The 128,766-nt window shown below is 36.3% G+C and overlaps 1 protein-coding gene across 2 annotated transcripts; it reads left to right on the forward strand.

Moving 5' to 3' along the window:
• Positions 1–49,803: 49,803 nt before the first annotated feature.
• RELL1 (RELT like 1) lies at positions 49,804–120,301 on the forward strand. 2 transcript variants are annotated; one of them, XR_012477059.1, is made up of 8 exons: positions 49,804–49,984; positions 76,385–76,585; positions 82,819–82,890; positions 95,619–95,676; positions 97,149–97,385; positions 102,007–102,145; positions 106,573–106,623; positions 118,335–120,301. XR_012477059.1 is itself a non-coding variant. In XM_074229643.1 (7 exons), the coding sequence occupies exons 1-6, from the start codon at positions 49,891–49,893 to the stop codon at positions 102,140–102,142; spliced, it is 798 nt and encodes a 265-aa protein (XP_074085744.1). In that variant the 5' UTR covers positions 49,804–49,890; the 3' UTR covers positions 102,143–102,145; positions 118,335–120,301. The 2 variants fall into 2 exon arrangements, 1 of the variants encoding a protein (XP_074085744.1); XM_074229643.1 differs by lacking the exon at positions 106,573–106,623.
• The last annotated feature ends 8,465 nt before the right edge of the window (positions 120,302–128,766 follow it).

Genomic DNA, 128,766 nt, shown 5'->3' on the forward strand with positions numbered 1-128,766 from the left:
TTTTTGATATAATCCTATGTCAGAATCTATCTCCCAATACAAAGGGTCATGGTACATTTTAGGAAATTCACTTCTCTGGCTATACCCACTGTACACAGCTAGAAGAAACCTGTGGCATTCTCCCTTACAAGCAACTAATCTTACAAGGCTTGAAAAAAATATATTTACACAGTAAGTCACTCAGAAAGCACTCACATTGCGACCATAGAAAGCCAAGACTTCTCCTTTGGATGATTCAACCTCACCCAGATATTTTTATAGTTCCTGTGCCATAGACAGCACTGTCCCAGATGGTGTCCCAGAAAGGGAGAAAGTCAGGCTCATTCCTCATTGGCAGTGCTCTTTCCTGAACTAAACTTGCTGCAAGCTCTCTTTTAGTTGTTTCTCATAGAGAAGCTCCTATAGTTCTGCCTCACTTCTGTCACTGTCCACAGCTCTATTTTTATGTTCTGGTCAACAGCTTTCTAAGTAACTCAAGTCTCTTCCTATTTCAGTCAATCCTATGTAAATAATGAGGTCAAAATAATTTTTCTTAATCATAGATCTGGATGTGGAACTCATCTGCTGGCTTCCTTTTGCCTCAAGGATAAAATATGAATTCCATGCTTTAATCTTTTAAAAACCCTATACAAACTAGCCACAACTTATCTTACCAGCAACTCTGGATATTATCTTCCTTTCACACATTGCAATCCAAACAAACTGCCCTTCTCTCAGTTCTGGAGGAATATGGCTGGAGTACACTTCCTTCCTATCTCTTGTACCCAAGTCCCTCCCTCTTTTTTCCTTTAAGATATATTTCCAGGACCAATTTTTGCAGGATGTCTTCCTTCATCCTCCAATTGCTAGTGATCTCTCTCTCACACTCCCTTGGATTTACTTTGTATATTCATTTTATATTTATTCTAAGCATATCTACAGATGGACTTGTTTCCCTCATTAGAATGTAAATAACTTTTGAGTAGAATTGTTTTATTCTTTCCGCTATGTATCTTTCCAGGGTCTAGCACAGTGCCTGGCTTAATAAATACTTGTTTGATTGATAGACTCATTTCTCTTCCAGAAGATGGTGCCAGTTATCACCTCTCTAGAGATCACAGCAACTGGTTAGCAGCAGTATGACCACTCTTTAAACACACATGTCCAGGAGTTAGAGAAGAAATAGAAAGGTAGATCAGTGTTACAAAGTAGACTCATGATTTACAGAAACTAATGAATAAAGTAGCCTGGATTTATTTGACAAGAGTAAAGACAAGTTTTGTAGGGAATTCATTAATTGGTAATTGGGTATAGACCAATATCTTACACCATTTACCAAGAGAAGATTAATGATCTAGATATAAAGAGAGCTATCACAAGAAAATTTGAAGTATATGGAATATATTACCCCTATCATTTTAAAACTTTTTATTGTTTTATACTCCACCACACAAAAAGTCTCTTTAAGTAACTGTGAAAATACCTATTTTTTTGACTCCTCAGAAAAGGTTCTGTTTTCCACTCAGGGTTGGCTCATTGATATTTATACCTTACTTCTAGTGCTGATATAAAAGCACTTCCTACTTAAATGAACAATTTTCACTGAGTTTTGGGGGAAGAGGCACTCTAGCTCTCTTTTTGCACTTTTTGCCTCCAGTCTTCCTCTGGGGCAGCTGGAGGTTATGCAAATTATCCCATACTACTTTTAATATTTCCAAAGAGGATAGGCAGGGTCAGTAACTCCCAGTGGTTTTCCCCTTGTTTCATTAAAATAGGTGTAATGTTATTCTGGATTCATTCTCACCGAATGGGACAGTCTATAACTCCTCAAAAGTTCTAAGGGGATCATTGAGAGACAGTATGGTGGCTTTCTTTAATGCACAAGCTCCCATTCCAAAATGTTCTCTCCACCATTAACTACCAGTTGTTACTGGACAAGTTAAGGGGCATGCTGGTAAATGTTTAACAATTGGACTTTCAAAAATGTAGACACACTTTTAAACTTAATCTATATTATTAAACTTAATTGACACTAACCAACAACTCATAAATCAAGCCCTGATTTGTAATGGTTGCTGATTTTCAATATGGAAATCCTTGTTATAAAAATTTAACTGTTGAACTCTTTTGAGTCTATACAGTCCCTGGTCCCTCTCTATTTTAGGACCCAGAATCTTGGTTTTAGGTTCAATGTCCTTCCTAGCTGGATCCAGTTCTCTCCTCAGGGTTGTATGAGTAGAACACAAATTCTGATCTGTACTTTGGCTCCTTGACCTCTTGTGTCTCCATTTTGTCATCTCCAATACCCCTTCACCTTTCACTAGGAAGATTAGCTTGAAACAAGAGCAGAGTTGTGTGCTCCTCTCCCTGCTCTGGGTAAGGAGATAAAGGACCAAGGTTTTTCTTCCTAATCAGATATAGACAATGCTCTTTGCTTTTGCACTGAAACTTAGCCAGGTTATTTGATGCCTTTTAAATGCATTCAACTTCTGGCAAGATTGATGATTAGCCAATCAAGAGGTTTTCTTTTTTTTAACCACTTGCTCTTGTTTCAAAAAAGGAAAGAGGCCACACAAGGAGAGTCTGCAGATATGTAAGACTCTTAGAAAGAAACACATATCACCAGGAGAGATATAGCACCAGAGATGGCAGCAGTCAAGGGTAGTAGTGGATAACCAAAAAAACATAGGAATGAAAGCTGGAAGCGAAATGCTGGGACCTGGCCTCCCACATCTTAAGATCATAAACAAAGCATGAAGGGCCAAAGATGCCATCAAATGTCATTTTGCAGTTGAGAAACCAGAGACCCAGGGATGGTAAATGGCTTACCCAGGGTGACATAGGTAGGAGACACAGAATGAAAGTTCTTAGACAATGGGAAATTCCTGGACAAAGCAAAGGAAATTCAAGAAAAGCAAGAACTAGAATGAAGGAGCAAGGACAAAGTCCCAATATTGAAGAACAAACCTGGATTTTACCCTTCATTGACACAGTGAATCCTTGTCCAAGGAGTATTACCCTTTTGTGGATGGGTCCTCCAAAGTGGGAAGTACCATAAGTTAAAGAGATGGTTTGGAAAAAGGTTGGATTCACCGGAGGGAAATGGACAACCCTCAATTGGCTACAAGTGCTTTCTTCTACCCAGAGCATTCTCAACCAGAGTAATACTGTAAGGTAGAAGAATTTTATAAGTCTTTAGGAAAAGATAGAAGCACACTAGATAAAGAATTGTTTTTACTCTTTGTGACCTTGGGTGGGAGCCCTTTGAATGTTGTATTTTCTATTGAATTAAATATATCTGGAATCATTTTTGATATTTTGTTAGCCTAGGTGTTTGCATAGGAATGGAGAAATCTTTCCCAGTCACCTGAAGGGATTTTTTGTGGGGACATGAGTGTAACATAACAGAAGGTCTCTTGTTTTGGGAATGCCTAGACAGGAACTAAATTCTGACATTCCCAGGGGAAAGCCTGAGGAGAAACAAATGCCAACACCTAGGATTATTGAAAAGATCCCAAGAATAAATTCAGTCTTCAGAAACTCAGAGCCTTCAGTTGGGTCCATTGTTTGTGTCAACATGCTCTTAATAACATCTGACTACAAATTCAATTAACATTCTCTCAAAAAAATCATAATTCTCTTATTTCTCAATGTTCATGGTTTATTAATTTCCTATAAGAGTGTAGCCTTAAAGTTAGAAAGGTGAACAGGAATTGGTTCTCTACAACTTGATCCCTCTTAATATTCCTTCTTTTTTCATGTGTCGCTAAGGAGGCAATGGAATTCCATTCTCAGATCATGTGTTGCATGATCCACGTGCTATCAGCCCATGTGGAAAAGACTGAGGAGTCTGCTTCTGGAAATGAATATTTTTGTGATCCCCCATGTGGAGCATGTATAGATATTCTATAATTGCATTCAGTGTGATAACCAAGTGGTAACCAAGCTGCTACAGCCCAGGTCAAGACTGTACTGATCAGCTCAGCAGTGGGATTGGATGAATGAAAAAAAAGGGAGGGGGGAGAGAGAGTGAGGAGAGGGGTGGGGAGAGAGAGAGCGAGAGCGAGAGAGAGCGAGAGAGAGAGAGAGAGAGAGAGAGAGGAAGGGGGTGGTGGAGATTTGCTGCAAAAGATTACAAGTTAGTTTGACCTTTGTATGGTTTATAAACTGATCTAACCAAAATAGCATTAAACTTGGGTCTTAGTTTTGTCATTAACTATGTACATAATTTTAGGCATGAGACTTAATCTTTCTAGTCATCACCTTTTTTATATGGAAGATTTAATATATATTAAATCTTCCATATAAAAATATATGGATATATATATGGATAGCTATAATTATATAGTTATCCATAATTCTATTTCTATATCTCTGTCCAGTCATAATACTCATACAATCTCAATAAATAGAGAAATAATGAATGAATAATTCCAGTTAGTAATTGGGAATTACAGCAGCATCCCATCCTCAAAAGCTTTAAGTCATGAAGTCCTAAGTACTTTCTGTCTGAATGCGTATATATGTTGATTTGATTTTTTTCTTTGCAAGGCAATGGGGTTAAGTGGCTTGCCCAAGGCCACACAGCTAGGTAATTATTAAGTGTCTGAGGCCACATTTGAACTCAGGTACTCCTGACTCCAGGGCTGGTGCTCTATCCACTGTGCCACCTAACTGCCCTTGATTTGATTTTGGTAATCATTTTCTATAAAATGTGACATTTTAAATGAAATATAACAAAGCAAATAATTAATTAGGAACTATATGGAATAGTGGAGAGAATGTTGGACTTGAAGTCAGGAAGACTTGAGCCTCAGATACTAGTTTTTTGACCCTAGGAAGTCACTTTACCTATATCTGACTCAGATTCCTCCTTTGTAAAATGGACATAATAATAGTATCTACCAACAAGGATGCTGTGAGGATTATATAGATAAAATTTGTAAAGTGTTATAAAAATAATAATTAGTATTCTGCTCCTTTCCCCTATACCCTGACCCTTCTCCACTCTGGCAGTTAATGGGTCATCCTGTACTTCAGGGGCAGCATCTCATCTCACTTGGTTTGTTTTCTAAGGGAAGAGTGAGGGTAATATTTGCTTGCTCCAAGGAAGGCTGTGGGGTCATAGGTTTTCCACCTCATTGCAGCTCTTGTTCACTTCAGTCCCAGTACTATTGGGGTTGTTGAAACAAAGAACTCCACAGTTTCTGCCTGGTGTTGTTTCTTCCTTAGGCATCCAGTGCCGACAGCTCACTTGGCAGTGAGTATATTTTGACTGGGAGATTTAACAGATTTGGAACTGGGAGAGACAAAGTGGTCTGAGTACCTTTTCTATCCTTTCCTTCCTCTGAGTCATTCATTCAATAACACATCAAACTGGTGTCTGCCAAAAGGTTACAAACTCATAAGGATTGTTGTCTTTTCCTTCTCAAAACCTTGGAGCTTCTAAAATCTACAATTCTTAGCAGTTAATTTTTTTACTATAACAAGTCCTTTTGTTCCTTTGCTATACATCAGTCTAAGAGCCCTTACACTCTTGCTAGACCTGCACCTCCAGGGTTATATTGGAGCTGAATCATTCATTCAGACTTTAAAAGTAAGACTTCCATTTTCCTTCCACTTCTAAGAAGGAGAAAGGTTTATGATCAATACAGTATAGTAATGTTTCCAGTTTTCTGACCTTTCTGAAAAGAGGGAATGAAGAAAATGGCAGTCTGATAGAAGCAAGATTAAATTGAATGTGATCTCATAATCTCCATTTGTTTGTTTTTCTTACCTTTTGTTGGAAAAGAGTTTGTAGCTAGGAAATAGAATTTACCAGGAGGTAGGAAATTTTTGTCTTGTTTTGGTCCCAACCTCTGATTTTATTTGTGTAGCCTGCTCCTGTTGTGGAAATTTTCTCTACTGATGCAGATTGACAACTCATTGGCAATTTAAAGTATTTGAATGTCTAATGGTGCTGAGAGAAGTATCATTTTCATGGTCACAGAGCTGGCATATATATCAGAGGTTGGATTTGAACACAGGAATTCCTGATTCTGAAGCTAACCTGCTCTTGTTTATTGCTTATCTGGAAATAATTTATGCACATAACTAATCAAGAAGGATGAGACTTTAGGGAGAGAGGGACTACTTCTAACTGTAGGTATGCTATGGAGTCTTCAAAGAGGGCATAGTACCTGATAGAACCTTAAAAGGAGAAAAGAACTGTAATCTATTTGTCCTACTGGACAATCTAATGATAAAAGCACTTAGTTCTAATCATGATTAAATTACTAAATATGTTTGTAACACTGAGCACAAAACTCATCTTCTCTAGATCTTGCTTTTCTTTTTCTAATAGTATTTTATTCTTTTCTAATTAATCATAAAATAGTCTTCAACATTTATTCATTCATTTATCTATCTATCTGTCTGTTTGTTTATTTACTTAATTTAGGTTTTTGCAAGGCAAATGGGTTAAGTGACTTGCCCAAGGCCACACAGCTAGGTCATTATTAAGTGTCTGAGACCAGATTTGAACTCAGGTACTCCTGACTCCAGGGTGGGTGCTTTATCCACCACGCCACCTAGCTGCCCCCATCAACATTTATTTTTGTAAGATTTTGAATTTAATTTTTTCTCCCTGCTTTTCCTCCTTAAGACAGCAAGCAATATGATATAGGCTATATTTGAACAATCATGTTAAATATATTTCTACATTAGTCATGTTATTAAAGAAGAATTGGAACAAATGGGAAGAACAAGAAAGGAAAAATAAAAAGCAACAAAAAAAAGTGAAACTAATATTCTTTGATCCAAATTCAGACTCCAAAATCCTTTTTCTGAATGTGGATAGGATTTCCATCATGAGACTTTTGGAATTGTCTTGTATCACTGTATTGTTAAGAAGAGCTAAGTCTATCGTAGTTGATCATTGTATGGTGTTTTGACCTTACTTTTCTTACAGGCACTAGGGAAGCAATAATATTTGCTCCTTATGGAACTATTGTGATGAGCAAAATAATCTATTAAGATCAAAGCTTTAAAGTTGCACCAAAACCCTATTTTGCAGATGAATGAACAGGTCTAGAGATGCTATGTCTCACCCACAAGTCATATAGGTAGCAAGTAGCAGTTAGTACTCAAAGTAAGGTCTTCCATTCTAAATTTGCTGCTCTTACTGTTAAGCTTTTTAATAGACAGAAAATGATTTTTAGAAAGGAAATTCAATGCTATCAATATTCATAGTATAATAAATTTAAAGCTTCAAGGGACCTTAAAGGGCACTAAGTTCAATTTTTTAATTTTACAGAGAAAACTGAAGCCTGGAGAGGTTGCCAAAGAGAGGCTGCTCAAAGAGGTTGCCCAAAGTTCCTCAAAAAATAAATGATTGAGATAGGATTTGAATCCAGGACTCTAACTCAAAATCTAATATTCTCTTTGCTGGACCTTACTCTCATTCATCACAAATGTCACTAACAGTAAATCCTTGCTAAGAACTTGTTAAGTGCCGGGGTCCAGCCTCCACGGGGTCCTTGGAACCTGACAGGAGGGATAGAGTTGGCAAAATGAGTTGAGTCAACATAGGGGTTAAAGGCAGGAGCAGGTTGACTGACTGTCAGCTGCTTGGATTTATTTTTATAGTCTCAGAATCACGTATGCATCAAGCAAGCAAGCTAAGATCATTTCCTTGATTACAAAAGTGTACAATTTTCATCATTAATCATATAATTCATGTGGTTACAAGTTTAATTATGTGATTACAAGTTTAATTAACAATCATATAGTTAATTGATATTTTATCCCTACTCAGACCATGATGACCTCAACCTATCAGTTACCTAGTTTATTACTACATTGTATAATTGAATTCATTTAAAGTTATTAATTAAGCAATTCTTTTAATGGAAAGTTTTTTATATTTTCTGTGTAAGTAATGTTCTTTGATACACTCCCTTAACAATCTATAGTGAGGGTCTTTATGCTTGTCCACCCATCCATTAACTCTTACAATAACCAATTTTACTTTCAGCCTTTGTTGGTAGAAACCACGGTTACTGTGACTTTTTTATTCTTTCACACGAAACTAAGGCTGTTAGAGTTCACATATCAGTCACCTATACTAACTATTCTCTCACCATCTTTTTCATATATTCCTGTGTATGGTAAGGGGGGGCACAAAACTGCTAATTTCCCTGGAATTCTATCTGATCCATCTTGTATCTGTTTTCCCTGTATATATTCTGACATCTCCTTGGAATTCCCAGTATTGGGTTTTCCAGACATTTTATAATGTTGAACAGCCTTTTGTATGCTTCAGGGAGAGGCAGTTCTGTTAAATTTGGACAGAGTTTACAATCTGTTTTATTCAAGGAATTTCTCTGAAATCCTTCCTTTATAGTCATTCCACTATTAGGGTAAATATTGCAATCAATAATAGACCTATTAATATTGGTATGCATGGAATCCCTACATATGTTGAAGAAGGAAATGTTGTTCCATGAGGTGGTGTGACCACCTTGAGTCTTCTTGCTGCGACTGTGTCAAGCAGCTTAGAGACCCTGGCTACCAACAGTTAAGCAGATGGTCCAGAGAATAGCATTCCTTAGGAAGTCATAGTCTATACTGGGGAGGTCTTGAAGTTTAGATGATGTCATCATGTATCTATAAATACCTCCATATTTATCTGAATTAGATTATGGAGCATTTTGGAAGCTGAACTTCTGTTTGTAATTACTTCCACATTTTTCCAAACTAGAAGGTAATCTAAATTAAATAACTATAGCAATGACATAGGAAAAAAACTTCTAAGATCCTACTGGGTCATGTTGCCACATTGCTATTAACAATATAAACAGAAATAGGAAGTGGGAAGAGAATTACCATCAACCAAGACAGTTATAATGATTTGTTTCCAGGACTGGCAGTGGCACAGTGTATCATCTTGGGAAACCAGTCAAATTAGTGTCAAATGAAATCTAAAAGTTCAGGAAAGGAAATAACTCTAAGTTTCATTCTAATTCTCAAAAATTGGTAAACCACTTTTCTTAAATTTCAAGTTCTAGTTAGGTCAGTTTCTAGTTATCTTGCATCACATCTAGATTATTGAAGGAGGGTTAACAGAACTTTGGATTAGAAAGAAATTGCACATTATAAATAAGAACATAAAAGATAAGAATAGGCTTAAACATTAAATTTGGTCATAATATTACTCCCTCAATTGAATCCTCTGCCAAGGCATTATTGTGGTAAGGAGATTCTATTCTTCAAAGGTTAAGGGTTAGGGGTTTTTTAAAAAGCAAAATTTTGTTCATACATTTTACTTTTATATCACATTTCCCACTCTCATCCTTTCCTCTACCCTCTCCAAGAAAGTCAATCCTTATGCTATTTTTTAAAGGACAGAAAAAAAATGTTTCACAAAACCATGTGCAAAAGTTTGCTGAATATATTCTATATTTCATCCTTAGGATTTCCTTCTCTTTTTTAAATTAAAAAAATTAAAAATCAAAAGAAATTCATTTTTCCTCCTTTCATCTGACCCCATTCCATCACAGGAGATAAAAGAGATAAAAGAAAAAGAAAAGACACATGCATAATAAAGTAAAACTAAGGAAATCATGCCAAGATGATATGGCTTTTGGTATTGGGTTGATAATGACCTATTTGCCTATTGCTCAAGGAAGTCCTGAACTAAGTCTAGGGAAAGTCATTATTAGACTAGCTATATAGATTGATTTTCTAAGCCATAGTACCTCATGAAGAAAGTCTTGTAAAGGTACAGAGAAGATACAATATATATATATATATTATATATATATATATTATATATATATATATTTGTTTTACAATCCTTTATTAGCATATGATTACCCTTTAAGGGCTTCACTTACTAACCTTTTAAACAATCATCTAAGGCAATTTTACAGTTCACTTAAAAATTTTAAGACTAATATACTCCTAGAACCTTGGCCTCTTTTCAAGAGAGACAAAAGGGGAAATTGCATAAAAACTGCCCTGTTTAGATGTTATTCTAATATAGGAGTGGTTCTACATCATCCCCCCTTCTATTACCAACCAGCATGGCTTTTGACTGCTATGTACAGCTCAATGGTAGCATGCAAAAAATGGAATTCTGCTTTCTAAATTTGTTAACTGGCATGCAAGTTTCTGCAGAAATCCATTGTCCCCCCAAATTAATGACAAATATATGTTGCAGTTAACTTAGACAACATATAGTTGGAAAACCAACACTTGAACACAATTGTGGGCATGAAAGAAGAAACACAAAAGAACATAGTTCTTAACCTCACAAATATATAAAGAATTTAACAGCATACAGATGACTTAAAAGTAATACAGAGTTCCCAGAGTAAATAATTTATATTCCCACTACCACACTTTACTAGCTTCCATGAAGAGAAAAAGTTTCTCAGTGATAAAAGCACTTCTCATAGGCACATTGATTAAGACTATCAGAACTCCATGAACACCTTACAAAGTTTTATGGTAATCCACATCAATGTCCTTCCTTCCAGAACATTTAAAAGTTAACAAGTTAAAAGTAGAATGTATGTTAAAATCAGCAATAATCATTCCCAGACATTTTTAACATACTACATAAGTAGAGGTGCCTGTGTGTGGTGTTTAATAGCATTTTAAATTTCCTTGAGAATAATTGTAAAATTAAAGGATTAGAAGCATATTAAAATATATCAATTTATCCAAAATATTTTTTATACTGATGAACGACATAATCTGATAAAGGAAAGGTAGCGGTGCTATAAACTCTACTGATGATTCCAAAAACATTTCAACATACTACATGATACACCAAGGCTGCTAATTAAATTTAATTTAAAACCATTATTAAAACTGTAGGAGAGGAAAATACTATTTTGGAAATATTTTGGGTGAGGTATGGTTGAAATTCATTCTAGTTCATGGCATTGTACCATAAGCAGTCAGGGCTGACAGTACAGTCAAAAGAAGAGATGCTTATAATACTTCCATGTAACTGAGTGTTTAGTGGGAACAACCTGAAGATTCACAGAAAAAATGATAAAGAAAAAAAGAAAAAAAGTTAAAAGAACTAAAATAGCAGGTGAAAAGCAGAGTGTAAAGAGATAGATGTTGAAAATTCTGGTGTGATTAAAAACTATGAGGTTTGGTTTTAAAAAAACACGATAGAAGAGATTTCTATTCTCTCAAAGATAGGTAAAACCAGTTATGTAATTTCTCCTTAGTAATAATAACCAAAGGTCCACTTAACTAGTATACAAAAATAGGGGAACAAATAAAAGAGACCAACAAGATACAATAAATCTGATTTTAGCTACTTCGGCAAGTTATTATACATATAATACAGCAATATCATAGAAATGGCACAGCCTCTGAGGATACTTTCCACATTTTATTTACATTTTAAGACTAACTTTAATCTCAGAATCACATATCCATACACCTATTTCCTTTGTTTTTTTTTTTTCACTTAAACTTAAATCCATGGTTTATCAGAACAAAGACTGTAAACAAGTATTTACCATGCCTGTTACACGTAACACACAGGAGCTGCTTTAAAACAGAAATCCATCTCCCTCCCTCAATCCCCCCCCTTTTTATAAATACAGGTATCAAAACAATACTGAACATACCCTTTGTTACTACTAGTAGTCGGTACCCACACCTCTTCAAAAATTAAACAAAATTAGCAACAGTATTTATTGTACCTGCAACTTTAAATTGCAGCTCTTTTACTAAGCAAGATGGATCAAGCATGCCTTTTATAATTTTCCTTCTTGAGAAATTAGATTTCTGAAACACACATTACTCCACAGCAATCTGACACTTCTTGTCATGCTTTCATCTTGTAAAACCTGAATTCCATTTGGAGTATTCCAGGTTTATGCTTAAATGATAGTGCCTTGATAAGAGGAAAAAAAATTGTGCTGCATTTTTCTTCCCATTATGCCTGAAAACATAATGGGTGTACATATATTAAATATATTCTTACAAATGTCCAGTCATGCATACCAGCTGAAATTCTTTTAATGTGTGGGTTTTGCATTGTGAGATTTAATCAAGACATTAACATGAGTAGAAGGTTGTTGGTTTAGATAAGTATGAGATTTGTTAAAATTAATTGCTGTAATGTTTGTCCTTCTGGAGGCTGTGGAAGCTTCATGTTTTCTTTGGACATCATTAGATGCCTTAGCTCTTGAAGTACAACTTTAATGCTATAAGAATTTTGCCATTTTGCTAACACTGGTATGCTCCGTGCATCCACCATTCCATTGGAATTATTTATCCCATTCATATTAATTTTTGTTACAAATCTAACTGTTGGAGGTGCTTCTGGGTATTTAGGTCCACACTCTACTTTCAGGCTGTATATTTTGTTTTCATAGTTTGTCTGTGGAGACTGCCATCTTCTCCTGCAACCCCGGACTTCTCAGATACAATGTATATTAATGGAAAGAATATCCTGTTAACAAAATCATGAATTTGAAGTAGGAAATAAAACAACTTCTCTGAAAACCCTACAAAATGGAGCCAATATCTTTGCTCTGTAACCTTATAATAATCATGGACTCTCTCCTTTACCTCACTGCCACACCTAATTTGTTGCTAAATCTTATTGATTCTATGACCACAGTATGTCTTCCATATGTCTCCTCTTCATTTACACAGCTACCACCTTATTTCAGGCCATCATCACTTCTTGTCTAGACTATTGTAAAAATCCCCTAACTTTGCTTCCAGGTTTTTCCCTATTCAAACCACCAGGGATATCAAACTCAAATAAAAATAGGGGGCATGAACCATATGTAACTATTCCTTTGGGTCTCATATTGATTTATAAAACCATATATTAACATTATCTATTGTTGTTTAGTCATTTTTCAGTATGTCCGACTCTAGGACCTCATTTGGAGTTTTTTTGGCAAAGATACTGGAGTTATCTGTCATTCCTTCTTCATCTCATTTTACAGATGAGAAAACTGAGGCAAAAAAAGGTTAAGTGACTTGCCTAGGGTCACACAGCTAGTGACTGAAGGTAGATTTGAAATAAGGAAGATGAATCTTACTGTTTCTAGGCCTGTTACTCTTCCACTACTTCACCTAGCTACTCCTACATTATCTATATTCTATTGTTTATTCTACGTATTTTGTTAAAATTTTGATCTGTTCAGACTGTGTTTTGACAGTTCCGTTCCACATAGTTTCCAAAATATTCTTCCTAAGACACAGATTTGTTGATATCACTCTGTTGATAAAAAAAACCTTCAACAACTTCCTAATGATTCTAAAATAAATCAAAAACTCTTCACTTGATGTTCAAGACTCTTCCCAATCTAGTTATAAACTGCCTTTCCAGTCTTATATCATATTACCCTGCTTCATGAATTCTAAATTTCAATCTAACTGGTCCATTAACTGACTCTTAAATTTGAAATTCCATCTTTCTCTATGCAACACATAAGTATTTCCATGTCTGGAATATACTTTTCATCTCCTCCTATCAAAATCCTTAACTTTTTTTGTGTTTAAGATTCCCCTCAACTATCACCTTCTCCAGGAAGACTTTTTTAACCTCTCATCTGTATGAAAATCTGAAAACTTTTTTTTTTGGGTGAGGAAAAACAGGATAGCAGAATGAGGACCTGAGAACAAATCCTTCTTTTGCTAATTGCTATTTGTAAAGCTATAAATAAATTATTTAACCTCTCTAACTTCCAATTTCTTATTTGTAAGCAGTGGGATATGGACTTTATAGTATTATCATCCAAAGGTAAACCTAAGATCCTATGTTTTTTGTCTTAAGTCTTGTAGATAGTAAGTACTCAATAAATGCTGAATTTTGTTGAATATGCTGCATAATATTTTAAATTCCACTCCTAATAAGTACTTAATTTTTAGAGAAGACATACAGGCCAGTAAAAGTCATTCTCAGTCTACATTATTAAAAAGCTTAAGGGTAGATGAATGTATAGATGTTAGATTGCTTATAGAAGATTGACTACATTACTTAATACCATCTGTCAGCAAAAACTATCTAATTTATCTTTGTATCTCCCCCTGGAACCTACCTAGCATAGTTGATTATGTATAGTAATTCCATTCCATTTCATTAAATTAAAACACACCCATATTTCTTAAGAGCCTAATATGCATGTTGGTGGAATTGATTTTTTTAATTGCTATTTTTTATTTAAAAAAATAAATAATTGCCTTATTTATTTAAGGTAATAGGGTTAAGTGACTTGTTCAAGGTCACACAGCTAGGAAATTATTAAGGACTGTGGCTGGATTTGAGCTCAGGTCTCCTGACTCCAGGGCTGGTGCTCTATCCTCTAGCTATCCCCAGTGTTGATGGAATTGTTAAAGATCTAATCATTCTAAGGGGCGGCTAGGTGGTGGCTAGGTGGCACAGTGTATCGATAGAGCATTGGCCCTGGAGTCAGGAGTTCAAATCTGGCCTCAGACACTTAATAATTACCTAGCTGTGTGGCTTTGGGCAAGACATTTAACCCCATTGCCTTGCAAAAATCTTAAAAAAAAAGGATCTAATCATTCTGGATAGAAATTGGGGACTATGCCCAAAGGGCTGTAAAACTATGCATACTCTTTGATCTAGCAATACAACTACTAGGATTGCATCCCAAAAAGATTAAAAAAATAAAAATAAAAAGGACTTTTTATAAAATGATATTTAGAGCAGTTCTTTTTGTGATAGCTAAGATTTGTTAACTGAGCATCAACTGGGGAATGGTTGAATAAATTGTGGTATATAATTGTAAAGAAATACTATTATGCTATAAGAAATGATGAGCAGGATGAGTTCAGAAAAACTGAGAAGATCTATGTAAACTGATGCAGAGTTAAGTGAGCAAAAATTAGGATAACATTGTATACAGTAACAACAATATTATATGATAATCAATTGTATGAGTGACTCAGCTAATCTCAGCATTTCAATAACCAAGACAATACTAAAAAACATGTAATGAAAAAATGCTATCCACTTCCAGAGGAAGAATTTATGGAAGTTGAATACAGATTGAAATATTCTATTTTTTCCCTCCATCCTTCACTCCCTCCCACCCTTTCTCCTTCCTTTCCTTCTTCCTTCCTTCCTTCCTTCCTTCCTTCCTTCCTTCCTTCCTTCCTTCCTTCCTTCCTTCCTTCCTTCCTTCCTTCCTTCATTCCTTCCTTTTCTCCTCCAATTTTTTACCCCACAGAATGACTAATTATGGTAATATGTTTTACTTGATATGCTATATCAGATTGCTTACCATCTCAGGAAGGGGAAGAGGAGGGAGGGAGAAGGGAAAAGAATGCTAAAAATTGTTTTTATATGTAACTGGGGAAAATATTATTTAAAAAAAAGCCTAATGTGCAGAAAGTACTGTACTATGATCTTATGTGAGTCTTGGGAATATAAATGAAAAATGTTGCTCTGTCCTGAAGGAACTTGAAATTAGGTATGGAAATAAGAGGAGTGGCTTTTAATACATGTTAAGAAAGTATTAAAAGAACTGAAAAAAACCAAAAGAAGAGGATAAAGGATTAGGGAAAGAAATTGTCATATGGATTAGACTTTTTTTTTCTTGTTTCATCCCTTGGCAGCAGTTATAAAGAGGGCAATTTAAGCATGAGATAAGGAATTTCCAACAATTAGAGTTGACTAAAAGCTACTTTAAGAAAGAGTAGGTTTTGGGGCGGCTAGGTGGTGCAGTGGATAAAGCACCTGGCCCTGGAGTCAGGAGTACCTGGGTTCAAATCTGGTCTCAGACGCTTAATAATTACCTAACTGTGTGGCCTTGGGCAGGCCACTTAACCCCATTTGCCTTGCAAAAACCTAAAAAAAAAAAGAATGGGTTTCCTTTCAGTGGACATCTTCAAGCAAAGACTAGGTGACCAATTATTGCTTATACTAGGTTGTTTTTTCAGTAGCATCTTTATTTTTTTATCCATATGCACATGTATATTTTAAAATTACAAAATTTCCTTCCACTCTGCCTTTCCACCCCCCTCCCCTCAGTGGTGAACAGTTAGGTTAGCATTGAACATACATATTTGTGATAAACATGTTTACAGATTAGTCATTTTCAGTATGAAGAATTAGGATTAAGGGAAAGAGATAAATAAGAGATAATTTTTATAAAGATTCTGAAGAGTTGGCTTTATTTTGTTTTGTTTTTCTTCCTCTGAATAGGGATAACATTGTCCATAGCCAGACTAATAACTAGCTCTCTGAACTACTGGATTAGACTTTTTAGAGCTACTTCCATTAAAGCTGATAGTCTCACAATACTGTTAATATTGTAATATTGCATACATTGTTCTCTTGGTTCTGCTCCCTTCACTAAGCATCAGATCCCGTAAGTCATTCTATGCTTCTCTAGAGTCCAACCATTTATGGTTTCTTATAGAATAACAATATTCCATAGTATTCATGTACTATTTATTCATGTTGTTTAGCCATTCCTCAATTGACGGACATCCCCTCAATTTTCAATTCTTTGCCACTACAAAAAAGAGCTGCTATGTATATTTTGGAACATGTGGGACTTTTCCCATTCTTTTTATGATTTCTTCTGGATATAAACCTAGAATTGGAATTCTGGGTTAAAGGGAAGGAACATTTTTATTGCTCTTTGGGCATAGTTCCATGTTGCTCTCCAGAATGATTGGATCCATTCACAATTCCACCAGCCATTATTGTTTATACTGTAAAGGAGATTTTTTAAAAAAAATTATAATAAGTTGACCTCAATGGAAGATGACTTTTCTCAACTCTGAAATTCTGTGTTTTGGAAAAGTTTTATCATGAGAGTGTCACCAGAGTTTCTTTATTTTTTTAAAATAAAGATTTTAGTTATTTTGAGTTTTACAGTTTTTTCCCTAATCTTACTTGCTTCCCCCACCCCCACAGAAGGCAATTTGTCAGTCTTTACATTGTTTCCATGTTGTATATTCATCCAAATTGAGTGTGATGAGAGAGAAATCATATCCTTAAGGAAGAAACATAAAGTATAAGAGATAGCAAGATCAGACAATAATAAATCAGGTCTTTGTTCAAACTCCACAGTTCTTTCTCTGGATACAGATGGTATTCTCCATTGCAGACAGCCCCAATTGTCCCTGATTATTGCACTGATGGAATGAGCGAGTCCACCAAGGTTGATCAACACCTCATGTTGCTGTTGGGGTGTACAGTGTTTTTCTGGTTCTGCTTATCTCACTCAGCATCAGTTCATGCAAATCCCTCCAGGCTTCCCTGAATTCCCATCCCTCCTGGTTTCTAATAGAACAATAGTGTTCCATGGCATACATATACCACAGTTTGCAAAGCCATTCCCCAATTGAAGGACATTTACTTGATTTCTAATTCTTTGCTATGACAAACAGAGCTGCTATGAATATTTTTGTACAAGTGACATTTTTACCCTTTTTTCATCATCTCTTCAGGGTATAGACCCAGTAGTGGTATTTCTGGGTCAAAGGGTATGCATATTTTTGTTGCCCTTTGAGCATAGTTCCAAATTTCTCTCCAGAAAGGTTGGATGAGTTCACAGCTCCAACAATGATGTAATAGTGTCCCAGATTTCTCACAACCCTTCCATCAATGATCCTTATCCTTTCTGGTCATATTGGCCAGTCTGAGAGGTATCACCAGAGTTTCTTGAAGAAAGAGATGTTTCCTCAAATACTCTAGAGATAGTATCTTTGTGTACATAACACAAGGAATAATGTGGAATGAGGGATGACCTAAACAAATGCATGGAGTCAGAAGATGGCAGGATAATAACCACAAGAGATACAAACTACCATTGAAACTGGCTACAAGAACTGCAGAGGACTGAGGATCTCACTTTCTGTAAATATAGAGAGAAGGATAATTTTCCCAGTGAACTGTATAAAGTATTTATATTGTTTACATTTTGAATTTACTGATATGCACATGTCATTTCCTCAAAGAAATGCAAGTACCTTGAGGGGAGGACTATTTCACAGAATTTGATAATTGGAAGGCCATGTGGTGTAACCTATTCACCAACAGAATTCCCATTACAAAATATTCCATAACTATCTTGTCTCTTCTTTCAGATCTCCAAGAAGGGGGAAACCAACCACATCACAAGAAAGTCCATTCCTCTTCTGGATCTCTCTAATTGTTAGGATGTCTTCTTGACATTCACCCTAAATTCTTCTCTTAACCACTTTTACCCTCTGGAGTCTGTAAACAGAACAATTCTAACCCACCCTCTTCTTGACAGACCTTCAAATAATTGAAAGTAGGTATCATGTGCCCTTGAGTCTTCTCTTCTTCAGGTTAAACATTACCAGTTCCTTCAAATCATCTTCATATGACATGGACTCAGATTTCTTTACCAACATGGTTGTCATCCTCTATATAGTCTCCATATTATTGATGTCTTTCTTAATCTGTATTATCCAAAAGACTACAATTATCCAGGTATTTGACCAGGGCAGACAGAGTCCAGAGGATCTCTGACTTCTTTATTTCTGTGATTCTCTAACTGTAATGTAAAAACAAGGTATCAGTAAAACTTATTTTATTTTATTTTTTTAGTTTTAGAAAGGTTTTATTTATTTTGAGTTTTACAATTTTTTACCAAATCTTGCTTCCCTCCCCCACAGCCCCCACAGAAGGCAGTTTGTTAGTCTTTACATCATTCCCATAGTATGCGTTAATCTAAGTTGAATGTGGTGAGAAAGAAATCATATCCTTAAGGAAGAAACATGTAGTATGTGATATAGCAGAATTACATAAAAAGATAACATTTTTTTAAAATTGATGGTAATAGTCTTTGGTCTTTGTTCAAACTCCACAATTCTTTCTCAGGATACAGATGGAATAAAGCTTTTTTTAGACAGTAATGGTCAAAATTCGATTTAGATAAAATTTTTCTCAACTTTAGATGAAATCTAACAAAGATAATGCTATTAAAATCACTATACTAAAATCACTTTAAGTGATTTTATACAGAATAGGATGTAGCAACTTCTCTTTTCTTTTGATCCTCATATTCATTAATATTCACCAAGAAGTGAAATCTCTTAGAAATGATCTCCTTCCCAAGTTGAGATGCCATTTAACTAAAGAGAAAACTCCAGGAAAATAGAGATCTTTTTAAATAAAACATTAAAAAATTAGTTGCTCTAAATATAAAGCAAAACAACCTGATTCTACTATGACACTTTTTAAAGAGAGGCAATAGTGTCCAGAAGGAGAGAAGTGATTATCTCACTAACTTCTTCTCTGATGGAACCATAGTAGGGTCCTGATCTCATTCAGGATACTACATTTAGGAAAGACATTGACAGGATAGAGATTGTCTAAGAGGAGGCCAGTTGGCTGCTAATTGGGTGTGAGGGCAGTTAGGTGGTGCAGTGGATAGAGTCAGACTTTGGAGTCAGGAAGAAGGAAGTTTGAATCCTGCCTCAGACACTAGGATCTTACTAGCTATGTGACCTTGGGAATGTCACTTAATCCTGATTGCTTCACATCCAGGGCCTTCTCTGGTCATCCTGATCCACATCTGGCCACTGGACTCAGTTGGCTCTGGAGAAGAAAGTGAGGCTAGTGACTTAGCACAGCTGCTCCTCACTCATATCCAATTCACATGCTTGTCATGGCATCACACCCTGATATCGTGGTCTTCCACAAAAATGAAGGATAAACATTATTATTATTATTATAATGGGGTCTGAATATTAAAGCTAATGAGGATCTAATGAAGATGATTTTCTTAGAGAAAAGAAACCTTGGTGGGATAGGGACAAACTTAAGAACCACCTTTAAGTATTTTTCACTACTATCATATGAAAAGAGAACTTGGTCCTGATCTGAATAGAGGAGAAACAATGGAGGAAGCTATGGGAGAATTCCACTATTGCTTTTTCCAGGTCATTGTGACTTGACCAGAGTTCCAGGGAAATCTATTTGGCCCTGTCTTGAATAGATAGAATGGCTACATGGAAAGGTAGCAACTCACATTTTGTTTCCTGCTGTGCAGGTTTTTTTTTTCTTTGCAGTATGCACACTTTACAAAGAATACCATTTAAACACGCATTTATTTGTTGTTTCTCCATATGACTGACTGAGGCTAGGCCCAACATGTGACTTCCTGTAATAACCAAAATGTGGAAAAGAAAAACAGATGGTTTCTGACCAGTTAGGAGGTTAGATATAAAGATATGTAACAAACATATAAGCTGCCCTGGATGTCTAAAAATGACATTGGTTCCTTTCCCTGCTGGGGATCACTTCCTGGTGACTTTACATTCATTATCTCTTTCAGGATGCTAGGCTTCTATTTAATCTTCAATTAATTTGATATACATTTGTGATATATAGGGCATGGTTAATAAATGCTTATTGATTGTGTAAGCACCCAATATATAAAATGCTTTTTTCTAAGTGTTGGGGGAACACAGTGACCAATAACTGTTTGCTTTGTGTTAATTATATATGATGACATATTGTAAAGATTTTTAAATGTTACACTATAATTGCTTGAAAGTTTGCAAAGCACTTTGCATGCATTATTTTATTTACTCTTTACAATAACTTTGCAAAGATTATTATCTTATTGTCTTTCTTTGTAGATGAGGAAGTTGACATTTAGAGAGTTGGTCCAGAGTCACCCAGCTAGTGAAGGTCTGAGACAAAACTGAAGCTCAGGTGTTCTTGACTCCAGGTTCAACCTTGCCCAGATACCTAGCTGCTTGGACAAGACAAATGAGACAAACCCTCAAGGAACCAGTTAAAAGGGGTAGCTAAGTGTAATAATGTAATGTAATGTAATAAAATTTACATTACATTTATGTAACATTTAATGTAACATTAACATTTGCAAAGTGCTTTATATATGTTATTTCATTTGATCCCCACAACAACCCTGTAAGGTGGGTGGTATTATTAGCTCCATTTTACAGATGAAGGAACTGAAGCAGAGGTTAAGTGATAGTCTAGACTCCCATAACAAGTAAGTGTTTGAGGCAGGATTTGAATTCAGGTCTTCCAGATTCCCAAACTAACACTGAATCAAATCGCCATCTTTTAAAATATCGTCTACTTTGTAATACAAATTAGACCATCAAAATTCTATGTGAGGGAGGTATCACTCTTACATGGGAAGATTCAAGAGGGTTTCATGGAAGAGGTTATATTTGTTCTGGGCTTTAAAACAAGGGCTGAATTTTAATAGAAAAACAAAGGAAAGGAACATTCCACATGGAGAACAACATGTCCAATAGTGTGGAAATAGGAAGGAATTAAATATGTTTGAGGGATGAATAGTAATTCTATTTGCCTAAGGCATAAAATACATAAAGAGCAGTAATATAAAACAAGGTACTTTGGAGTCAGCTAATGGAGGGTCTAGAATGCCTATGAAGTTTTGTCTTCCTTTTTTTTCTTATTTTTTTAAAAATTTTATTTACTTTGAGTTCCACAATCTCTCCCCAATCCTACTTCCCTCCCCCACCCCCCACAGAAGGTAATTTGTCAGTCTCTACATTGTTTCCATGGTACACATCGATCCAAATCAAGTGTGATGAGAGAGAAATCATATCCCCAAGGAAGAACACAAAGCATAAGAGATAGCAAGGTCAGACAATAAGATAGCAGTTTTTTTTTCTAAATTTAAGGTAATAGTCCTTGGTCTTTGTTCAAACTCCAGTTATTTCTCTGGATACAGATGGTATTCTCCATTGCAGAGAGCCCCAAATTGTCCCTGATTGTTGCACTGATGGAATAAGTGAGTCCATCAAGGTTGATCATCACCCCCATGTTGCTGTTAGGGTGTACAGTGATTTTCTGGTTCTGCTCATCTCACTTGGCATCAATTCATGCAAATCCCTCCAGGCTTCCCTGAATTCCCATCCTTCCTGGTTTCTAATAGAACAATAGTGTTCCATGACATACATATACCACAGTTTGCTAAGCCATTCCCCAATTGAAGAACATTTACTTAATTTCTGATTCTTTGCCACCACAAAGTTTTGCCTTTCCTGGATAAGTATATAAGAAATCATGGCCACATAGCTAGGTAATTATTAAGTTTATGAACTGCATTTGAACTCAAGTACTCCTGACTCCAGGGCCGGTACTCTATCTACTGTGCCACCTAGCCACTCCTAGCTCCCTTATTTTTACAGATGGGGAAATGGAGACCAGGAGAAATTGTGACTTGTCTAAATTTACAAAAGTAGTAAGCATCAGGATCAGAATCTTATTTCAGGTCTTCTGATATCAATCCAATAGCAATTCTGTTGTAGCACACTGCCTCACTAATAGCTGTAGGTTTTGAAAAGAATGTTCTTATAAATGCTATTTCTCTAGTGTCTTCTTTTATTCATATTAAGATTCTCTAGTTCCTTTAGTTTACACACTTCTGTTGTCTCTTTTCTGAATTCTCTTCACTTATCTCTCCTTGATTAAAGGTGTCATCAGAAATGAACACAGTACTCCAGATATAATCTGATCAGGGCAGAGAATAGCAAAACTATTGACTTCTTTTCTTCAGGATACTGTGTCTCTTCATAATTGCTGACATCCTGAATTTGTAAACTGATAAAAGTCCCCAAACTTTGCCTATCTTATTAAAAAAATTTTTATCTTTTGTTTTTACATCCCAAATATTCTTTTCCCTTTCTATACCCCTCAAACCATCCCATATAACAAAGAATCCCAAATCTTTTCACCAAGAATTATTTATTATCTAACTACAACTCTTCCACCTTTTAGTTGCAAAGTTGGAGGACTTTACATATGTCTTTCAAAAATTTTATCCAAATTAAATTGGATCTTTTTGGATTCTACCTAGATCATCCATTGGGTAACTATTCCTTTCAAATTTATACTATCTGCAAATTTGACAAGCATGCTTTCATTTAAACTACTCCCTTCAACTGGACATCAACCCATAAATGGTACTAATCTTTGAGTCTAGGCAATTGATTCAACTATACTGCCACCTAACTTACATCTCCCTATCTTCTTCACAAAGATAAGAGACATTTTGTTAAATATTTATATAAAATCCAGATAGAATGTCTTCAACATCCTTTTGATCAGTAGTTACCATACTATAAAAAGAAATAAGTTTGGTCTGGCATGAGTGGGAGTGAAGTGAAACCTGCTGCTTAAGGCTTTCCTGAAATAATGGTCCCTAAGTGTCAGTCTCCAGTTAATATCAGGGAATAGGGTAGGGAAGAGCAGGAGAATTTTCTAGGGTGACAAGAAAGTTTGCAAGACTTCTTAGGTTTCTCTTGATTCTTGTTATTTACTTTGCAAATTTCCCACTGAACTCTGAACCTTTTTATCAGACAAGCTTGAAAATTTTCCATTCCATGAAAAGTTCATATCTCCCCCTGTAGAACTATACTCCATCTTTTCAGGGTAAATTATTCTTAGTTATAAGCTTATATTATTTGCCTTTTGGAATATTATATTACATTCTCTCCTCTCATTTATTTTTTTTAATTTTTTTAAAATTTATTTTTTATTCTCATTTTGTACAAATTTTTTTTTACATTAATAAAATATTCTTGTTTACAGGTAAACAAAATACCCCTCCCCCCATGAATATAGATAGACTTGCTTGGGCGAAAAAAGTAAAGGGGAGAGAAAAAAATTAAAATAAAAAAAAATAATAGTAATAATTGTAGGTATGGCCAGGTGGCGCAATGGACGAAGCACCAGCCCTGGAACCACGAGCATCTGAGTCCATATCCAGCCTCGTAAACCCAATAATCACCCAGCCATGTGACATGCAAGCCACCCGATCCCCACCGCCCTGCAAAAACCCAAAAGAAGAAAACAAAAGACCCAAAATACAATAAAGTAGTAATAATAGTAGGGGTGGTTGGTGGCAGACAGAGCATTGGCCCTTGAGCCAGGAGCACCTGGGTCCAAATCCGGCCCCAGACACCCAAAGATCACCCTGCTATGTGGCCCCAGGCAGGCCACCCAGCCCCACTTGCCCTGCGCCCTCCCCCAAATAATAATAACAAAAAAATGTGCTTCAGTCTTTGTTCCAACACCAACAACTCTGTCACGGGTGGATCACATTCTTTATGGTAAGTCCATCGCAAAAGTTGCTTCCATATTTTTCCACTGTTGCCATTGCTGATCGCAACTCCCTCCTTTCTTATTTCTCCACTACCGTGTACTATATTTTCTCTCTCCTTTCACTCTCACTCTGCTGTAGGGTCACTGAGTGGCACAGCAGACAGATCCCTGGTCCTGGGGCCAAGAAGCCCTGAGCCCCCATACCACCCCCTTAGGCCCAGAATCCACCTGGCCCTATGGTCCTGGGCAGGCCTTCCAATCCCAGCCCCTTGCAAGGAGTAAAAAAGAAAATGTGTTATATCTGACCACTCTCCCACCATGGTCCATCCTCTCCTCCTTTATTCACATCCCCACCCCTTCCCCCTGTCCCCCCCCCTTCTTACTCCAGATGCCTATACCCCATTGAGTATATTTACTGTTTCCTCTCCTAGCCATCTCTAATGAGAGCAAAGGTTCCCTCATTCCCCCTTGCCTTCCCCCCTCCCATATCATTGCAATAGCTCATTGTAATAAAAAAAAATCTTATTATGTGAAATATCTGGGACTATTCCCCCTCTCCTTTTTCTTTCTCCCATTCCATTTCCCTTTTTTTCTATTGACTCCATTTTACACCATATTTTATCTTCAAATTCAGCTTTCTCCTGTGCTTCATGTATAAAAGCTCCTTCTACCTGCCCTATTAACTGAGAAGGTTCATATGAGTATTATCAGTATCATTTTTCTATACATGCAGTTCATCCTCATTAAGTCCCTCATATTTTCCCCTTCTCCTCCACTCTCTATGCTTCACCTGAGTCCTGTATTTGAAGATCAAATCTTCTGTTCAGCTCTGGCCATTCCAACAGGAACATTTGAAATTCCCCTGGTTTATTGAAAGTCCATCTTTTTCCCTGGAAGAGGAACATTCAGTTTTGCTGGGTAGTTGATTCTCCATTGCATTCTAAGCTCTTTTGCTTTCTGGTATATTATATTCCAAGCCCTATGAGCTTTTAATAATAGTTGCTTCTAAGTCCTGTGAGATCCTGACTGTAGCATCCTTGGTATTTGAATTGTGTCCTTCTGGCTGCTTGTAATATTTTCTCTTTGATTTGGGAGTTCTGGAACTTGGCTATAATATTCCTGGTGGTTGGTTTTTTGGGATCTCTTTCTTGGGGGGATCTGTGGATTCTCTCCATTTCTATTTTGCCCTCTGCTTCTAGGATATCAGGGTAATTTTCCTGTAGTAATTCTTTGAAAATGATGTCAAGGCTCTTTTCCTGATCATGACTTTCAGGTATTCCAATAATTTTAAAATTATCTTTTCTAGGTCTGTTTTCCATATCAGTTGTTTTTTCAGTGAGATATTTCACATTTTCTTCTAATTTTTCATTTTTTTGGTTTTGAAGTATTGATTCCTGATTTCTGGTAAATTCATCAATCTCCCTGAATTCTATTCTTTGTCTGAAGGATTTGTTCTCCTCAGAGAGTTTTCCTATCTCTTTTTCCATCTGGCCAATTTTGCTTTTTAAAGCATTCTTCTCCTCAATAACCTTTTGAACTGTTTTATCCATTTGACCTAAGCTGGTTTTTAGCATGCTATTTTCTTCAGCATTTTTTTGGATTTCCTTGACTAGGCTGCTGACTTCATTTTCATGTTTTTCCTGCATCTCTCCCCTTTCTTTTCCCAGTTTTTCTTCCAACTCTCTCATTTGATTTTCATAGTCTTTTTTGAGCTCTGTCATAACCTGAGCCCAATTTCTGTTTTTTCTTGGAGTCTTTAGATGCAGGAGCTTGTGCTTCCTCATCTTCAGACTGAGTAGTTTGATCCTTCTTGGGCTCATTTTCAAAATATTTCTCAATGGTCTTCCTCTTGTTTCTTTGCTTGCTCATTTTCCCAGCCTGTTCCTGGTTTTGGGGTGCTTCCTGAGCTTTTGGGACACTCCCACAAGGGTCTCAGTGTGTGAGGCTCTGTCCTTCCTCCTAGTCTGTGAATGACCATAAGCACCCCCCTCTGCTACAGGGTTGAGGTGGAGGGGGGTCCCTGCTGTTCTATTGGGGGGCCTAGACTGCAATCAGGATCTGAATTTAGTCAGAACTCCAGCCTCCTGTTCCAGGGGCAGAGGACAGAGCTCTGCCATCTCTCTTCACTCCCCTCCCTAGGTTCAATGTGCTCATGCCCTGGGGGCTCCTGCTTACTGGCTCTGCCTGTTTCTGTTTCCTGGTCTGGGCTGCTGAAAGACCAAGCTGCTGGCTGTGTGCCCTGAGGGCTGGGCTCCATGTGCTAGCTCTGGCATAGTTCCCCCCACTGTTCCCCCACTTTGCACCTGGTGCTCCCTGGGGTGCAGCTCAGGAGACTCCCCCGCTGCTGTGAGCCGTGGCTCACAGCACCCTGGGGCTGCCTCCGGAAGGCTGAAGTTCTTTCACTCTGGTGGGCCACCCCTCTGGCAGGCCACCCCTCTGGCGGGCCACCCCTCAGACCCTGGGGAGCAGAGCCTTTCTGCTGTTTTCCAGGTTACCTTCAGTAGGAGAACTGCCTCACTGGGTCCCTCTGTGGGTTCTGTCTCTCGGACATTTAGAGTCCTTAGCTTATGAGTTTTTGTCGGAGAGCTCCTAAGACTGGACCCCTTCATGTCGCCATCTTGTCTCCGCCCCCTGTCCTCTCATTTACAATAGAAGATGCTAGGTCTTATTTGATGTGATAATAGATTTGGTAGTTAAACTGCTTCTTTTTGAATGCATATAGAATTTTTTCTTTTATTTTGGTCTGGATTTTGATAATGACATTCTAGAACTTTTCTTTTTGGAGTTTCTTTCACTAGTTGGTTGGTAGATTTTTTTCCCCCATATTCACTTTGATCTTTAGTTCTAATAGGTCTGAATAGTTTTCATTTGTGCTTTCTCAAAATATAGTGTCAAGGTTTTATTTTATTTAATTTTAAACAAGACTTTCAGTGAGTCCAATTAAATTCCCTCTCATTAACCTCTTCTCTAGGGCAAACATTTTATATTTTACCAGACATTTTATATATTTTTCTAGTTTTTCATTACTGGTTTTGTTTTAATTTTTTTAAATTAAAGGTTTTATTTATTTTGAGTTTTATAATTTTTTCCCCAATCTTACTTCCCTCCCCCCACTCCCCACAGAAGGCAATTTGCCAGTCTTTACATTGTTTCCATGGTATACGCTGATCCAAATTGAGTGTGATGTGAGAGAAATCATATTCTTAAGCAAGAAACATAAAGTATAAGAGATAGCAAGATCAGACAATAAGATATCAGGTTTTTTGTTTTCTAAATTTAAGGTATTAGTCCTTGGTCTTTGTTCAAACTCCACAGTTGTTTCTCTGGATACAGATGGTATTCTCCTTTGCAGACAGCCCCAGATTGTTCCTGATAGTTGCACTGATGGAATGTGTGAGTCCATCAAGGTTGAACATCACTCCCATGTTGCTGTTAGAGTGTACAGAGTTTTTCTGGTTCTGCTCATCTCACTCAGCATCACTTCATGCAAATCCCTCCAGGCTTCCCTGAATTCCTGGCCCTCCTGGTTTTTAATAGAACAATAGTGTTCCATGACATACATATACCACAGTTTGCTAAGCCATTCCCCAACTGAAGAACATTTACTTGATTTCCAATTCTTTGCCACCACAAACAGGGCTGCTATGAATATTTTTTGTATAAGTGATGTTTTTTAACCCTTTTTAATCATCTCTTCAGGGTATAGACCCAGTAGTGGTACTGCTAGATCAAAGGGTATGCACATTTTTGCTGCCCTTTGGGCATAAGGAAACTCTATGTTCTAAAAATATTTATAGCACCTCTCTTTGTGGTAGCAAAGTACTGTAAATTGTGGGGATGTCCATCGCTTGAGGTATGGCTCAACAGATAGGTATATAATTGTGATGGAATACTACTGTGCTGTCAGAAATGATGAACTGGTGGATTTTAGAAAACCATGAAAAAACTTGCATGAAAAAGTGAAAAGTGAAATGATCAGAACCAAGAAAACTGATGGTGCTGCTGAAGTCCCAGACACATTATGCCCATTTCCCATTATTTATACCTCTCAAGCTGGACTGGTTCCATCAACTTCTTTTGGCTCAGCTTATCCTATGGTATATACAAAATTTCTAGTTTTGTTTTTTGAGTGTTTTTTTTTTTTGAGGCAGAGTTAGGTGATTTGCTCAGGATCACACAATTAGTAAATATCTGAGACCAGATTTGAACTCAAGTCCTACTGAATCCCAAACCAGTGCTCTATCCATTTTTTGATTAATTTTATATTTATTTATTATCATTTTGTGCAATGTTTTTTATACATTAATAAAATATTCTTGTTTAAGAGTAAAAAAAATACCTCCTCCCCCCCCAAAATATAAACTCACTTGAGTGAAAAAGTCAAGTGGAGAGAAAAAATTAAAATTAAAATTAAAAATAATAGTAATAATTGTAGGTATGGCCAGGTGGTGCAGTGGACGGAGCACCAGCCCTGGAGCCAGGAGCACCCAAGCCCATATCCGACCCTGTACACCCAACAATCACCCAGCTGTGTGACATGCAAGCCACCCCAACCCCACTGACCTGCATAAACCAAAAAAAGAAAAAAAGACCTAAAATAAAATAAATAGTAATAATAGTAGGGGCAGCTGGGTGGTAGACAGAGCACTGGCCCTTGACCCAGGAGCACCCAGGTCCTAATCTGAACTCAGACATCCAACGATCACCCTCCTGTGTGGCCTCAGGCAGGCCACCCAGCCCCATTTGCCCTGCACCCTCCCCCAAATAATAATGCTAAAAAATGTGCTTCAGTCTGTGTTCCAACGCCACCAATTCTGTCGCGGGTGGATCACATTCTTTATGATAAGTCCATCACAAAAGTTACTTCTATATTTTTCCACTGTTGCCATTGCTGATCGCAACTCTCTTGTTTTGTATTTCTCCACTACCGTGTACTATATTTTCTCTCTCCTTTCACTGACTCTGCTGTAGTGTAGCTGAGTGGTGCAGCAGACATATCCCTGGAACTGGGGCCAAGAGGCCCCAAGCCCCCATACCACCCCTTAGGCCCAGCATCCACCCGGCCCTATAGTCCTGGACAGGCCATCCAATCCCAGTCCCTTGCAAGAAGTAAAAAAGAAAATGAATTATATCTGACCACTGTACCCCCATGGTTCATCCTCTCCTCCTTCATTCACATTCCCACCCCTTCCCCCTGTCCCCCCTCCTTCTTACTACAGGTGTCTATACCCCATTGAGTATATATGCTGTTTCCTCTCCTAGCCACCTCTGATGAGAGCAAAGGTTCCCTCATTCCCCCTTGCCTTCCCCCCTTCCATATCATTGCAATAGCTCATTGTAATAAAGAAAAATCTTATTATATGAAATATCTTGGCCTATTCCCCCTCTCCTTTTTCTTTCTCCTGTTACATTTCCCTTTTTTCTATTGACTCCATTTTACACCATATTTTATCTTCAAATTCAGCTTTCTCCTGTGCTTCATGTATAAAAGCTCCTTCTACCTGCCCTATTAACTGAGAAGGTTCATATGAGTATTATCAGTATCATTTTTCTATACAGCAATATATGCAGTTCATCCTCATTAAGTCCCTCATATTTTCCCCTTCTCCTCCACTCTCTATGCTTCACCTGAGTCCTGTATTTGAAGATCAAATCTTCTGTTCAGCTCTGGCCATTCCAACAGGAACATTTGAAATTCCCCTGGTTTATTGAAAGTCCATCTTTTTCCCTGGAAGAGGAACATTCAGTTTTGCTGGGTAGTTGATTCTCCATTGCATTCTAAGCTCTTTTGCTTTCTGGTATATTATATTCCAAGCCCTATGAGCTTTTAATAATAGTTGCTTCTAAGTCCTGTGAGATCCTGACTGTAGCATCCTTGGTATTTGAATTGTGTCCTTCTGGCTGCTTGTAATATTTTCTCTTTGATTTGGGAGTTCTGGAACTTGGCTATAATATTCCTGGTGGTTGGTTTTTTGGGATCTCTTTCTTGGGGGGATCTGTGGATTCTCTCCATTTCTATTTTGCCCTCTGCTTCTAGGATATCAGGGTAATTTTCCTGTAGTAATTCTTTGAAAATGATGTCAAGGCTCTTTTCCTGATCATGACTTTCAGGTATTCCAATAATTTTAAAATTATCTTTCCTAAATCTGTTTTCCATATCAGTTGTTTTTTCAGTGAGATGTTTCACATTTTCTTCTAATTTTTCATTTTTTTGGTTTTGAAGTAATGAATCCTGGTTTCTTGTAAATTCATCAATCTCCCTGAGTTCTATTCTTTGTCTGAAGGATTTATTTTCCTCAGAGAGCTTTCTTATTTCTTTTTCCATCTGGCCCATTCTGCTTTTTAAAGCATTCTTCTCCTCAATAACCTTTTGAACTGTTTTATCCATTTGACCTAAGCTGGTTTTTAGCATACTATTTTCTTCAGCATTTTTTTGGATTTCCTTGACTAGGCTGCTGACTTCATTTTCATGTTTTTCCTGCATCTCTCCCCTTTCTTTTCCCAGTTTTTCTTCCAACTCCCTCATTTGATTTTCATAGTCTTTTTTGAGCTCTGTCATAACCTGAGCCCAATTTCTGTTTTTTCTTGGAGTCTTTAGATGCAGGAGCTTGTGCTTCCTCATCTTCAGACTGAGTAGTTTGATCCTTCTTGGGCTCATTTGCAAAATATTTCTCAATGGTCTTCCTCTTGTTTCTTTGCTTGCTCATTTTCCCAGCCTTGTCCTGGTTTTGGGGTGTTTCCTGAGCTTTTGGAGCACTCCCACAAGGGTCTCAGTGTGTGAGGCTCTGTCCTCCCTCCTGGTCTGTGAATGACCATAAGCGCCCCCCTCTGCTACAGGGTTGAGGTGGAGGGGGGTCCCTGCTGTTCTATTGGGGGGCCTAGACTGCAATCAGGATCTGAATTTAGTCAGAACTCCAGCCTCCTGTTCCAGGGGCAGAGGACAGAGCTCTGCCGTCTCTCTTCACTCCCCTCCCTAGGTTCAATGTGCTCATGCCCTGGGGCTCCTGCTTACCTGCTCTGCCTGCTTATGTTATCTGGATCTGGGCTGTTGCAGCCAGGCTGCTGGCTGTGTGCCCTGAGGGCTGGACTTTAAGTGCTCACTCTGGCAGAGGTCCCCCGCTGTTCCCCTAATTTGTGCTTGGTGCTCCCTGGGGCGTAGCTCAGGAGACTCCCCCGCTGCTGTGAGGGAGGCTCCCAGTGTCCTGGGGCTGCCTCCAGGAGGCTGAAGTTCTTTCTCTCTGGTGGGCCACCCTTATGGCAGGCCGCCCCTCCAACCCCTGGGAGCAGAGCCTTTCTGCTCTTTTCCAGGTTACCTTGAGTTGGAGAACTGCCTCACTGGGTCCTTCTGTGGGTTCTGTCTCTCAAGAATTTAATTAGAGTCCTTAGTTTCAAAAATTTATGAGAGAGCACCTAAGACATGATCCCCTCTTGTTGCCATCTTTGCCCCACCCCTCTGTTTTAATTTTTCTTGATGGTTCATGGAGTCACTGATTTCAATTTGCTTCATTTTATTTTTTAGGGAGTCTGTTTCTTGGGTGAAGATTATCACTATTCTTCTAATTCTTCCCTTTTGGGTTTGAATTTCTTTTTTTTTCTTTTTTTTAACTATCTAGAAGGTCATACCTAATCAGGATGGGGAAAGGGTGGCCAAGGAGAAACTGGGACTTCTAAATTTACACAAGTAGTAAGCATCAGGACCAGAATTTTAGTTCTAGTCTTCTGATATCAAATCAAAAGCAATTCTGTTGGAGCACACTGCCTCACTAATAACCGTAGATTTTGAAAAGGATGTTCTTGTATATGTTATTTCACTATTGTCTTCTTTTATTCAGGTCAAGGTTCTCTAATTCCTTCAAGTTAGTTTTCTGAATTCTCTCCAGCTTATCTGTCCTTGATTGAAGGTGTCACCCTTAACTTTTTTTTTTGAGATACTCATGTACCTTGTAGAACACCCATTTTTCCTTTTAGTATCTGATTGCAGTTGTTACCAAATTAATTTCTTCTTTTCGGCTGGATTTATGGAGATCATTAGCTTTACAGTTTTTAAAAAACTTCCAAGGTCTTTCATCATGGTTTTGTGATGGTATTGGCGATAACTAATTACCCTTAGGTTTTCTGACCACTCTAGGACTTTCTTCTGGAAACTTTGCTCTTTCTATCACAGAACTTTGGAGTTTACACATTTCTCAACATTTAGTTGTTTTGAGGGGGTAAGATTTTGAGTTCCACATTTTCTGCCCCCTCCCCAAGATAGAAAGCAATCTAAGTTAAACAAGTTCAATCATATTTAACCTATTAATTTTTTTGTATTTAATTTTTTCCAATTATATGTAAACATAGTTTTTAACATTCATTTTTCTTGGTAAAGATTACATATTTCTCTGTCTATGGTTAGAGAGATAACCTACTGGCTTGTTTGGCTATATTCTGTTGTCTTTACTTTATCCTTTTTTACTGCCTGTAGGTTTCTGTCTAATTTTTTGTGCAGTCTGGGGAGAAATAAATAACTCACTAACTTTCTAGTTGAATTTATTGATCTTCACTCAGTCTAATGTAAACTTCTGGGTGACTTGCTTCCATTCAGGCAGCCATCTTGCTTGGAAGGATCTGTTTTTATTTTCAAACATCTTTCAAAAATCATCCATCCTATCTCATAAATTATATTTGCCAGTTCTTTCAGTACCCTTGGTTATAATTTGTCTGGGTCTAATGAGTTGAACTCACTAAAGGAAGCATCACTTATTCACTGATCTTCTGCACTGTCTTCGTCTGATTTTGTGAATGGGGTTTGTGTGTAGTATATTCCTTAAGAGATAGGGTCTAAGCCTTCTTTACTTACCTCAAATACAATTCTGTTTGGATTTCTGAAGCTTCTGAAGAGACATGGTGTATGGGTAATACAAAGGATATAAAAATTTTCAATGGTAAGGCCTTATAGTTTAGCTACAGAGAATTACTGACCCTCAATTTACCTCTGGTATACAGAGAATCACTGATCCCCAATTCACCCCTAATGTACAGGGAGGTGAGAGGAGCAGGATTGTTCTCATGAACATATTTAAAACAGCTTGAATATTTAAAAGAACAGCTGAGCTCCTTGACTGGTCATGGCCAGACTCTCAAGGCTGTACTTGATTAACATTGCCTATCTCTTCAGGAATTAGCCATTCCTGAATATAATCACTTATTGGTTACTTTTGCTGTAAAACCTATTTATTCCTACCTGTTTTATAATCACTTTATTAAATATACTCTTTTTAGTTTTGGTGGTGGGAACGTGTAATTTTGTAGGAGCAAATCCAAAGCAAAACTCCTTAATCAAACACATGGAATCACTCCATGGGTATGTTTGTGAGATATCAGTTCTTTTATTTTTTGTTTCAGAGTTTTATTTATTTAATTTTTAAATTGTTTTTTGAATTTTACAATTTTGTCCCCAATCTCACTTTCCTCCCCATCCCCCACAGAAGGCAGTTTGAGAATCTTTACATTGTTTCCATGCTAGATATTGATCAAAATTGAATGTGTTTAGAGGAAAATGTGTTTAAGGAAAAAAATAAAATATAAGAGACAGCAAAATTACATAGTAAGATGACTTTTAGAGTTTTGGTCAAAGATGGTTCACAGACTTGGTGACTGCAGGGGAAGTGTCATAGCAAAGCAGCCTGCTGTCACTGTGACCACCCTCCCTTTGAGCCCATCCCCAACTACTACAAGAAAATATGGTATGACAGACCCAGTTCATTTCTAGACCTGCTATTCGGAAGGTGTGGTTGTAATAGACATTTTTAACACAGAGTGGAGATAAATTGAAGGAAGAACAACACAGTGAAGAAATGTTCACTACTCAGACTTTCACTTCTGCAAATTAGGAGGTGCTGATCTTAATTAGGCAGTAATCCCAACTAGAAGGAGAGACTACTTTTGGGACATTCTAGATACTTTAAAAGTTAGTACTTAGTGGTAACCAGGTACTTATATCAGAAATGTGAAGCAGATGTTGTAATACCTGGTCTAGGACAAGGGAACCGATTGTTAATGATATACATTAATACATATAGACAGCTATGAGTCATTTTGACCTGGAAAAAGGTAGTAGTTGAAATATTTTTGAAGGGATAAATGAAGGATTAGAGGATTTGTCTATGAAGTATTTGTTTCCTTAGGACTGGATAGAATAAGATCTCTGAGTTTGACTTAGAGATTGATCAGCTGGATAAACAGAGCAGGTGACAAACTCAAGATACTTTAAGGTAACACCTGTGGTATTATCTATGCTGTTTTCTAAAGAAGTTGTTTAGCAGCATGGGCATTCTGTTCAAGTTGTCTTTGATAGAGTTACATATTCAGGGTCATATTTTGGAGAGGATTTTAAAAATTTTTGATAGAGATACATGTTCAGGGTCATGTTTTGGGGAGAATTTCAAAAAAATTTCATTGTTTTTTAAAAACTATATTGTGTCATTCTTAGGCCAAGGGACCATGAAAACTAGGCCATCACATAATTCTATGTTTAGTCACTTGATTATATGCCCTTTACAACAGAACTGTTTTTGATTCCTTCAAATCAGAAAGGTTTAACAAAATTAATATATCTTTAGAAGCTCATCTTTTAGTTAGCCTACTTCTTCCCAAGTATATGATTGGCAATATGCTAGAGATTCAACAAATATCAAACTGATTGAATTGAGAACAGCACCTGTAGGAGGGAATAAAGCCATTTTACAAGCATTATGTGGGGATGGAACCAGAAAGACAAGAGGATTTATGAAGAATAAAAACTGTGGTTTGTACTTGCAAGATCACACTAATTTCCCATTGTGCAGATCCTTTTAGTTTTTAAATAATATACCAATTCCTATTTCTCAGTACCTGTGGCTTACAAATTAGAATTACCAAAAATCTGTGCAGTTTCCCTAATCTTCCATGCCTCAAATCTCAAGCCAATGTGTTGTTCCATAGCAACAATGTCATTCCTCAGTAGTTGAGATATAGAAATTAGTATAAAATATAAGAGATTTTGTACTGCGGTACAGTGACATTATTTAATTCAGAGGGATAGTACTTGGAATTTTTAATGGCAATGTCAACATCTTCTTCCTGGTTAGGAGGTCTGTACTGATCACTGATTAACTTTTCCTAGGGGAGTGGGGAGGAAGGCGTCATGGGAGAGAGTGATAGTGTTAGCACACTGCTAGGGAAACAATGGAGTCAGCAACAGATGAATTGCATTTTAGCTACCATTATTTTTCTAAAAGGAAGCTTAGGAAAGATGAACAATAGTAATTGCTTATAGTAGATGATTAGTCTGGCATAACCCTTTATGTGGGCTGGATCAGGCTGTTAGTAAAAAGAATCAGAACTAGTTGGGCTTCTGGGAAAAGGCTCAGTGATATTGTCTAGGTTGACCAAGGAATTTTTCAGATGTGGGTTCTGTACATCTCTTCTGGTGCACATTGCCCTGCTGGAAGCTAGCCAATGGAGTAGCATGTTTTCTCTATTTTACTGCTTTGAACATCCTGTGCTTTATGCTGGGCTTGATGTCTGTCCCTGCAGTAAGGGGGGTATGTATCTAATTTTTAGTTAAAGCAAATCTGTGATCAGTCAGGGACAGATCTAGTTGTACTTCTGGTAGGACAGTTGTTTTGACATTGTACTTTACTACCCCACAAGCAGGGTTGAAAGTCCCCAAATTCACAGGCCAGTCCATCTGCAAATGAATCACTTTTTATTTTTTTTTATTTTTTTAGGTTTTTGCAAGGCAAATGGGGTTAAGTGGCTTGCCCAAGGCCACACAGCTAGGTAAATATTAAGTGTCTGAGGTGGGATTTAAATGAATCAATTTCTATTTATAAATCATGCTAACAGATGAACCACACATTATGTCTTGCTTATAGCAACACATTTGCTATTGTTGTTCAGTTGTGTCCAGCTCTTCATGACCTTATTTGGGTTTTTTCCAGGCAGAAATACTGGAGTGATTTTGCCATTTCCTTCTTTAGCTCATTCTGTAGATGAGGAAATCGAGGCTAATAGGATTAAATGACTTGCCAAGGGTCACAGAGCTAATAACTAAGGTCAGATTTGAACTCAGGAAGATATATCTCCTTGACTCTAAATCCAGTACTCTGTCCACTGCATTGCCTAGCTGCCCTATAAACACATGGCTTTAGAATTAATGTGAATGTTAATATGTATTGCCTTCCATCCCCCTATTCTCCCAAAAGGGATTAAATACTTGTTCTTGATTACTCAGGGTTTCGAGGTTGGGAACCAAATCTTTTCCTATAGACTTATAGACCATAAGGTTTTCACAATAAGGAAAACAAGTCTGGATCAGCTTAAAAGCCAAAAGAATCATTTAAAAGCTATAATAACATATTAAAAAAGAACTGTTAATGCGGGAAATCTGGGACATTAATACATTGTTGGTGGAGCTGGAACTCATCCAACCTTTTTGGAGAGCATTTTGGGATTATGCCCAAAGGGCAACAAAAATATGCATACCATTTGACCCAGCAATATCACTACTGGGTCTATGCCCTGAAGACATGATGAAAAAGGGTAAAAACATCACGTGTACAAAAACATTTATAGCAGCCCTGTTTGTGGTGGCAAAAAATTAGAAATTAGGTAAATGTCCTTCAATTGGGGAATGACTTGACAAGCTGTGGTATATGTATGTCATGGAACATTATTGTTCTATTAGAAACTAGGAGGGATAGGAATTCAGGGAAGCCTGGAAAGATTTCCATGGACTGATGTTGAGCGAGTTGAGCAGAACCAGAAAAACACTGTACACCCTAAGAGTAACATGGGGGTGTTGATCAACCCTGATGGACTTGTTCATCCCTTCAGTGCAACAACCAGGGACAATTTTGGGCTATCAGCAATGGAGAATACCATCCGTATCCAGAGAAAGAATTATGGATTTTGAACAAAGACCAAAGACAATTACCATCAAATTAGTAAAAAAAGAAAAAAAGCATTATATTATTACGTAATTTTACTATCTCATACTTAATTTTTCTTCCTTAAGGATATGATTTCTCTGTCATCACATACAACTGAGATCAATGTATAACTTGGAACCAATGTAAAGACTAACAGAATGCATTCTGTGGGGGTGGGGGGAGGGAAGTAAGAATGGGGGGAAAATTGTAAAACTCAAAATAAATAAAATCTTAAAAAAAAAGAACTAGGGGCAGCCAGGTGGCGCAGTGGATAGAGCACTCACCCTGGAGTCAGGAGTACCTGAGTTCAAATCTGACCTCATACACTTAATAATTACCTAGCTGTGTGGCCTTTGGGCAAGCCACTTAACCCCATTGCCTTGCCAAAAAAAAACCCCTAAAAAAAAAGAACTATTAGAACTATTAGGTACTGAGTGATACAAGAAAGAGGGGTTCAGTAATACAATGAATATTGGTACATAAGCATTCAAATAAGTGAAGTAGCTGCAAAGAAACAACTGTAATTTAAAAAGATATGTTAATTTAAAAAATAAAATGTTAATTTTTCTCTGGTGGATTTCTGAAATATTCAAAAATGAAAGTTGAGAATCTTTCCTATAGATCCTTGCAGATGTGAAGAGTCTCCAAATTATCTGAGATAGAAGGAGAAAATTTCATCATCTTTCAGTATAGAGGCTAAAAGACTACTTGTCAGGGATGTTTTGAGGGAATTCTTTCAGAATCTGGTTGACTCAATGACATCTGGTGTTCCTTTAATTATGGAATACTATGATTCTGAATAGCTCAGAGACAATTTCAAGAAGGAGAAAGTGGTCATTAGTCAAAGAGAATGAGAATTAACCAGTGTACACTGGATCTGTTGATTAGATCATTTGTGACTTTGAAGAGAGAAAATTCAATTGACAGTTGAAAGACATGCATACTGAAAGAGGTTGAAGTTTTATAATTAATATTGTTTAAGTATTTGAAATATTTATGTTAATCTTTTCATTATTTTTTCAATTCAAGGATTATATTAGTGTTCAATAAGTCTGTAGTCCTCATCAGTTCTATATAAGGAACATGGCATTCTGATTTTATTCAGATCATTATTTAAAATTCATAAAGTTAACAAGGTTATTGCAGAACAGAATATACTTCTGAATGTCTTCAAATCTGAAATGCTTTTTAACTTTCAAGATACTTCTTTTTTCTTTATTGAAATTTTATTTAATTTTTCCAATTACATGCAAAGATATTTTTAACATTTGTCCATTTGCAAGTTTATGAGTTCCACATTTTTCTGCCACCCTCTCTTCCCTCCCCCTTTCCCATGGCAGTGAATAAACTGTAAAAATTGTACATCTATAATCATGCTTAACATAATTCCATATTAGTCATGTTGTGAAAGGGGAATTAGAATTAAGGGTGGGGACCATAAGAAGGAAAAAAATTTAATAGTTTTTAAAAAAAATGATCAAAATATGCTTTGCTCTGCATTCAGAATTCATAGTTTGTTCTCTAGATATAGATGATATTTTCCATAACAGGTCTCTCAGGATTGTCCTTGATCACTGAACTGTTAAGAGGAGCTGCATCAATCATAGCTGATCATCTCACTATGCTATAGTTAATGAGCACAACATGCTCTTAGTCAAGATATTTCTTTATATCATCATCATCACCAAGCACAGTCCCTGGAATATAAAAAGAATTTATTAAATGCTTATTGAATAAATGGATATATTTGGCCTTGAAGAAAGGGTAGCTTTTTGTCTTAAATCTTCTAACCTGAGGATCAGCTTGGAAAAAGGAGGTTACAATGCAGAAGATGTGTTTATGGAACAAGTAAAATGTGTCAAGAAGTGATGGGTTCCCACCCCATACTGGCCTATTTCATTTTTTCCATTTCCCACCTGTACTTTGCTCATGCCTGGAATGATAGTTCCACTGACCTACCCTTCCTAGCTCTCTTCCAATTCAAGTGTGACATCTTTCAGGAGTAATTTCCTGATTTTTCTAGTTGTTAGAATTTCTCCCTTCTCTTGGAAATAACTTGGTATTTATTTTGTATCTGTGATGATGCTGTTTTCTTCTGGTCCAATAGAAGTTTCTTGAGGGCAGAGACTATCTCACTTTTTGTATTTTGTAACCCCATTGCCTGGTATAGAATATGTACTTACTTAATAAGTGCCTATTGATTGATTGAGAACAAAATATCAGTGAGATTGTGTCTGTGTGTGTGTGTGTGTGTGTGTGTGTGTGTGTGTGTGTGTGTGTGTGTGTGTGTTAGTAATGCAAAGTGATGCTTCAAGAAAATTAATCCCAATGGACTGGAGCAGGACAGACTATCATCTAAGACATCAGTTTGGAGACTGTTGTGGAATAAGAACTGCCAAGAATGCAGAAGAAACATAAGAAAAAACTTCTAACCTGAAAAAGCTCAACATCTTGCTGTCCATAACAATTGCAGGGATAGACATTTGCACCTAAAGGCAAAATAAGAAATAGCGTTTTTTAAAAACCTCTTCTTTACAACAAACATTTTTTTCTATTAGTCCTTTCAAGCAAATGCAGGAAGTCAGTCAATTTCCCTGCTTTTTGGTGTTATTTTTAATCTTGTAGTTACAGAGGAAGGCTTCTTACTAAATCACATGTATTTCACATGATACTAAAGAAGAGAAATGAAATCCATGTTCAATTTGTGTGTGGTTTCTTCCGTGAGAGGTAACTATTTTTAATCATAACTCTAACAGAAGTTTCCAGAATTAATTCTGCCTATCTGATGAATGGAGGGTAGCACAAGCCTCTTCCAATAATAGATGGTTTCAAGTTTCAAGTACATTGCTGCTGAGAAGTAAGATTTGGAATATTGATGTGAGAGGAGAAGCCCATATGTCTGGAAGCAGGAAGAATCATGGCAGGAAATGAGGTCTACCAGGAAAGAAATAGAAGAGCAGGTCTGCTTTAAGTGAGCAAAGTCCAGGAGAGATGGCATAATAAGGGGACACAGAAGTATAAACATAGAAATAAAGAAACAAAGGAAGAAAAAGAAGAAAGGTGGAAAAGCTCTAAGGACAGATGTCAAGGAGGCTGACATACAAAGGAGGCAATTCCACATCATTGACAATTGCCAGCTTATAATAGATTGTGATTTAAAGGTTCATTTGGGAAGTTTTTATTTTAAAAGTAGAACACATTTTCCTTTAGAAAAAGTGTTTAAAATAATTAGCAATAATTAGCAAGCTTCTAGACTAACCAAAAAAATTCTGTTTTACCTCTAGGATAATATGATCTCAGATTTAGGGCTAGAAGGGACTTTAGAAGCAATGTTACCTTTTTTTTTAATAGGTGTGGAAATTGAGCCCAAGGGAGGAGACTTGTTCAAGGTTACACTGTAGGAACTGGTCAAGACAAATTTGAATCCAGGTCTTATGATTTCCAATTGATATTTCACACTGTTTTCTGCAATAGAGCTAAAATATGTATTTACCATGAAAACTAGAGAAAGGCAATGCAGTACAAAAGATTTTAAATGAAGTTTTAAGTTGAAAATAATTTAAGCGTGGGGCAGCTGTGGTGCAGTGGATAGAGCACTGACCCTGGAATCAAGAGGACCTGGGTTTAAATCTGACCTCAGATACTTAATAATTAAGTTAGTTGTGTGATCTTGGGCAAGTTACTTAACCCCATTGCCTTGCAAAAAACAAAACAAACAAACAAATAATAACATAAGTGAGACAATGTGGAAACCTGAGCATTCATTTCTGTGGGATAATATTTTCTTTGGTGTGGTGATTAGAGATCTCTGCAGAACCAGAACATACCTAATCCTCTGTTCTGTTGCTGAATGAAAGGAATGGGACCAAGGCAACCTTGGATTTCTCCCACCCATTTTTCCATCACACCCCAGGAAACTCATTACTTAGGTTAATCTTATCATCTGGTAAGATCCCATCAGCCTTGGTACTCTGCCTCACCACTGCCTCTACTTTTCTGATTGAAAGGTTGGAACCTCTTAACATGTACATATCTATCTATCTATCTATCTATCTATCTATCTATCTATCTATCTGTCTATCTACATGTATAAATTTCTCACCTGGCTACATTTCTATGGGACTTCTCTGAATGACTCACCCATCATGCCCCAGTGGTAACTTCGCTTCCGTGATCCCCCTCCACCATTTAAAAATGTCCTTTCTGTTTTCTATTTCTCCATTAGATTGGGGGATACCTTTTATTCTTTAGTCCATACTGTGTCAGGGTGGTTTGAAGATATCTTGTCCTTTGTGTAGAGTGTATATGTCATGAGGCTCTACAAAATAATGCTAATGACAATAACATCTTACATTATGTGTATCTTTTAATTTATCTTGTCTCTCTTCAGGGGCAATGGCCTTCAACACCTTCATTTCACATTAAAGTCACCTGCTTGCAGTTTGGTTTCCTAGACAGCAACACACAGACATCAGAGGGAAATGGTTTTTTTTGTGGTCAATGGAAATTGAAATATGTATAGATAAATATCAACAATACCACAACAAGTTGTGACAGACTGAACTAGACACAAGTCATAAATACCAACTTTTAAAAACAACATTTAAACAAAAACTAATTGCTTGAAGATGTATTCTAATTGTATGTGGAAAATATTTAATCAAATAATGAAAATTTAGACCCATATTATCATTGAAAAAAGTGTAATGCCAGTAATAAATGTATAAGGTATATATATTATATATACTAGAATATACTGAATGATGTATAGTTTAATGCATATAAACTATAACAGCAATAAAATGATTATAAATTTATAACTCAGTTTATCTGACAGACAAAGCTTTTTATTCATTAGGTCTTCTTTATCTCATCAGTCATTTCTCCTTCTGCCCTCTCAAGTTCCATCAGACTTAAATATCCCCTTTTCTTATAGACCAGTTTCTTTGCTTTGTTGTTGTTTCTCCTTTATTTCTCGAAGACTATGACATCACGGGGAGGAGAAGCTAAGACAAACACATGAATTGGATGTGAATGAGGGGGTGCTGTGCTAAATCACCAGCCTCGTTTTTTCCTCCGAAGCTATCTGGGTCCAGTGACCAGGTATGAAACAAAACAGCTGGAGATGACCCTGGATGTGATGCAATCAGGGTTAGGTGACTTGCCCAAGGTCTCACAGTTAATAAGTGGCAAGTATTTGAGGCTGATTTGAATTCCCATCCTCCTGACTCCACTGCCAGTGCTCAATCCACTATGCCACCTAGCTTCCCTTCTTTGCCTTACTCTATACATGTATCAGTTACTAAGTGAGCAAAACCATTGTGTACAGTCATTGAATGATGAAGTAATAAGCATAATAGACTTATTATGGAATTAAGAATCAGGAAGACAGGTTCAAATCCCACCTTTGATATTGATTAATTCCCATAACCTTGACCAACTTATTTGAGCTCTCTATAATTCAGTCAACTACTTTAGACTTATAGAGGGTATACAATCTAAATGGTAAAGGGAATGTCCAATTGGGAGTTTTTCCATGCTAGTGTTTTCATTACATAACATATATATATATATATATATATATATAAATATAAATATATATATACACATACAATTATATATATATATATAAAACACATATGTAACATGCTTATTTATGGAACTTTTGTCTTATATTATACATTATAGGGACAGGGACAAGGATTGAACTATTACAGTATACACTGTAAAATTTCTAATTTATACCTTTGCTCAGGTCATTCCCTCCACCTAGATGGATCTCTTCCCTCTTCCCATCAATCCCAATTCTACACTTCTTTCCAAGTCCTCCCCTTCATGAAGTTTTCCTTGTCTACTTCAGATTACAATGATCTTTCTCATCTCAGAATTCCTATCCACTTAGATTCTGTTCCATAAATCTACCAATTGGTTTTCTTGCAGGATATAGGACACATAACAGAGTTGGAGAGATTTTTTTCTACAGCAAGTAGTCCAACACTTATTTTTTCTAAGTGAGGTGTAGGCACAGTGACATTGAACGATTCTTTCTATTCCCAGTTTTGTGTTCATTTTCCCCGCATCATACTTTTGTATTGTTTGATAGTCATATTTCAACCTGATTAGATTAAAAACCCTACCTTGGACAGGGTCAGCATTTTCTACTTTGTAGCACCACCCCCCTGTGTCCCACACAGTGTTAAAGGACATACTAGTGCTTTGATAACTACTTGATTTGATAGTGAAAATACTCTAGGTTTTGCAAAATGTTGAAGCAAACTGAAAATTCCTCTGCCAATGTATTTTTAGAGAATGCATGTTTTCTAGTGAGTCCATAATGGGATCATTTGGGTCTTTATTTCTTCTCCAAGACACAACAAGGAGAAAGAAACTCAGTGGAGGATACTTGTGGAGATATTTTTAACAGTAATTAAAGCTCAACTGAGTCTCACTTATTTGAAAGATAACAATGAAAATTAGTACCTAAGCCACCAAGTAGAAAATAAGAAGGCCTGGCACTGAGAGCAATGATTAACTAAATTCCTGTGGTAACTACCTTGAAACAAGGATACTCTTTTTTGCATAAGTTTGTAGACATAATTGCTATTAATTCTTTTGCTTAATCAAAAAAAATGGTTTCCATAAATAAAATGTATCAAAGAAAGAAAAACAAAAAAAAAAAATCTACCTTTTATACCTAAGGATTAGAGAAGCTAAAAAAAAAGTCATATTATATAAATGGGCTCTTTTAGACATAAAATAACAATAATTGTGAAAATCATAATGCGGAAGTAGTGCTTCATTAGTGTTTACTGGATTTTAGAGGTAAAATCTGTAAAATCCACTTAAGAAAGAAATAAAAAAAAACAACTGTTCTTTGGTGGTGTTGATCTTATTTTCCCAGAAAAGAAATAAGTTGATGCTGTCCAGGTTTCAGAATCCCAAAGGGAGCTATTAAAGCATTCAAATTTAGATTTTATGATAGAATAATGGCAAACCTTCAATTCAATTACAATGTTATTTTGTCTTCTGGTTTTGTTTATAGCAAAAATCTTAAAATAAATGGGGGTATTCAGTTCTTGCAGTAGAATGTCATGGAATAATAGATTTAGATCACAGTTCTTTTATTTAAAAATGATTTAATTTTTTTCTGCAACAACATGCAAAACAATCTTTAACATTTTTTTTTTAAATTTTGATTTCCAAATTCTCTCCCTTTTTCTACCTGCCTTTCCACCACTTGAAAAAGCAAGTAATTTGATAGAGGTTATACTTATGCAGGTTATACATATTCCATGGTAGTCATATTGTTAGAGAAAACAACAGACAAAAAATAATCCAAGAAAGATAAAGAAAGCAAAGAAAAAGTATGCTTTGTTCTGCATTCAGATGCCATTTGTTCTTTTCTGGAGATAGATATCATTTTTCATCATAAGTACTTTGTTACTGTCTTGGATTACTGTATTGTTAAGAATAGCTAGGTCATCCACAGTTGATCATCATAGAGTATTGCTGTCACTGTGTACAATGTTCTTCTGGTTCTGCTCATTTCACTTGGCATTAGTTTATGTAAGCCTTTCCAGATTTTTCTGAAAGCATCTTAAAGCAGACGTTCTTAATTTTGGGACCATGAACTTGGTTATGTTAATTGCATTTCAGTAAACTTCCCTTTTGTAATTCTTTGGATTTTATTTCATACACTGAAAAAGATTCTGAAAAAGGGGTCCATGACACAAATATGGTCAGCAACTCCAGAGCTAATGTTAGAAAGGACTTCAGGCATCATTTAGTCCAACATGCTCATTTTTCATAAGTGAAACTACAGGGAGGTTAAAATGTCTTGCTCAAGGTTATATAACTAGTAAGTATTGGAATTGGGATTTGAACTCAGGCCTTATTGCTTAAGAGTAAATGTTCTTATGCCTAAAGGATTATAAAACTATGCCTCCCCTTTGGCCTAGCAGTGCCATTGATAAGTTTATGTTTCAGAAGAGATGAACTATGGGAAGAAAAGAATCCATATGTATAGGGATATTTAGCAGCTCTTTTCTGGTGGTAGGAAGCTGAAGACTGAGGGGATGCCCAATGGTTGGAGAATGGCTGAATAAATTGTGGAATGTGATTGAGATGAAATGCTGTTATGTTATGGAAAATGATGAACACAAGGCTCTCAATAAAAAAACTTAAAAGAGCAGATGCTATGGGAAATACACCTTATACAAAATAACAGCAATATTGCAGAATGATCAGATGACCTACCTTTTCTCAGCAATTCTGTGACCCAAAAGAACTCTGAAGGACTTATGAAAAAGGATGCCATCCCAAAGACAGTACTGATGATATCTGAATACAGACTCAAGAATTTTTTTTTCACTTTATTTTTCTTTTTTGTATGGGGGAGAAGTTTATGTTTACTTTTTACAACATGGCTATTGTAGTAATGTTAAAGAAAAAGAGTATATATTCTAAATTGCTGCCTTCTGGACAAGAATCTCATCCTTATATAATCCTGAATTCTTTCTTCAAGAAAAAAGTATGGAGTCCTTTGTCCATGTCAAGTATCAAGTAACATCACACAAAAACATCAATTATTTTGGAATGAGTGCCTGCTATAGTCCCTGCCCTCAAGGAACTTACATTCTAATGGAAAAAGACAAAAAATATACATAAATCAGTACATACAAGATAAATATAAATGGCAAGTGACTTTTAAGAAGAATTATTAGCAGCTAGGGGATTTGGGAATGGATGGGGACCTTCCAGAAGGAGGTGATCCTTGGACAGAATTCTAAAGGAAGTCAGAGAATTTGCAATAGCAGAGAACATCTGGGTGACAGCCAGAGCAAAGGCCCAGAGATGGGCTACAGGACGGGATAACTTCTTTTTGAGAAATAACAAATTCTACAGAGTGTCTGATTTGTATATTATATGCTAAAAGACTGTAACACTGTAAAAGGGTCCTGGTTGCAAAAAGCTTTAAAAGCCAGACAGCAAAATTTACATTTATCCTAGAGGTAAAAGGGAGTTTGGAGTTTGTTGAATAGGAATTGGAAAGGGGAGTTGATAACAGAGATATTGTACTTTGACAAGAAATAAGGTTATTGATACAAGATGATTTCCAAACCAGTTCTTTATGTACAGTTAGACTGGATAGTACAAACATCTTTATGTAGAAATATCAAAGCAAGTCCTTAACTAATAAGGGTATTTAAAAGTCTAATATTAAAAGCTTCTGTTTGTAAAAATTAAAATTTAATTTAATTTTAAATTTAATTTAAATTTTAAATTTTAAAATTTAAGATAGTTTGAAAGTAGATCTGTACAAAGGTATTAGCTGAATCAGAAAATAGAAGGCACTTTAGAAATGATCAGATCCTTCCTCTTCATTTTTCAGCTCTATGTTTTGCTTTTTTCCTTTCTCCAATGCTTAGCCCAGTCTGGAACATACTGTTGTTTAATAAATGTTTGATGATTGACTGACAGATGAGAAAAGGAAAATGGTCTTGTCAAGGATCATTTGAATAGCCAGCACCAAAATCCATATGAGAATCCAGGGTTGGTTTGTATATTTTTTAAAAACAGTTACAGATATCACCTTTGTCTCCTGACTTTGAGTCACCACTTTGAATAGTGTGCAAACTTAAGTATTTGGAATTATGTGCAATTATATGAAAATCTACACATGACATTTTAGCTATAATTGGATCATCAATCTTATTTCCAGAAGGGCATAGAGTAATATGCAATATAGGTAAAATATTTAAAAGAGGCACAGTCTTTTTCTAATAACACTAACTCATGGCAGAAGGGTTAAATGTTGTTTCCATTTTAAAATCCAATTTTAATTTTTAATAAGGTGTTAGAGTATTCTCTTGCCACAACTCACAAAATTACTTCATTCTAAATTCTAATCTCAGGAGTTCCGAACTTTTTTTCATCTTAAGAACTCACATGTAACTCTTTCCTTAACTTGCTCCTGAGTTTTCATGTTGGTCTCCATGAAGTAATATCAGGTCAACATATCAATCAACAATATTTAAATGCCTACTGTATGCAAAACACAAATCCCATATTAGTCATGAAAAGGAAAGTAGATTCCATTTCATTTACCTGTAAGAGCAGGTTTATTCCCATAATATTTTCTAACTGGTAATACCTGTATCAGTGTAGTTGGTAAAAGATTTCTAAATATTTTATGTGATAATATCTACTCCCCAAGAGGACAAATATACATCTTTTGAATTTAGACTCTCACCAAGCAATCCAATATTATAAAATTAGGAGACTCCAATGTATGAAAAAAAGGGGGAAAAAAACTTTAGTCACGTAATTATAGAATTAGATCCAGAAGTTTCTTCATTAAATTAAGAAGTATATCCTTATTCTTCCCAGTTGTTAATTCTCTCCAATCACTTTCTATTTCTTTTGTGTATATACTGAATTTACTTATTTAATAATTTACTTATTATATATCCTGAATTTATTACTTTAATAATCAATAAACATTAATCAAATGCCTAGTATGTGCTAGGCTTTGTGCTAAGCAATGGAGATACATATATGAAATAATAAAGACAGTCTCTGCTCTTAAGAAGTTTACAATCTAATGGGGGAAATGCAAAAAAAAAAAAGGAAACTGAAGGTTGGGGGAGAGTAGGGGGAGGAGAGGGTAGCTGACTCCAGGGTCTGGTGGCCTAGTCAGAGAAGTCCTAAAGTGGTGCAGCTAGAAAAATGAGAAAAATGATCTGGGCTCTCTCCTTGAACCAAGGTTTGGAGTTCATGGGTCCACCTCCAATCATAGAGGCACAGTTGGTGCTGATGAGATCTTAGAGGATGATGATGTTAATCCAACCAGAAAGCAAGTTCCTAAAAGAAGGATTTGTATCATTTTTGTATTTGTATCTTCATCATAGAGCAGGGTCTTAATAAGTGTAAGGGCTTATTAATTAATTAGATGCTTGATTAGAATGGGTTGAATGGGTTGCTCTATTTCAACCTTATCTTTTTTTTTTTGTAGGATTGGGTCTCCATCTCATTAATAGGAATTGGGCCCCTTATTTAGGCAACCTTGTGCTATCCTTGGGCCTCCCTTCTTTCAGGATAAACAGAGCTGAACTTGGTATGGGCATTCAAAATGGCTTACAAATTTCCACTACCAGGTCTGGTCTTAACCTGCTTTTGACAAATGAGAATAAGATCATGAGACGTGAAGGGATTTGCCCAACATCACACAGCAATGAAGGGATAGAGCCTGACTCTACCCAGGTCTTCTGACTCAAAATCCAATATTCTTTCCAGATCATGCTGTCTTCTCCAACTGTCAGATGACAATATATCCTTAAATAAATTCCAAAATGACTATATTTTTAAAAATTAAATTTCACAGTGTAAATATGAAATCCTTTTGCTTATCGTTTAGCAGAACCAATGAAGAAATTCAGTGGCTACCACTCACCCTCTCAACATATACACATATATGGACATATACAAAGACACATACATAAGTAGAATCAATGAGGAAATCCAATGGCTACCACTCACCCTCTCAATACATAATATATACACATCTACAGACATAACACACGTATATTGGAAGGGTGTCGAAGTGGGGCTTTTCTTACTGAGTTCAAATCTGGTCTCACACACTAGTTTTGGTCAAGTCACTTAACTCTGCCTCACTTTCCTCTTCTCTAAAATGAAATGGAGAAGGAAATGGAAAACTGGTGTTTTTGCCAAGAAAACTTCAAAAGGGGTCTGAAAACCACTAAACGAAGAATAAATTTTTAAGGATGTGTCTGAATAATTTTCTTTTGTTCAGTTTTTGCAAGGCAATAGGGCTAAGTGGCTTGATCAAGGCCACACAGCTAGGTAATTATTAAGTGCCTGAGGTCGGATTTGAATTCAGGTATTCCTGACTCCAGGGCCGGTGCTCTATGCATTGCGACACCTAGCCGCCTCCTAAGTTTTTCTTCTTTAGGGTTTGTCTATTTCTTTTAAGTCCCTAATCTTGCCATATTTTACAGGGTTGGGTCAGGTCCACTCACCAGGGCAGAGCAAAAGCAGTAAAATTTGTAAATATTTGATGATGATGAACTAGTTCAAATTTGAGCAGGTTGCTCCCGAAGAGGAATGGCTAATTAGCATTTGTCCAGAAATCTGGAGGCTCCTTTCTGAGCATAAGGCATAACATAAGATAGCCAAGTTCCAAGAAGGCTTGAAAGGTATTTCCTAAAGAAGCGGCAGACAGGAGAGTCCAGGGCGCGCTCCTAAGCCAATTATTCCGGTTTTCTGGTATTCTCTTCTATTTCAGTATTTGGCGCAGTGGGTAGAGCACCGGCCCTGGAGTCAGGAGGACCTGAGTTCAAATTCGACCTCAGGCACTTAATAATTGCCTAGCTGTGTGGCCCCATTTGCCTTGCAAAAACCTAAAAAAAGAAAAAAGAAAGGCAGGAGCCCTCTAGCCTGGGCCAGAAGCCAGGAAGGGATAGCAGGAGTCCCTGGGAAAGCACGGAGTCTGGCGACCGGGGCTTCGCTTCCAGCGCTCGGGGCGGCTGCCCAGCACCAGGCGGGGGAAAGCGCCGGGGGACCCGGGCGGGCTGGGGAGGCCACCCAGCTGCCCCCGGCCCAGGCCGCTCCCCCGGGGCTCGGGCCCCCGGGGTCCCGCGCAGGGCCGGGCGGGGAGGCTGGAAAGGAAGCGGCCGGGCTCGGCGGGGCGGGGCGGGGCGGGGCCGGGCCGGCCAGGCGGGACTCGGCGCCCAGTGAAAGGCGGAGAGCGAGGAAGGAGGCCGGCGCTGCCTGCCACGGCCCGAGAGCTGGCCCTGGCACCCCGCCGCCCCGGCGCCCCCGGCAGAAGCGCGAGGCCCAGCGCCCATGGCTCCCTCGGTCCTCGCCACGACCCCCGGCGCTTGGGCCGGCTCGGACGGCCAGCAGCTGCCCCCGGCCCTGGAGGCGGGCTCCGCCCTGGGTGAGTGGCTGCCCTCCCCTCCCCTGCCCCCTGCCCCATCCGGGCTCGCTCTGGGGGCTCCCCTTCTGCCTCCACCCTGGGCTCACGGGGAGGCTTCGCCTGCCAGGCTGGGGGGCCCCGACCAGGCTCGGGGGAGTGGGGGTCCCCGGGGGTTCAGCCCCGCTTTCCCTCCTCTCTCCGCCGGCCCACCCTCCCTCGCCTTCAGATCCCGGGGGGCTGTCAGTCCGGCCCCCCTCCGCCGGGGAAGCCTGGGGCAGCACTGAACCTGCTGGGGAGCCCCGCTGGCCGGTGTCCCCCGCGGGCCCGGCGAGGGGAAGATGTTGGCGCCGGGGACTCCTGCCCCTGCTGCCGCCTTGCCCGGGCTCAGCCTGTGTCCTCCCAGCTTCACTGGTTTCATTGATCTCCCTCCTGGACAGGCGACAACAGGTTTCTTTCTTAACTGGGTCCAGAGTAAACAGATCGCCGAAATGGGAAGTCCATCTTTAATCACTTTGTAGGAAATCCCCTTGGAGCTGTTACACGCTGCCAGCGAAAGAAGCTTTGGGGGTGAGGGCAGGAAGAAAACCTCGTCGGAGATGTCATATGTGTCTAACTCGTCAGATGGCATCCCGAGCAGTAAAGCTAGCTATCTCTTAACAAATGTCCCTTGCTAAGAAGAGCAAACCGGAGGCCTGGGCTTGCTCTCCTGTTTTTATGACTACAAACTCCAGGGACTTCTTATTGCCCTTTCCCCCCCTCTTAATTGTGCCTCTCGCTAGTAGTACAGAGGAAAGGAACCCAAGGATAAACGTCTAACTTCTAGGCCAATTAGGGCTCCCATAGCCTGGTATCTTACGTCAGCATCACTAACATTGCTTTGAAGCCTGCCTTCTGGAGCAAACTTCTCTTCACATCCAAATAAACACCTGGAAGCAGTCCAACAGTTTCTAACTCTGACACTGTTGGGGAAAATAGGGTGCTGTCTATCCAGAGAAGATTCTAATTAAACCCAGTCATCATTTACCCGTGTTCATCAAGGTTTTTCACTTAGGTTTTCCATTTTCCATAGAAAACATACTAATTTAGGAAGGGGATGGCATCTGTAATGTGCCTCTTGAGTCTTTATTAACATACTCACTTTTCCTTTAACCACCCTGGGGAAAATGGCAGCTGGTAACATGTTTCATTGGAAAGGGATTTTGGTGTTCATCTTGCATTATGCTGTCCAAACAAGTTTGCTTGTGTTAGGGATAATTTGGCCTGGGTTGGAAGAATCAGGGTAGGAGGTGCATTTTTCTTATTAAATTTTAAAGAAAGGTGTCTATATATATATATATATTTATTTACTTTTAAAACAATTTAAAGGCATATTAATTAGATTGTCATGGAAAATTTGAAATATTTAACTTTCTTTTTTACACACATTTTTCTTAACTATGGATCTGTGATAGTTATACTTGTACCAACAAAGACATTATAATCCTCTGTATAATTTAAGCTTTCCTTGAAGTGAATGTATAGGAGAATTTTCCAAAATAAGAGTTATAATTATAGTATAAAGCATTTCCAACAGCCTCATTAAGGCTCTTGGAGTGAAACTAAGAGATGTGGAGTAAGATATTAGAACTGTAAAGATGTTTATCAGAAGTTGTGAAATATAAGGAAAAGAGGACAATGTGATAACCTTAAAATGGGCAATGTCCCTCAGAGTTGCTTGTAAAAGACTGTAATTATTTTAAAAAATACTTATTTATTTTTTCAACCACTTCAAAGATAGTTTTCAACAATCTTTTTTGGTAAAATTTTGAATTCTACATTTTTTCTTTTCCTCTCTCCCCTCCCACCTCTCTCTGACAAAGAACAATCTAATATAGGTTATACATGTATGACAATGTTAAAGTTCCATATTAATCATTGCCTGTTGTTTTCAGTTGAATATTTATATACATCTGTAAACAAGAAAAAAGATCAGAACAAAAAGGAAAAAGTCAAAACATAAAACAAATTTTGAAAATTGAAAATAGTAAGCATTCAGACTCCATAAAACCTTCTCTGAATGTGGATGGTATTTTCCATCACAAGTTCTTTAGAATTAAAACTGTAATTCTTAAGCGTCAATAATTTAGGAATGTTTACAGCTACATTGCCTACACTAAGAACTCTCACTTCTTATCTATCACCTGTGCACCACATATCTCCTTCCTTAACCTGTTAGGTAACTATCACTTTTGCCACACCAAAGTCAAGGAAAGAGGAAATAAAGAAATTCAGTTTTGTTAAAATGAGAAGTAAAAATTTTTACTAGACCCTGTCCTATGCGCTCAGGTCCAGTCTCCTGTTTCTTCATTTAGATGCTGAAGATAGGTTTTTATTAAATTCTTTGACCTCCTTTTGTTTTGGCGAGATTACATGATAGGAGAGTAAAATAATGAAAGGTTTCAGTTTTTCAGATGAGTCTTATCCTGGAGTCTCTGGTAGACCTGAGTTCAAATTTGATCTTAAAACAGTTACTGGCTATCATGATGGTGGATAAACCATTTAACTACTGCCTGTCTCTGTAACTGTAAAATAAGAGATAATAGTAGCTATTTCCCAGAATCTTTGTGAGGTTCAAATGAGGTAATATTTGTAAAGTGCTTAACCAGAGTGCCCGATATTTAGTAGGTGCTAAGTAAATTGCTTGGTTTCTCCTCTTCCTTAAGAAAGAATTATTCTTGGGAAAGTAAACAGTCTGTTGTTGGAAGGGCATCCAGGCATTTTTGCTGTGGTGTGTGAAGTTTTTTTTAGTGGTGAACCACAGGGAAGGGCAACAGAGTTGTTTGAGGCCTTTACTAGGAGTGATTCCTGTATGGGTAATTGGCCAATTGTTTTCAGTAGTATATTTGCATTCATTTGTAAACAAGTCTGGGTAGAAGAATCAAAGCTAGTTTTGGGCTTAGTGAGTTTCTTTATATTCTTCCCAAACATTTTCTTTGCTAAGGGTTTTTTTTTTTTAAATAATATTACAACCAAGAATCAAATGATCAGATGTTTGCCTGGGGGGTTTTGAGTGTCCCAGTTATTTTGTTTCTTCAAATACTAAAGGCCTACTAGATTGCATCTGGGTATTGATCAATCATGTAAGTGCAGTATTAAGTTTAACTGCTTCTGTTTTTCCTGCAGGAATGTTGAATCACACAGTGATTACTCAGATTTATGGATTTCTTGTCTGTTGAGTCTCAGTTTTAAGGGGTAGAATTTTAACATTCTCATAGTTATAGTTGCTATGTAGGGGAAAGAAAATGATCGTTTGAAACAAGTCTGGTTGTTTTAGTAGTACTTGATAGGACTAAATGATATTTTTAAAAATTTTATTTATTTTATTTTTCAAATATTTTTCCAATTACACATAAAGATAGTTTTCTACATTCTTTTTTTTTTTTCGGGTAAGATTTTTGAGTTCCACACTTTTTCCCCCTCCTTCCCCCCCTCCCCTTGACAGTTAGTAATCTGATTTCCGTTACTATGTTAGACATATTTCCATATAAGTCATATTGTGAAAGAAAAAATCAAAACAAAGGGGGGGGAAAATAACCATGAGAAGGAGAAAGACAATTTTAAACAGTGAAAATAATACACTTTGCTCTGCATTCTTATTTTCTATCACAAGTCTTTTAGAATTGTCTTTGATCAGTGTACTGTTGAAAAGAGCTAAGTCAATCATACTTGGTCATCTTACAATGTTGTTGTTACTGTGTAAGATGTTTTGGTTCTGCTCACTTCACTCAACTTCAGTTCTTTTTATTCTTTCCAGGATTTTCTGAAATCTATTTGGTCTTTTTCTTTCTTGCTTGCTTTCTTGCTTTCTCCAAGAGGTTAAGTGATTTGCCCAAGCTCATGAAGCTAAGTATTAAGTGCCTGAGGCTGGATTTGAACAAAGTTTCTTCTGACTCCAGGGCCAATGTTCTATCCACTGGGCCAAGTAGCTGCCCCATGCTCATGATTCATATACTGTACCTGGTTTTCCTGGAGATTTCCTTCAGGTTGCTTTGTGGATGAGCATCTGAATCACCAGAATAAAGTTTCTACCAGTAAAAAGTTGTTAAGCAGTCACTTACTTGGAAATCAGCACAAAAACTGTCTGAAACTCTTGGAATCATGTCTTACTTTCTACATATTATCAGTATGCCAAGTGCATGTTGTTAAGCAGTGTGATGTTCAGGGGTGCCAGGGGCATGGTAGCGCAGTGGAAAGGGCACTAGCTCTTGAAATTGAGGACCTTAGTTCAAATCCTGATCTTGTTGCTTACCACCCATGTGACCTTGAGTAAATCACTTATTTGGATCTCATTTTCCTTATTTTTGAGGAAAATCTCTTCCATTTCTTGGGGGGGCAGATAGGTGGTGCAGTGGATAGAGCACTGAAGTTAGGAGGACCTGAGTTCAAATCCGACCTCAGACACTTAAAAAAAAATTACCTTTGCTGTGTGACCTTGGGTAAGTCACTTAACCCCACTGCCTTGCAAAAAACATTTCTTCCTTTTCTTAAACAGTACCCCTATTGTCTATGGTCAAATATGATATTACTGACAAGCAACAGAATATGCTTTTTTCTCTTTTTTTTCCTTCCTTCCTCTCTTCCTTCCCTGATTTCCTTGCTCTTTCTCTTTCTTTTTCTGTCTCTGTCTCTCTCTTTCTCTCTGTCTCTGTCTCTCTCTCCTCCTCTTCCTCCTCCTCCTTCTCTTTCTCCTTTCTCTTTCTTCTAACTCCTCTATCTTCTCCTCTTCCCTCACCTGCTCTTCTTCCTCCTCTTCCTTCTTCTTTTCTTCTTCTTCTTCTTCTATTCTCTCTCTCTCTCTCTCTCTCTCTCTCTCTCTCTCTCTCTCTCTCTCCTTTCTTGCCAATGCTCTGCCCAAGAATTGCACATTTTGCTCACTGCCTTAGAACACTGACCAGGGTACCTGGGCAAGTCACTTAACCTCTCTTTGCTTCACTTACCTCATCTATAAAATAGAGATAATAAGAACTCTTACTTTACAGAATTGTTTTGAGGATTAAGGAGTGATCTACCCTGAGTTTGACCTTAAGAATAGTTGGATTGAATGTGTGTTAACCCTCAGAGTTTGTCCTATTAAGGGACAAACCTTAATCTTCAGGGTTTGGCCTTAAAAAAAGAGCAAAACAGAATTAGGTTAACATGCACATTTATTAATAATTCTCTAAGCTTGCTGGTTATATAGGTGTGTATGGCAAGGTCTGGTTAGAGAACCAACCTCCCAAGAATTCAGCTTTGAAAGTTTTTTTTTTTTTTAATATTGTTTTACTGTCTGAAGGGTAGGACCTGAAAAGTACTTCTAACTTGTTCACGAAAAGAAGGGAGTGACCTTTAATTTAGAATATGACAGGATATTAGACATATCTACTAAGAAGCATATTTAGGAGGACATGCCAGGAAGGATTGCTTCTCCTAAAGAAATGTCTTCTTCCAAACCCAGAATCTTTGTACCTTATCAGCTGTGTCAATATCTCTGCAAATGCAAAGTGAATTTTTTCCCATTAGGATGTAGTCACACTCAAGTGATCTTTAGAGGTAAGTGGGATCCAATGACATGATTCGTGAAAAACCCTTGTCAAACTTGAAATGTTTTGTAAATACTAACTATTATTATTTATGCCTTTGTGATCTTAGGCAAATCATTTAATTTATCTGAGCCTCAGTTTCCTCATTCCCAATATCAGGGGTAGCTAAGTGGTGTGATGGAGAGAGTACCAGGCCTGGAGTCAGGAAAACTCCTCTTAGTTCAAATCTAGTCTTAGACACATATTAGTTGTGTGACCCTGGGTAAGTCACTTAACCCTGTTTACCTTAGTTTTCTTATCTGTAAAATGAGCTCTAGAAAGAAGTAGCAAACTACTCCAATATCTTTGCCAAGAAGACTCAAATAGGGTCATGAAGAATCAGACAGGACTGAAACCCTGAACAACAACTAAAATTAAAGTGTTGGACTAAATGATCTGGAATATCAATTTTGAATCCTATGGTCCACTTTTTGTTATCTCCTGTTTTTGCTGTGATCCATGTTGTATGAACTATAAAACTATTCTCATTTTGTAGCAAAGTTCTGGTGTATTGGGTACTAGTGCAGAGAAGCATTGGAGATTCAGATGGAGAATGAAAAACCAGTGATGGAGGCCCAGGAAGGAAAGTCATTAGGTAACAGATTTGGGGACTTAGAGGCAATTGGTAACAATTATATCATTTCTAAAGTGAAATTATTCTACTATTTCTGTGATTGGAAAAAGTAGCATTTTCTCCTTTATTTGATAAGAAGTTGGAAAAAATGATGGTATGGTGGAAAGATGACTGAACAAGGAGTCAAGAAATATGGCTTCTAGTGCCAATTTTATTGAATAGTAATTGATATACTAGAAAGCATTTTAGGATTTGAAGCACACATTATATACAATGTTTTTTAAAGCCTCACTCCAACCCTGTGATATTGGTACTTCCATTATCTCATTTTACATATGAAGAAACTGAGGGTCAGAGAGAAAAATAAATTATTTGTAGTTTCACAACTAGTGAGGACCTAAGATAGGATTTCAGTTGGTCAGTCAACAATAAATATTTAACAAAAAGAGGCAAAAGCCAGTCTCTGCCTCAGGGAGTTTAGAGTCTATTGGGGTAGACAACAAGTAAACAAACAAGCCATATACAGGAAAAATAAGGAAATAATGAAAAGAAGGGAGGCCCAGAATTAAGAGGGAATGAGAAAGTTGTCCTGTAGAAGATGAATTGGATTTAAAAAAGTCAGGGAAATAAGTAGGTGGAGATGAGAAAGAGACAGAAAATGCAAGGAAATTTGAGTGAGGTCTTCTTCACCCGAATCCAGAACTCCTTTCATGATACTCTATTGTCTTGGGGAAATCATCTTACTTTGTTCGATCTAAACTTTCCTCATATATAGACTGAGGAGATTGGGCTAGTTAATCTTTAAATCTCCTTCTAGTCATAAAATAACATTTAATGAGCTCAAATTAGATCAGAAACCTAATTTCTTGATTCTGAGTCCCACGCCCTTTTCATTGTACCTCAGATGCTTTCTTGAATCAATGCAGACCAGGTCATTTTACTACTTGGTTATAATATGTATATGTGTGTGTGTATTGCAGGATCTTGTTTTTAAGTTCTATCCATCTAGGGCAATGATGATCAAGTCATTCAGAGTTAATATGGAAAGTTTAGATCAAACAAGGTACTTAATATGGCTTCAGCTCATGAGAATGCAGGTACACCTACACTCCCCCCCCCCCCCCCCCCCCCCCGTGTAAGTATTTTTAACTCATAAAACTGCAGCTTAGTTCACTAGAAAAAATGGTGGACTTGGAATCAGAAAACCAGAGTTCAAATCCTTTCTCTTCCTCTATTACATTTTATATTTTCAGTTACCTCATCTGAAAATGAGAGGTTGGATTACATGGCTTTCCTGTCCTAAATCATAAGATCATATGGAAGGATTTTTATGGTTCTGAAAATCCAGATCTAGCTTCAGAGATGTTCCTAAAGAGAGACTACATATCATTCTACCTCACCATTGAATGTTTCTTACTTATTCATTGATGATAACTTTCCATGGTCAAAGCACTCCCTATTTTTTCAAGTACATGTACCCACTTGCTTACTCCCTCTACCTAGAATATCTTATCTTTTTCAATTGTCTTCCATGTCAACGTGTCAATAATTTTTCCTTTGGATGATTTTCCCTTTGTGTAACATTGTTCACTGTTACTTCATGTATAATAGTTTGGTTTTTCCCTGTAAAACTGTAAATTCCTTGATGGCAAGAGGCATGTTTTATACAGCTAATCTATTCCCCAGCAATGTCAGTCCTGTAGAAGACATCTGGCAAAAATACTTTTTAGTTGAGTAGAAGCTGTCTGAGAGCAGAGGTCATTTTTTTTTAAAATGAAGAATCCCCAGAAAGCACATAATATGTTTAAAATTGTTAGTTAGTCTTACTTAATTCTTACAGCATTCCTATATGAGGCATATATAATGTGTATCTTCATTTTTACTTTTTAGATGAGCAAACTGAGGCACAGAAAAGTTGTAATTTAAAGTGAACACAACAATTTAGAGAAGGAATGTTTTTTAACTTGAGTGGAGATGTTACTTCTTTATGGGTGGTACATTCCCTAATATTTCCAGACTTGCTAGTAAAATAAATATTTGTATTACTCATTCATTAAAATTCACCATTATTTGAACCTCTGATTTAAAATAACAAAACCAAAAATGTTCACCAGTATGATATGAACTTTTGGTAACAAGGAAATGGGTAAGGCCATTAGAATTTCTATTAAGAATTTCTAATCTTCAGGGAATCTTCCTCAATTCTTTCTGGAGTAGCTTTGCTTGAAATTTCATTTGCATGTCAGGAGTCTGACTTCTAATATAGTTTTTTTTTAAGGTTTTTTTTTTTTTGCAAGGCAAATGGGATTAAGTGGCTTGCCCAAGGCCACACAGCTAGGTAATTATTAAGTGTCTGAGGCTGGATTTGAACCCAGGTACTCCTGACTCCAGGGCCAGTGCTTTATCCACTCCACCACCTAGCTGCCCCTCTAATATGGTTTTTACAAAAATGAAGTCTTTAAGAAAGCATTGAATAAGAAACTCATTGGCAAACTGGGGACAGACTAGGCTATGAAGTCCAGACTGCTCAGATGAGAGTAATTGAAGTGACATTTTACCAAAAAAAATCTATGGAGAAGATTTCCTATCAGATGGCATGATGAGAATAGGGTTGAATAGCTCTCTACTGGAAGGTCACAGATGTCAAGTCTTACTTTCCCTCAGCCATGTATGTATATAACCATAATATAGGTTTTCTGAGACTTTTTTTTTTTAGTTTTTGCAAGGCAGTGGGATTAAGTGACTTGTCCCAGGTCACACAACTAGTTAATTATAATGTGTCTGAGGTCAAATTTGAACTCAGGTCTTCCTGACACTAGGGCTGGTGCACTCTCCACTTGTGCCATCTAGCTGCCCCTTTCTAAGACTTCTTGTAGGGGTAAAAGTTGAGGAAACCACTAAACTTTCTTGTAGGATATCTTCAGAGCGTTTAATTGTGAGTATTTTCCAATACTACTTTGTAGAAGCTGAGTTCCAAACTAGCACAACCACAAGGAATTAATCAACATTTTAAGAAAGTATCCTGGAATGTCTTGGCAATGGATAGAGGTGCCAAATGGTTAATGAGTAAACATGCTTTCAATTTTACTTTTCATCTCAGTTTTGTCTTTACTGACTGAATGCTTATGCAGCTTCTTCAGTCCCTCCAATTCCCCTCCTACTCTTGCTAAAGCAAAACACCCACCAACTAAGAATAGTGGAAATTTTCTCTGAGGAAAATCAACTTTTTGTGTCAAAAGTATGTAGTGTCCAACCTGCTCCAATGGGAAGGTCGAACTCATTTCATGTGAATAGTTGGAAAACTCTAAATTTGACATGCATTGCCTGATCTTTGAGAATGGATATATTCACAAGTTTTATATAAAAATATCCTGCATCTGTGTGAAATGTATATGTGCATCCAAACTATATAGACTAGCATATGCAGAGTGCATATGAATGTATTCCTTTACTTTTTTTTTTTTTTAGGTTTTTGCAAGGCAAATGGGGTTAAGTGGCTTGCCCAAGGCCACACAGCTGAGGCTGGATTTGAACCCAGGTACTCCTGACTCCAGGGCCGGTGCTTTATCCACTGCACCAACCACCTGCCCCAATTCCTTTACTTTTGATCCGATTTTTTGTGAGATATATATGTGTGTGTGTGTGTGTGTGTGTGTGTGTGTGTGTGTGTGTGTGTGTGTGTACATCCCCACACCCATACCTGCACCCACACCTACACACTTATGTAGTGTCCAGAAATGCTGTCTTAATTAATAATGAAAAAATGAGGACTACAGTATCATATTTCATTAATATTCTTTTATAGTGATCTTATAATGATAAAAGAAATCTTTAATAATGAAAAGAAATCATTCATTAGGTCTTGTTCTTAGGATAAATTTACAATTCAAAAGGACTCTTTGAATTACTTGAAAGCATAAGCAAAATTTATTTTGGACTTGTTATTTTACATTCTTTTAATCTATATCCAGGCAGCATTCATGATCATTACTATAAGAAACAAATTTGTAGGAATCAAGTATTTTCTGGTTGTTCAGGGGACTGGTATTAGAGGTAACAAGCAATACTAAAAGGCTCCAGCTCCTAAGAACTGTTTCATTAAATAAAACATGCAGATTCTCATCAGAGATAGAGTATTTCTAAAACATCTCTGGGGAACAAAAAGGGCCCAGACAGCTGTAATTGAAAAGTTAATCTTGTCTCAATCTCTCCATTGGTCTTAGAATTTAAATGAGAAAATTTGATGTTTCTAGATTTGAGGTGGAATAGCCACCCTATTCAAAATGCTTTGAGTAATCATATAATGCTGGGTAAATAGATTTGTCAGGTTCTTTTAGCTCCTTTAGGGTAAAGATGGGCACTTTAACAGGAAAAAAGGAATTTGTTCTAGAGGATTAGAATGTTCACGGTTCCTAATCTTTGCACCAGCCATATGGTTGAACAGTTGGTCTTTTGCTCCCTGCTAGAACTTCCCTTTGTTACTCTTGCAATTTAAATGTCAGTACAGATTCTTCACTTATGGGGAAGACTTAAGGAAAAAGAGTAATATGTTAGTAACCAGAATCTTCTCTTTGAAAATTAGTAGAACTTACAAATTTTACAACTGCTGACATTTTTCGTAAAGCCTCATTTTGTTTTTTTTATACAGGACATGGTTCTTCTGCAGATTTTGGTTTGGGAAATACTGTTAGGCTTTTGCATCACTCTTGTAGGAGAAAAACTTTGTACTCATTCTGTTGCTTGTAAAGTCTTTTAGAGACAATTTATTAATAAAGAAACACTACCCTCCCCCTTGGAATTCTCTCAGACCTAGGTAATTTCCAGTTACATTTTATGGCATTAATAAAAAAATTACACAATGAAATATCCAAAAAGAGGTAAAGTTCCAGTTTAGATTTACTTAAATCAAATTTTGATTTACTTAAACTGAATGTTAAGTTATGTTAATGCTGTCACACCCTTCTTTTTTCTACTTTACTTTTTCTTTTTTTGATTTTTTTTTCCCAGCTGGAGGAATTTAGGGAGTGATTTGGGAGGTAGCCATTGTGCTGCCAAAAAGAAAAAAAGAAAAGAGGGTCTATGAAGTACTTTTCAAAAATGCAGAGAACAGAAGGACACACTGATAAACAGAACATCTTTGAAAGGAATATGTTGCATTTATTATATACTTTTTTAAAAGTAAATTATATACTAGCTGTGTGTTCCTGGTCAAGTAATCTAACCTCAAGTGCCTCACTCAAAAAAGGAAAAAAAAAGTAAGTTGTAAAAAGTTTTCAATAATCTTTTTCTGCTTTCTCTATATGAAAGTAACTTTGAGTGTTTTAAACTCAGGATAAACACAATATCCTTTTTCAAGCTGGATAAGGGTGAACAAAATGATACCTTTCTTAACTGAATTAAACAAGTAATGTAGGAATAAAAAAATAAAAAAGCACATTCTTTTCCAGTCTTAATTGGGTCACCATAAATAAGACAAAGTCTAAGAATCTTATTCAAGGATTATAAATCTTTCCCTGAGCTTGATTGAGATTTTTATTCAAAATTCATTTGAATTTTGATTTTGTGAATGAGGGATTCAGACCTAGAAGACATTATAATAGTGATTTTTAATATTTTATAACACAACTGAGTCCTTGGTTCTATATATTTCCATCTTTATATTGTGCATGCATGCATGCATTATAGTAGCAAAATAGGGAGAATAAAGCATTGTTTGTTTTTTTAATAAGGAAATAAGTTAATTCAGTTGATGTGAGTTTGCTGACTCCCAGGAGTTTAAGTTTTCTGGATATAGTAATGAGTGGGATAAAGTCTGAGATTTCTTCAATAGAATATTATAGATTAGAAAATAATTGAACTATGTGCTCCTCCTCCCTTGACAAAGCAACTTCTGGGATATTGGTGGAGTCAACTGACCCTATCTTATCTGTTGAAGTCCGGATGTCCATTCAATTCCTGGGGCTGAAGGGTTAATCCTGTTTCAGTTTGAATTATATGCTCTTTTCCTTAGATTAATTTCTGAGTCTAGATTGTGAAGACCACATTCCTCATTAATGATGGTGGGTCAGTGGAGGGGGGGAATCGAGTTACAGTAAATGTGATTCTTGGGTCTTTTGCTTTTGCCTCAGACTCTCTCTAATTGGGGCCCTGTTACTTGAGAAACAGATAAAACTTTCTCTTCATACCTTGAGAGATCTCCAAAATTTATTTAAGTGGCATTTCTTCCACACAATAACAAATGAAAGAAATGGAGAGGATTGTAGTGGGCATTGTTCATTATTTATAGTAATGAAGTTACTAAACTCTTGAAATACCTAGATAGGTCCAGGGGAACATTAGAGGTCATAAGGCATAATGAATAGGGAAAACTATTTAGAAAAAAAAAGTTGAATAGATAATATATCAATAGTCACATGCATAGCAAATAATAATAATAATAATAATAACTAATATTTATATGTCACTCACTATATAACCAAACTACTTGCCATCCATGAGCTTGTTTCCATCTCTGTAAAATGGGGATAATACCATTTTGCCTACTTCATGTTGTTTTGAAAATTAAATGAAACAATATAAATCAAATTAATCAAACCATATCCTTTGCAAAAGATTTTGCTAGGTGCTGGGGTTAAGATGATAAGATAGCATAGTCCCTGTTCTAGTGGAAGCTGTCTAATAAAGATGATTGAATGAACATATTTATACCTAAACATAATGAAAAGTCTAGTTGAAGTACTCTAAGAAATTTGATGAGAGCAGGACTTTCAATTAGGAATGATTGTAGTTCCATGCAGAACTATCTGGGAGGATTATGAGGAATTGACCAATCCAGTCTGCCCATTTCATAGGAGGTATGCAGAGGTGTAGCACAAAATAAGACTGGAAAATTAGGAGATCACTGGTATATTGTGAAGAACCTAAAAATACCAAGCTTAAGGAGCTCATTTTTTTCTAAAGGCATTTGGGAATCACCCAAAATTTTTGAAATGAGAATGATAGGAAGTTTTCTAAAATTTTTAAAAGTTTTCTAAATTGTCAAGTACTTCAAATGGAAATTTATTAGTATATAAATATGAATGATTAGAATTACCTCTTCTTATTACCAAGAACAGCTCAGTTGTTTTTTTTTTAATTTTCATTGGAGCTAATGCTTTTTCCTTTCTCTTCCTCAAGACAGGTGTTAATATATTGACATACTATTGAGGGGGAACAGTGTTAAAACATCTTACTGCCTGCTGATGTGAGCTACATTTGAAGCATTGATCACTGGTGGAGGTGGTGGCATTAGGGAGGAGGTGTCAAGATGGGAGGTATTACATCAAAAGTCATAAGTAGAAATTCATATAAATTGACTTTTAGCTAAGGATGATTGAGCTCTCTGTTCATCATTTAATCAATGTTATGTCCCAGTTTAGTGTAAGAAAGGAGCAAGTTGCTTATTCAAAGGGATCCTATTGTGTATGAAAGGTATTTCGAAAGCTCTCTTATTTATATTAGGACTTATGTACCCATTTATTTATTTATCTGCTTCCGGCCCCTGGGAGATGAGTTCAACATTACTTCAGGAAGTGGGCTCAGGATGCCTAACTTTGGGAATTTCTGTTTGTTGCTGGCTGTGGGGGTGGGGGTGGAGAGGAAGAGGGGTTGTTCTTTTGACTGGTTCTCTAGGGTTCCTACAGACCTTTGACTTCCTACCACACCATTTAGCACTTCTCTTACATTCTGTCTGTTCTCTTCAGGGTTGTGTATGAATCTTGGCTCCCCTCAGCTCTCCCTACCTTCCTTTTCTCCTCTGTTGATCTTGGTTCTGTGGTGGTTGTGTGTCAGTAGGCTCTCTTGGAGACATTACTGGTTCATCAATAAAGATAGCAAGATGTATTGAAAAGCTGTTAGCCATTCACTGAAGGCATCTTTTGCTGTTCCAGGTCCCTCTGCTGTGAGATTCATTCATGAGTCTTTGACTTCCCCAGGGAGGCCACCATGTAGCTTCTCTTGGCCATATGTGCTGTGTATGATCTATTTAGTCAAATTTATTTAAATGCTTTCTCTCCCCCTTCCCCAGGCATTTGCCTCTTTAGTCTTTCTCCATTAAATCATCTCATTCTACCTTTGTCCCTTATTGGTCTCTAGGGGGAATATGGATGGATTGTAACAACATCTCTCCCTGAGGATGGCCAGTGACCTTTTTAGTTAATCTTGTTGGTTTTGATTAGGGTGCACTTTATTTCCCCACTTATGTATTTGGCACTTTTCATCCAAAGCTATTGTGAACACTGAGTTAGAAATTTCCCCATGATCCTCTTCCCTTTGGAAATAAGTTATGAAATATTTTCTTTTGTATACGATGTTTATAATTATATATTTGGTTATAATTTAAATTTGATATTCCCTACAGAGAAAAGAGCTCTGCCTCTGAAGTCACAGAACCAGTGTTCAAATCCAGTCTCTGGTACTACCAGTGCGATGATGGGCAAGGCACTTATCTACTTTTGACCTCAGTTTCTTTATCTATAAAATTCCCATTTTATAGACTAGATATGACCTCTGAAACCTCTTCCAGATTTAAATCTATGATCCTAGATGAACCTTGTTTTAAATTTCATTTTTTGGTCTGTTTACAATTTTGTGACTTTGAGGCTTTGTTAGTTGTCTGTTAATTTTTTTTTTTTTTAGGTTTTTGCGAGGCAAATGGGGTTAAGTAATTTGCCCAAGGCTACACAGCTAGGTAATTATTAAGTGTCTGAGGCTGGATTTGAACTCAGGTACTCCTGACTCTAGGGCTGGTGCTCTATCCAGTAGTCCACCTAGCTACCCCTGTCTGTTAATCTTTAAGGAAGAAATTATCTTTAGTTTTTATCCCTTTGAAACTGTTGCTCTTTGAAAGAGGGAATCTGTAGCCTTTTTTTTTGAAAGTATGGCTATATATGAAATCATAAAAGAACATTTCTGTGAAATTGCTTCTCTCTGTTATAGAGAAGGCATATCATAAGACTTGAGTGCTGGATGCATTTTTAAAAGTAAATCAAAGGAAATGTTTTTATAGATGCCTTAAATAGAGCTTTTCCTGAGGCCTTTTGCAGTCTTCCTCTAGAGACCTGCTTTTATTTTCTAACATGTTAACCTTTCTGGCAGCATGGAAATATGCCTGAATTTTCAAGGGTTATGTGGGCAAGATCAGATTCTGGAGGGGTCCTCCATCTCAGAATGATTTCTACAATGGCTATGGGGTCTGAATCTATACATCTGTTGTCTGAGGTGCTATTCATTTAGAAGCAGCTTCTTTCTAGAAGGCTGGTTAGCAGAAAGTGACAGATTATTTTGGCCATACTAATTCATGAAACCATCTACTAGGTAATAGAGAGGAGATGAATGATAAAATGATGAAGTCTCAAATATTGCTAAGTATGAATATCATAGGGCTGATAATGGAAAGGGTCCTTAGATATCATTCTGACTCGGTCACTTAACTATCTGCAATACTCTGGAAAGCCCCTCTGCCTCTCTGGTTTCATTTTTTTCCTCAGAAAATGAAGGATTTGGTCTAGATTAACATCTCTGTCTTTTCTAAGTCTATGATTTTAGTCCAAACTCTCATCTTACAGATGAGGAAACTGAGGCCCAAGAAGTGAAGTAACTTGCCCAAGGTAAAAAACAACTACTAGTGAATAGCAGAGCTGAAATTTGAACTCTTATCTTCATCTGCAAATTTAACATGCTTCAAACAATATCAGTTTCAAAGAGAGAAGCTAAAGATAATTTCCTCCTTAAAGGTTGACAGATAACTGACAAAGCTTCAAAGTCACAAAACTGTAAACAGAACTTTTCCAAATTGGAAAGCCCTACAAAAAAAAAGAAATTTTAAACAAGGTTGATCTGGGATCAGCCTATTAAATAAGCCTTGTCCTTTCCTTCAGGAAACATAACATGAGTACTTATGTGCGATCCTAGGCAAGAGTAATAGAGGTTAAAAAACACTAGTAAATAGGAGATGTTGGTTTTTATCCTGGCTCTGTCATGAACTTTACCCATATTGCTTTCTGGTCAAGTCATTGAGACTATTCTGGGTCTCAGTTTCCTCATTTGTAAAGTGCAGATAACATTCACTCTTCCTGCCTCTCAGGATTTTATCAAGGTCTGATGGAATAATGGGATACAAAAGAACTCACACTTTTATATTATGTGTATTAAGATTACCTTAGATGGAGATGCTGCATCTTTGTGTAAATCTGAATTACTGTCAGAGCTTAAAGATATGTGCTTGACATGGTAACATTTTTCAGGTAGCCTGCCACATACCACAAATAAAAACTTGTCCCTGCAAAATCTGTATCAAGAGCTTTACTTATGACTACAAGAATGTATGTAATGTGTTAAAGTGTTCAGGTTTGAATAAGGAGTTTTAAAATATTATTAGATTAGAGAGTTTTAGGTACAGTACAAGGGAACCCCTTAGATAAGGTGAGGTTTTTTTCCCCTTTACTAATTTGTTTGCACAATATTTTTTTGGTCTAGCTCATAAATATAGGTTTGGAATTCTCTGTTCCTTAACGACAATTGTTCAGTCTTTAATTTGTGTCCAATTCTTGACCTCTTTTGGGGTTTTCTAGGCAAAGATACTGGAGCAGTTTGCCATTCCTTCTCTAACTCATTTTACTAATGGGGAAACTGAGACAAATGGGTTAAGTGACTAGTTCAGACTCACACAACTAGTAAGAGTCTGAGGCAGGATTTGAACTTGGGAAGGTCCTTAAGGTTCAGCTCTATCCATCATGTCACCTAATTACCTATGGGAAGTCACTTTGGAGTTAAAAAAAGGAAATGAAATTTTTGATATTAAAAATTGTTATAGATAATAATTTAAATGAAAATATCATTTTAAGAAGGAAAATATCTTGCTAGAATCAACATTTTCACATAAATTCCATGTCTCCATATTGAGTGAAACCACAATTTTTTTCAAAATATAGATAGGAAATTGGATAGAAGCTGATCTTAGTGTTGAAAAATGCTCACTCAGAATATCTTTTAGGATGATTTTTTTTTAAACACCTGGAAAACTTCTATTGGAAATTCCCATATGTTGTTGTACTATCAAGTCTAAGCCAGGAACAGTGCTGTCTCCTCTAGGGATAACTCTTTGGGTGATTTATAATTTTTTCCCCCAATTTTTGTATGTGAATATTTCAACTATTGTTTTGAATCTGGAGAAGCAACATGGTGAAGGAGAAAGGTTTATTTACTGAAAGTCAGAAGGCTGGGACTCCAGCAATAATTTTACATACATTCTGTATATACATATATGCACATACACATATGTCTCCATTAGAATATAAGATCATTGCAGGCAGGGACGGGATCACTTTTGTCTTTGTGTCACTAACATTTAACACAGTGTCTGGTGTGTAGTAGATTTTTACTAAGTGATAATGATTTATTAATTTTTAACTTTGGGCAAGTAATTATAATTTCTCTTTAAATATACAAGATAATCTGAGACCCTGAAACTTCTGGGTAGATGTAGGGGGAAAAATGGACTGAAATGACATTATCTTCAACTTTATGATGTATTGTTCCCTGATACCTTCCACCTCTGACATCACCTGTTTGTACATTATCTATAGTATGGATTTATGTAGTCCTTTCTTCCCAAAAGATCTTTTCTTCGGTAAATTTAAAGTCTCATTTGAAATGAAACTAAGAATGAGGAAGGGAAGAGGAAGAATAAGAACAGTCCTTGAGGCAATGATTACAGTTAATCTCGTGGAGGCATGCCAGGGCTTTCGGTTGAAGGACAATGATGATTTTCAATAACCTTCAGGGGGGTAACTTCTGGGATTTCCAGATGTACACACTGTTCATGGTACCACCCTTTCTTGTCACAACCTCTTCTGGGCCAAGTTTCACTTCTATCAGCACTCCCCCTGTGAATTTCTAGATATATGGTATTTATCATTTAGGCCAGGAGTCTTATTATAGGTGTGATTTGAGAAAGCCAGGTGAACAGATAGGAATTTATAGACTACTTACTAGAGGCAAGGGGTAGCAGAGCAATTTGATTCAGGAAGTACTGAGTTCAGATAGGCCTCTGATACTTACTGCCTTTGTGACCCTGGGCAAGTCACTCAAGTTTTCTTACAGCCTCAGTTTCTTTATCTGTAAAGTGGGGATAAGAATAGCACCTACATCCCAGGGTTGTTGTAAGCATCAAATAAGCTAATTTAGGATTAAAATACTTGCAAATCTTAAAACACTATATAAATGCTGGTTACTATTTTTATTGTCAGAGGCAGTTTAGTATAGTAGCTAGAATACAGCATTTAGAAACAGGAAGATTTGAATTTTGGATAAATTTCTTTTTATCTCACTAAATTTTTTTATTTTAAAAATGATATAGCGGGGCAGCTAGGTGGCGCAGTGGATTGAGCAGCAGCCTGGTGTCAGGAGGACCTGAGTTCAAATCTTTTCTCAGACAATTAATAATTAACTAGCTGTGTGATCATGGGCAAGTCACTTAATCCCATTGCCTTGCAAAAACCAAAAGAAAGGAATTGGTATTGCACGGAGTTGTTGTAGGGACAAAAATCAAGATGATTATTAAAAGCATTATATAAAGTCAACTATTCTTTTTTATGGAATAGCTAACATTTGTATAGCAATTTAAGGTTTTCAAAGTTTATTTTTTGTTTTTTTAGGTTTTTTGCAAGGCAAAGGGGGTTAAGTGGCTGGCCCAAGGTCACACAGCTAAGTAATTATTAAATGTCTGAGACTGGATTTGAACTCAGGGACTCCTGACTCCAGGGCTGGTGCTTTATCCACTGTGCCACCTAACCGCCCCTGGTTTTCAAAGTTTTTGACAGGTAAAATCATTGGATTTGTTCAATAATTCTGTGAGGAGGTTATTATCCCTTTACAAGTGGGGAAATTGAGGCTAAAATAAGTTAAGGTTACATAAAACTAGAAAGTATCTGAGGCAGGATTTGAACTCAGATCTTTTGAACTCCAAGTCCAATACCATCACACCATGCCACCTCACTGCCTAAAAGGGCAGCTTTTGAGGTTCAGAAGTATCTCTTCCATTAATATTTCCCTGACTCTTCTGGTTTCTCTTCCTTCTTTTAATTTCTGTATTTAGACCTTATTTCATCTTTGGTTATATGTTTAGGTATTTCAAAGATCTGTGACTTAGCAGATAGTCTATGTGAGTTGTGATGGCCAAAAATAGTCATTATCTGGTGGCTTTCATCTAATAATGAACCTCTTCACACTTATCCAGATGGGATAACAGATAACACACATGTAGTCTGTGGGCCCTCCCTTGAGATCTTTCTAGCTTTGGAGGGTCTGTCAGAACTTGTGCTCCATTCCACCTGAAGGCATGATCTGACCTTCAGGAACTTAGGGTTCCCATCAAAGCATGATGGAACATTGAAGCAGCACTCTCATAACAACCTGCCATATTCTCTGATTTTTGAAAAATGTTAAACTTTTCTTCTCAACTAAATTATAAGTTTTTTGAGAGCAAGGAGCATTTTAATTGAACATTTATTAACTGCTTTCTAAATTCAAGACTCTGTGAGAAGTTCTGGGTATGCAAAGATGAAACATGATAAACAACTCCTACCCTCCAGGGGTTTACAGTCTACCACTCTAAGACCACAATTTAAAATTCTCTTTAGCCCTCCTAGTGTGGGCCCATAAAATGTGAATATTTAACTGTGTTTGCAGGCTCAGTAAACATTTCTGACATGATGTTTGTATTTCACATTCAAGTGCAAATTAGTTTTGATTAATATATTGTTTTGTGATATTTTCATTCAAGAATCATTAAAACATTAGAATTCAGTCTACTTCATATCAATTAGTATAATATGTAAAAACTTAAATTATCCAACTACTATGTGCCAAATGGAGGGTAATATAGGAAAAACACTTTTACTGAAATCTTTTTTTTTTTTTTTCCCTGAAGACACATTCCACTTTTCTGTTTGGTCACTGAAACCCAGGAGAGTCCTTGTTAGGATTTGCATGTTGTTTCTGGAATATTTTTCCCAACTGTTCCCAGAAAAAGTTTAATAAGTGTTTCCTGGTTCTTGAATGAGTCTTTTTTATATTTAGAATAAGTGATGTAAAGCCATCTAGCCAAGTATATATATATATATATATATATATCCTCTTTTACTAAAACTGGAAGTAAAAGAAGTTTTTAGAGGCCTTTCTGGAATACCATTATACTCTGGGTCTTAGGGAGTCTACGATTGCTCTCTGGGCTCCTGTGTTTGTAATGTCATATTGGTATCATTTTGGACTTTCAGGACATTCCTGTACTCTGATCCTTTGTCAGAACAGAGCAGTTTGGAACAATATGATTATTTCTATCTAAGGAGTCTAGGATTACTCTCTGGGCCCACTATGTTTGAAATTCATAACTGTGCCATTTTCTACCATCTTTCCTAATCATTAGGGTTAGTAGGAAACACCGTCTTTCCAATATAGGATTCTCTTCTTGTACCCTTTGTTCCAAATGAACTTCCTTTCTTTCTCATCCTTATACATGTGATGCCAATTCCTATTTCCATGTCTTTACATTTCAACTTTGCTTGGAATGTACTTCTTTTTCCTTCAGACTTTGTTCAAGACTCAGTGCCACCTTCTACATGAAATTGCTTCTGATCCCTCTAAGCACTAGTGTTTGCTTTCCACAAAATTACCTTTTATGTCTGTTTTGTATTTGCATGTCTCCTCCAATTAGATTGTAAGGTGCCCCAGGGCAAGGATTGTCTTTATATTTTCTACACATAATATGTATACAATAAATATATCTTATTAGACATACATCAATATTTCTTTTTTCACTCCTGATGCTTTCTTTTTTCACCTTTGGATATATATGTATATGTATACACACACACACACACACACACACACACATGCATATGCACATTCACATACTTGGTTACCTACGTACTTTCTTAATCTTTTCTCTCTTTACACATACGTATATTTCCTCAGCAATATTGCCTTCCTTTTCAGCACCAAATTAAATGTATGAGTTTTTGTCTTTTCTTTGGTAATGCTTTCATAACCCCGTAAGGGTATAGTGAACCTTTTATCAAAAGCTAAGTTTAATTGGTCATTCTGCTTTCAGTTTGTCTTTTCTCCAATATATTTTCCAAACAGCTGACAGTAGGCTTCCTAAAGGACAGGTCTGACTATGTTATTCTTTTTTCTTTTTTTTTCTTTTTTTTTTTGCAAGGCAATTGGTGTTAAGTGACTTACCCAAGATTACACAGCTAGATAATTATTAGGTTTCTGAGGCTGGATCTGAGCTCAGGTCCTCCTGACTCCAGGGTCAGCATTCTATCTATTGTGCCACCTATCTGCTCCCTGATAAATAATTTTCAGTGGCTCCTTTCTTCCTTTAGGTAAAAATATTAAGCTCATCTTGAAAGTTAAATTCCTTTTCTATCTACCTTTCCTACTTTTCTCTATATCAGATTGCCTCCCTTAGTAATAATTAGAGGGGAAAATGTGACATCTTGACCCTCAAGCTCCTCTTTAATTTTCCTTTGTTCTCTATGCTTTCCATCTCCCTAAGTGGGGAGGGAGAAGAAGAAAGAGTACTCTGACCATTCTAGTCATCCTTCCCTTCCACTCCTTCCACTCTTATCCTTTCTGTTGGGACACTCAGCATCTATCTCCTTGAATTAAGAGCAGGGAGAAAAGCAACCAATGCTTTTAAATCTTATTTAACTCTGTCATTTATTCATTTAGGTAAGATGGTATATGGGGAAAGAGAAAGAAGAAAATAGAAAGGGGAATCAGAAGGACATGATATAGTAGGGATGCTGTGACAAGAAGAGTGGTTTTTATCCCCTACCTCAGATGCTTTTTATCATCCCCCTCTGCCTTCTTTTTTTCATATCTGTCTTATTTCATCATCCTGAGCTGCTTCCTCATCCATCAACCTTAGAGGTAAATTTGAGTGGTGGATAGAACTTTGGACTAAGAATTAAGAAACTTGAATTATTTTAAAAAATTAATATTTTATTTTTCCCAGTTACATGCAAAAATGATTTTTAACAGTTATTTAAAAAAATTTTTGAGTTTCAAATTTCCTTTTTCTTCCTCACCTCCACCATCCCTAAGTAGTAGGTAATTTGATAAAGGTTATACGTGTTCAATTATGCAAAACGTATTAAGACTTGAATTCTAATCTTAGTTCAGACACTGTTAGCTGGTTGATGTTGGGTAACACTTTAATGTTTATGAAGTTGTTGGTTTGCCTATAAAACGAGGGGGTCAAAATACTCATTTTGGTTTATATGTCTATCTTTTCTCTTTCATTCTACTAGAGCCCCTATCTCAAACCATGAAGCCTGTAACCAATGACCTGGTGTTTGGGGCCTTTATTCTGGGGAAATTGGGAGCTGGTGGTAATAGGAGTTCTGATTTCCTTGCCTGAGATTACGTTGGGGAAAGATGTGTTCTAGGGACCCAAAACTGAAACACAGTTCATTTCCCCTTACTTTATATTTCATGACAGTTGAATTCTTTAATAACCATAATATAATACATACTGTATCTAAGAAATTAGACTAGACTTGTGATTTAATTGGTGAGGAAATTCTCTTTACCAATGCAAGTTGACATCTTTTTTGCAATTTCAGGGTCTTAGAGAGTCTTCTAGAGAGTTAAGTGACTTATCTGATGTCGCATAGACATTATGTATCAGAGGACTTGAATCCAGAACCTTCCAGTTTTGAGGCAAGTTCTTTATCTTTTCCTTCCTTCCTTCCTTTCTCCCTCCCTCCCTTCTTTTCTCTCTTCCTCTCTTCCTCTCCCTCCCTCCTTCCTTCCCTTCCTCCCTCCCTCCTTTCCTCCCTCCCTTCCTTCCTTCCTTCCTTCCTTCCTTCCTTCCTTCCTTCCTTCCTTCCTTCCTTCCTTCCTTCCTTCCTTCCTTCTTTCCTTCCTTCCTTCCTTCCTTCCTTCCTTCCTTCCTTCCTTCTTTCCTTCCTTCCTTCCTCCCTCCCTCCCTCCCTTCTCTTTTGGCTGGTCTCAGAACTAAAGCAGTATATAAATTATTTGTCTAGGAAATTGTTTTGGTTTCTACTCACCAATTTACCAACATATTTTTGGAATATCATCTTGTAAATTAAGAACAACCTGAGAAACAGTATGATTTAGAGAAAAGAGCATAAGATTTAGCCAGAAGAACCAAGTTCCTGGTTCTGATGTTTAGTAACTGGTACTGTAGTCAGGTCACCTCAGATTTCTAAACCTCAGTTCCTGGATTTGTAAAATGGGGATAGTGATGTCAATTTTGTTTTATAGTTTATTAATATTGTTTTATTGTAAGGATTTTATAAACCTTAACATGAACTTTAAATGTAAACTATAGCTGAGGTGGTGGTAGTGGTAAACAGTTAACTCATTATCAATAGAGTCAATAAGCCTGAAAGTTGATAGATAGCTGGCATTTTATTTGATGCACTGCATTTTGCTAGTTCTAAAACTGCTTGGAGATAAGTTCTCTTTGTAGTATCCCATTTATATTGGTTTGAAATTGGTTTATATTTATATTGGTTTGAAATCAAAATTAGTTGAGCTAAAGCAAACAATGAGATGAATTCATACATGAATTTCAAGTTGCTACATTGTTATGTCTCTTGCTAATCTCTAAGGTGTTATATTGTATATAAAGATTGCATGTTATAGAATATATATATAATACACATATCCACAGTACCATACTTTATCTCTAATTAGTTTGTTTATATATATATATATATATATATATATATATATATATATATATGCATACAGTGACATGTGACACACACTTAAACTCATTATCAGGTAATATTACATATATGTTATCAGGTTAAGCCTGATGAGGGGCAACTAGATGGTTCAGTGGATAGAGCACCGGCCCTGGAGTCAGGAGGGCCTGAGTTCAAATATGACCTCTGACACTTGACACAAATCCTAGTTGTGTGACCTTGGACAAGTCATTTAACCCTGATTACCTCACATCCAAGACCATCTCCAGTCTTCCTGATCCATATCTGGCCATGGCACCCAGTTGGCTCTGGAGAAGAAGAGGCTGTTGATTTAGTATAGCACCCCCTCACTCAAATCAATTCATGTGTATGTCATGGTATAATTTCCCTGTTGTCATGGTGTTCGGGAATGAAGAACAAACAACAACATTATCAAATACTAATAATGATCTTCTGAACAGTGTTTTGTAACCAGGTGTTAGCATTTTATTAGTCCATATGTAGGCTATATCTCTCTCCTTTCCCCTCCCAGTTTTGGCTTTTTAAAGCTTAAATGCTATTTTTATACATTTACCCCCAGCAATTTATTTTTAGTATATTTACATATACATATTTCATTTCGAAGAGATCCCACTTGTGGAGGTGATCTATATTTAGAAATAGACTGTATTTGAGTCCAATGGAGACTATGTGAAACATCCTCTTTCTTTTTTAAAAAATTAATTTAAGATAAAGGGCTTAAGTGACTTGCCCAAGGTCACACAGCTAGGCAATTATTTTTTTTATGTTTTTTTTTTGCAAGGCAAATGGGGTTAAGTGGCTTGCCCAAGGCCACACATCTAGGTAATTATTAAGTGTCTGAGGCCAGTACTCCTGACTCCAGGGCCAGTGCTCTATCCACTGCACCATCTAGCTGCCCCAAGCTAGGCAATTATTAAGTATCTCAGGCTGGGATTTGAACTCAGTTCCTCCTGACTCCAGGGCTGGTGCTCTATCCACTATGCCACTTAGCTGCTCCCATCCCCTTTCTCTTTCATCCTATCTCACCCCCTTCCCACAAAGTTTTGCTCTATTGCGATGTCCCTAATAACTGCCTTTTTAATTAATGCACTTGAGTCATTTTCAGTTTACATATCCCACATATATAAAATAGTATATTCAAGTTGAGATGAATAAATATTTCTAAGAGCTCTATTAAATGTAACTGCCACTGTCATTCTGAATGAGAAAACAGGCAAGAAAGTTGCTAATCTCTTATTTCATTGACCAATCATTTTTGAACTTTTGTGAAGCTCATTTATTTGTAGTTCTTTTCTTTGTCTGTCATACTTGGAAAATCATGTTAAAACCATTCCATAATTCAACAGTTATTTTAAATGAATGACCCTCTCTATATTAAATTAGACCCTTGTTGATAACTCTTTACAAGTTGTCCATATGTCATAAGTGATATCAGTTTCGTCATTCATTCTTTCATTTTAAGCAATCCAGTGTTACATGAAAACTTCTATGTATCTTACACTATTTTCTATACTTTGACTACTTATCATAATTATAATTTGAGATCACTTGATCACCTAGATCACCAAAGAGAATGGTGGCCACCCATCCAGTCTTGGTGCGCAAATATAGAATCATATATTTAGAGTTGAACATCATAGGATCATAGATTTGGAACTGGAAATAACTTCAGAGACCATCTAGTCCACCTTCCCCATTTTATAGTCTAAGAAACTGAAGCCCAGAGAAGTTATGACTTTTAGGTTTATAAGTTTATATGAAAAAGACAGAGCCAGGATATGAATCTGGCTACTCTGACTCTAAAGCCCATACTTCCTCTTTCAAGGGAAGTCTAACCTCAACTCTGAAAACCCAAGTACTATTTGTATTATATGAAATAAGTGGTCACAAAGCCTACCCTCAATTTTAGTGGGGAACTCACTACTAATGAACCCTTTTCCACCTCAATCCATCTTAATGGCAGATTAGGAAGTATTTTCTTATGGTGAATATGGATAATTAAGGTAAATTAAAAAAAATTGCTCCCAATTCTCTGAGACTCAACCTGAATAAATTTAATTCTTTTTCCATATGACAAAAAGATAAGTTAATACAGCTCACATACTTTTACACACTTCAAATCTTTTCTTCTCCAGGTGAAATATCTATCCCATTTATTTATTTTTTTAAAGTCAGCCCAGATGACACAAATTTGTGGTCTTCCCCTCTAGCTACCCCTGCTGGATGTTTTCCATCTTGTGGAATGATCGTTGTAGGTGAAATACAACGGGAGTAGGACTTCCCTCATTCTGGACACTATACTTCTGTGAAGTCAAGCTTCAGATTTTGTTAACATTTTTGTTTACATGAACATGGCTGTCCATTAAAATATTATTTCCACACAATTGGCTAGTGAGGTTGATTTCAGGATTCCATGTTTTTTACTATTTAATTCCATTATTTTTAGCTTCTTCCAGTGGAGGGACAACGCCATCTCCTACAAACAATGCTGGGAATGGACACCCAGAATATGTTGCTATTGTACTAGTTCCAGTTTTCTTCATCATGGGACTCTTGGGAGTCTTTATCTGCCATCTGCTTAAGAAGAAGGGGTATCGGTGTACAACAGAAGCTGAACAAGATATTGATGAAAAGGTTGAAAAGATAGGTAAGTTATCCCTGATTTTTTTAAAAAAGAATTTCTCCAACCAACCACACAATCTGAGTCCTTGGTATTTATTTATTTTTAAGAGGGTTAAATGAAATTTGCCTGTGTATTCATTCCATTTATTCCCAGCTCTGCCACCTGGAGCAAAGGAGAACAAGTTTCATTTCTCTTCCTTGTGACAGCTGTAAATATTTGCAAATAAATGTTATAACCCTTCTATGTTTTCTCTTCTAAAGGCTACACATCCCTAATTCCTTCAATCAATACAATGAGTTCCCAACCTTTTTGTCCTGTTAGAAAAAGAACTTCAGGCCAGGATGATTTAGAGTAGTAATTAAAAATTTTTGTATCATGCCCCTTTGGCATTTAAGGAAAGCCTGTGGTCCCTTACTCAGAGGAATGGTTTTAAATGCCTAAGATAAATTATGTTAGGATAGCAAATGAAACCCAATTAATATATTTTTTAAAACATTTTTTTATTTTGAATTCCCCCCCAATCTCATTCCCCCCCCCCCCACAGAAGGCATTCTGTTAGTATTTTCATTGTTTCCATGCTATACATTGATCTAAGTTGAATGTGATGAGAGAGAAATCATATCCTTAAGGAAAAGTAAAGTGTAAGAGATAGCAAAATTACATAATAAGATAATGTTTTTTTTTAAAATTAAAGGTAATAGTCTTTGGTCTTTGTTCAAACTCCACAATTCTTTCTCTGGATACAGATGGTATTCTCCATCTCAGATATCCCAAAATTGTGCCTGATTGTTACACTAGAATGAGCGGGTCCATTAAGGTTGATCATCACCCCCATGTTGCTGTTGAGGGTATACAATGTTCTTCTGGTTCTGCTCATCTCGCTCAGCATCAGTTCATGCAAATTCCTCCAGGCTTCCCTGAATTCCCATCCCTCCTGGAAACTTAATTAATATTGAAATATGTTATTAAAAATAAATAAATGAATAAAACCAAGTTCACTGACCTCAGGTCAAAAACCCTGACTTAGAGACTTATGTAATCAGAAAAACAAAATGAATCTCATATATATCTCAACCTCCCACTTGCTTCATGGATTTCATATTATTCCAATGCAAAAAATGTTATACTTTTTTTTAGCAAAAATACCTAACCTAGTAAAAAGATGACTGAAGACCTCATTTCCATTGTTGTCTTTTTTTGTGTGTGTGTTTTAGCAGAAGGATTTATTGTGTCAAAAGTATGAACAGTGATGCCATATTTTTGCAAAATTCCATATAATCAAAATGGATGGATCAATTCACTGTTTTACATATGAATGCTCCTTTCTAACCACAACTCCAACACTGACTATCCTCATTTTTATTTTCTTGGTCAATTTTCAGGGTGAGAGTGAAAACTCAGAATTGTTTTAATTTACATTTCTCATTACTATTGACTTGGAGCAAGTTTCCAAATGTCAATGTAATTTATAATTTGCAATTCTTTCAAAAAACCATTCATATCTTTTGACCACTTATCTATTGAGGATTGGCTCTTGTTTATTCTTTTTTTGTTTTCTTGCATGTCAAGGTAGTACTGGGAAGACAACTGGCACTTCATAAATTCTTCCTGTTGATTCATTTCAGAAAATGTTTTTGAAAATAATTGTGATGGGGAGGCTAGGTGGCGCAGTGGATAGAGCACTGGCCTTGGAGTCAGAAGCACCTGAGCTCAAATCTGGCCTCAGACACCCAATAATTACCTAGCTGTGTGGCCTTGGACAAGCCTCTCAACCCCCTTGCCTTGCAAAAACTTAAAAAAAAAAGGAAAATAATTGTGATATTCATTTATATAGAGAGAAATCTATCAGGGCCTGTGAAACTAGGTGTGAAAGTACTAGTATCCTCACTGAAATTGAATATTCTCTCTTTTGCTCCCCTTTAAAAAGCAAGTTGAATCTTATTTCAAGACTATTCTCTTTTCCTTAATTTAGGAAACTGGTAGAGTTTGATAGTCTTGCACATGGAGTCCCAGATTTCATGCCTGTGGGTACTTGGATTCATCAGGTGTTATCTTTCTGAGTTTATCCACACAGAACAAAATGAGTGTGAGAAACCAGAGACTCCAACCGATAGCTGCTGCAATCCAACCATCTTCATCCATTCCATGCTTACAGCACTGGGCAGCCTTAGAACAGAAATCCAGATTGGAGCATTGTGCTATGAATGCCAAGTCTGACAGAGAAGAAGTAATGGATGAGGAGTTGTGTGTTTCTGCTAAGCAAGTTGTGAGGAAGGAGGCAGACAGGAGGACGAGGCTGATGGGACCATAGATTGCAGAGGGCAGCTGCTTCATGGTGGAGATGGGAGGCACCTGTCTAGACTGCCCTTGTACAGCTTGTCCTTTGGAAACCTTGAAAATGACTCTATCTTTTTTTGTTTTGCTGTGAAATGATCTCAATAACAGATTCTTACAAATAAATACACTTGATAAAAATTTTTATAGTATTTGTATAGAAGATTATGAAATACTGAAAACTAGTGGGAGATTCATACATATACAGAAATCTGGTGAATGACTAACCATGTAAAGGTCTTATTTTTTGCTACTTTTTTATTCAACAGAAAGGCCGAAACTTTAGGGAAGATTGTATCCCCCCCACCAATTCAGAATAGGTATTGAAATATAACTTTGAGGATGGCAGAAACAGTCAGTCCTTTTTCCAGGAGTCTTGTAGGCCTTTCGAACTATTTTGGCAGAAAAGGGGTTGGTTGAGCCAGTCATAGTGAGAGGAAAAGCTTGCTATTTTGTGGTCAGCTGACTGAGTTGTTATTTTTTCCCACCCCCACTGCCCTTTAAAGCTCATTGCATAATGAGTCATATGAAAACTTATGAGCAAACAGAAGGAAGCCTCAGATAGTGTTTGTAAACAGAAAACTGCATCCCCTCCACTGGTTAGCTCTATCAGGATTTCTCTTTTTCATGAAGCCTAATTGGTGCCTTTCCAAAAGGAAGACAGCAAATGCACTCACTCATTCTTGGCAGGTCCAAGGCAAGTGCAGCTTTGAGGTTTCTAAGATGCTATCATTTGTACCTGCCTCACTGTAACAAATGAGTCTGAGCAATTTAGAGGAAAGAGAGAAGCTTTTATTTTTGATGGTCGAGCAAAGCTAGCTGCTGGCTGCCACTCTTACCTACAGTGGCTTTGTATATTTGAATAGCATTCATGTTTCTTTCTTTAACTTTTGAAAATGGAGAGTTGCATTTTAAAAGAACATGGGAAATAATTTTGAGGGTGTTGGTCAAATGGAAATTACAGTCATTTGCTCAGTTTTGAAAAGCTTTCAAATAAGTGGATCCAAAGAGTTTTGAAAACACAGTAACATAAATGATTGTTGTGCAATTAGAAGACAAAAGACTAATATTTGAATTGGAATAGTAAACCAGGGATTGGAGTACAAAGCAAGGAGATTATTTCATTACCTTCCTTCCTTCCTTAAAGACTGATGTGGAAAGGGGGAGAATGATGTAACTTTATAAAAAACTTATTGTGTAGAATAAATGCATGAAGGTATTGTTTTGAGAAACCCCTAGGAGATTTTACAGTCAGTAGTTAAAACTTGTGTTTAAACTCTGGAGGAACAAATAAAGGTAGGCAATTCCTGTTTCAGTCAAATATGTATGTCCATGGACATTCCTGGGTTTTACTAGCAGGTCAAGCTGGAGCCTCCCTCTATCTTGGGCCAGAGTGGAAAGACTTCTCCCAATTAGAAGGTAGCTCTGAGTCTGTCTTTCACCTCTCATTTCACAGAGGGGACATTTGAGGACCCAGGAAGCTAGATAGAAGATATAACATTTGAATAGAGAAGAGGGAAAGCCTAGACCTAGCAGGAATTAACCTTATGGAAAAGATTGATCACTTTGGTTGAGCTGGGGCAAGAAGAAGTAGGGAGCCTAAAGTCTGACAGAATCATAGGAGAGGTGAGAACTTGGATAAGGGGATAGCCAAAGAGGAGATACACAGTGGAGGCAGGATTCAGGGCATCAGCCTTAGCCCCAGCCCAGTAGCCTTGGGAGGATTTTCAGGGAAGTACCAAGAATCAAGAGGACATTTCGGTCCTTCCAGTCATAGTTTCAGCTATTGGGGGTGGGGCCAAAGCCCTTAAGCTTTTCTTTGAGATTTTCCTAGTCCAGAGTGTTCCTAATTTGCTACAATATGCAGAAAACTGTGTATTGTAAAATTGGAGTTTACTGAACTGTGCTGTGTGGCAGGGGATGGAGGTTTGATGTGGTCGGATGTGTGTTTTATGAAGGTCACTTTGATAGGCAAGTCAAGGATGGATCGGAGTAGGGAGAAGCCTGTTCACCAACAAGCTATTGAAGTAATTCAGGTGTGAAATGATGAGGACCAGCCCCAGGTTGATGCTGTATCAGAGGAAAGAAGGGATTACCTGGAAGACATATTACAAAGGTAAAATCATGAGCCCTTGGCAACAGATAGGTTATAGGGGAGTGAGAGTGAAGAGTTAGAAATGAACCTTGGTTTTGATCCTAAGTGATTGGTAGATAGGTGGTACATTGAATAGAGTGTTGTTCTTGGAGTCAGGAAGACTCTAGTTGAATAGAAGACATCTAATTCAAGATAGGAGGCAAGCCTCAGACAATAGTTTTGTGACCTTGGGTGAGTTACTTAAGCTCTATTTGCCTTAGTTTTCTCATCTGCAAAATGAGGATAATAGCAGCTCCTACATGCCAGGGATCACTGTGAAGATAAATTAAATAATAATCATAAAATGTTTAGCACAGCACCCCAATAATAGTAATTGCTAGGTGAATGTTGGTACCCTTACTATTAATAGAGGAAAGCAGGAAGAGGAGAAGGTTTGATTAGAAAGATAATGAAATCAGTTTTGGACAGGTTGAGTTTTTAAGGTATCTCTGGAACATCCACTTCCAAGATGTCCAAAAGGGGTTGTTAGATGCAAGACTTGTTTTTTTCTAAATCCAGCTCTTTCTTTTTCTTTTTTTAAATTTATTTTTATTAAAGATATTATTTGAGTTTTACAATTCCCCCCCAATCTTGCTTCCCTCCCCCCACCCCCCCAGAGAAAGCACTCTGTCAATCTTTACTTTGTTTCCATGTTGTACCTTGATCCAAATTGGGTGTGATGAGAGAGAAACCATATCCTTAAAGAAGAGAAGTCTAAGAGGTAACAAGATCAGACAATAAGATATCTGTTTTTTTCTAAATTAAAGGGAATAGTCCTTGCACTTTGTTCAAACTCCACAGCTCCTTATCTGGATACAGATGGCACTCTCCTTTGCAGACAGCCCAAAATTGTTCCCGATTGTTGCATTGATGGAATGATTAAGTCCTTCAAGGTTGAACATCACTCCCATGTTGCTGTTAGGGTGTACAGTGTTTTTCTGGTTCTGCTCATCTCACTCAGCATCAGTTCATGTAAATCCCTTCAGGCTTCCCTGAAATCCTGTCCCTCCTGGTTTCTACTAGAACAATAGTGTGCAGTTTGCTAAGCCATTCCCCAATTGAAGGACGTTTACTTGACTTCCAATTCTTTATGCAAGACTTTTTTAAAAAAAATTAATTCATTTGATTTTTCAACTACATACAAATATAGTTTTCATGTATTTCTCTCTCCCTCTTTTCCCTTCCCTTCCCAGAGGGCAATTGGCAGAGAGCAATCTAATATAGGTTATGCATGTATAACTATGTTAAATATATTTTCATGTTAATCATGTTATGAAAGAAAAATCAGCAAAAAAAGGAGGAAAAAAACTATGAGGGGGAACCCATAAAACATAAAACATTTTAAAAATTGAAAATAGTAAGTTTTGATCTGTATTCAAATTCCATAGTTCCTTCTTTGGATGTGGATGGTATTTTCTATCACAAGTCCTTTAGAATTGTCTTTGATTATTATACTACTGAGAAGAACAAGTGCATCATAGTTGATCATCACAATGTGATGCAAAACTTTTACAATCACCCATTTTAAAATATGGACAAGAAGTTAAGGAGAAATTAATAAATAAATATTAATACTCTTTTATTTTGTTATAAAATAATACTGAGGAAATATCTGAATACTACAATCCTGACAAATCCAAGACAAATTTGAGAAATCCAGACTCCCTCACAACTTCACTTTGTCCATCAGACATTCCCTTGACTCTTTGATAAGTGAAATATTGCTCAATTTAAGAATTGGAGAAATTACATGTGATTTGCTAAAATGTTGTCTTCTTTTTTCTTTCAGAATTGAATGACAGCATAAATGAAAATAGTGATACTGTTGGACAAATTGTCCACTTCATCATGAAAAATGAAGGTATGTCATTGTAATAATATAATAATAAGTTTGTTAATTGCTAATAATTTTTAAAATTTCCGGTAGTTAAAACAAAATCTTGAGAACAAATTTTCAAGAAGGATAAATTTAATGAATACCTTTGGTAACAATTGAGTCAGCCATTTTTTGTAAATATAACAATACCTCATTTAGTTAATCTTATGAACCATTCTGCATAAATTCAAATTACAGATACCCAAAGCTTCCATTTATAATCACTTGAAGTATTTTTGGGAAAAATGTGAGCATTTTGGCTTGAAATCTTTTAAAATGGATCTCACCTTTCCCCATCTTTTTAAGTAATAGCTTATAGTATGATAGAATAAAAAAGAATATAGAGAGGCAGCTAGGTGACACAGTGGATAGAGCACCAACCCTGGAGTCAGGAGGACCTGAGTTCAAATCTGGCGTCAGACACTTAATAATTACCTAGCTGTGTGGCCTTGGGCAAGCCACTTAACCCCATTGCCTTGAAAAAAATCTAAAAAAAAAGAATATAGTGCAAAAATGCTTCTTCCAACACTGCCACGAGGTATTACTAGAAAGACTGGTGACATTAATGATGTGAGCCAAAAATAATAATAGCTTATGGTGTTTATGGTTATAAATTGCTTTACATTTGTGTTGCTGTATTATTCTCACACTAACTTATTGGTTAGGTAAGACCTTATTCTTTCCATTTAATAGAATGGTGTTCTGAGGTTTGGTCTTGCCCAAAATTATATCACTTGATAAGTATTAAGTACCTATTATCTACCAGGTCCTGGAAATACAAAGGCAAAAGTAAACTTGACCCTACTTTATATATCTGATATGTTCATTAAAGAACTTATTTATTTAGTGGTGACACCAGGACTTAAACCTAGGCTGATATTCTCTCCACTCTACCAGTTAGTTGGTACATAGAGGGTTAGCCTGTACTCAGGAAGGCATGAATTCAAATTTAAACTCAGATATTTCCTAGGTTTGTGACACCAGACAAGTCACTTAACCTCTATTTTCCTTTGTTTCCTAATCTGTAAAATGAGCTGGAGAAGGAAATGGCAAATCACTCTATTAGCCAAGAAAATTTCAAAATTATTAAGAATCAAAAACAAATAAACCAAAAAAGCAAAGTTTGCCTTTCAGAATTATATGTGAATCCTAACAATCTTTTCTTGCTTTTATAGGGTTAGCATTATATGCATAAGTTTTTAGAGGCTCCTGCTGTCTTAGTCCTTAAAGAAAACATTGCTTTTCATATTCCATTCTGTCTTCTATGGTTATAACTGTATTCTTTAGTTGAATCCTTTCCCACTTTCATTCTAATTAATTTCTTCCAATCCACTATGAGCTGGGGATAAGTAGATAAGCATGCTTGTGGGAATTTTCTATAAAATGAGGGTGACTGGGTAGGGAGAAAAGTCTAGAGGACATTTCCTATGTGTAAAATGCATGATATTTATTGTGTGGACTTTCATAGGTAAGTGCACTCTGAGTGAATGAAATCTTAATGTGTCTTTCAGTATGGATGTCAAAATTATGTGTTTGTTACCTAGTTATGATATCTGGTGGTGATAAGGCTTAGTAGGTTGGCAAGGTAAGGTGGCATTCCTTGAATGAGTAGGAACAGTCCTTTCAACCTCATAATAACTTTCATTTATGAGATACTTGTTTTCATAGCACTTTGCTGACAATAGATCAGTGAAATACGAAGGAGTTATTCTATGTCCATGTCTTAGAAATGAAAAAATTGAGACTTGGAGAAGTGAAATGTTTGACTCTGGGTACATAAGTAATTAGTAGCAGAGGCAAGCCTGGAACCCAGGTTATTGGATTTAGAACTGGAAGGAACCTTAGAGTTCTAGTCCAACTCCCTTACTTTGCAGGTAAGGAAACTAAAGCCCAGAGAAATCAAATAACTTGCTAGAGCTGACATAAGGAGTCAGAAGTAAGTTGTTTGTTGTTAAGCTATTTTTCAGCCATGTTAGATTCTGTGATTCCATTTGGGGTTTTCTTGGCAGAGGAAGTAGAATGGGTTTGCCCTTTCCTTCTCCAGTTCATCTTACAGATGGGGAAACTAGGGCAAACAGCATTCAGTGACTTGCTCAGGGCCACCCAGCTAATAAGCATCTGAGGTCACATTTGAACTCAGGAAGATTCGTCTTCCTGACCAGACCTCTTGCCGGTATATGATAGGAAAAGAAACTATAGTTCAGTTGGTTAGAACATGATCTCAATGATAACCAGGTTTTAGATTCTGTTCATTTTTGTAAGCCACATCCTTTAATTTTGTTCCATGGTTTCAGGCTACTTCTTTATCATCTATTCTTAAATACCTTACTGAGAACCTAAGTCCCAACTAAATTCTAGTGCCTTCATTATTTCCTACATTTCTTGTATCTCTTGTATATTATAAATATAAATCTATTTGCTTGCTGTTGTCTCCCTTATAGATTATAAACTCATTGAGGGCAGGGATTGTCTTTTACCTCTTTTTGTATATGCAGAGCTTAACTTTTTGTCTGGCACATAATAGGCATTTAACAAACGTAAAGGTACTCTGCTAGACTGTAGAAAAGAATTACAAGTAACCCCAAAACCCAACAAGCTTGTCCTCTCCTAAAACTTTTTCTACATTCTAAGACTGAATCAAAGCTATGCCCACTATTTCGATAAATACTAATAATTCTAATCAAAATTCTGTAGCCTGGCATTTAAGGATTCTGTTTTGAAGCCAAGATCCTTCATGATTCTAAGGGAAAATATCGTTACTCCACAATCAATTCTACAACTCGACTCATGCAAATATCAACTTTTTGTTGATATTAGTCTTTATTCTTTACCCTGAAACCTTTTTTTTTGTTTCATTGGTGTAATGAAAGTTAAATTTTGATGCTCATGTATTTTTAATTACATTCTTATTCATATATTAATCACATCCTGGATGTTGCAATTCACTTTTGGTTTGTCTGAGCAAGCCGCTAAACATCTTTTATGAGATAGACTTTTATCAGCCCCTCCACAAATCATTAATCTCCAGTAATTCCTTGGGCTTTGACTAGAATATGACCTCATTCCCTAGTTGTTACTAGAATTGTCATCTTTTTTTTTTGGTTATTCTCTTCTGGTAGACCAGGAAATGACTACTGCTGCTGCTGGAACTTGAGTTTGCTAAGGGACTTGAATTGTCTGCCAAGATAGAAATTAGAGATTCGAATGCTCAGCAGTCAGGGACTTTTTAGGCAGCTTCTGCTTTAGGGTTCAGAATTTTAAGTTTAATTTATGAATTGGTATAACGGAGAGAAAGTCAAACTTAGAAGGTTTGACTCTGGTCTAATCCTGTCTCTGACACATAGTGACTGTATGACCCAGGGCAAATTATTTAACCACTCAGTGCTCTAGGCAAATCTTTTAAAATTATGAGTTGCAGAGAAGGTACTCACCTGTATTGGTAGAGGGATCATTCTCTCCTTGTCATTTCTTATATTAATGAAATCACTGGTCTAAACTCTATCCCCAAGTAAAAACTGTTCCTAAATGGTTATGCAACTGAGTAGCTCTTTTGGAAAGTTATCAAGATGATTTTTTCCCTAATAATGTAACTAAAGTTCCCATGACTCATTATGCTTAGGTGTATAGAGACCTAAGTAACTGAACTTTTGAGGAAAGATTATCTGATAGAGATTTTGCCTTTCGAATGAATGACTTGGGGGGAAGTGCTAGTGGTAATTGCATTCCTACTCCCTCGGCTCCAAATGTGGCAGGGGGAGCAATGTCCAGTAGTCCTGATTCATATCTGACCACTGGACCCAAATGGCTCCGGAGAAGAAAGTGAGGCTGGTGACTGCACATCTTCCCCTCAGTCACATCCAATTCACTTGCAAGTCATGACATCATCTTCCTGATGTCATGGTTCTCTTCCAGAAAGAAGGTCAATGAACAAGAACAGATGTGGTGTTATTCAGGAAAAAGTAAAGGAAGTTGGGGGGGGGAGAGAATATTCCTGGGAATTCTCTCTCAATGAAAAATTTTTTTTCTGGCCTCTAAATTCCCTGCTTTTACCCATTTCCTGTATGCTTCATTTAGCAAAGGATTAATGATTTAAAGGAAGTCAGCTTGCAAATCAGCTAAAGTTAACATCTTCTGGAAATGGAGGAAATGTAATAAGCAGGAGAGTCTAAGGACATTAATTAGTGTATTGTCTAAGGTAGTAATATTTTCTAAATTGATAGACAATATGAAAGTATTTTATTAGAATATCAAAAATTTTAAAATTATTAAAATGTATTAAAAATGAAATCTTTAGAAGTAATCATTGAAGTTTTTAATGTTAAACTTTTTTCATTCGAGGCAACCAATGAAACTTTCTGAAGGCCCCCCATGTTAGATGTGGCAAAGACATTGTTAGAAACTTTGGTCATTTTGATACATTGCATAGAGCAGGACTTCTTAAACTTTTGTGTATTAGGGACTCCTTTGGTAGTCTGACCCTTCTCAGAATAATGATATTAATATATAAAATAAAATCCAAAAGTTTACAAAGAGAATCAATTATACCGAAAGTTATCAAAACAGAATTTAAAAATTTTCATGGACTCCACTTCAAGAGCTCTAGTATAGAGGCTCTTAACTATAGGATTGATGGGTATGGAGTTCTAAAGGGAGAGTAGAAAAAAGTTTTGTTTTAATCCCTGAAAAGAATGGTAACATGTATGGACCTCTTTCAGTTTTTGAACTGGTTTCAATACAAATAAGTGGAATATTTAGTAAGAATTTTTGGCAATTCGTGGGAATTGAGGCCACTAAGACTATGTAAAATCTAACAGGTTCAAAAAAATAAAAATTATAAATGTGAAAAGTTTTTAGAGGTAGTATGGTATATTGGATAGAATTTTGAACTTGGAGTCAAGAAGACCTGGGTTTAAATTCTATCTCCTATATGTATAAGCTATATGAATTTGAGTAAGTCATAACCTCTCTGGCCCTTGATTTTCTCAACTATAAAAGGAGATTTTATATGTGAAGTGCTTTGTAAAACTTTGAAGTGTTATATGTGCCAGTTATTGTTGTTATTGTGTACAGTTATTATTTTGTTGTTATCATATCTTTAGTAAGCTTAAGAATTCAGTTTACAATTTACTTTTAAAGAGAGAATCATAATTTTGTGAGTTACATATTTTCTCAGGCAATTCTAGGCTGTTGCAAATCACAACCCTAATTCTGCCATTGCGTCTTTAATGTTCCAGTTTTGCTGATGTAGTCTGTCTTACATTTTTGATCTTGGGATTTGGAAAGTGGTAATGTGACATGTTTGTAGAGAGTGTGAAAGAAACAGAGTTGTAATGATAGCAGTCTCAGCTCTCTCAGGCTCAGAATTATTAAGCTTTCTAGTTGCCTGCCTCCCAAGTATTAGTGAAAATGGAAAAAAATCCTTAGATTCTATTTCTCCCCTCTGCTGATAATGAGAACAATAGTTAAAATAATAGTAATTATTATTTTTACTCCCATTTCTAGAGCACTTTAACTTTTGAATGATGTTTTCCTACATTCCTCTGAGGTAGGTTGCTCTCTGCCATTATATTAACATTGTCATAGAACTAAAGGATGTAAATTTGATAAGAAAAATCAGTTCTAAGGGTTACTGATAAATAGATTCCATTGCTAATATTTAGGTATGAGTTATACCTTTTTATACTTTGTATGCCTTGGCTAGAGTCAGTAGTTGCTTTTGGATATAAGAATTCTGATTCTGAAAAAGTTCATTTAAATAAATGAGTTAATAAGCTCATTGGCACTGTCATAAATGCCAGATAATCTTCAATAATCTTGGTTTTTCATTCCCTTAACCACAAAATTATCATTGAGATGAAAGCTTTCATTTTGCTTTTGAGGAAGGGAAGGGAATAAACATTTATGTGGTGCCTACTCTATACTAGGCCCTGTGTGAAGTACTTTACAGATAACATTTCATGTGCTTTTAGAAAAAGCATCTGACTTTTCATCAGTGTAAAGCTTTTCTCTTTGCTTCTCAGACACTAAAAGTAAGACTACTGAAGTCACTTTTTTTTTAAGGTTTTTGCAAGGCAAATGGGGTTCAGTGGCTTGCCCAAGGTCACAGAGCTAGGTAATTATTAAGTGTCTGAGGGCAGATTTGAACTCAGGTCCTCCTGACTCCAGGGCTGTTGCTTTGTCCACTGTGCCACCTAGCCACCCCCTGAAGTCAGTAACCATTACATACCAGCCACAAAAGTGTCTTTCATGGAGATTATTATTCCTTAGTGTCAAGGTTGAATTGATGTTATTTGGTGCACAAAATGTCTTTCTTTCTTTCTTTCTTTCTTTCTTTCTTTCTTTCTTTCTTTCTTTCTTTCATTTTTTGCTAGGCAATAGGGTTAAGTGGCCTGCCCAAGGCCACACAGCTAGGTAATTATTAAGTGTCTGAGGCTGGATTTGAACTCAGGTATTCCTGACTCCAGGGCCCATAATCTATCCACTGCACCACCTAGCTGCCCTGGTGCATAAAATGTTAAAAGTTGATGCACATAACAAATAGTCGGACCTTATTTTTTTTTTTTTTCGTCTCTAGTGTCTTTATTTTGGTTCTCATAAGTTATTTATGAATGTGGTACTTAGATTTTTTTTAATTTTAGCAAGTTAAGTAGAAGTTTTCAAATTTTTGTTCATCAATTTGTGCAATTTCCAAAAATAGCCTTAATCATTCATTATTTGATGACTTCATAAACCCCATGGAATAGAATTGCCAATTTTAGTTTTCATTCCAGTATTTACTAATTATTATATTGGAAAATTCTCTCTGAGTGCTCCCTTTCCTCTTTTGTAAGATGGTGATAATAATACCTTATGGAGCTGATTTTTTTTTGCAAATGGATTATGTAAACCTTAATGTACTTTTTAAATGTTAGTAGAGTGGTAGAGTGGAAAGTATGATAGATTTTAGAATCTGAGACCTGGGTTCTAGGAATGAGCTCTATGTCTCTTAATCACTATAGTCCAATTTTCTCATCTATAAAGTGATAAAGTTGAACTAGATGACTTTTAAGGTCCTTCCCAGCTCTAAAATAATAATGATAATGATAATAATGATAATAATAATAATAATAAAGTCAAGTAGGTGGTGTTTCAGTGGATAGTGTGTCAGGTCTAGTGTTTCAGACACTTACTGGATGACCTTGGGCCAGTCTCTTAACTTCAGTTTGTTTTAGTTTCATCGTCTGTGAAGTGGAGCTCAAATCATATAAATGTAAATTGTAAATCACTTAACCTAGTACATAGTAAAAGCCACACAAATATTAGTTATATTATTGACAGCCAACAAACACAGAGGAAGAGAAGAATAGGGGACCCTCATAAACTCCTGTGCCTTCATTAAGCATACAGGATCACAGGTTTTATTACTATCAACATAATTCAAACTAGATTTTGTTACTCTGTACTTGGACTGTTAAGATAATTTAACTATTTTGTATCCATTTAAATAGATTACATGGAATTTATTTCTCAAAGCAAACCCTATTTGAATGGAGCTATTTAGATTCTGAGAGAAAGAAGTTCAAACCCTGACTCTTCTTCTGCTTCTTCATGATTTTATCTCTTTACTTTTCTCAACCTCAGTTTCCTTAGTTATTAATTAGAAGGTTGGACTATATGATCTCTAATACCCTTTCCAGCTAAAAATGATCTATTTTCTTTTTAAAAAATTTATTTTATTCATTTTAATTACATCTTAAGTTCTGAACTGTCTCTCCCTCCCTAGCTGATGCGTTCACAGTTGTTATTTGAACAGTATTGCTATTACTGTATACAATTTTTCCTTGGTTCTAGCAAGGCTTTGCATTCTTTTCTAAAATCAACTTGCTCATTATTTCTCACAGCACAGTAGATTCCATCACAACCATATATTACAACTTATTTAGTCTTTCCCCAATCAAAGGGAATTCCCTCAATTTCCAATTCTAAAATGATCCATTTTCAGTAGAACATAACTTCAGTTGCTTTTTTCTGGGTTCTGATTGATGTATCTTCACCTTTTATCCAGAGTGTAACTTTGGTTCGATAAAAACCTTGAAATTTCAGGATGTCTGCCTATATTTATGAGTGGTCTTATGTAATAGGGCAAAGCTGCCTGGGCCACCTGAAAATGAACTCTTTAACTTGATCTTCATTAACACCATTTTTTTACTAACTGAGCTGAACTTTACATGGGGTAGGCTTGATGCTATATAATTTTTTCCCACCAAAGTTTTGAGGTCTGTTTTTAAGTCAATTAAATAGAAATTTATTAAATATTTTCTATATGTCACGCCCTGAAGACCTATAAGAGATTTCCATTCAACTGAATGGAAACCACATTCCAATCAAGTCAATAAACATTTATATGACACATGATATGTGTTAAAACACCTTATTAGGCAGTAGTTAAAAAAAAGGAATGGAATAGTTCTGTCTTTAAAGAGTTTATGGTGTATTAGAAGAAACAAGATGCACATTTTTATAAAATAAATTCCCCTAGTAATTAGATCACTTTTGATTTTCTCCAGTTTTTAATGCTTTCCCCAAAACTCACATTCCAAATGGATTATTTAGTTTGTATGTATTTTGTGTGCATACACAGATGCATACCCACAACATATATGACAGCATATTAGATGGATCAATGTTCCAGTCCTGCATTTGACATGTATTGACTATACGACCTTGGGAGAGTCACTTAATTCTCATTTTCCTAAACAACTCTATAAAATGATAAATTCCAGCACAGTTGTTTTTCTCTTTTGGTAGAGGGAGTTTCTTCGGGGAAAGCTATGAAATTCTAGATCCAAGCTCTCTGTATTGTATTGACATTCTTATGTACCTATTGTTTCTCCCTTCCCTTTCCTTCTCCAGTAGAATTTTTTTTTTTTTTTTGCAAGGCAATGGGGTTAAGTGGCTTGCTCAAGGCCACACAGCTAGGTCATTATTAAGTGTCTGAGGCCAGATTTGAACTCAGGTATTCCTGACTCCAGGGCCAGTGCTCTATCCACTGTGCCACCTGGCCGCCCCCTTCAGTAGAATTTTGAGGGTAGGAGCTTTTTCATTTTTGTCTTTGTAATCCCCATCACAGTGCCTGACAAATAATAGTTCCTGGCAAATTCTTGTTGGATTGAACTGAATTATTTTCAGAGGGAAGAGGAACTCTAATCAGCTGTAGGTGGGGGGATCAGGAAAGGTCTCCTGTAGGAGGTGGCACTTGGGCCTAACTTCCAAGTAAGCTAAGGATTCTTTTGAGTTAGAAGGGAGAATGGAGAGAACATTCCAGGAATTGGAAATGATTTTGCCAAGAATCAAGGCAGAATATGCAAAAACACGGTGTAAGGGAACACCATGTAGATCAGGTTGATAGGAACATTGAAGGATAAGGATGTGTTTTTGGCTTGAAAAAAGGTTGCTGGAGTTAGATTACAAAGAGCCTTAAATATTATGAAGAGGAGTTTATACTTAATTCTAGTGCAACATTTCTCAGAATGAGGTCCATGGACACTTTTATGGCATCAAAACTATTTTAATGATAATACTTAAGTTTAAATTTCTTCTTTTTATGGATTTAAAAAAACTCATTATAACAACTTGAAAAATTTTATGTAGGTCCTTCATTTTATTTCTCAATGCAAGTGATTGTGAAACAATTAGTATTTATAAATAGCGTAGAATTCCCATGTTTAACTAGGACTGTGTTTAATTCTGACATTAATGAAGCTCCCTGATAACTGTCCATTACTATTCTCTCCCACTTAGCAGTAACCTTGGTCATTTAGTGTCTTGCAAAAGATTTATTTTAATTAAAGACAAACTACACAGAAAAATTCTCTGGATTTGGCATCATCATGAACATATCTGCAAGGAAATAATCTTCCTTAAATTTTTAAAAATTCAATTTTATTTCTTATCACTTCTGAATTCTCTTCCTACCCTTTCTCTTGTCCCTTCCCTAGCCATTGAGGAGGGCAAGAAGAACAAAATATATTGCAAATATACATAATCAAGCATTATGTCCAAGGAAGAAAGGGAGAAAATGTAAAATAAAGGAAGAAAAATGTTTAAATCTGCACTTGAGTCCATCAGCTATTTGTTCAGAGATAACATTTTATCATAAGTCCTTTGGATCTATGGTTTGTCATTGTGGTGATCAGAGTTTCTAAGATGAAATTTTAATTTCAATTCAATAACATTCAATTCAATTCAATTGATTAAAAACTGGGGGTTCTCAGAATTTTTAATAGTATAAAGGAGTTTTTGAGTCTAACAAGTTTGAGAACTTTCTGTTCTAGAAGCAACAGGGAGTTGCAGAAGCTTCGTGCATTGAGTAGTAATATGATCAGATCTATATTATGGAAATTTTTGTTTGGCAGTTGTATGGAGTATCTATTAGAGGAGGAGAAATTGGAGGCAGAGAGATCATTAAGGAGGCTATGTTCTAGTAATCTAGGTTAGAGATGATAAAGACCTGAACTAAGGTAGTGGCTATATGTGTAGGCTGTAGAGAAGGAAAGGGATTTGAGACATGTGGAAATAAAATTTATAAATATTAGACAACTGATTTATATATGGGGGAGTAAGAAAGAGTAAAGTCTTGAAAGACACTTTGTATACTTGAATGACCGGAAGGAGGGTGGTTCTCTTGACTGAAATGAGAAAGTTAGGAAGAGTTGGGTATGGAAGGGAAAGATGATGAGTTCCCTTTTCAGTGTCCCTGGAACAACCATGTCAAAATGTCCAGTAGACATTTGGTCATTTGAGACTACAACTTTAGGAAGTGATTTGAGAAAAGATTTTTGGAATCATCTGTATAAAGAAATTAATTGATTCCATGGGAGCTAATGGGATCACTGAGAGAATAAATAGAACAGAAGAGGTCTCAGGATAAAACTCTGAGGTATACCCATGCCTAGGAGCAAGATATAGATGATGATCCAGCAAAGTGAATTGAGAACGAATGTTTAGATAGGTGAAAGGAGAGAATGGTGTCATAAAATTCAGGGGAGAGAATATTTAAAGGAGAATGGAGTGATCAACAGTATTGTGGACCTCAAGAATGAGAATTGAGGAAAGGTTATTGGATTTAACCATTTAAGATATCATTGGTAACTTTGGATATGTTTCAATTGAATATTGAAATTAGCCAAATAACAAGGGACTTAGAGATGAGTGAGATGTGAGGAGTTGGAAATTCAAAATGTTGACAGTTTCTTTTAGGAGTTGGTCATTGGGGGCAGCTAGGAGGTGCAGCAAATAGAGCACCGGCCCTGGAGTCAGGAGGACCTGAGTTCGAATGTGGCTGCAGACACTTATTAATTACCTAGCTGTGTGATCTTGGGCAAGTCACTTAACCCCATTGCCTTGCAAAAAAAAAAACCTAAAAAAAAGGAGTTGGTCAGTGAAATGGAAGGTGAGATAGAGGGAGACAGCTTGAGGAAATGGCAGGGGTCATGGGGAGAAGAATATCAATCTCTTAAAATGTATGCTAATTCTTTAAAAATTTTTTTTATTAAAGATTTTATTTTGAGTTTTACAATGTTTGCCCCATCTTACCTCCCCCCCCACAGAAAGCAATTTGTCAGTCTTTACTTTGTTTCCATGTTGTATATTGATCCAAATTGAGTGTGATGAGAGAGAAATCATATCCTTAAGGAAGAAACAAAAAGTATAAGAGATAACAAGATCAGACAATAAGATATCTTTTTTTTTCTAAATTAAAGGGAATAGTTCTTAAACTTTGTTCAAACTCCATGGTTCTTTATCTGGATACAGATGATATTCTCCAATGCAGACAGCCCAAAAGTGTCCCTGATTGTTGCACTGATGGAATGAGTGAGTCCATCAAGGTTGATCATCACCCCCATGTTGCTGTTAGGGTGTACAGTGTTTTTCTGGTTCTGCTCATCTCACTCAGCATCAGTTCATGCAAATCCCTCCAGGCTTCCCTGAAATCCCATCTCTCCTGGTTTCTAATAGAACAATGGTGTTCTATGACATACATATACCACAGTTTGCTAAGTCATTCCCCAATTGAAGGACATTTACTTGATTTCCAATTCTTTGCCACCACAAACAGGACTGCTATGAATACTTTTATACAAAGTGAGGTTTTTACCCTTTTCCATCACCTCTTTAGGGTATAGACCCAGTAGTGGGATTGCTGGATTAAAGGATATGCTCATTTTTGTTGCCCTTTCTTTAGGTGTAGTTCCAAATAGCTCTCTAGAAGGGCTGGATGAGTTCGCAGCTCCACCAACAGTATAATAGTGTCCCAGATTTCCCACAACCCTTCCTACAATGATCATTATCCTTTCTGGTCATATTGGTCAATCTAAGAGGTGTGAGGTGGTCCCTCAGAGAAGCTTTAATTTGCATTTATCTAATAATTAATGATTAAGAGCAATTTTTCATGATTATGGATTGAAAAATTTTTTTTTAAATCCAGGGGGAAGTTTATTATTCTTTAGGTTTGATGTCCTTTGCTTGCTATTAACTTCTCTTGAACTTTTGAAGGTATTGTTGGCCAAATCTACCTATATTACTTGCTTTGTAACCTTTTGGAAGTCAGTTAATCTTTTCATCTGTAAGACTAGGAGACTGGACTAGAATACCTATAAAGTTCTGTCTACATCTAAAATTCTATGATAATGCATTTCATACAATTAAGAGTAATTACTGTTCTATTTTTATAGCAAATGCTGATGTTTTAAAGGCCATGGTGGCAGATAACAGCATATGTGATCCTGAAAGGTGAGACCTATTTTTCTTTTTTCTTTTTTTGACCTATTTTTCTTTAAAGGAAGCCTTTTCATTTAATTCTCAAATTTAATTACACAGAACTTATCCCTTTTTCTTTGTTATGGTCTTTATCTTAAGCATTGTTTATAGCTGGCATAAAGAAGTCAGGGATGTGTTTATTTAATAGACATTTATTACATGTGACACATTGCTACAATAATATTCATTTTTGGTTTTGGCTCTTACATATCATATCTCTGAATAAATTAGCCTGACATAATCATAAAATTTCTATAAAAGTTTCTAAAATCTGTTAAAAATCCATGTGTGGTATTTTAACTGTCATCTTTCCAGAAGATGAATGTGGTGTTAACATTGAAAATATTTCTTTAAAGAAGATAGCACTTGAAATTAAAATGTATAGTAATATTTAAGAATAAACATATAAAGTTCCTATGGTAACTTTTCTCATGCATATATATATGTGTGTGTGTGTGTGTGTATACATATATATGTATATGCCAAAGATTACCAAGCATATATCTGTATACACACACATATAAATATATGTCTGTCTCTGTCTCCCCTAAGACATATATACACATGTGTATGTCTCTATACTTATAGAGACATATAGCCAGTTGATCACAAATATGACCCTTTCTTCTCTAAAACTTAAGAGAAATGCTGACCAGCTCTTCCCCTCTCAAAGCTTTTCTCCCATCCCGCCTGGTAAGATTTGACTGGTAAGTGACACCCTCCATTGTTGTGAGGGTTGGCTCATAGTAATATGCCTAATGAGAGTAACCCAGAAGAGAAGAATGCCATCTCCCACCAATAGTAGTCCTTTATTTTACTTTTGTTATGGGAGATGGGAGGGAATGACAGAGTAATTGGCAAGATTTTCATGAGGTCAGGGTGCATGACCTCTTCTTCCCTCTTTTTACACATTTGTTGTTGCAGGATTACATGCCTAACTTTAAAATTTTATTTTTTCTCAAAACAAAAAAGGAAAAAATCTAATATCCTCATAAGCTATATCAAAATTTAATTAGGATTTGGTTTTATCTAGCCACAAGGGCACACATTTTTTAGGCTGTCTATGATGAAGTTAGGGTAAGAACTCAACAGTGAATGAAAAATAGTATCCTATGATTCTACCAGTGAGTGTATTAAAAATTAAGGAACCTTTCAAGTCATATAGAATATCATCTATTGAACCAATTGTTAATTTCCAACTGATTTCATGATAAAATATTAGATTCTGTGAGGGAGAAAAAAAGCTTGTATTTTCAGAGAAAGTGAAATGTGAATGAATTAGTGAGTGTACCAAATCCCTTGTGATCAAAGAAGATGTTTTATCACTGAGATAGACTCTTTTTATTTGTATATAAATCTGCTCGTGAAATTATGATTTTTTTTTAAATTAATTGAGGTCTCCTTAAAATAACTAACTCTTCCTAATTTGATTCCCACTCTACCAGCCCTTTGACTCCAAGTACTCCAGGAAGTCCACCAGTGAGTCCAGGTCCCTTGTCACCAGGAAGTACTCCAGGAAAGCATATCTGTGGTCACCATCTACATACTGTTGGAGGGGCGGTTGAAAGAGATGTATGCCAGCGCTGTAGACATAAACGGTGGCACTTCATAAAACCAGGCAACAAATCCAAAGAAGGGAGAAGTCGGCGCCAAGGAGAAGTGACAGTTCTTTCTGTTGGCAGGTAGGAACCATCTCCTTTGTTATTTGTGTGTGTTTGTGTGTGTGTGTGTGTGTGTGTGTGTGTGTGTGTGTGTGTGTGTGTGTTTTTAGTTTTTGCAAGGCAATGGGGTTAAAGTGGCTTGCCCAAGGCCACACAGCTAGGTAATTATTAAGTGTCTGAGGCTGGATTTGAACTCAGGCAGTGCTGACTCCAGGGCTGGTGCTCTATCCACTGCACTCCCCCACCCCATCTCCTTTATTATGTTTCTGATTTTAATCGTTTGGATGGCTTGTACCTATTGGATCTGGTACTTCTCTTCTTTATCCCATACTGTAATTTTTTCTTATCTTTGCTTTTGACAAATTTCTTCCTATGTTTCAACCTTGCACAATAATGAAAAGTTCCCTGTTAACAGTAAATAGGCTGATAGAAGATGACATTAAGGAACTTCCATGTAGGGTAAGCTTCATTGTTACACTTGAGCACATAGCTCAGCATTTTGTACCTTCTTTTTTCAGCCAGTGTGAATTCATTCTTACTATTATTTTCTGTAAAATTGAAATTCTTTATATTAAATGATATTTGGGCATGATGTTGACCTGCTGCTAGGACTGTGAACTGAAAAGAAATAGACATTTGAATAGCATTTGTGGGTTTTTTTTTTCACTGTCTTGTAATTCAGCTATTGCAGTTCAGCAAAGAAAAGGCAATGAGGGACACCCTGAAATGGTGAACATTTCAAGTCTATAATAAGATATTCTATAAAAAGACATTCACTCAAATGCTTGATTTTGAGAGAAGCAAAGGAGGTAAGTTTTCTATATTTGATGGCAAAGATTAGAGTCAACTAGATAGCCATTCATTTTTTGATCTGAACATTTCTGGTTCAAGGCAGTTGTAGGATTTAAGTTTTTCCTATTTTTTGGCTTCAGTGTTGACAATAAAGTCATCTCATGACCTAAAGACCCTTGAACATCTGTAAGAAAGAGAAAAACTGAACTAAAATTTCAAATCCTCATGAAATTCAAAGAAGAAAGTACAAAAGACCCTGGAATGGGGAGCCAGATCAAGGTTGCTTTTGTACTGTAATGCCCTGGATAGCACTCAGAAGCACAAGAAAGCTTGAAAAGTGTTTAAAAATAATTCAAGGTCAGGGATATTCAAGCCCAGTGGGGAAGCAGATTCTTAGTGTTAAATACAAAATCCTTAAATTTCTTTCAGCTTTAATTTAAAAATTTTTTTACTGTAGAGTTTGATACCCTACCAGGATAAGACACACCAGTTCTGGTAGATATAATATATGATATTACATGATAACTGTATTAGGTTTGAAAGGAAATGTCATTATCAATAGGGAAATCATATAGGAGATGGCATTTGAGTTAATCTTTGAATGATAGGTAAAAATTCAGTAAATTGATATTGGACAGGATGTCTGGAAACAAAAGCACAGATGTGAGAGTGTAGCAATTACCATTCAACAAATTATACAAATTACTATATATAAACAGGCTCCTCTCATAAGGAAGCATTTAGGATGATGAAAGAAAGGAGCTCCTCATTAGATTTGCATTTTGCCACTTTCATTACCCTGGGTGTGTTTAGGACATGAAGTGTAGTCGGAGTTGGTTTGAGTTATATTTTAAGAGTTGGAAAAAAAAGGAAAATCAGTTAGCCCCAAACTGCTAGCAGAGAATGAGACCGCTGAAATATTAAAGGGTTTGAGTATGGAAAAATGGTATGACTTAAGTGTTCACCAGCTTCAGTTGGCTTATATGGACCTCTTAAGGTGTTTCAGTGTATTTTTTTAACAAGATTTTTTAAGTTCAATTTTTTGTTTCCTGTTCTCTCTCTCTCTCTCTCTCTCTCTCTCTCTCTCTCTCTGCCATAATGCATATTTTAAATATAAGACTGTCCACTAGTTCAAATTTATTAATAGATTTTTTGTGCAGTCATATTGGTAGTTTTATTGTTATCATTTTTCAATTGCATTCAACTCTTTGTGACCCCATTTGGGATTTTCTTAGCAAAGATACTAGAATTTTCCAATTCCCTTTCCAAGTCACTTTTTAGATGAGGAAGCTGAGGTAGAGTTAAGTGACTTGCCCAAGTTCACACAGCAAGTGTCTTATGAGGTTGGATTTGAACTCAGGAACATGAGTTGGCCTCATTCCAGGTCTGGCATTCTATGCACTATGGCGCCATCTAGTCGTCCCAATAGTATTATGCATGTGTTCTAGTCCTAAGGGGTTTTGCTATTTTTGGCTCAGAGAAGAGACAACTTTAGAGCTCCCTTCTGCAGAGGTGCAGTAGGCAACGTTGTCTTGCTAAATTCCCAGTCAGAAAAATTCAGAAGTGGTAGCAACCTCCTTCCCTCTCCCCCTCCCTCCCTCACCTACTCCCCTCCCTCTCCCCAGTCTTAGGACCTGATGACAAGTCAAGCTTCTATATCCTGGTGAACCCACATTCCTTCAAGAGCCCCAACCCAGGGCTGGTATTTTCTCTCTCTCTCTGATGCTGGTGACTCAGCTTTGAGATCTTGCTACTTTGGAGCGCTCTGGTTGTTGTCAGCCACGCACAAAGAATTTGATCCACAGAGAAAAGCAACACCTTTTTCTTGTTTTTCCTCAAGGCCCTCTTCCTTATAGTCTCATTTTGAAGGAGTGAGTTTAGGTCAAAGAATATTTTAGAAAGTAGAAATAAAATTAGTTTGGGAATAGGAAAACTAATATGAAAGACTATATCTTTGTATTATATTATAAATTATTTTCTATATTGTAAGATATAATTACATCATTATAAATTATATTACTTATAATTATACATTAAAATTATGCAAAATTTTATTTCATGAATAAGTTTAATATTTAATAATATACTTTCATGTTAAAATTATAAAGTGATGTTACAATTATATTAATGTAATATAGCTTGCTATTAAACTTATATTACTATAGTATAGCATATGAGCAGCTAGGTTGTGTGGTGGATAGGAATGCTGGACTTGGAGGGTGGAAGACGCATCTTCCTGAGCTCAAATCCAGCCTCACATACTTATGTGATCACTATGTGATCCTGGGAGGGTTACTTAACCCTGTTTACCTCTCATATATGAAATGCTCTATGAAGGAATGACAAAGCATTCCAGTATCTTTGCCAAGAAAACATCAAGTAGGATCACAAAGAGTCAGATGCAACTGAAAAGCAACTGAACCACACTAACAAATATAGCATATATAATAATAATAGAATGTAGTAGCTTACTTAAATATTAAATTATATTAAATACTTGAACTTCTTCCTTAATCTTGTTATTCTCCCTTAAAAGAAAATTGACCTAATTCAATGTCCACCCTTCCATAATTTATTATTTTTTAAAATTTATTTAAGGCAATGGGGTTAAGTGGCTTGCCCAAGGTCACACAGCTAGGCAATTATTAAGTGTCTGAGGCTGGATTTGAACTCAGGTACTCCTGACTCCAGGGCCAGTGCTCTATCTACTGCATCACTTAGCTGCCCCGACCCTTCCATAATTTAAAACAAGATTTTTTTTGTGCAATCATATTGGTAAGTTTTATTGTTATTGTTTTTCAGTTGTGTCTAACTCTTTGTGAACCTATTTGGGGTTTCTTGGCAAAGACACTAAGAGTGAGGTTTGGATACACATTACTCATACATCTTTCCTTTTTTTTTTAGGTTTTTTCTTTTTTTGCAAGGCAGATGGGGTTAAGTGCCTTACCCAAGGCCACACAGCTAGTAATTATTAAGTGTCTGAGGCTGGATTTGAACTCAGGTACTCCTGATTCCAGGGTCAGTGCTTTATCCACTGTGCCACCTAGCTGCCCCCATATAACTTTCAATGTGGTTTTAGTATTTATGCATTGATACAGGATCAGGCTTATAGGCAACCAACATTTTATTAAGCAGTTATTACAAATATAAGTAAACAGAAAGTTCATACCCTAAAGAAGCTTGTGTTCTAATGATGGAAGACAGCATATAAACTAGAAGTGGGAAGTGGGGGTGGGGAATGAAGAAGACATCCCCATGGGTCTGGAGAGTCCAAAAACATAGATAGGAAGAGAATGAAGTATGAGTGGCCTGGGTTTGCCCCCACAAAGTGGAGGCTCTGGCAAAGAAGTTTCTAGTGGAAGAAGTAGGCTGACAGAATGGAGAGAGATGTTCCTGATTAACAAAGGTCCCTGGTATAGAGGCAAATGAAGACAACTGAATTGTAGTGGTAAAGTATAGAATAAGATGCACAAATGGGAAGGAAATGAAGCCCAGGACAGAATCATTGGAATGTCTTTTGAATAGCATTGCTCTAGCAGATAACTTTTTATTAAATTAGTCTGATTTGTGAATTCAGTGCTTAAAAAATTTATGGTTAACTACAAACGTGTTGCTTTTTAATGCATGAGCACCCAAAGAGGATTAGGCATATTCTAGAATATTCATAAAGTATAATATAGTCCCTGCAGGATTTTGGCAGGGTTAGTTCATCTGTTTTCTCCTTTTGGATAATTTTTAATGATGACCTTAACTTTTTGCTTCTTTTGGATGCAGTCTCTTGTTTCTGAGTTATTTACACCTTTGCATTTTAGAAAAACCAGACCAAACTGGGCTTCTCTTCTCTCCTCAGGTTTAGAGTTACCAAAGTGGAACACAAGGCCAATGCCAAAGAACGGAGAAGTCTGATGTCTGTGAGTGGTACGGAAGGTGTCAATGGCGAAGTACCTGTTACTCCTGTGAAAAGAGAACGAAGTGGCACTGAATAGGAGGTGGGTTTTATCACTGCCAGCCATTGGTACATGGGGGAAAATATGTGGGGACACTGCTATGTGTATGATTTTGCATAGTAATAGGAATGCTTATATCTATTTTATATGAACTTATTTATGTGTATTTTCTCTCTCCTGGTAGAGTAGGCTCCCTGTTGGCAGGGAATGTTTCATTTTTGTCTCTGTGTCCTTGGTACTTAGCATCTAGCAAATGCTTAATAAATGTTTGTTGAGCAAGCACAAGAATGAATTTTTAGTGTAATATTTAGATGATGACAGATGACATGAACTGGTGCTACAAAGCTATTGAGAAATCTTGTTAAAATCTTTTTGGTAGGGAAATGTGGAAGCTTGGCTTTATCGAAGTGAAATTGTACATGGTTGGTCAAGATATCATTTGTCCATGGCTTTCCTTCTTGCCATCCATTATATTTTTTAAATGGAATAGTGATAGATGTCATTTAATGGAACTGGGAACAAGTAAAACCTCATTAGCTTACCACAAATATAGAGAATTGATCATTGATAATTCAATGTATCTATGTTCTCCTAGGGTTGGAGAGTACTTGACATTGATTTGATTCAATTCATTATTAAGTGTCTGTTATGTGAAAGACCTTATGATACAAAGATGAAAATAAAACTCTGTCTTCAGGGATCTTCTTTTGGAGGTGAGAGATGTACAAACAACATATATATCAATAAATGTATGAAGTATTGAGGAGGGAGAGAGAACCCTGAAAATTGGGGTGGCAGCTCCAGGAAAGGCTTGTCAAAGGAGTTAATCCCCGAGACCCAAAGTGGAAGAGGGATAACGATACCTTGGAGGAGCAAATGGATAAATCAAATAAAAAAAATGGACAATGTAATTATCTTTTACCTTCTTAGGATGAATCTTGAACCTGGTTGAAGGAAATTCTCTTCCTCTATCTTTCAAGTCCATAGGGATTTTGACCATTCTCTGTGTCTTTTATTGTCCTAACCATGGAGAAACGCAGTTTCCTTTCCACCATGTTTTCAAACTCATTCTGACACAATCTATAATACTTCTTTAAGTTTGTAAGTGATACCCAAATTGAACTAAAGAGAAATCCACACTCTGGAAGATAGCTATGTATTTCAAAATGGCCTTGTTGATAGGGGAAGCATTCTGAACACATCTCAAGAAGCCTAAGTACATCTGCGAAGAAAAATAAACTCTTCCAATATAAGTTGGGAAAAGGCTATCAAATTCAGGAGAAAAGAATTTAGGGTTACTAGTGAAAACCAGCTGACTGATTTAGCTGTGTAGCAGTGAAGTAGAAAAAGACAATCATGATACCAGAATATATATACAAAGGGGTAGGGCATATGAGCTCAGGCAGGAACTTTGAAGAAATCCTTCCATTCAATTTCTTCCGTAAGTCTTGTTCTGGGATCCACAATTAAAAAGAAATGCTAAGATATTAGTGAGGATTCTGGTGAGCAACTGATTTAGGAAAGAAATAAATGTTCAGGATTAGAAAAAGTTAAAGAGAATCAGGTTTGTTTAACTAATCCTATTGATGTACATATTATGTTCATTATAATTTTTCTTATTTACTGGTCTGTAGAGTTTTGTAACTGTATTACAAAGTGCTCAAATGTAGTCCACCAGTCACCAATTTTGTATTACAATGATGCTATTTTTAAGAGCTATAAGAGGGTGAAGTACCTTCCTGAGCACCAGAACCTAATAATTATTATACATGGACTTTGGTGCTACTTTGAAAAGAGCTATATTTTAAAACAACTACATGCAGATGTTTAGATTGTGTCTTTGGATAGTCTAATTTATTCCACTGTGCATATATTTTTAAATGAAGTCTCTCTTTTTAAAAATTTTTTAAGGCAATGGGGTTAAGTGACTTGCCCAATGTCACATAACTAGGCAATTATTAAGTGTCTGCGGTTAGATTTGAACTCAGGTCCTCCTGACTCCAGGGCCAGTACTCTATCCACTGTGCTCACCATCCCACTGTGCATATTAAGAATACCATCACTCTGGAGTCCAATCCAAGGATTGTCAGTGCTGTGTACAGATTGTACACATGTGGGAGGCAATGAGATGCCCTAAAGAATTTGTTGAATTTGAGGTCACAGGATGCTTGGAGCAAGTTTATTTCTTAGCTTCAGTTTTTTCATCCATAAAAAGAAGTTATTGAACTAGCTGATCTCTTAGTACTCTTCAGAGTTTATATTTTATGGTGAAGGAGAAATATTTAAAGGTATCTGGGTTATTCTTGAATTAATCACAAAAATTGATTGACTTAGAACAGATATAACAGATATGTTCAATTAAATGTTTATTTTTTAACAATACAATTGTAATATTTATTTATTTATCTTAAAGATTTTATTTATTTTGAGTTTTACAATTTTCCCCCATCTTACCTCCCTCTCCCCCCACCCACCACAGAAGGCAATTTGCCAGTCTTTACATTGTTTCCATGGTATACATTGATTCAAATTGAATGTGATGAGAGAGAAATCATATTCTTAAGGAAGAAACATAAAGTATAAGTGATAACAAGATCAGACAATAAGGTATCATTTTTTTTTTCTAAATTTAAGGTAATAGTCCTTGGTCTTTGTTCAAACTCCACAGTTCTTTCTCTGGATACAGATGGCATTCTCCATTGCAGACAGCCCTAAATTGTCCCAGATTGTTGCACTGATGGAATGAGCAAGTCCATCGAGGTTGATCATCGCCCCCATGTTGCTGCTAGGGTGTATACGTTTTTCTGGTTCTGCTCTTCTCACTCAACATCAGTTCATACAAATCCCTCCAGGCTTCCCCGAATTCCCATCCCTCCTGGTTTCTAATAGAACAATAGTGTTCCATGACATGCATATACTACAGTTTACTAAGCCATTCCCCAATTGAAGGACATTTACTCGATTTCCAATTCTTTGCCACCACAAACAGGGCTACTATGAATATTTTTGTCCAAGTGATGTGTAATCATTATTTAAAAAAAAGAATAACATCACTTTTCAATTGAATGTGAATTGCTAACAAGATAGGAGTATGCTCCTTAATTTAAAACAAATGCATGCATATATATGTGTGTATATATATATATATATATATATATATATTCACACACATAACTAAAACAAATATGTGTGTTTGTATATGTATACAGACATAGAAGTGTAGATATATGCAAAAAGATATGAATAAACATAAAAACCAGCTATAAGTAAGATAAATAGGAAATAGAGAGAAAGCAATAGAATTAAGAGAAAAACTTCCTATTCAAGGAAGACAGGATTAGGGAAGCCACTAGGTAGAAATGAGGAAGGAGAGAATTCCAGGTATAGAAACAGGCAGAAAAAATTCCTGGAGTTGAGAGGTGGATAATCTTGCTTGCAGAACAGTCAGTATCTCTCTGGATTGAAGAGTACATTGTAGAGAGTAAGAAGACTGGAAAAGTAGAAAGAATTAGGTTGTGAAAAGTTTTGAAGTCAAATTAAGAATTTTGTATGATCCTAGAATGAGATTATTGGTGATAATTGAGTAGTGGGTGGCATGGTTGGATTTGCACTTAGGAAAATGCCTGTGATAACTGAATTGAGGAAGGATTAGAGGGGGGAGAGATTTATGTCAGGCAGTTCCATGAGCAGGCTATTCAGGATTATTCCAGGAAAATAATGTCTCTGAGGAAAGAGAACCTGTTTTATTTACATTTTGTTTTTTTGCCCATTGTCTTGAATAGGGCTTTGCAGAGCTGGAAGGGACTTCTGATCTCCTTTAGTCCAATTCTTTCAATTTATAGATATGGAAACTAAGGCACAAGGAGAGTAAGTTATTTATTTGCATAGGAAGTATTTGAACCAGGTCCTTTGAATACAAATCCAAAGCTTTTCCATTATGTCATATGATAGGCACTTAAATATTTCTTGACTAAGAAACCAATACTTATTCTTTAGTTGCTTTTTGAATTTGTATCTTTAAAATAAGATACTGAGATCTAGTTTAATAGTCCAGAGTTGATAGAATCAGGATTCTGTAAGAGATTTATTTTTGTGTTCTTCATTGGCTGTGATTCCTTTTTTGTAGCCACATCTAAGTTGCTATTTCATTTATTTTGGCAGTGAAATTGAGAAGGTTTCTTTATTCCACTGGTAATGTTTTTTTGATTCCTTCATGAAGACTAAGCTTTTGTTCTTCCAAGTTGAATTGAGTTCCTTTTATCCACTAAGTAGCTTAGTCAGCTGTCTAATAATTAAAAAAAATATTCAGAAGCATGTATCATTGTTTAGAAACATGTATCACAAATTCCTTCAGTATTTCTTTCCCATTTTATAGTAGTTCTTTTATTAATAAAACAAAGACCTTATGTTAAATTAATTTTATTGGGCTGTTTTTTCATGACTTTCTGCAATTTTTTTTTTTTTTTTAGGTTTTTGCAAGGCAGTGGGGTTAAGTGGACTGCCCAAGGCCACACAGCTAGGTAATTATTAAGTGTCTGAGGCTGGATTTGAACTCAGGTACTCCTGAATCCAGGGCCAGTGTTCTATGCATTGTGCCACCTAGCCACCCCCATCTTTCTGCAATATTTTAATAGACCCTCAGCCATTCAATATAGTTACTTCATTTGTTAGGGCAAAATCCAATGTACCCTAGCCTTTTCTTCTTGACTAGTTCTTGTGTTCTTCTAGAAATTACCCATAGTGGATCTGTCCATTACCCATTATCTTGTGGGCCTTCCTTCTGATCTTTTGAAAATTCATGAATAACAGTGAAAAATCCCGGGTTTTCCATCTGCCATCACTCATCTCAACAAATGATTGGCCTACCTTCTTTTGTGAACATGAACATGGAGTCTTGTTATTCTTGTAAGCAAAGTTTGGTAACCTGTGTAGTCTGTTTACATCCACTGTTTGTTAGGCAAACTAAAATTTTGAATCTTTGAAAGAAGAAACCTTAGTAATTACTTTTTGCTACCTATATATCTAGAATCTTGACTAGGTTGAGGTAGTTTTGGTAAATATGTATTTGTCTCCTGTCCATGGCAAGTAAATTTGTCTTTAATAAGTTAGAAGATAAAAAGAATGTTGATACCATTCACTTTACACTGTTCAATTGCCTGGAAAGGAGTGGATAAAAATGAAATTGTATATGTATGGCTAAGATTCTTATATTTATTTAGGAAACTATGTTTAAGTAATGCTTTGGGGGGGAAGGCTAGTTTTTTGAGGAGTAAATTATAACTTATGAAACTATACTTTCTCTTTTTTTTTAGATTTTTGCAAGGCAATGGGGTTAAATGGCTTCCCCAAGGCCACACAGCTAGGTAGTTATTAAGTGCCTGAGGCCGGAATTGAACTCAGATCTTTCTGACTCCAGGGTCCATGCTCTATCTACTGAGCCACCTAGCCGCCCCTACTTTCCCTTTCTTGAATCACACTGCTTTTTTTTCCGAATCTGCTTTGTGCCTTAATCCCCTAGTTCTAGAATAACAAAAGCCACTCCATTTTCTTTTGAACCTGTGGCAGGTTTTTATTCACTTTTATTATGACTGGGTCCTCTTGCCTGATTATACTTTTGGTTTTCTCTTCTTCTACTTATTGTTTTCAGTATGTTTGTGCTTTTCATTTTCAGAATTGACCCCTCACCCCCACTCCCAGACTTGAATGGTCCCTCAAGTATCCCTATATTTTGGAGACATTCTTATTTTTGTTTTATTCTGTATATTTTCAGATTTATAGGTCAGGTTAAGAGTGACTTGCCCAAGGTCACACAGATAGATAATCATTATTAAGAGTCTGAGACCAGAATTGAATTTAGGTACTCCTGACTCCAGGACCAGGGCTCTATCCACTGTGCCACCTAGCTGCCCCTACTTTAGAACAGCTGATGGAAAAGCACAAAGATGGCAAATGGAGTGTGTGAAGAACATTGACAGTTATTTTGACTGTCTCTCAGATTGTGGAAGGAGAAGTAATATAGAGTGTGCAAGAAAGCTGGAAAGAGAATGATCATAGACTGGGAAAGACCAAAACTGATGAATGGGCCAATGAAACCAGGGGAGACTCATGTCCTCAAGCACAGAATAAAATGTTGTCAAGGACATTTATATAGCTGGATCAGATTGTTCAAAGAGACAAGGTTGAATGTCCTATGATACCACCAAAGATGTTTCTTCAGCATCAGAACACTTTGAGTCCATTCATGCTATTCCTCTTCCACAACCTCAGAAAAAAATGCCAGAAGTGAAGACTTCTGATTCAAACTCAACAAATTTAATACTTTATTCATTTTTTAAGCGAAATGTTTGTTATATATGTTTATGTATATGTATGGGCATCTGGGGGCACAACAAATAGATTACTAGACCTAGAGTCAGAAAAGATCTAATTTCAACCCTAGCCTTGAGACACTTACAAGCTGTGTGACCCTGACCTGTTTACCTCAGTTTCCTCATCTGTTAACTGAACTGAGAAGGAAATGGCAAACCACTTCAGTGTTCTTGCCAGAAAAACTCCAAATGGGGTTTTTGACTGAACAGCAAGAACAATATATGCATATATTCACACCTACACATACAGGGTGGTTTAAGTGGATAGAAATCTAGCATCAACATCAAGAAGACAGGATTCAAGTCCTATCTCTGACACATATTGGCAAATCACTTAATCTTTTTTCCATTCCTCAAATTGCCATGTACATTTAGATCTATAATAATAGAGGGGATTTTCTCATTTTTAGTGCTTCATATACTGATGAATCACAGGGACAGACAGCATCAAATACATAAATATGTGCACATCTATTCTCTCTCTCTCTCTCTCTCTCTCTCTCTCTCTCTCTCTCTCTGTAAAGCTAGATATGATTAGGGAGATCCTGTAGGAAGTAAGCTCTTTAATCATTAGAAGCAAAAACCTGTTCCCTCCTAATTGTTCATGGAGTGATAATGCATATAAACCTAGGAAAAGGGGAAATCCTTCAAATAAGTCCCTAAGGATAGGGCCTTCCCTGACTTTCTCCTGCCACATATACTTCTAGGTGCTTGGTTCACTTCCTTAATTTTTATGTCTCTTCTGTTATTGTTGGGTGGCTTGTGTAGTTGGGCTGCATTTTCTCATTGGAAATGCAATGTGGTAGGTCACTACTTGTCTGGGAGTACTCACTCAGTGGTGTGACTGAGACTTGCCTAAATGCAAAATGTAGTAGATCATCATTTGAGAAAGTGTAGGAAAAAAGTCCAATTTGTGATTTTTAAAACAAGGAGAGTTCATTAAAAAAAATTCCACAACCATTTTGGTAGAATAAAATGTAAATTCAAAAGTAATTACATAAAATGATATAGGTGAGTTTTTTAAAAAAGTGATAACTGTCATCCCATTTATCCACTTCAAATGAAAGTCCATTCTCCTCCCTTCTTTATTATTTAAGAAACCCTGATTGGCTTTTTTTTTTGGCTTGAACAGTTCCCAGATGATATTTTCAGGGGGAAGGAAGCTAACATACTTATCTTTGACTTGATTTTTACATATTTAAAAAAAATTAATGTGTCCACTATATACCTTCATTTTCATGTATTAATGTCATACTTTAACTTAAAATATCTTTTCAAAGCAAATTTCCCATTCTTTTCCAAACAAAAGAGGCATGAGACTTGTGCCCTTAGAATAGGAAAATCAATGGGGTAAAGGCTTATTCCTATGAACCAGTTTTGGGCTTGAAAATAAAGAAGAAAAATGAATGGGATGTCCGAGAAATGAAGTTGACAGCAATTACTTCCAAAGGAATATTTAATTTTCTCATATAGTGGCTTCTTCCCTATTGTTTCAAAAGTTCTTTCCTGCTTTGGGGAGACAAGGTTGTGCATAAGTTTCTAACATGAGGATACTTTCTGCTATCTTCCTCCCCAGTCTATTCTTTTCATTTAAATTAAATTTGTTCTCCCCCAAAACATACAAAAGAAAAACAGAAACCAATATATGCAGGCAAATAGAACAAATTCTCACATTGGTCACATCCAAAATTTTTGAATGGATTGGTTGAATTATTACTCTCATAACCCTATTGTCTACTTAGTAGAAATCGAACAACCCAGCATCCAAAGACCATACAGTCTTTACCACGCTACCATTCCCTTCTACTTTCATGTGCAGTGTTGGTCCTGCTCTTAAACTCGATACACTTTCTTGCTTCCTCTGCCTGTTTCATATTCTTCACTGTGCCTTGAATATACTTTCTGCAATGAAATTTCTACCTACCCCAAAATGATCAGTGTAATTGCTACTTGCTCTGGGCCTCAAATTTCTCTTCTGTAAAATGAGGGGCCTTGGTTAAATGATTTCTAAGTTCTTTTTCAGCTTTAACATTTTATGAAAATCCTCTTTTTTTCTCTGAACTATTTTTCCTAGTTTATAACTGATATAAACCTTCACAGTTCTTTTAAGAAGTGTCAGTTCATGGAAGATTAATGAACTCTCCTTTGGGTCTATTGAGTCATTAAGTTTTCCTTAGTCATGAATTTACCAAGGCTATTTAATATGTTTAGAAAAACTTTCTATTTTAATTTTTCTTTTTTTCCCAGTGGCAGGAGAAATGAAGGTAGGATTGAGAAGCAGACTAGGGATAGGTTAACTCCTCCCCCTCAAAAAAAAAGGAAGAAAAAGAAAAGAGGATTATTGCAGGATTATTAAAAAATGTATAGAAGTGAACAAAATGTAGGCTAGAAAGTATCACAGACAAGCAGGACAACTTTTGAAAATTGCATGGTAAATTGATTTTATATTTTAAAACAAAAGCAACCTATATATAATAAATTTTGTGTTTTATGTATGATTCTTTTTTCCCATTCTACTGAGTTATGAAAATGTCCTAATGATAGAAAATCTCCCAGCTGCTTATAATCACAGACTTGACTTGAAGGGAACAACTAAACCATATGAATTTTAAACAGATTACTTGAAACCCTCCAAACCTTAAATTTAAATAAGTTTTGTTGAACAATTAGGATTTTTAATGTACTTTGTGCTTAACTAACTAGAAATGAAAATGTCACTCATTTTATTCAGTGAATTTAATTAAAAAATTATAGGTATTATCCAGAGTTCATGATATTTATAAATACACACACACACACACACACACACACACATCCAGTGCCCAATATGATGCTTTGTTCATTGTAGTCACTTAAATACTTTTTGGATTGAACTCTTAAAAAAAATACAGGAGGGAACAAGACACTGTCTTATCAAGTTCTAAAGATAGAATTTATTTATTGTTCCTACTAAGTTATAGAGAGACTATAAGTATAATTAAAATTACTCTACCATTAAGTGAAGAAACTTGGGTTCTAGTCCTGTTTCTGCCATTACCTTGTCATATGTCTTTGGACAAGTCACATAAACTTTGGACTCACGCAATAAGAGTTGGACTAGACTTGCCTCCCTTCTAGCTCTAAATAGTTGCATTCCTTTCTCAATAATTTGCTGCTTTACTATAGCCATGGGAAAGTTATTAGATCAATGCTATATCTTCCTGTCTTTTTTTTCAAAGCAATGTTATATCTTTAAAAAAATGTCATCTAAGTTAATATTTCTAGATTTTGAAGGTCAGAGTTTCTTGTTCTACAGCAAAGTTCTTATTTAAAAAGCAAAACTGTACCAAAGAAACACACCCAATCTCTTGCCTCCACATATCTTCCAACCTCAGGGGGACCCTTTTAGAGCCACTCCCTCACTGTTGACTGATTTTTGACCTTGTGAGCAGTTTTTTTTTTGCATTTATCTTTTTGGAGTCTTTTTTTTTCAGTTAACCTTTCCTAAAGGAGATTAAAATTAAATTAAAGGAGAATTTCACTCCACTCACTTTCACTTTTTTCAGGTATAAAAATTCTGCAATATTTGGAGGGTGATATATTTTAAAAAAAATTGATTTTCAGTCTCGCCTTATCCTTTTTCCACCCTTTGTGAAGGCAAGCAATAACATGCCTATTATCCATGTGAAGTCATGTGACATTTACATATTAGTCATGTTGCAAAAAAAAGTAAGACAAATAAAAGAAAATTAAAAAAAATACTTAGGTCTGCATTCTGAATCCCTAGTTCTCTCTTTAAAGTTGAATAACGTTTTCATCATGGATCCTTTTAGAATTGTCTTATATCATTCTTTGAACAGAGTAGCCTAATTTTTCACAGTTGATCGTTACTATAATATTGTTATTACTGTGCACAATATTCTCCTGGTTCTGCCCATTTCACTTTGCCAGTTCATAAAAGTCTTCCCAGGTTTTTCTGAAACTATCTCCTTCATTTCTTACAGCATAATACTACTCTATTATAATCATATACAACAATTTATTTAGTCATTACTCAGATGATTGCCATTCCCTCAGTTTCCAATTCTTTGCCACCTCTAAAAAAAGAACTGCTATAAATATTTTTTTTGCACATAGGTTCTTATCCATTTTCTTTGATTTCTTTGGGATATAGACCTAGTAGTGTTATTGCTGAGTCAAAAGGTATGTTCAGTTATATAGCCCTTTGGACATAGTTTCTAATTGTTCTCCAGAATCTTTCAACCAGTTCACAACTCCACCAACAGAACATTAATTTAATTATTTTTACACATCTCCTCCAGCATTTGTCATGTTCCTTTGTTGTCATATTAGCCAATAGGGTGTGAGATGGTATCTCAGAGTTGTTTTAATTTAAATTTTTCTTGAATTACTAGTGATTTAGGACACTTCATATGATTAGTAATAATCTTAATTTCTTCTTTTGAAAATGTCTTGTTCAAGAATACTGATTTTTTTCCTATCATTTCCAAAACCTTGGATTAGGATTGCAAAGTGAGGAGATTTGAAAAGTATTTAATTCATATTTTACCTTTAAACTAAAAGAAAGTAGAAAAACCTGTAACTGTTCAAGACTTTATTTTCCTTTGTATTTGAGACTTGATGTTTTTTAGATATTTCCTCCAGAAGGGTGGTGCCAATCTAACAACACATACATCCAAAAATTAAATCCAGCTAACCTAGCTTTAATACCTGTACTGAACAAGAGAGGAAAAAAATTAATCTTTTTAAAAAAATTGATCACTCCAACCACAGAATGTATGCAGTTGAGAATCTGTGCCCTCTGGTGGATTTTAGTTAATAGCTAAACCTTACTTGCATGCTACTACAAACTACCTACAATATTATAATAATGATCAACTGTGAAAAACTATTATTAGATTATCTTTGTGAAAATGATGTTGAGTTCTGAGTACAATTTCTACCAACACCTGGATAGATACATGTTGGGACAAATAGATTTAGTAAGAGTTCTGGGAAACTGTAGCCAAAACTGTAGCCATTTTAAAAAAAGCCTATTCTCATTTTTGTTTTTCTAGCTCAAGAAATATTTTCAGTTTCTCATATTTCAAAACTGTAAAGTTTTTCATATTTCAGAACTGCAGAGTGGAAGGAGACCATTATGGTCATTATTTCAAACACATGAGAAATGAACGAATACCCTCTACCTATGACAAACCTCAAAAACAGGGGTATTAATTGTCTTTTTATCATGGAGCCACTTGATTCTCTGGTGGAACTTTTGAACTCTTCTAGGAGTAATGTTTTTGAAAGCATAAAATAAAATATATATAATTACAAAATTATTTTATCCCCTTCTTGATCCCACCCCTGTCTCTTACTCCACTAAAAAAATGAAGAAAAATTAAACTAGGAGATTTTTCTAAACATATTAAATAGCCTGGCTAAACTTATAGCTAAGAGTACCTTATTAGGATAAGGATTAGAATAAGGATAACTCATTAGATCTAAAGGAGAGTTCACTCATGTTTTATGAACTGGCACTTCTAAATGAATTCTGAAGTTTTATGTTAAAATATAAACTAAGAAAATGTTAAGGCTGGAAGAGAACTTCAAAATCTTCTAATCCAAGCCTCTTATTTGACAGATGAGAAAATGAGGCCCAGTATTTACCTTTTTTTGTATCATGGACCTGTTTGGTTGTTTGGGGGAGCTGATAAACTGCTTCTAAAAATAATGTTTTTAAATGAATAAAATTACACAGGAAACCAAGATTAATGAAATTGAAAATGTGTTTTTTTTCTCATCCAAATTCATGGGCCCCCTAAAATTTATCCACAGTTGCCCTAATCCATGATGATGATGTTTGTCCTTCATTCTTTTTTAAAAAAATTTTTTTAAAAGATTTTATTTATTTTGAGTTTTACAATTCTCCCCCTAATCTTACTCCCCCCCCCACCCCCACAGAAGGCAATTTGTCAGTCTTTACATTGTTTCCATAGTATACATTGGTCCAAATTGAATGTGGTGAGAGAGAAATCATATTCTTAAGGAAGAAACATAAAGTATAAGAGATAGTAAGATCAGACAATAAGATATCAGTTTTTTTTTTCTAAATTAAAGGAAATAGTCCTTGGACTTTGTTCAAACTCCGTGTTTCTTTATCTGGATACAGATGGCACTCTCCTTTGCAGACAGCCCCAAATTGTCCCTGTTTGTTGCACTGATGGAAATGAATGAGTCCATCAAGGTTGATCACCCCCATGTTGCTGTTAGGGTGTACAGTGTTTTTCTGGTTCTGCTCATCTCACTCAGCATCAGTTCATGCAAATCCCTACAGGTTTCCCTGAATTCCCATCCCTCCTGGTTGTCCTTCATTCTTTTTTTTTTTTGCAAGGCAATGGGGTTAAGTGGCTTGCCCAAGGCTACACAGTTAGGTAATTATTAAGTGTCTGAGGCTGTATTTGAACTCAAGTATTCCTGAGTCCAGGGCAGGTGCTCTATCCATTGGGCCACCTAGACTCCCAATGTCCCTCATTCTTGAAAAAGATCATGACAACTGAGAGATGGTATCATGACAAGCACATGAATTGGTTTTAAGTGAGGGGCTGCTTTACTAAGTCACTAGTGGCCAGATATGAATCAAGATGCCTAGAGATGGCCCTGGGTGTGAGGCATTCATGTTTATCTGCTTTGTCCCAAGGTCACACAGTTTTAAGTGTCAAATATCTGAGGCTGGATTTGAACTCCCATCCTTCTGACCTTAAGGCCAAGATCCACTTATGCTATCTAGCTGCCCTACCCCCTAGTCCTTCAATTTGAAATGAAGAGCCCTTTCTTTAACACAATGGGTACCCAACTTCTCCTTGACTGACCCTAATGATGAAGAACTGACTGTTTCATGACTCAGACCATTTTAATTTGAAAAATTAAAAATTTCAGTTGGGAAGAACTTCCTTCTAGTGAACTGAATCTTAGACAATAAAACTTTAGTTTTAGTTCTCCTGCCTAATGCTACCTCAGAAAAGTCTCAAATATTTGCAAAATTTTCACCTCTTTATTAGGGGCTAAACAGCACCAATTTCTCCATCCAGTTCTCATCTGAAATGGTTTTGAGTCTCTAGCATTATATTGGCTATCCTCTGAATGTGCTCCAGAATAAGGAAGCATGAAAGAACCTTTTCACTCCAAGAACTTTACTTACCTGCCATTTAAGGGATTTGTTGTGGCTGAATAACTGACCACATACTAATAATCTCAGATAAGACCAACTTTAAGCTTTTATTGAATTGGATAATTGTAAGGTCATTGTACTATCATTGATATTGCTATGAATTTCTGGGAAACTTCCTTAAATCAACAAAAGGGGTCATTCTTCACTTGCCAGAGGGGGAACTTAGAGATCATCTAGTCCATTTGTCACATTTTATAGATGAGGAAAATGAGGACTCCAAGATTTTAAGTGACTGCATGAAGTTCAACAGAATTAGGACCCAAACCTTCTGACTCCTAGGCTATTCCTGTTTCTATTATTCAACAGAGATGAAATTTCTCTCTATGATAGTGGACAAGGGGCAATATCTGTGAGTCCTTTTGGGGAATCTTTGTTTTGCAGCTTAAAGTTCCCCCTAAATCAGTGTCATGAATAGAGGCAGCTAGATAGAAGTGGATATAGAGTGTTAGATTTGAATCTGAGTTCAAGTCATCCTCAGACACTCAGTAGCTATTTAACCTTGGGCAAGTCATTTCACCTTTTCCTCAGTTTTCTCATCTGTAAAAGGGGGATAATTATTGCATGTTTCCAATGTTAAAATAATATATTAGTAAAGCATTTTGCAAACTTTAAATCATAATAAATGCTAGCTATTATTATTAACTTTACATTTTTGGACCATTAGATGATAGGCATTTACAGACAATGATTCATATAGAAAATACCTGGGGATTTTAGTGGACATTAGGAGATAGGTGATGTTATTATCCTCTAAAAACTGCTGTGACTTTTAGTTTATAAAAATCTTTGTTTTGATGTCATTTTGTCCAGTCCTTTCATGAATAAGAATTTCCCTTTTGACAATAATAGTAACAAAAATGGTCACTGAAGTTTATAGTATGCATTTATACCTTATAAATTTTGCTAGATGTTAGTGTACATCATGTCATTAATATGTGGTTTCATTTCATAGCACCCCAAAGGAATGGTCACCTAGACTTCACTTGGAGACCATTAGGGAAGGAAGTATTTCCCAAGTATTCCTCCCAGTATTTCCCAAGAAGTCTGTTATTTAAATCTATTTCATTTCTTCCCTGCTTCTAGTTTCTGCTCTGAGGCTGAGCAGAACAATTTGAAATCCTCTACGACATACTAACTCTTCAAGTATTTGAAGACAGTCATTCTGTCTGAGGAGTCTTCTATTATCCTTCTATTGTCCCAACCAAATATCCGAATATCCTTTACCCAATCTTGAGCCTTTTCACTGCCCCAGTCTCATCATTCAGGACACTCTTTCTCTTTTATGGCAATTGGGACAATGGATAGAGACATAACCTGGAGTCAGGAGGATCTGAGTTCAAATCCAACCTCAGACACTAACTTTTTGATCCTGCACAAGTCCTTTAACCCAATTTGCCTCAGTTTCCTCATTTGTAAAATGAGCTGGAGAAGGAAATGACCTCACATTTCAATAAATGCTTCCTGAACTGTATTGATTAACTAAATAGTTATACTGTGGTTAATCCAGAACTTGGGCTAGGATCACAGGAATTTGAAGTCACCTTTTTATGATTAAAACTGAAACACTGTCAACAAATGTTTAAAAGGTTCACCTGAGGTTAGTGATGTCATTATAAACCCCTTCTTCTGAATTCAGACATACCTGTTTTAGTAGCCATAGATTTGTTTTTCACCACTCATATTAGATTAGTAATAAAATATAAGCATTCAGAGCAATATCTGTCTTCAGTATTTCCCATGTAAGAAAATTTTGGTTTGATTTTGGTCATTGGGAGTGGTTGGCTGATGAACAATAAATTATCCTCAAGAGACACATATGTTCACTGTCATGGCAACACGTGTAGTGTGGAAAGAAAATACGAAACCAGGGGATTGGTTTCTTCTAAGTCCTAATTCTGAAAACAATAGTCAGCAAGTTTTCCTTAAGTATTTACTATGTGCTAAACACAAGAGCTACAAAGAGAGGCAAAAATGGGGGTCCTGCTCTTTAGGAGATTACTTTCTAATGGAGGAAACAATATGCAAGTAACTGTATATTCAAGTCACTTAACGACTTTCAGCCAAAAAGTGATTAGATCATCATATTTTAATTTGTTTTTAGATATTTGTGTTCCTGTCCTCTTGGTAGGACCGGGAATATGACTTATTAATCTTTGTGTCCCTATCTCATCCCTGAACCTAACACAGTGAACAAAATATAACAAGTGAACTTGTATGGAGAAAAAAGTCACTTTTTTATTCCAATAGAATTTGTTTTCTTTGTAATTCTATGCATTTTATCTTATGTATTTAAAAATAATATAAGATTCTGAGGAGTCTATAGGTTTCACTAGACTGCCAAAGATATCCATGGTGCAAAAAAAAAGGTTAAGAATCTCTGTTTTAGATGAAAACATGGAATGTTAACAATAAATTTGTTGTGGAAGTAAACTAAACATTCCTCTCTGCAAAGTGGTGTTCTGTCAGGGTGTGTGTGTGTGTGTGTGTGTGTGTGTGTGTGTGTGTGTGTGTGTGTGTGTGTGTGATTGGAGCTGGGCATGGCAAGGTGTTTAAATGCAAAAAAAGATGGTTGACATGTCATACTACTTTAACACTGGATGGAAAATAACTTTGTTTTTGAAACAAATTTTTTTGTTTGTTTCTCTTTCAGGAGGAGTTTTACTTGAAGTTTTAAGGAGACTGAAAATTAGGAGATGTGCAAAGCCCAAGGAAATATTTTCTTAAATCTTTTGTACCATTTCTGCCCTGGGTGTCTGTCTAAGACTCTAAAAAGGAACACCATTGCTTTAGTAGATGCCGGGATTTGCCTTTTATGCCTTATGGAAAGTTTATAAATTTTTTGAGAAAGGCAAGATTTGGTAATATTTTAACTTAAAAAAGCCTCTTCTTTTACCCTTGTGTACATAACTAGAGTTTTCTTATTTTAGTAAAATGTATGTACAGTGGGAATATTAATGTACAGTTTGAGATTGTGCTTTTTTCCTCTTTGTGTCTCTTTGTTAACGCCACCCCATTTTCCTTTTCCTTTTTTGTCTAGGGGGAAGGGGCAGCACCCATCACCCGTTTCACTGTCATAAAAGTGATAGGCAGTGATGTCAATGATCTCCTTCCCACCTTCATCATAATCATGTTTCATCCCTAGATTACCAGTAACTTCCTTTTTAGGAGTCACTTAAATTTGACAACAATCTTATTTTAATGATTTAATCAAGATATCAGACAAAATGTAATTGTTTTGACAGCCTAAGGCCCAAACAAACCTCCAGTGTAATATGAAAACCCTGTCTTCTTCCAAGCTTTTTTCATGGTATAGATGATGGTCATTAGGTTTGGATAAACATTCATGTTATGCTGCTTATAAAGCCTTGAAAATATGCTCATGGTTGACAGTCTGGGTGGAGCAGTGATGGAAAGAGCTAGACAAAACCTGTCATTACTTCAAATCTTGTTATTTAGGTTGAGTCTTTCTCTATCACTCTCCTTAAAGTAATTTTTTGAAAAAGAAGCAGACTTACTTGGTTTCCCAAAAGAACATCTCTGTATCAATGGGCTTTTTAAGTATTACTGTAAATATAATTCCCCCCCCTAAATCTTACTTATAAAGTTAAGATTTTACCAGTCTTTCAGATGACTGGTAGATTTAATTTTGCTCATTTTTTTCTTTTTACATCAAGGCAGTATGGTGTAATGGATAGAGAATTAGCCATATCCTCAGGAAGACCTGGTTCAAGTTTCACCTCTTACGCATACTGGTCCTGTGATCAGAAGAGAGTCTCTTTATCTCTCAGTGCTCCCAATAATTCTTAAGGGTCTAAATTGCAGAAAAGATATAGTTCTGCATTGATAAGAGGGAGCTTCCTCATTGCAAATTCCCTATTTCAGTGAAATCTCAGGCCCAGTCCAAAATTTGTCAATTTTCTAACAAATCTGAAAGAAAAATCTGTGTGTGAGTTTATGTTGGAAACACAATCTAAGAGGATTTAACTGGGGAAATAAGCCTCCCTAATTTTCCCAAAAGATTTTTTTTTGGAGAATGTAAATATTTTTATTAGGCTGAGATTTTTAAAGCATTAGTTTTGTTAAGTTAAAAATCATCCTTAATTATTAATGATTTAAAATATTACATCTCAATATGGGGAAGAATCAAAATGTAAGGCATTTTGAAAGTTTTAATAATTTTATTCAGGTCAGAGCACTTTTTAGCAATACAATGGACAAGAAAATACACTGGTAACTAAAATTATATTTAAATGAAAATCACATTTTTAAAGTATTTTCTAAAATGAACAGTTTTGATTTGGTTATCTTACAATAATGCCAAAAATCATGAAATCCATGCATCAATCACATAAACATTTTTGTTGGTTTCTTAAATCCAATGATAATTCTTAAGTGTTTCCGAAGCAACAAATGTTTACAAGAGTTTATATTTCCTTTGTAAGGGGAGGAATTCCCAATGAAAGCTTATAGAATGACACTAACTATTGTTATTCTGTATAAAATTTGTAAATTTTTCATCATTTTGTGTGTCAAATATATTTTTAACTGTATGGTTTGTACCTTAAGACTTTTGTACTACCAAAGCGGAGTTAAAAATAAAAGGATAATTAAATAGTCTTTGGTTTGCTTTTCTGAATATTTCCATTTAAGATACTCAACTGACTCCTTATGGCATGGGAATTCTCAAAGACTGGGTATCTCAGACTTTGGCTGGTATTGCCATACTGGAAAGGGCCTACTGATGGGTTGTTATCTCTGGGCCAACCTGACTAATTTGGAGGAACTCATCATCAGAAAGTTGATCCCAGAGGAAGATTTCTTCAGTCACAGCAACTCTTTGAAGCCTAACCCCCATGAGGTTAAGAAGAGGTGACTGCCCTAAGGAAATTATATATCTTTCAAGTCAAGTAGTTTATTTCTTAAGCAGCTCTAGAATAATTTTTACTGTTTTTTTTTGGCTTGGTTTTAATTTTAAATCTGTATTTCATGTTTGGTACATGGCTTAGAATCACATGAAATTCTTAATAAATAAGAGTTCATAATAGCTTATATTGAACTAGTAAAAACTGACTTCATATTATTTTTACTAAAGTTTGATGATAGGAGTTGGTAATTTGATTCTAAAAACCTATTTATTTTTAAACTTTTTAAAAACTTATTTACTCTAAGAATGAGTACTTGGAGGGTGAATTGCTATTCTATGCTGTCTCAGTCTTTATAATCCAGATGAAAAAACTCCTGAATCACTGACAGATGAAAACTCCTGTTCCCTACTCATTTGACAAAATTGGAGTTGTCTGATCTTTTCTTCTTCTGTGTATAGACAAATCAATAGTAATGCCAATTACTTGAACTCTGTCCACAAAAATTGCTTCTAGTACAGGAATACTGAAGCCAGCATCCAAAGACTCTCAAGGGGTCTTTGATAGAGTTCAGGGTGTTCATGAACTTGTTTTTTTTTAAATTAAAAATCATTTAAGTATAATTTTTTGCATTTAAAGATATTACTTTGAGCAAGGATTTGTAAGCTTCACCAGAATACCAAAGGGAGCCATGACACAAAAAAAGATTAAAAATCTCTGCCCTAGACAGCCCTGCAGCTGTTTTCTTACTTCGTTATTAGGGATTATCCCTTTTGACTCTTCCACATTTCTTGCCCTGTCTTATAGGATTATTATTTCAGGAGGGTTTTGAGGCTCTAATGATGGATGTAAAAAAGCACTATCTAAATAGTATTTGTTGTTGTTAGTCTATAGACACCAAGACTTAAAATTGGTGATGACCTAATCCTGAGTTTTCTATTGCATTCTTGATGATCTCAAGCAATGCTTACAGAGAAAAACAGGGGTGTGCTGGTAAATGTTTAACATTCAGGCTCACCAGAAAAAAAAAAAGGTATACATACATATTTTAAACTTATCCTGTTTTTAAAATTTAGACAACCAACAAAAACTGTTTTGTGGCTATTGTGGATTTCTGAAGTGTCAGAGTACACAATGAGTACACAATTTAAAAAAAAATTATTTAAGGCAATGCAGTTAAGTGACTTGCCCAAGGTCACACAGCTACATAATTATTAAGAGACTTAGGCTGTATTTGAACTCAGGTCCTCCTGACTTCAGGGTTTCTATCCACTGTAACATCTAGCTGCCCCCACTATAAAAATTTAAAATGGATTCTTGTTAGAGCTGGTTTCAGCTCACCTCTATCTCCTTGATCCTTTGGATTCTTTGATCCTTTGGCTCATAGATCAGAGGTCATGTGGGCCAACCCCCCCATTTTACTGAGGTCCAGAAAGATTAAATGATTTGCTCAGGACCATATAGGTAGCAAGAATCAGACATATTATTTGAATCCAGATCAATAGAGAGTGTTCCTTCCCTTGTTCTCTCATCTTACGTATATCAAATGGGAAATGAAGTAATGACATGCTTACCTCTTGTTGATACCAGTTATGAGAGGTGTGTAGGTTTGAGTAGTTGTAGACTGGAACTTTTCTACCAACCTTGCTTCTGCCTCAGGGTTTGCTGCAGATAAAAGGATCTTTATCTTCTTTCCTTACCCAGTGAAGAGAAGCAAAAGAAGCAAAGAAGCAGAGATTTGCTGCCTAATCTGTCCTTTATTTCCTGGATCCAAAATACCCTCTTCATTTTTTATCTTTAGTGAATCTTCGAGGAAAAGTCACAAATTGTTAGAAATCTTTCATTCTCTGTCTTCCTTACTTTTGCCTCTCATAGCACCTCCTTATTTTGATTTCTTCATATGATTTGCTATAGTGTTATAGAAAGAACTGGGTGCTAATGGAAATAGATTTAACTCCAATCATAGAACAGTTCTACCTTAACATGACTGGCAGTGAAGTGAATCCAAACTGATCCCTCTATTGGTCTGGTGTTTCAGTGACCCCTAGCAGCCTCCACAACAAGGCAGTGATTCTCTGAGAATGTATGGCAGAGTGACCAGTGTAAAACATATGGGAATGCAGATCATGGTCATTTTAGAATTGGGCATTGGAATTAGGAAGGGCATATACCTGAGATCACAATTCTTCCCCCTTTCTACAACTGCCTGATCCTTAGTTTATTGCAAATGCAAACTGGTGTTCATATCTACTAGAGAAGGGGTTTTTGCCCCTTTTTGTGTTCTGGATGTCTTTGGCAGTATAGAAAAATTCATGGGCCTCTTCTTAGAAGAATGTTGTTAGAAGCATAAAATAAAACAACTTAGAGTTACACAAGAAGCCAATCACAATGAAATAATTATTAAGATATTAAAAAATTTCATAGTCCTCAGGTTAAGAAAGCTTGTGATATGACAAATATAGTTGATAACAAATGTCTAACTCCAATCTGTCAATTTCTGACCTGCTGGATGGAACCTGGATTAGGTTTGATTGACTTGTTGATAAGCTCTGTTCATGTTTTTATTTATCCCAGAAATAATATGCTAGAAGGGTTATTATTCTTATTTGAAATGCAGAGTTTTTGGAATTCCACCTCTGGAGGTCATGTCAAGTAAATTTTATTTTATTTTATTTTTTATTTTATTATTTTTAGGTTTTTGCAAGGCAGATGGGGTTAAGTGGTTTGCCCAAGGCCACACAGCTAGGTAATTATTAAGTGTCTGAGACCGGATTTGAACCCAGGTACTACTGACTCCAGGGCCGGTGCTTTATCCACTGCACCACCTAGCCGCCCCAATTTTATTAATAGTTTTCATTCATTTATTGCTTTAGAGTTTACAAAATGCTTTCCTCACAACTCATTGAGCCAGGTAGGATTCCTGACTTCTTTTCAAGGTTTAACTCAAATGCTTCCTTCTGCAAAAAGTTTTTTCTGAGTCCTATTGTTTCTAGTGCCTTCATCTCTAAAGTGATCTTTTATGGATCTGTATGGATCATTTTTTAAACCTATGTATCATTTAAATATAAGCTCCTTGAGGGCAGGGATTTTTTTGCTTTTTCTTTCTGTTCCTGTGCCAGCTCACTCTTTATGGCCCTTCAGGGATGGCTAGGGCAGAGATTCTTCTTTTTTTTTTTTTTTTTTTTTTGGGTTGAGTGGCTTGCCCAAGGCCATACAGCTAGGTAATTATTAAGTGTCTGAGGCCAGATTTGAACCCAGGTACTCCTGACTCCAAGGCCAGTGCTTTATCCACTACGCTACCTAGCCCCCCCCCCCCCCCCCCGAGATTCTTAACCTTTTTTTGTCATAGCTTCCTTTGGCATTCTGTTGAAGCTTACAAACCTTTGCTCAGGGTAATTTTTTAAATGCATGATTCATTTTAGAATTCCCAAAACTTTGCATTTCATTTGGAGTTTTCTTGACAAACAGATTGAAGTGGTTTGCCATTTCCTTCCTAGATGAGGCATTGAGGCTAACAGAGTTAAGTGACTTGTCCAAGGTCCCACAGCTAGTAAATGTCTGAGGTCAGATTTTAACCCAGGAATATAAATTTTCCTTATTCTAAGCCCATTGCTCTATCTACTGCACCACGTAGCTGCCCCATTTGGCTCAAAACAGGTAATTAATAAATGCTTAGTAATTGATTTATTTGACTAGTTAACTTATCTGTAAAATTAAATGGTTATACTAGATGACCTTTCTGATTCCTTCTAAAGACCCTAAATCTAGCAATTTTTACAGTCAAATAGCTAGGACCAAGCCGAGACTCCACTCCAGGACTCCTAACTGCAAATTCAAAACTGCCGCCTTTGATAAGAAGTAGAAATTTCACTGATGCTGGGCTAATGTCCACTGGTTATCTGTTTTCACTGGAGCTGATTCCAGAACTCCCAGAAAATAAGGGAGTGTTTTTTTTTCTCCCCTCATTGTTTTATTTGCACTAGAATGTTTCCCCTAACCAAACTGTGACAGGTAATACAAGGATTGTAGTATTCTTCATAAGAACTTCAGCAAAAGTTCCCTCACTACATCCTTGCATACTAATTAAAGAAAACATGATTTTACTTGTATAGACCTATTTCATTTGGAGTTAGAGAGGAGAAAGTTAAAAAAATCCAACAAATGCTAGCCTTTCTTCCTCTCTTTTGGGTTTCCCCCCCCTTCTATAAATATTAACTGCAGGAAGCACTGGAGAGAAGGTTCGAATTTATCAGCCTAAATTTGCTACAGACAGATATGTGGGTTTTGGTACCTCAAACCACCTTTTTTTTTTTTCCTGTTAAGTAACGTGTATTGGCAAGAGTAGCTTTGGCACCAGGAGATCTGAATTCACATATTATGTCTGATTACTCTAGTTCTCAGTTTCTTTATCTCTAATATAAAATGCCCTGTAAAGTCTCTTCCAACTCAAAAATTCTACCATCCTAATTTACTTTTTAAACACTAGTGCCAAGAGCTTACTTGGGAAAGACTTGTAGCATCTATAATATGTCCTTTCTATATATATATATATATTATGACAGATAGAACTCCTCAAAAACTGCTTACAATTCCCTTTATTGTTCTTTGTGACTTGAAAGGGGGAGGAAAACCCTTAAAATTTTGAAAAAGTGAAACTTAAATAACTTTGCTGGCATTAAAGGGAACAGCTTTTCACCAATGGAAGAGAGAAAAACCCAGAAGAGGTGGAGGGAATGTTGATATGTGTTCTTAAACAGACCTCATTCTGTTCTCTAATCCAGAGTTGTGGAGTTTTCCCCAGCTTGTGGGTTTCCCCATTCATCCCCATTCCTTGTTAGTTTTCTCAAATCTGTGTGGGTTTTGGATACAGTGTGCATTAGAGGGAGTATGTGAACTAGGTCCATGGCTGGACTTTTATGTTTTGATTATTCCTGCTTCTGTCTTCTCTTTCTTAATTTTTTTTATGATTATTCTTACTTTCCCCCCTCATTTAGTAAATGTTTAAGAGTTAATGTCATTAAAACCACTTTAAATAAATGGGAAATATACTAGTGAGAACAATAGTAAATATATATTTCCTCCATACCAGGGTTAGCCCCCAAGATTCTAAGAATAATCTGTAATCTTATGGCCACTGTTCTTTTTTTAAAATTTTATTTATTTAAGACAATGGGCTTAAGTGATTTGCCCAAGGTCACACAGCTAGGCAATTATTAAGTGTGTAAGGCCAGATTTGACTCCAGGGTCAGTGCTCTATCCACTAAGCCACTTAGGTGCTCCCAGATGGACACTGTTCTGAGGAGCCAACATAATCTGCTTGCATGAGTGCAGGTTGGGCAAAAGTGGGTCTGCCTCAGTCCAGGAAGACAGAGAAAAAGCACTGAAAGATGATTGTCACACTCTTTATGGGACTTCCTGGTCATGGCTAAATAGAGGAAATGTAAGAAGACAGAGAAAAGGAACATGAAGAGAACTCTTTTCTGGAAAGAATTGTTTTAATCATCTTACAAAGAGTATAAAGATATTTCATGAGAAGTGACTTTAATTAGTATCCTAAGTGAATTGAATTCCAAAAATGAGGATAAATTGTCCACAACTACATAGTGTAAAATCTGTGAACTTTCTCACAGCTAAAACCATGCAATGATTAACTTTGCAATAGAAACATAATGTATGCCATTGGCTATCCAGAAACTTTGCTCTTATTTAGAGGTATTGATACATAGAAAGATATGAGCAACTGCTTATTGAAAATGAAGACTTTCTAGTTTTATCAAGTTTTATCAGAGATAACTGAGAGAAGTTGCAATTTTAACAATAAGGAAATATCTAAACATACCACTGTATCATAAGGATAAGAATTAATGGGTAAAAAGTGAAGTGAAAGTTTGAAAAGTGACCATCTCTTATGAGAATGTATTCCCTAAACAGTGATTCTTAACTTGAGGTCTGTAAAGTTATTTATTAAAATCATTTAATAGTATTTATTTCATTTTATTTATATATAATTTGGAGAAGAGATCCACGACACAAATTGAAAGTTACATGTTACAAATTAAAAGTTACATGTTACAAAGAAAGCATTATCATTGCCCCAAAATGTAAATGATCTTATAGATGATGAAGACTTTAAAAATTCCCTAGCTGTGTGACCTTGGGCAAGTCACTTAACCCCATTGACTTAAATAAATAAAATTTAAAAAAATAATAATGATGATGATGATATGAGACAGACACGTATAATTGATAATGATTTTTAAATTCTCATCTTCATCTTTTGAATCATTATTTAATAAGTTTAAAAAGATACATACATATATATGTATATAAAACCAAGAGGTCCGCCTCCCTCAAAAAAAGAATCCTTTACTTTTCATTAAATGTAGAGGTGATATTTACTTTGCTACTTATTTGGCTGCTAATGTGATAATCCTAATGTTAAATCATTCCATCCTAAATTGGTAGATCAAATCTTTGACTCCTATTCTAGGTACCAACATACTAAGCAAATGGAGAAGATTCTTGTTGGTCCAGTAATTTCAAAAACAAGCAGCAATACCACAGAAGATACAAAAAAAAACCCCCACAAGGGATGCCTATGTTAATCCTTGAATATCACAAATCTGTTGTTTCTTAATCTCCTCTTTCCTGACTTCTTGGCAACATTTAGCATTGCTGACCATTCTGAACTTCTATAAATTCTTTTTTCCCTTGGTTTCTGCAGCATTTTCTTCCTGAGTCTATGAATGCTTCTATCCTTTGATGGGCTCTTTCTTTCTGCATCTAAAGATTTGCACTAGCCAGGTCCTATTCTCTTCTTTTCTCTTTCTCTTTCTTTGGTGATCTTTTTCCTCCCTGCAGCTCATTTCCTTACTTTTCAGATCTTAACACAGATCAAAACTCAGTGACCTTGCATTCTCCCAGCGTGTTCTTTTCTTTCCTGACTCTTTGCTCCTGCTTATAACCATTCCTTCAACTAAAATGCTTCTCTCAAACTTTTATTTATCGAGTACCTCTACCACCAAGGTTTAACCTAAATGTCATCTTTTCTATGAGCCTTAACTGTTCTTTCATCTTATTTCTCTCCCCCTCCCCCTTCCCCTGCACCAATAGTGTAAGGCACAGAGTCTCACCTAGCTTTAGAGTTGGAAGGGTCCTCACAGGTCAATAGTCACAGGGTTATTGAAGGGATCTTGTCTCTTCATTTTTCCAGATGAATAAGTTGAAACCCAGAGAGATAAAGTGGCTTTTCCCAAAGTCATTCATGTACTAAATTGTAAAGCTGGGATTTGAATGGAATCCTTTTACTTCAACTGCAGGGCTCTTTCTATAGTTCTACACTGCCTTCTAATATTAGCTGATTTTTAAAAAAGTGCTTGGTTTTGCAAAGTGATATAAACACGCTATCATCTCATTTGATCCTCACAAGAATCCTCGATATCCATTATCCCATTTTTACAGATGAGACAACTGGGGACTTTGCTCATAGTCACATATAACTAAGTGCCAAAGGTTACATTCAAATCTAGATCCTTCTTGAGGCAGGTGCACTACTCCAATATCCCTTCTGCTTCTCAATCAATATTTATTGAATGAATGAACGAACTCCTATTCCAAAGGCCCTAATTGCCTTTACTAAGCTATTCTTTGTTACTTCAATTAAGTCTAATTTTGTCAATGTGGATACTCCTTCCACTAACATTGATTACAACTCAAATGATCTTTGAGAGCTGTCATGGCTAAAAAAAAAATTTCCCTGTCATTAATCAAGTCATTATTCTCATTGCATTTATCAGGATTAATCTTCCATAGATCTATAGACCATTACCAGGACCATTTCTGAAAACTTTGTTTTTTTGGTTTTGCAAGGTAATAGGGTTAAGTGACTCGCCCAAGGTCACACAGCTTGTTTATTTATTTATTTTTAGTTTTTGCAAGGCAATGGGTTTAAGTGGCTTGCCCAAGGCCACACAGCTAGGTAATTATTAAGTGTCTGAAGCTGGATTTGAACTCAGGTACTCCTGACTCTAGGGCCAGTGCTCTATCCACTTCGCCACCTAGCTGCCCAGTCACACAGCTTATTAAGTGTTTGAGATCACATTTGAATTCAGGTCCTCCTAGCCACTGTGTTGTCCCCCTGAAAACTTTTAAAAATAGTATCATAGTAGTAATTTAGAATTCAGACTCAACAGGATTACTCAAATTATAATGAATATATCT

Source organism: Macrotis lagotis, chromosome 3 (genome assembly GCF_037893015.1).
Source record: "Macrotis lagotis isolate mMagLag1 chromosome 3, bilby.v1.9.chrom.fasta, whole genome shotgun sequence".
Taxonomy (NCBI): Eukaryota; Metazoa; Chordata; class Mammalia; order Peramelemorphia; family Peramelidae; genus Macrotis; species Macrotis lagotis.

Coding starts and splice junctions, on each gene's coding strand:
- RELL1 (XM_074229643.1), top strand. CDS start 49,891: ATGGCTCCCTCGGTCCTCGCCACGACCCCCGGCGCTTGGGCCGGCTCG. Junction 49,985..76,384: donor GGAGGCGGGCTCCGCCCTGG/GTGAGTGGCTGC, acceptor CATTATTTTTAG/CTTCTTCCAGTGGAGGGACA. Junction 97,386..102,006: donor ACAGTTCTTTCTGTTGGCAG/GTAGGAACCATC, acceptor TTCTCTCCTCAG/GTTTAGAGTTACCAAAGTGG.